This window comes from Leucopleurus acutus (genome assembly GCF_964270905.1).
Source record: "Leucopleurus acutus genome assembly, chromosome: 7".
Classification (NCBI taxonomy): Eukaryota; Metazoa; Chordata; class Mammalia; order Artiodactyla; family Delphinidae; genus Leucopleurus; species Leucopleurus acutus.
Genome location: NC_139150.1, coordinates 95,295,751 through 95,439,929, shown reverse-complemented (window position 1 = coordinate 95,439,929; position 144,179 = coordinate 95,295,751). Strand labels below are relative to the sequence as shown.

General features: G+C 44.1%; 2 protein-coding genes across 3 annotated transcripts; both read right to left on the bottom strand.

Moving 5' to 3' along the window:
• Positions 1 to 14,112: 14,112 nt before the first annotated feature.
• Positions 14,113 to 14,412, bottom strand: LOC309963525 (anaphase-promoting complex subunit 15-like; the record flags this gene model as incomplete). Its single annotated transcript, XM_082841961.1, has 1 exon — positions 14,113 to 14,412. One exon carries the CDS (start codon positions 14,410 to 14,412, stop codon positions 14,113 to 14,115), a length of 300 nt encoding a protein of 99 aa, XP_082698087.1.
• A 12,537-nt stretch (positions 14,413 to 26,949) lies between these two features.
• On the bottom strand, positions 26,950 to 122,045 carry SYK (spleen associated tyrosine kinase). 2 transcript variants are annotated; one of them, XM_082841984.1, is made up of 14 exons: positions 121,860 to 122,045; positions 80,384 to 80,812; positions 77,896 to 78,056; positions 64,723 to 64,858; positions 61,461 to 61,542; positions 61,034 to 61,077; positions 59,273 to 59,341; positions 50,121 to 50,202; positions 48,554 to 48,731; positions 44,894 to 45,103; positions 43,862 to 44,051; positions 32,504 to 32,644; positions 30,993 to 31,105; positions 26,950 to 28,211 (listed from the first exon to the last, which is right to left on the bottom strand). In XM_082841984.1, exons 2-14 carry the CDS (start codon positions 80,783 to 80,785, stop codon positions 28,139 to 28,141), a joined length of 1,881 nt encoding a protein of 626 aa, XP_082698110.1. In that variant the 5' UTR covers positions 80,786 to 80,812; positions 121,860 to 122,045; the 3' UTR covers positions 26,950 to 28,138. The 2 variants fall into 2 exon arrangements, with proteins under 2 accessions (XP_082698110.1, XP_082698111.1); XM_082841985.1 differs by lacking the exon at positions 59,273 to 59,341.
• Between the last annotated feature and the right edge of the window lie 22,134 nt (positions 122,046 to 144,179).

Below are 144,179 nucleotides of genomic sequence, written 5' to 3'. Positions count from 1 at the left end.
GATTCGAGTTCACAGCACCCCATAAATGGGGTTCCTATGCACTCAGGATGTGTGGAGTTTATTCAGCAAAACTCAAATCATGTACAGGTAAGTGTGTACCTTTATAGCCGAGGGAGTGGGGCGCTGACAGCTTGAGGAGCCACACTCTTCACTTGAACCAGAATTTGCTTCAAATGCAAATGGAAGGCAGTGGCCTTCTCAGCAACAAGAACACCCAAGCCACCCCGGCCTAGCTTCTCTCACCTGTTTACATCCCTGTAACAGCCGAACACTTACTCTAAAGTGATGATGACACAGCAGGAAAGGGAAACACCTTTTTTTTTTTTTTTTTTTTTTTTTTGCGGTACGCGGGCCTCTCACTGTTGTGGCCTCTCCTGTTGCGGAGCACAGGCTCTGGACGCACAGGCTCAGCGGCCATGGCTCACGGGCCCAGCCGCTCCACGGCATGGGGGATCCTCCCGGACCGGGGCACGAACCCGTGTCCCCTGCATCGGCAGGTGGACTCTCAACCGCTGCGCCACCAAGGAAGCCTGGGAAGCACCATCTGATTCAGTCCTTCCTTTCTCCTCACCAAGCCAAAGTGTCAATAAGTGAACTAAAAATACTTGAGTTAGTTTTTTGCAGTGTTTCCATTGTTCTGGTAAGAATGAAATACACCTGCATGTATGAAGTACAAAATAAGCTAGGTAATCTCAATCGTTCTTCATGTGACTTAAAACGCTCTTTCATTTGCATTTAAAACTGGCATTGCACAATATAAAGGTGAATGCTAAAATGCACACTAACAATTTAAAATTTCAACTTTTCTTTCTGTGGAACGACATTAAATAAAAACACCATGGCTAGTCAAGAAAGACTGTGAAGGAAAGGAAAGCTTTTTTCCTATGTTTTGAACAAGGGTCCCCCATTTAAATTTTGCATGAGGTCCTGCGAATGAGGTAACTGGCCCTGTTTAAAAAGCCTGACAAATTCACAGCAGAATACATTTTAAACATGCTTATTTTGGAATTTCAAAGGTAAAGGGGAATTTTTGAGGTTTCCAAAGAGAAAAAGAAGAGCTCATTTACAAGAAATGAAAGTGACCAGGACAAGTGATGGCCGAGCTGGGTAAGGATTCCTTTGCTGACCACTTGGGATGTGGGCACCGAGGGGTCCCCTTCCCAGGGCTCCCCACTCTGAACAGCCAGGTGGCCCAGCCTGCATCTTGTCTTCATCTGGTCTAGAAAGCAAAGGAGGTGGAGAAGCCAGCATCCTGGGGCAGTAAGCAGGCTGGTTGTGAAACTCCTAGGGCTGTCTCCTCACAGAAGCAGCAAGGCTGGCTCTGGATCCAGTCCAGTTTCTCGGGATGTGCAGAGATGCAACTCAGCTGGGCTGTCTCCGTGGGACTGTGGGCGGTGGGCTACAGCTCGAGGACACGTTGGAACAAAGCGTCCCACTGCTCCAGCACCTGGACATCTGGGCCCAGCAGAAAGCCCAGGAAGATGGAGTGGGTAGTGGAGGCCAACTGCCATTTTCCATGTCAGAGGATGGCCAGGACTAACTCTGAGTTCACGCCCTGTGTTCATGCGCTGGTAGACAGCACACACACACACACACACACACACACACACACACATCTACAGGAATCCACAGACATACAGACACACACAGATACCTATAGACACACACAACACACATACATTAATATACGTTACACAGATACATACATAGGCACACATGCACAAATATGCACGGACACACATGGACACACCCAGACACATACTTATATATACACACAGACACGCACATATACAGACATAGACATATACACATCGGTAGATACACAAACACACACACAGACGCACAGACACACAGACACACACAGCAGTGGAAATTTCTCCCTTGGCTCTTCAAATACAGAAATATACCAACCATTCACTTTGGCCAAGCAAACTCCTGTGCAATGTTAGGACCTGGTGAACGACACTGTCAGTCAGGGTTCTGCCTTTCATCCCGTCCTCTTCATCCCCTGGTAGAGGCACTAATGAGCAAACCCAGCCAAGCTGTCCAGGAGGAGGGATGCAGAGCAACAAAGCGTTGGGAAAAAGTCCAGTCAGCCAGGGGTGTTGGCTGACCCGCTAGGTGCACACTCAGCACCGTCCTTGCTGCTCTGGTCCAGGTTCAGGAAGGAATGGAATGCAACTTCTGCTTCAAAGGACTTACAGCCAAACGTCCATAAAACATACAATTGGATGGTACATCATGTTACAGGCGCTCGGCAGTGGAAGGAAGGGAAGATTTTTGGGGAAAGAGGGGTGGGCCGACTTCTCTGGCTGGAAGAGCTCAGGCCAGAGAGTGAGGCCAGGGCGGGCAGACAGGTGCCTTCGCTGGGCAGGCGTGAAGGGTGGTGCCGGGCCAAGGACCCCGAAGACATACGGGGTCACGTGAACAGGTTCCTGTGATGCAGGCATTCTGTGCATTTTAAATGTGCTTTCTGGATCTCTAATAGGAAACCAGTCGACACAGGTTTCCATGAGAATTCAACCACGGACTCTGTTCTGCTGGGCAGAACGCAGTCTGTAAATCCTCATGCGAGCAGATGGTGCAGGCCGTAAGGCTTATGGGGAGGTGACAAGTTGCGGTTGGGAGACTGGGACGAGAGGGTCCTGATTCTAATGCACAGCAGAGTTGATCCACTCTGCTAGGTCAACAGCATGTGGAGCTGGAAAGCTGCTGTTGGCTGAAAAGGACTGACCCTGGGGAGGAGTGAGTCCCTCACCCAGGTGCTCACAGCTCTTGGTCGAATTTGAAGCCCATTTGCAGGGAAATGCAAAGTGTAGGGTGAGTCTGCTCAGCCCACCTTCAGAATGAAATGCAAAATGACCTCGAAGGGGAAATCTTGTCTTTCTAACACAGCTGAACTTCCAGAAGTGTCACTAACCACGTGAAAGGGGGAAACCACATGTGGGGGGCAGTGGCAGCCATCAATTTCGACTTTTAAAATGCCTTTAAACTCTCCACGTGCTGAAGATGGTTGCAGAAAATGACTTCCCCTGATGGTGCTTCTGTCTGTGTGGTTAGAGACTTGCCTTAGAGGATAAAGGGCCAAGCTAAAGGTTAAGGGGATAAGTGAGGGATGAGGGAATGGATCTTATTTAATCGTTCTCTCTGTGGCTGGAAAGAGAAGGCACACAATAAAATCCCCAAGTCCAGACATTTAAAAACAGAAACAAGTGTATATTGACAAACCCACTCTGTGAAGGCCGTTCTACTCCTGTGGGAGTGGGTGATGTAGGTCAGGCAGCATCTGTGCCATAGGAGCAGGCTCTGTGCTGGGCCTGAGGTCTGGAGAATCACTCTGGACCATCCAAGGGTGCCAGGCCCAAGCTTGGCCCTGGGTTATAGCAGGGGCCCCCAGGCACAAGGCACCCCCCAGCCTTGGGGTCCACGTGGATGGAGAGGTCCTTGGCCCTCCCTCCTGGGAAGCCTGGGCAAGTGAGGATCATGTGGTAGCTGCCCTTGCTCTTACAGGTCTATCTTTGGAACTTGGTTCCAGAGTTGCTCCTGGGTGCTGAGGACCACTTGGACTCCTTGTGCAGGGCCCAGCTCTGTAGATGCCTGGGGGGCAAAGTTTGAGGAGTCTCCACCCACTGCCATCAAAGCCTGCCCTCTTCCTTCTCCAGCACATTCCTCAGCCTGTGCATAACTTCTAAGTCTAACCTCACCCTCTCATGCTGCAGAAACATGTGATAAGTCACGACGCACTGGTTGGAACATAAAAGCTTTCTTCCCAAGCTGAACCTCCCCATGCATGGACTGGAACTTTGCCTGGAGAAGCTGTGGTGAGAGGGTTGGGACTCAGCTCCCAAGCGGGTCGCTTGAAATTTTTCACGGTGATATGCCCAAGTGTAGGGGAAATTGGAGGACAAAACACATTTATCTGGGGTCTAGATCCCTGCCCTCTGTGGAGTGCTTTCCATAGGCCAGTTGTCCATTAACTAAAAGGAGGCAAAAGAATATGTAGAAATACATCTCTTTTCTCCAACCTAGAAGAATCACCTGTCACTCCTCTTGACATTTCTCAAACGTTTTGGGGGTGTGTCCAGAAGGTGCCTCATCCTTGGCTTCGCTCCATGTCTGGGAATCAAGAAAAGACAGCTCAGCCCTTCAATGTGATTTCCTCCACTCACTGAGGCTCTGTGACCCGGGCAGAGTGGAGAGAGCTCCAAACAAGCAGTTATGAGGTCCACGGGCTCAATGCACACCCATTTTGGGGACTTAGTTGCTCCCTCTGTAAAACAGGGTGGATTAGACCTGGGATCCTTTGTGTTACCCCCTTAGAACCTACATCCAAACCATGTTGACTACACAGTAAACCTATTGTTTTTAGATTTCTTTTAATCAAAGGCCTGGACTATTCGAACCCGGATTAAGGAACCCAAGTCTTTCTGACGTCTAAGTGGCCTTCTCCAGGAATATGTGGTATGTCCTTCAATTCCCAAGGCCTCTATATTGTGGATGAACAAGCCTGGATGAAGGGCCCTTCCAGCTCAAACTTTCGGCATCCCACCTCAAAATGAACCCGCCTCGAGTTCAGGCCAGCAGGAATGAACATGCACCGGGCAGATCTTTAACAATAGGACATAAGAAACCTTTCCAATTCCCTTTCAGCCCTCAATACATAATGGCAAAGATGAGACATTGCTTCCCTGAATTGAGTAGCCAGATGCCAACCACTTACTTCGAAAATAAATCATTTACTACATCTTTTTTACCTGCCGAAATGTGATTTCCAATACTGCATCCAGTTGGCAAATTTCAGGCTTTTGTGAAAATAGGTGGAACCTAAATCACTGTCTCCAAGACTGGCAAGCTCTCGCCCAGGTGTCATGCTGCCACCTAGTGGACGCTTGGGGAGCAGCCACATGTGGTGCCCGTCCTGCAGCAAAGCGCTCCCCTGTGTCAGCCATGCCCGTGGAAGGGGCCCAGCAAGCCTGCTACCTTCCTGCCAAGGTCAGGCCAGACCGCCTATGTTGACTCGATGGGATGGTCATCGCTCCCGTCTTTCCCTTCTTTTCTTCCCCTCCCATCTCTTAAAAGAGGTTCAACCCAATGAAACGAATCCCCCTTGGAGGCAGCTCCTGCAGCAGAGGACCAGGTTTTTACTTGGAGAGAACACTGCCGACTCTTAGAAATTACCCTGGGCATGGTCCTGGCACAGGTGGACTCAACCCTAGCAGGTCGGGGGCTGTTAGATTCCGGAGGACAGGGCCCCTCCCCATCAGGGTTTCAGGAATAAGGCTCACTTAGGGATCGTCATTCTGCCCTGGTCCCCCTAGTTCACTATAACAGGGTGCCTAGGGGCCCAGCACGAGCTGATCAAGTTGTCACTTGGTGGCTTCACAGGGGCCCACACATGTGCCAGGTTGGTGCCCCCCGAACGTGAACTGCATAGAACTGCCATCCCACACCTGGACGGACCCGGTGCTGGTGTCTGTGGACCTTGTCAGACAGCTTGAGAAACCATCTTACAGGCTTGTGGGCCCAAGGGGTTGTGAGCTCTGGGTGGCAGAAACCAGGGTCCCATACCTGATTCCCCTCCTGCCCCAGTGTCTCATCAGCTCCTCCCCAGGAAGCCCCAGAGGCAAGGTGTGATGATCATTACCGGTTTAAGAGCGAAAGCAGTGCCAGGCAGAAGGTGGTTTTCTCCAGGGATCCCTGGGAGGGCCACTGGGAACTGGAGTCTGGTCCAACTCCGCAGGCCACAGACAGGTTATGGGGAAAATCATCCCAAGTTCCAGGCTCCTGCTTCCGCATTGGTCCTTCCCTAGGACACTGGAATTTACTTTTACTAGAACAAAATACTACCTGGGGCGTTTCCCCAGGTATTGGCTCTGGGCCTTCTTTGGGCTATAGAAAACCTTCTGCTGGCCTTTTCATCTTCTCTCTTCTCTAGTTCTTTATCTCTCTCTCTCTCTCTCTCTCTCTCTCTCTCTCACACACACACACACACACACACACACACACCCCTGGCTGAATCCCAGATTTTGAAAATCCCCACATATAAACCTGTCTCTCAGCCCTCCCAGGGTTTCTCTGTCCCTGTGAGGAAGGATGACAATGGGTGGCAGGGTGACATTTATCTTTGACCTCCAAAGCCCTTGAGCTGTTTCCTTGGGAGGGGGCTAGAGAGCAGAGGGGACTCCACCCTGGGGCCCTACAGGGTGGGGTTAAAACTGATGACCTTGGGATGACCAAGGTCTCCTAGGGTCAGAGGGCAAAGCCAGAACACAGTGGTTGGACTGCGCACAGTCCCCGCCAGATCTGGCTGGGCAAATCCACACGGAGAGGCCCTGATGACAGCCAGGGAGCCACCCGTGACTGTCCATCCTCTCACTGTTTTCTTGTCCATGTGGGCGGGAACCTCGGGAAATCGCTTCCAGTGCCTTTATCTGCCTGCTCCACCCCCGGACTGCCTGTGTCTGACACCAACAGGTGAACACAGCGGCTGTTAGACATCAACCACCAATGCCTGGGCACTTTCTCCAGGTGAGCCTGGCCTCCTCCAGTGCTCCCAGAGGCTCAGTGTCTCCCTGTGGATGATGTCACACCAGTGCCTGGTCCCGTCTGTGAAAAGCCTGCGGGGCCGCGTAGGGTGGGTCGAACCCGGGGAGCAGGGAAAGGAATACTGGACTCTAGCAGGTTCTAGCACAGCCCCCTTTTGTCCAGGTGACTTCTGACGTCTGCCTCCCCTCCACCACTTTGCCCACTGTCCCGGCTGGCCAGAGTCAGGGTGACTGCTGGGTCCAGAGAAAGAACCCATGGCCGTGAAGGCAGGGTGTCTCTAGGTTGTTAAACACAGCCGTTCAGAGATCAAAGTCAGGTGCCTCAGCCGGTCCCCGGTTCTCTGGTTGACCTGGAAGCAGGGGCCCAGGGCTGTCTCAGAGGATGGAGGCTGTGGTGCCCTGGCAGGCTGTTAGACGCGTGGGTCAGTGAGGGCCATCTTTACACAAATGCAATCACATCTGATGTCGGATTCTCTGAATGAGAGTACTCCTCTAAGGTCAGCATTTCTGAGCCTACAGGCCACCGTGGGAAACAGAGGAGCGGACACACAGGCACACGGTGTTCGCACGTGGTTTTTCCCGGGGTGCCCCAGTGACTCCCAGGGCCCTGTGCTCTTGCTGGGATGATGTGGCCAAAGCCTGGTCCGTGCAGGTGGGGAAGCTGAGGGGACAGAGAGGAAGAGAGAGTCAGGGCAGGAACAGCCAGTCCTGGCCAGGCCGCCTGCCCACAGCTGCCCCCATTTACACAGCACTGTGTCCTCAGCCCGCACTCAGGTGAGCAGGGGATACAAGGTGAGCATGGTGCTCCCCTCCTGCCCGTGACCCTCACCCCGACCCCTGCAGGCTTGCAGACTCTCTGGGGACAGAGTCCTTTCTTCTCCTGCCTCAGGCCGCGGGAAGCTGTCAAGTGCTGGAGGGATCAGGGGGGATGGACCAGGTACCCTCACTGACAAGCAGTGGAGTCCAGGGGACAGTCTGGTCACAGCTGCCAGTAGCTAAAGTGCACATGTCTACAGATTGCCAACAGACAGATAAAAGAGTGCTCAACATCATTAATCATTAGAGAAATGCAAATCAAAACTACAATGAGATATCATCTCACACCAGTCAGAATGGCCATCATCAAAAAATCTAGAAACAATAGGGCTTCCCTGGTGGCGCAGTGGTTGAGAGTCTGCCTGCCAATGCAGGGGACACGGGTTCGTGCCCTGGTTCGGGAAGGTCCCACATGCTGCGGAGCGGCTGGGCCTGTGAGCTGTGGCCGCTGAGCCTGCACGTCCGGAGCCTGTGCTCCGCAATGGGAGAGGCCACAGCAGTGAGAGCCCTGTGTACTGCAAAAAAAAAAAAAAAAAAAAAAAAATCTAGAAACAATAAATGCTGGAGAGGGTGTGGAGAAAAGGAAACACTCTTGCACTGCTGGTGGGAATGTAAATTGATACGGCCACTATGGAGAACAGTATGGAGGTTCCTTAAAAAACTACAAATAGAACTACCATATAACCCAGCAATCCCACTACTGGGCATATACGCTGAGAAAACCATAATTCAAAAACAGTCATGTACCAAAATGTTCATTGCAGCTCTGTTTACAATAGCCAGGAGATGGAAGCAGCCTAAGTGTCCATCGACAGATGAATGGATAAAGAAGATGTGGCACATATATACAATGGAATATTACTCAGCCATAAAAAGAAACGAAATTGAGTTATTTGTAGTGAGGTGGATGGACCTAGAGTCTGTCATACAGAGTGAAGTAAGTCAGAAAGAGAAAGACAAATACTGTATGCTAACACATATATATGGAATCTAAGAAAAAAATAATCTCATGAAGAACCTAGGAGTAAGACGGGAATAAAGACACAGACTTACTAGAGAATGGACTTGAGGATATGGGGAGGGGGAAGGGTAAGCTGTGACAAAGTGAGAGAGTGGCATGGACATATATACACTACCAAACGTAAAATAAATAGCTAGTGGGAAGCAGCTGCACAGCACAGGGAGATCAGCTCAGTGCTTTGTGACCACCTTGAGGGGTGGGGTGGAGAGGGTGGGAGGGAGGGAGATGCAAGAGGGAAGAGATATGGGGACATCTGTATATGTATAACTCATTCACTTTGTTGTAAAGCAGAAACTAACACACCATTGTACAGCAATTATACTCCAATAAAGACGTTAAAAAAATAAAATAAAATAAAGTGCACCTGTCGGTACTTCCCTGGTGGCGTAGTGGTTAAGAATCCACCTGCCAATGCAGGGGACATGGGTTCGAGCCCTGGTCCGGGAAGATCCCACATGCCGTGGAGCAACTAATCCTGTGAACCACAACTACTGAGCCTGCCTGCCACAACTACTGAAGCCCGCGCGTCTAGAGCCTGTGCTCTGCAACAAGAGAAGCCACCACAATGAGAAGCCTGCACACTGCAATGAAGAGTGGCCCTGCCTCGCTGCAACTGGAGAAAGCCTGTGCGCAGCAACAAGACCCAACACAGCCAAACATAAATAAGTAAATAAATTTATTTAAAAAATAAAGTACACATGTCCTCTGACCCGCAGCAGTCCACACTCACCACAACACAGGACACACAGGAGTGGAGTCCCAAGGGCACTGGTTTCTTTGGAAAGAGCCTGAAAGCAGGTGGTCCTCTGGGAAGCTGACTCTGAGGGAGCGTCAGGGCAAGCGTTTATCAATGAGGGTGCAGAGTCCATACCATCAGCAGTGGACAAAGGAAGGGGCACAGCAGCTTTTCCACGGGGGCTCCAGGGCTCACATGACCCAGCAGAGCTGTCCCAGGTGGGTCAAAACCGCCAGACCTCCACACACCTGGGCAACCCATCTGGTTGGAGACCCACCCGCAGCCTCCCTCAGGAGGCCTGCCTATGCCATGAAGCTGAGAGGCGCTTAAACGCCACACTGGATGAAGTCAGGTCCCTGGGAACCCGAGATACTCCTTCAGGCCCTGGGTTTCCCTCTGGGACAGCTTCTGGCTCAGTCCTGGGAGCTCCTCCCAGTGGCCCTAACTTATGACCAGAGGCAGGTCATGGCTCAGAATGGGGCCCTCATCCTCTTCCTCCCAGGGTGGGGGACGCACTTCAGGGACTTGTTCACATGACTAGATGTTCTAGTAAAAGGGAGGCATTTTGAGCACAGTGCACGAGACCATGGTCTCCCTTCTGGACTTTCCCAGTGTATTCACATTTGTCTATTCTTACAAAGGGGTCCCAGACTGAACGAGATTCAGGCTCTGGAGATGCTTCTGCTCCCCCTGCCCCCTGAACACCCAGGGAGTGTCTTCCTCCCAAAGGCTGCACATCAGACTCACCCAGGGGCCTTTAAACATTGCCAACACCCAGGCCACAGCCCAGACCCGAGGAAACCAGCATGACATTCCTCTGCAGGCAAGTCTGAAGGGCAGCAAATCGAGTACCAGAACCCAGACTCCTTGTTACTCCGGTGGGGCCGCATCAGTCTCACCCAGGAGCTGAAAGGAATATAGGCCCCACTGTAGACCCACTGAGTCAGAATCTGCTTTTCAACCAGATCTGCAAAATCCGTGAGCACAGGAAGAAGTGAGAAAGCAACTGGGAGCCACTCGGCCCTCTCCTGGGTCTCCCTGGCACTAGCCTCCACTGCCACTGAGACAAGGGGCACCTGGCAGAGGAGGCAGGGCCATGGGAGCCCGGGTTTCCCTGCCGACACTTGTATTCATTTCCTGCAGCTGCCGTAACAAAGCACCACAGACTGGGCAGCTTAAACAACAGAAATGTATTGCCTCACAGTCCTGGAGGCTGGAAGTCCAAGATCACATGATTGGTAGGGCTGGTTCCTTCTGAGATTGTGAGGGAAGGATCTGGTCCAGGCCTCTCTCCTGGACCTGTAAATGACTGTCTTCAAGTTCATGTGGCATCTCCCTCTGTACATGTCTCTCTGTCCAAATTTCCCCTTTTTATAAGGACAAAGTCGTTCTGGATTAGGACCCACCATCGTGACCTCATCTTACCTAAATCATGTGCAAAGACCCCGTCTCTGAGTCAGTTCACACTAGCAGGTACTAGGCTAGGACTTCAACATCATGTTGGGGACACAACTCAACCACACTTTTTCCAGAGTGTCTCAGGGTGAGGCTGGTGCAGCAGCCCCCTCCTGATGGGGTGGAGCTGCCCACCGTCAAGGGAAATGTAGCGAGTCTCCCAGAAGGTGGCAAGCTGACTTTAGCTGCCCCAGCCATCTTCAGAAAGCATCCTCACCAACTCACAGCAAAGCCTCAGGGTCCAACTCTGAAGGAGCCATCAAGTTCAGAGCTAGAATCTCTCCGAGCTGGGAGTGAAGCTCTGGTTGGACCCCAGTGGGGACCCAGCCATTTCCAGTCTCTTGAGATGAGCCAGTGAACAGAATGACATAGAGTCCATCTGCACAGTGTATGGGCTGTGTCATGTGCCCCAAATTCTAAAATCCTAACGAAGGGGAAATATGGACTCAAAGACAGACACTCACAGAAGGATGGCCACGTGAGGACATGGAGAAAACAGCTGTCTGCAAGCCAAGGAGAGAGGCCTCAGGAGAAACCAGCCCTGCCCACACCTTGATCTTGAACTTCCAGCCCCCAGGACTGTGAAGCGATAAATGTCTGCTGTTTAAGCCACCCTGTGTGTGGAGCTTTGTTACAGCAGCCCTGGGACGCTGCTGCGCACAGGGATGTTGACCGGGGGAGGACTTGGTTCTGCTGGCCTAAGGGAAAGGTTGGTCACAGGAAAGAGCATGTAGAATGTGGTCTTGGGGGCAGGGCCTGATGGCCACACCCAGCTGCAGACATACACACAGGTGTGCAGACAGGTGTGGCAGGCAGTCTGAAGAACACAATTTGGTTCTTGTTCTGTGAGACATGGGCCAGGAGCAGCCCCACTGGGCCTTGGTCCCTGCATGGACTCCAGGGCAGCCTGCCCTGAATGCCCATCAGCATCCCTGGCCAGGGATTGCAAAGTCTGTTGGGGCCACATGTGAGACCCTGGGGCGCTCAGCAATAAGACGGGGTGTTCACAGATGCCGGGAGCCAGGGACATTACCATTGTCTCTATGAATCTGGCCTTAGTTCCATCCACAGGTGGTGTGACCTGGTGAAAAGGAGGATGGAGAATGTGGGGGCCAGGAGGGGCCCTTCTCAGAGCCTGATGATGTCCTGATGGGGCTGAGGTCCAGGGGGCCCAGCTTGGGGGTGTAGAGGGGGTAGTAAGGGTCCAGGCAGAACCCACAGTAGAGTGTGGCCCTAGCAGGTGACTTCTCTCCTCTTTTTTGGCACTACTCGCCCACCTCCTCTCACACCACCCACACCCAGTTTCTCCCCTCCCTCCCTCCCTCCTCCATTCTCTCTCTCACTCTCTCACTCTCTTGTTCTCTCTCTCCCAACACCCAACTTCTCTCTATCGTATTGGCTGTTGGCAGAGATGGGTTCACCATCCAGCTATCTATAATTCGTATAATCCTCAGGGCCTGGGGTTTGCATGGGCTCCTTCCAAGATCCTTGGAGAGGACCTAGCAAGGTAGTTATGTTTTTTACATAAAATTTTCCCAAGTAAGAAATTTGATCTACAATCTCTCAAGACAGCTGTCTCTTTCCCCTCCATGTTCCTGGGTAGCATTGGAATAGCCATGGGCACTGTTAAAATTCTGGGAAAGGAAAGCCAAGTTAGGGATGCAGAGAGCCTGGGCTCCCTGCAGCAGAGTAGCTTGGTTCCCTGCGTCTTCCATGTATACTTAGGTCACCGCCAGCCTTCCAGGCAGCCAAGGCCACCACCCATTCTACTGAGCACGTGGTTTGAGACAGGAAGGTCACAGGTGATAGGATAGTGTCCTGTTTGCTAGCACTGGATTGGTGGGGGGGACTTGCAGGAGGAATATGGTGGCCACGTGCAGGGCTGCAAGTGTGTCTGAGAAAACCTCCTCATGGTGGGAAGAGGGGAGGTCCTTATTGTGAGGTGAATCCCCCTGGCAGCCACACGCCCTGCACAGTGAGACTTATACAATCATTCATATGATTGCACCATGCTTTTGTTTTTTCTTTTTGATGGGAATTAATGGAATTTACCAGAATTCCTATTTTCTTGCATCAAACCTGTAGCCATCTTACACTCAGTATGCAGAATTGCACATTTTATATCTCCCAGCACTTTGGACCAGTCTTAGCACACCTGGACCAGAGCCGACTCTGGTGGTTCCGATGAAATCTCTTTCTTAAAGTCGGCTCCACAACCCTGCGTGTGAACTTCAGACTCCACGAGCCTGAATCCGCCCTGGCCTCCGGGATAGATAAAAGAGGTATTCGGTTCCCCTGTTCCAGGGCTTCAGGGATGTGGACCTCCACCGGGATGTTTGTAAGGGAACGGCTTCAAGCTGAAATTACCGTGGATTTTGCTCATTGTTGGGCATCCTGCAAGTCATCTGGGGACCCAGGTGCTGAGGCTCATGCATTCGAGGCTGAGATCTCCCAGATTCTTCTCCTGAGCGAGGCCTGAACCTCACAGGTTCCTCTGAGCCACCCTGAGCTGACAACAGCTCCTGACGCCTTCTCAGGTCCCCCAAACCCCATCCCCCTATTTGTCAGACTCTGCCAGCAGAGAGGGAGTGAAGGAGGCAGCTCAGTTCCCAGGCTGTTCCCCAATTTGCTGACCAACCCCGACAGGCTGTTCCCTGTTCTTCCATGAAAAGTTGGAACCCACATCACAGAAAAGTGATGAAGTTTAACAGGGAAAACCACGAAGTCAGATTTCTACCAGCCAAGAGAATTTTAGACCTTCACTCTTCACTGGGCCACTTTGGGATTGCAGGGACCTCTTAGAGGACTGTCCTGGCAGGTGTTCAGTGACCCATCGTAGAAAACATCGGTCCACACTGTTTGGCTTCATTGGAGAAACCCAACCTGCTGGAACTCAAGTGAGGCTCTGACCTTAACTTCCTGTCCCAGGACCCCAAATGATTCCAAGTCCCCTAAGTCAGAGCCCTGATAAAAAGGAGCACCAGTGATGGGCCACACAACGGGAATGGATTGTACTTTTAAATATTGTCAATGCCTTGACCTCCCTGGGCCCCATTTCAGAGGAATGCAGCCATGCTCTGGGAACGCAGCCTGGACATGAGCCTTTTTAAGACTCCAGCTGATTCTGCTGTGCAGTCCGTCCTGGGACCCAGTGGTATTGGACAAAGACATCTGGGCTGGCCACTTTCTGGGTGCTCTTTTCTGAGTCAGGGACTTTTCATTTGTAAAATAAGGAGTTAATAATCACAGCTATCTCAAAAGTTGGTTGTTTTTTTATTTTTATATCAGTCCTGTGTCTTTATTAAAGAGAGTTAGAAAGAGACTAGGTCTGGCAACCAAGGAGTGAGGTACTGGCCAGAAAGGTGGGGATGCAAGGGCAGACTGATGGGCTGGGAGGGGCTGAGGATACCAGGGGCTGGCAGCAGCTGAGGAGGTGCCCGAGGGTGAGTTTTCAGGCACTGGGGTCGGTGTGGGAGGTGTTGGGTGATCAGCTGGTTCTGCAGGGCATCCAGGATAGACTGGGCGGGACTGGAATCTCCCTAGATCATCCAGTGGTCCTGATCCTGTGAGCTGCCTTCCATGTCCACCTCACTGACCTCTCCATCATCGGGTGACTCATTGTAGCCATTCATCTCATCCATGCCCTGCGAGTCCCCATCAACCTCTGAGTCCTCTTCACCATCTTCATCCTCATCTTCATCTTCCTCGTCATCACAGTGCCAGGCCTGATGTTGCTGTTCCTGCTGCTGCAGCCCTGTCTCCTCCACACAGGGTCGATCCACATTAAACCACAATGTCTCAGTCACACAGGGGAAGGGCGAGGGGAACAAGGTGCGCATGGCTTCTAGACTGGGTTTGAGTCCTGGCTGCACCACTTACTAGCTGTTTGACCTTGGCCGAGTCACTTAACCTCTCCAAGACTCAGTTTCCTCATTGCACCGTGAGGTGGCAGCTGGCGGCAACCCAGAAGCACTTCACTTTCAAAAGTTGGTTGTTTTTAGGCTTAAAATAGAAAATATATCTGAAAAGGCTTTGCCAGCTGTATTATGCAAATGCAACTTCTATTACAGAGGGCTCAAAAATGACACTGCACATACCTAGTCTACCAAAGCAGGCTGAACCATTTGTGTGCCTGAGCAATGCTCTGGGCATTCACACACTGTTTGAGTTTTTTACTATAAAGCCCGTTGCGTGCTGGTGCTCAGTGGTCAGAGGTGCAACCCATGGGCTGCTGCAGGGCATCATAGAGACATTCATTTCTCTGACCCGTGAGCGCTCACTGGGTGCTCTCCAAAAGCTGAGAATGGGGAGAGAGGAAGACTATGACCCCCACAGACTCTAATTCCACCCTCAAGTGATGTGGATAAGTAGTCTAACTTTGTTTTCTCTCCTGATGAAGTCTCCAAGAATCACCAGTAGCCTGAGGCTTCACCCAAGGACCAAGTAGTGTCCGCCCCTCCCTGTTGACCATGCAGGGAGTTGTCTTTGGGAAAACCTGGGCCATGGCTGGCTTCCAAGTGCCGTGCACTGTCGCTCTGCTGGTTAGGCTGGTTCCTCAGGGGCAGGAGGACAGGGAATTGCAGCAAAAGTCCAAGTTCCACTGAAGAAATACCTGCAGGTCCGGAAAGGATGCCCCCTACTCTCGGCGGACCCGATTCTCGCCTGACTTGGGGCTTCCCAGCACCCACCCCACCCTCTCACTGCAGAGCAGGGGGTCAATCTCTGCGCAGTGCAGGGAAAGCAGACCTTTCCTTTTGCACTGAAATACTTGGCTTTTTCGAAGACGTCAGTAACAGTGCATCAGGCCCCAGGTCCTTGTAGGTAAGCGGGGGAAACCTGTTCTACACACTGAGAACTGAAAGGGGAAAAGCAGTTCAAGCTGGTTAATAAGAGAGTTATTTTCATGTTGAGAAGAGCATTAAAAGTACAGGAAGTTCTGAAAAAAAGAATAGACACAGACACCTGTTTGACAGAGTCACACACACTCACACATACACACAAAGAATCCCTGGGGAAACATTACAAAAGAATACAGGTCCCATGAGTCAACTGTGGACCCTGTGTTTCCAAACGATAACATACAGAAGTAGGAATTCGGAATAGAATGAACTCTGGCACTTTAGCCAGCGAGTTCTCATCGCAGAACGTTCAGGAAAGGATGTCGTACTGACTTTAAGAGAAGAGTGTCCCAGAATGAACAAATGTCTAAAAGTTTTGATTGCAGAGTAAAGTCGATTGACGTGGCTCTCTGTTCCATGCTATGCTTTACCTCAGCAGCCCTTTTCTTTGGAGAGATCTCCTCTGCTCAATTCTGTCCATCTCAGGACAGAACTCATCTCTGAGCCAAGGAGAGTCTGCTCGGGTCCTAGCGTCCTGATACCCGTTGTGTGTTTAGGTCACTTTTTTTCTGTCTGATTTCCCCGCCATGTTCATAATCGTGTGAGGTACAAAGTGCTGGTAAGTGGGATTGGCTTCATCAAGCATCCTCTTTTCTTTCTTCTTCAGGGTTGAATGCTGACAGAAGTAAGAAGAGGTGGGGAGGGATGGAGCAGGCTAGAGGCTTATCAGGCAGCTCGTGCTCCTCAATTCTGACAGGTGGTGGGGGTGGCAGCATGCTGCAGTGTAAGTTTGCTCACCTGGGCACCCTGCCAGGCAGAAAGCTCCCTGGCATCCCTGGGAACACAACCAGTGTCCAGGGGTCCTGCTCTCCCAGATGCCTTCAGTATGAGAGGAGACACTCCTCTGGATGTTCTCCAAGCATCTCCAGGTGCATCATGAAATCGAAAACTCGCGTCCTGCACAGCAGATGCAGATGACTCACCTACTTAGGTGAAAATCACTTTCTTTCTGGAACAACCCACCTGAGAAGGACTCGAATTCAACAAAAAAAAAATTTTTTAACATCTTTATTGGAGTATAATTGCTTTACAGTGTTGTGTTAGTTTCTGCTGTATAACAATGTGAATCAGCTATACATATACATATACATATATCCCCATATCCCTTCCCTCTTGCGTCTCCCTCTCACCCTCCCTATCCCACCCCTCTAGGTGGTCACAAAGCACCGAGCTGATCTCCCTGTGCTATGCGGCTGCTTCCCACTAGCTATCTACCTTACGTTTGGTAGTGTATATATGTCCATGCTACTTTCTCACTTTGTCCCACCTTACACTTGCCCCTCCCCTAGTACTCAATTCCATTCTCTACGTCTTCGTCTTTATTCCTGTACTGTCCCTAGGTTCATCAGCACCATTTTTTTTTTGTTTTTTTAGATTCCATATATATGTGTTAGCATACAGTATTTGTTTTTCTCTTTCTGACTTACTTCACTCTGTATGACAAACTATAGGTCCATCCACCTCACTACAAATAACTCAATTTTGATTCCTTTTATGGCTGAGTAATATTCCATTGTATATATGTGCCACATCTTCTTTATCCGTTCATCTGTCGATGGACACTTAGGCTGCTTCCATGTCCTGACTATTGTAAATAGAGCTGCAATGAACATTGTGGTTCATGACTCTTTTTGAATTATGGTTTTCCCAGCGTATATGCCCAGTAGTGGGATTGCTGGGTCATATGGTAGTTCTACTTTTAGTTTTTTAAGGAACCTCCATACTGTTCTCCACAGTGGCTGTATCAATTTACATTCCCACCAACATCGCAGGAGGGTTCCCTTTTCTCCACACCCTCTCCAGCATTTATTGTTTGTAGATTTTTTGATGATGGCCATTCTGACCAGTGTGAGGTGATAACTCATTGTAGTTTTGATTTGCATTTCTCTAATGATTAGTGATGTTGAGAATCCTTTCATGTGTCTGTTGGCAATTTGTATATCTTCTTTGGAGAAATGTCTATTTAGATCTTCTGCCCATTTTTGGATTAGGTTGTTTGTTTCTTTTTCATATTGAGCTACATGAACTGCTTGTATATTTTTGGAGGTTAATCCATTGTCAGTTGCTTCATTTGCAAATATTTTCTCCCATTCTCAGCATTGTCTTTTGTCTTGTTTATGGTTTCCTTTGCTGTGCAAAGCTGTTAATTTTGATTAGGTCTCATTTGCTTATTTTTGTTTTTATTTCCATTTCTCTAGGAGGTGGGTCAAAAGGAATCTTGCTGTGATTTATGTCAAAGAGTGTTCTTCCTATGTTTTCCTCTAAGAGTTTTATAGTGTCTGGACTTACATTTAGGTCTTTAATCCATTTTGAGTTTATTTTTGTTATTGTATTAGGGAGTGTTCTAATTTCATTCTTTTACATGTAGCTGTCCAGTTTTCCCAGCACCACTTATTGAAGAGGCTGTCTTTTATCCATTGTATATTCCTGCCTCCTTTATAAAAGATAAGGTGACCATAGGTATATGGGTTTACCTCTGGGCTTTCTATCCTATTCCATTGATCCATATTTATGTTTCTGAGCCAGTACTATATTGTCTTGATTACTGTAGCTTTGTAGTATAGTCTGAAGACAGGGAGCCTGATTCCTCCAGCTCCACTTTTCATTCTCAAGATTGCTTTGGCTATTCGGGGTCTTTTGTGTTTCCATACAAATTGTGAAAGTTTTTGTCCTAGTTCTGTGAAAAATGCCAGTGGTAGTTTGATAGGAATTGCATTGAATCTGTAGATTGCTTTGGGTAGTATAGTCATTTTCACAATGTTGATTCTTCCAATCCAAGAACATGGTATATCTCTCCATCTGTTTGTATCATCTTTAATTTCTTTCATCAGTGTCTTATAGTTTTCTGCATACAGTTCTTTTGTCTCCTTAGATACGTTTATTCCTAGGTATTTTCTTTTTGCTGCAATGGTAAATGGGACTGTTTCCGTAATTTCTCTTTCAGATTTTTCATCATTAGTGTATAGGGATGCAAGAGATTTCTGTGCATTAATTTTGTATCCTGCTACTTTACCAAATTCATTGATTAGTTCTAGTAGTTTTCTGGTAGCATCTTTAGGATTTTCTATGTATAGTATCATGTCATCTGCAAACAGTGACAGCTTTACTTCTTCTTTTCAGATTTGTATTCCTTTTATTTCTTTTTCTTCTCTGATTGCTGTGGCTAAAACTTCCAAAACTATGTTGAATAATAGTGGTGAGAGTGGGTATCCTTGTCTTTTTCCTGATTTTAGAGGAAATGGTTTCAGTTTTTTACCACTAAGAATGATGTTTGTTGTGGCTTTGTCATATATGGCCTTTATTATGTTTAGGTGAATTCCCTCTATGCCTACTTTCTGAAGGGTTTTTATCATAAATCGGTGTTGAATTTTGTCGAAAGGTTTTTCTGCACGTATTGAGATGATCATATGGTTTTTATTCTTCAACTTGTTAATATGGTATATCACATTGATTGATTTGCATCTATTGAAGAATCCTAGCATTCCTGGGAACCCACTTGTTCATGGTGTATGATCCTTTTAATGTGTTGTTGGATTCTGTTTGCTAGTATTTTCTTGAGGATTTTTGCATGTATGTTCATCAATGATATTGGCCTGTAGTTTTCTTTTTTTGTGACATCTTTGTCTGGTTTTTGTATCACGGTGATGGTGGCCTTGTAGAATGAGTTTGGGAGTGTTCCTCCCTCTGCTATATTTTGGAGGAGTTTGAGAAGGATTGATGTTAGCTCTTCTCTAAATGTTTGATAGAATTCGCCTATGAAGCCATCTGGTCCTGAGCTTTTGTTTGTTGGAAGATTTTAAATTACATTTTCGATTTCAGTGCTTGTGATTGGTTTGTTCATATTTTCTATTGCTTCCTGGTTCAATCTCAGAACGTTGTGCTTTTCTAAGAATTTGTCCATTTCTTCCAGGTTGTTCATTTTATTGGCATATAGTTGCTTGTAATAATCCCTCATGATTCTTTGTATTTCTGCGGTGTCAGTTTTTAATTCTCCTTTTTCATTTCTAATTCTATTGATTTGAGTCTTCTCCCTTTTTTTCTTGATGAGTCTGGCAGTGGTTTATTAATTTTGTTTATCTTCTCAAAGAACCAGCTTTTAGCTTTATTGATCTTTGAGATCATTTCCTTCATTTCTTTTTCATTTATTTCTGATCTGATCTTTATGATTTCTTTCCTTCTGCTAACTTTGGGTTTCTTTTGTTCTTCTTTCTCTAATTGCTTTAGGTGTAAGGTTAGGTTGTTTATTTGAGATTTTTCTACTTTCTTGAGGTAGGATTGTATTGCTGTAAACTTCCCTCTTAGAACTGCTTTTATGGTATCCCATAGGTTTTCGCTCATCGTGTTTTCATTGTCATTTGTTTCTAGGTATTTTTTGATTTTCTTTTTGATTTTTCAGTGATTTTTTTAGTTATTCAGTAGTGTATTGTTTAGACTCCATGTGTTTGTATTTTTTATAGTTTTTTTTCCTGTTATTGATATCTAGTCTCATAGCACTGTGATCGAAAAAGGTACTTGATATGATTTCAATTTTCTTAAATTTACCAAGGCTTGATTTGTGACCCAAGATATGATCTATCCTGGAGAATGTTCCATGAGCACTTGAGAAGAAAGTGTATTCTGTTGTTTTTGGATGGAGTGCCCTATAAATATCAGTTTCAATTAGGTCTATCTTGTTTAATGTGTCATTTAAAGCTTGTGTTTCTTATTTATTTTCATTTTGGTTGATCTGTTCATTCGTGAAAGTAGGGTGTTAAAGTCCCCTACTATGATTGTGTTACTGTCGATTTCCCCTTTTATGGCTTTTAGCATTTGCCTTATGTATCAAGTGCTCCTATATTGGGTGCATAAATGTTACAATGTTATATTTTCTTGGATTGATCCCTTGATCATTATGTAGTGTCCTTCTTTGTCTCTTTAATAATAGTCTTTATTTTAAAGTCTATTTTGTCTGATATGAGAATTGCACTCCAGCTTTCTTTTGATTTCCATTTGCATGGAATATCTTTTTCCATCCCCTCACTTTCAGTTTGTATGTGTCCCTAGGTCTGAAGTGGGTCTCTTGTAGACAGAATATATATGGGTCATGTTTTTGTATCCATTCAGCCAGCCTATATCTTTTGGTTGGAATATTTAATCCATTTACATTTAAGGTAATTATCGATGTATATGTTCCTATTACCCTTTTCTTAATTGTTTTGGGTTTTTTAGGTCTTTTCCTTTTCTTGTGTTTCCTGCCTAGAGAAATCCCTTTAGCATTTGTTGTAAAGCTGGTTTGATGGTGCTGAATTCTCTTAAGTTTTGCTTGTCTGCAAAGTTTTTAATTTCTCCATCGAATCTGAATGAGATCCTTGCTGGGTAGGGTAATTTTGGTTGTAGGTTTTTCCCTTTCATCACTTTAAATATGTCCTGCCACTCCCTTCTGGCTTACAGAGTTTCTGCTGAAAGATCAGCTGTTAACCTTATGGGGATTCCCTTGTATGTTATTTGTTGCTTTTCCCTTGCTGCTGTTAATATTTTTTCTTTGTATTTAATTTTTGATTAATATGTGTCTTTTTGTGTTTCTCCTTGGATTTATCCTGTATGGGACTCTCTGCACTTCCAGTACTTGAGTGACTATTTCCTTTCCCATGTTAGGGAAGTTTTCAACTATAATTCCTTCAATATATTCACAGACCCTTTCATTTTCTCTTCTTTTTCTGGGACCCCTGTAGTTTGAATGTTGGTGTGTTTAATGTTGTCCCAGAGGTCTCTGAGACTGTCTTCAATTCTTTTCATTCTTTTTTTTTAAATTCTGCTGCCTGGCAGTTATTTCCATTATTTTATCTTCCAGCTGTCTTATCCGTCCTTCTTCCTCAGTTATTCTACCGTTGATTCCTTCTAGAGAATTTTTAATTTCATTTATTGTGTTGTTCATCATTGTTTGTTTGCTCTTTAGTTCTTCTAAGTCCTTGTTAAATGTTTCTTTTATTTTCTCTATTCTATTTCCAAGATTTTGGATCACTTTACTATCATTACTCTGAATTCTTTTTCAGGTAGTCTGCCTATTTCCTCTTCTTTTTTTTTTTTTGGTCTGGTGGGTTTTTACGTTGCTCCTTCATCTGCTGCATATTTCTCTGTCTTCCCATTTTGCTTAACTTACTGTGTTTAGGGTCTTATTTTTGCAGGCTGCAGGTTCATAGTTCCCGTTGTTTTTGATTTCTGCCTGCAGTGGTTAAGGCTGGTTCATGGCTTGTGTAGGCTTCCTGGTGGAGGGGACTGGTGCTTGTGTTCTGGTGGGTGGGGCTCGATCTTGTCTTTCTGGTGGGCAGGGCTGCATCCGGTGGTGTGTTTTGTGGTGTCTGTGAACTTATTATGATTTTAGGCAGCCTCTCTGCTAATGTGTGGTGTTGTGTTCTTGTCTTGCTAGTTGTTTGTCATGGGGGATTCAACACTGGAGGTTGCTAGCCATTGGGTGGAGCTGGGCCTTAGCATTGGGATGGAGATCTCTTGGAGAGCTGTTGCTGATTAATATTACATGGGGCTGGGAGGTCTCTGGTGTACAGTGTCCTGAACTCGGCTCTCCCACCTCAGAAGCTTAGGCCTGACACCAGGCCGGGCCACTGAGACCCTGTCAGCCACACGGCCAGGTACGTGGGGATTTTCTTGCCTTTTGGGATGTCTGAGATCTTCTGCCAGCATCTTCTGTAGGAGTTATTCCACATGTAGATGTATTTTTGATATATTTGTGGGAGGAAGGTTATCTCCACATGTTACTCCTCCGCTGTCTTGAAGGTCCCTCAAATGATTTTCTTTTTATTTTCCAGATGGTTTTCTTGATCAATGATCTTTCCTACCTTTCCTTTCCTGTTCATTGTCTGTGAAGCTGAGGCGCCACCTCTTCCCCCATGTTGGGGGAGGAGGGACTCAGAGCAACTGTTCACAAGCCGTGGGTATTAACAGTGCTGTCTTCCAAAGAGCTTTGACATCCTTGGTGGTTTACAGAAATTCATGGTGTCATTTCATATGCGCTATGCAGAATAAACAGTACTAGACACTGGCTCTTTACTTTTATGAACGAGAAAGAGTTGTTTGTGAACAACATACAATTTCCACTCACTGTTCCACAGTTGAATGGTTGTCATGGAAAACTGAGTCATTTGAAGACCTCAAAGACTGCAAAGGCATAAAGTCTCATGAATCACGACTTGGGTAAAATAACGCCTCGCTGAGAAAATAGCTCCTGGAAATGTCCTCAGCTGAGTAACATGTGGGCTGAGAGCATCACTTGGTCAGCTAATGCCCCATAAAGGGGCAGTGACTGGCAGCGCCCAGCTGGTGAGATCATGAGTTTAAACAGGCACAGGACGGGTTTGAATCAGCTCAGGACGTGCTGGGTGTCCAGGTGGATTTTTGCTGGATTTGGTGGTGGTGGCTCTGGAAATGTGTACTTTCTTAATGTAGGTTAATTCTGTAAAACTACAAAATAATAAATAAGTGGTCTTAAAAAGAGCTCTATGTAATGAAACATCAAGTTATGTGCCCTGGGCCCTCCTTCTGTATCAAAATGCTATCATTTTATTTCTTTTTCTTGGAAGGAAAGATTGATTATATGTGTCCCAGTGTTGTGTGTATGTGTGTTTGTGTTTGTGTGTGTGTGTATGAGAGAGAGAGAGAGAGAGAGAGAGAGAAGGAAAGAGAGAGAGGGAACATGATGTATAAATAACCCACATTTGAGAACAGGACAGGGCTGGTTTTTCAGCTAATAAGAACAGGGTAACTGTTTCCTTGGATGATTTCAGGGACAGAATTACGTTCCCACAAGTGCACAGTATCCCACTGTAGAGACCCCTCCCTCCTGCGTGGTAAGTCTGGCATTTCCTAAAGTCTGTGAGGAACACCAGCTTGGTCTTGCTAGTAGGCATTGAGCACAATAGTGCTTCTGTGGTCAAAGAAGCCGGGAAAATGATGAGCTAGAAAAAAATGTGTGAAAAGGTCTTTGTTGCACTTTATTCCTTGAACTTTGGGCTAATGGGGCACCAGAGTCCTTACGTGGGAATGCACTCAGCCGTGTTATTTGATCAGGGAACTGCTGGGTGCAGAGCACGGCTCTGTCTTCCAGACTCATGTTTGCAGGAAGACACCTGTGAGCTGTTTCTCCGGTTTTTCTTTGGATGGACAGCAGGGAGAAGGAAAAGGTGTAGGGCCTGGGGCCTGACTGTGCTTTGCCTCTGCTGGGCTCCCAATACCTGAGAAAGGCCATGATTCAGGAGGACTTGCTTTCCCTGAAGCAGGGACAAATTCCAACCTGAGGCCACAAGCCAGTGTCTAGAAGGAAGGAACTGCTGCATAAAGTGGGAAATGGCAGCATCGTTTGTCCTGAACAACGATGAATCTCTTTCTGGCTCTTTCAAATTATTTTCATTTTTCTGAAAATCAGCTGGGAGCCACTGATGCTCCTGGCCTTAAGGTGTTCTACAAATTGATAGGCAGTTCAGGGTCACACAATGAGTTGTCACTTCCATGTATCAGGTGGTCATTTGATACGTTTCTTTATAGCAATGTCATTCATAGCCCCCTCCCCGCCATATGGGGGGTTAGTTTTCAGACCCCTCGGTTTGGCCTGTGTGGGTGGGATGGGAAAAACACATTCTCTTCCTCCAGTCAACAACACCAGAATGGGCCAATTTCAATGAAATGGAACTCTTGAGTGGACAAGAAGTCACCCAAGCTTACAGGAAGTCAGCTGTTCTCTGCCGCCCCCCTTTCCTTCAGGCCCCAGTAGCTCTCAGCTTAACAGCAGCTCGGGACAGACAAGGTCTAATGGGTGCTTCTTCTAAAAAGAGAAAGTGTTTATTGGCTGGTTCTGAAGTCCCCTCCTCCCCCTGGAAAGACAAGGGCAGGTCTTAAAATCTCTCTCTGCCCGAGCTCACTTTGGTGACAAAGCCATCTCACATCCCTGCTTCCAAGGATCACAAACGTGATTACCTGGGTTCTGCGCCCTCCCTGGGGTTGAAGAAGTCACTTCCTGAGCTGTCACACAGTGCCACCTGCTGGCCTACAGAATCCCCATCGACCAGGTCGCCCATTGCTCTTGGGGGCACAGGCTGTGGGGCCCGCTGGCATTTTTAGAATATGGCTCCTGGCCTCTGTGGCCAGCACTTACACATGTCATCGTAGGTCAGTGGGTAACCCTCAGCTGCAGTCATGCACATCAGGAGGTTGAGTTTCCATGACTCGCCCAAGGTCAGTGCCGGAGACCACCTGTTGTGCCCTGCTTCCAGGGAAACCAGCCAAAGGGCTTTTTGGCAGTCATCCCCCTTCTGGGGCCCTCCTGGTCTCAGGGCCCACCAATGGAGTGTGAGGCCAGCCAACCCAGGTCTCCTCCAAACCTCTGCCTGCCAGGAGCCGGAGGACATCTAGTGGGGCTGGGAGGGAGGCTGATGGCCAGGAGAGACTCTGGTACTTTACCCAGGCCCAGAGCAGGTAGAAGAGAGATGACTAGATCCACTAGCATGTATTCTGAGGCAGGATGTCTGCCCCACAGTGGCATTGAAGTGGTCATTCGGAATAAGGTTCAGTGTGCATGTGTGCTTATTGCAGTGTGTGTATGTGCATGGTGTGTGTGTATGTATGTGTATGTATGCGATGTCCATGCATGTGTGTAACCTCCTTTAAAACAGGGGATGGGGGCTCTGGATATCTTTTCTTGATACCCCCAGTGCTCCCTAAGCTATCTGTACAGAGAAAGGGAAAGTTCACCAGCCACAATGCTGCTCTGGCCTCTTTTGGGATTTCTGTCTTGTTAGCCCACCTCTCATTAGTGTACGATGTGAGCTGTGAGGCTCTCGCTGGGCAGATCCCCTGCCCGTGAACATAGGATCATGGTGGGCCAGGGCCCTCCTTGACAGGCCTTTTCCTTCTGTGCATGGCAGAAGCTTCCAGATCTGCTCCGACCAGCCTGCATACATCCATCTTTTTAGGATGTGGCTGGGGACTTACCATTTTTTAAAATACATGTTGCACATTTGACAATGCTGTTTGGCACCGTGTATTTGACAGTATAACCTATCATACTTTAATCACATCCATGAAAATCATCACAAAGCTCATTTAAAAGTTTTATTAAAAATCACAGTTGAAAAAAAGTCCAGTGACAAAAGATTGCTCTTCTGAAATGAATGGAGAATATGATGCCCGGATTGACAGGTAGAGTGTGCTCTTTGGGAGTGTGGGAGCCTGATAAACCGGCGGTCACCCCTACATGTGAAAACCCAGGTGGGGTTGCAGTCATTGGGCTGGGGTAAATGTGAAGTCACCACGCAAAGGACAAAGGCAAGGCTGGTACCAGCAAGTGCAGGGGAAGGACATGCTCAAACGAAAAGCACTTGTAATTATTTTAACCACAGAATGAACTGTGTTTCTGCTACAAAAACTTTTGGTCCCACTGAGGTGACAAAGTGTTTGTGGCATCAGCAGACAATTGGTACTGGCCAGGGCCATGTGTCTGATGTGCTGTCCTTTTGTTCCTGCTAAACATGGACCAAAAGGTGAAGGCACATGGAGGGCGCCCAGACCCAGGTAAAGACGTGGTTAGACCCATCAGAAGGGCAGCATGCATGTGAAAGCCCAGCCCTGCAGTAAGCCCTAAGCTTCCAAACTTTGCTCATTTACATCATAAATCCTTCCACAAAGGTGCCTTTCTCTATGTGCCTTCCTCTGTGACCCCAGGGATGAGAACAGTTATCTCTAACGCAGGACACAATTTTCACTAGACAAGATTTGGGCGAGCGGCCACAGTGAAAATTCTACACACAGGCCTCTTTCCACTAGGGGGAGAAGCAGAGGACAGAGCGGAGGGGAGTGCTGGCTGCCTCCTGGGCAGGGCATCTCTTGCCCACTCACATTCTAGATGTTCTTCCTCCCCAGACTCCTGGGAAGTGTGTTGAGCTGCTAGACAGTGTGGAAAATCCCACTGGAAAGAAGGCAAGAGCTCTACATGTTTATGACATGCATGCCCTCTATTCCTATAAGTGTGTGGCCTTGCTACAGACACACTTTGCGGGTAGAAGGACCCTGGGAGTTCAGCAGTGTGTATGGATGGTCTCTTTCTCAGATGCCATTACTGCTTTATCCAGCCCTTTCTGTGATGATTCTACAAACAACCTGACCACAGAGATTGTGTCACTCATCTTTATAATCTCAGGGACTCTAAATGTGCATTGCCGTTGTTTTGAGTATCTACTCAGCACACAGGGATCCTCTCTTTAACACGATGAGTAAACCACCATGTGGCAAAAAAGCATGGGCGGCTTCTGAAAGTTTCTTAACACAAGTTCTACCAGTGGACCCATGTCTTCTGCTGGCTAAGCTGGGGTGCCGACTGCTGCCTTTCTCCGTGCCTGGCTCCCCTGTCATGAGTGGGGCCTCCTCTCTGGCCATAGGCTGGATGTACACTTTTAAATGTCTTAGGTACCACTGAAGACAAGATGGTCTGAGTTTATGTGTCTCGACTGACCTAAGAAGGATGGCTACAGCAAATCTGATATCAATGGGCTGGTAATCTGCATGAGATCAAACATTAGCCAAGGATTAACTAAGACTCAGGTACTAGAAAAAAGTTCTTGGGTCTTGTATCTTCAACCCAAAGTCATACTCAATGAGGTTTACTTGTGGAGAGGGTCAGGATCTGTGGCTTTATTGTGAATTGATACTTGCCTTACAAATTCCTCTTTAGATGACCTTGGCCACCAGGTTGTCCCTCACTATGAATACAGAAAAAGTCAGGGAATTCTGGCTGCAGCCCCTCTCTAGGGGAGAGCAAGCTTGGACCCCACTAAGCAGACGACAGCCCGCTGTACCCTGCTGTCTGTCCTAGGTCAGACCTGAGAGGACAGACATCCTCTTCCCTACTGGGTCTCCACGAAGAACTTTATTTATTAGTCTCCAGTCAAGTACAGTCTTCAGAGAGGCTTTTGGGGGGAAAGGAAGCCAAGCCAATTCATTCCAACAGGCTCCATTTTTCATACAGATGTGAGTCTTCTGCCTCAGAACACATAGAGCAAAAGCAGTATCCATACTTTTTATTTTCCCTTAACTGGGCTACAGGCTTAGAAATTGCAGTGGTCCAGCCTGATGTTTTTAAGCCTCAAAACACTTTTATCGGGGAATGTTTTTCAGTGGCAGGGCTCAGTCTTGGGACCTGTAGGAGCCATGTTCTGGAGGCAGTCAAACCTCTTCTCCTCTCCCTTCCTTCCCTCCACGGCAGGCATCACAAGCCAAGGGCACCCTCTGGCCACTGAAAATGCAGCCGAAATGGGCAAGAGGGTTCAGCACCCCATGGTGATGCTGGGTATTCAAATGCAGCCCAGGAGCCCGAGAACTGAAAAGACAGAAAGAAATTTGGAAACAAATCCTGCAAATAACCTGCCACACAGACAAGAAACACACATGAATCCAGGGGACCCTTGGTCCTGGTGTCCGTCTGTCTTCCCACCGCTCGTCTGGGACGGGTTGCTTTGTGGAGGGCGTGTTCCAGGACAGGCTTTGGGGAACGACAGTCAGTGGAACATTCCACCTGAGCTGGCTCTCCCGGGCGGAGGAAGATGGAAACTCAAAATCAAAGCATTGGAATAGTCTTCCCTCGACTGCTCATTTGCTCAAAGGCAGTCACAGACGGGCGCGGGAGCCGTTAGTTAACCACATCGTAGTAGTAATTGCGCAGCCGCAGTTCCACTGCTACAAATCCGGGCCTGTTCTCCACGCTGCAAAGGGAAGAGAGGCATTATTGTTTGTTATCAATGCTTGTGAAAAAGTGCTGGTCACAGCAGGGGTCTTTGCAGGCCAAGCGCTAGTGGAGTGGCGGCGCCCCACTTCCTCATGAGCCTGCGGTCACACTGCATCCCTGCTCTAAGTATGGCTGACCAGAAGCCTCTGGGGAATACAGTGTTAGGCCCACCCCAGACCTAAAGAACCCAATCTGCATTCAACAAGGTCCCCAGGTGACTCCTGTCCACCTTAAAGATGGGAAAGTTTTGTCCTCAAAGTCAGGATCTTTTAACCGCAGGTTCAGAGACTGTCTCCTTATGACCTAGCAAAACAGAACGTGTCTGAAAATACTTAGTTGGTCAGTGTGCTGCAGATATATATTTAACGTTTGACTCAATCTTTTTTTTAAAAAAATGTGGACACAATTTAAACTTCCCCTCCCCACACCCCAATCAGATGGCTCTGGATTTTCTGAAAAGACGCTGCTATTCTAAACCTTAACGTGGCCAGGCCTTACTTCTGTCACTGTTGGCAGGTGAGGCGATGATGTATATAAACCATGGGTAAAAGTTTTTTTAACAACTTGCAACCTCTAAACAAACTTCTATAGACATCTCTGCTTTCTCTAACATGGGCATACTGAACAGAATCAGTTGGAAGCAAGTATTTCTTAAAATTCGGAGAGTCTATCCTTGCTTGGAAGTTAATTTTATTTTGCAAGATTTTTGGCTATATTGCAAGTGGGTAAAACTGCCCAAAAAGTGACATAGAACTTGAGGTGAAACTGCATGAACTGTCCACATTCAACCTTTTTGACCTACAACAACTGTGATTTCACATGGTTCAGTCTAGTTATAAGAGAACAGCCAGGGACCACCCATGGGAACCAAGAATCATTTATTGTTATAAGGGCAGGGTGGCTTCTACAGAACCAAAATAGGTTGTCTTGTCAAAGGGCATCAAACAAATGGTTGTACCTACAGCTTTCAAGAGCAGGCAATAAAACTGCGTAAAAATATCAGCCATCTGTGGTCATGTCTATAGACCACACTCACTGTGCGAAGATGTCTCTGGCCACCACATTGTGTTGCAGGAGGGGACGTGATGGCCAAGCCTGGGATGTAGGACCATGTGTGGAAACCTGTGTCCACACGGAAGGAAAGCCTCCCTCCTGCTACTAAACTTCAAGCCAAAGAACACAACTTCAACATCTTTGCCAAACAGGGTGTTCTACTCCTACCATGGGGATCCAAATGCACCAAGAGTCCCTTTGAGTCTTGCTATAAGGGTTTCATCCACCCAGCAGCCTAGCACCAAGCAAACAAACTAGTGTAGGGAAACAGGAGTACAGACTGGCCCTCAGCAAAGACACCTGGTCAGGTTTCCCAGGGAATCTCTCCTTTATACCATGGGTGAGGTTGCCTCTAGGACATCACTGAGCTTCTGCAGAGGAGGGTGGCCAAGTGTCCTGTGTGTGTGCCAGCGTCCTGGTCACTCCCGACTACATGGACCTGGGGTGCTTTTTCCGCTCTGACCCTCGTGCCCAGTGGGGGCATTTCCGGCACTCAAGCTCCTCAACCTGCAGTTCTTGGTTGGAATGCCCCTCCCTAAAAGAGGCCAGTATGGACTCTCCAATGGAAGTATGACCCTCCCCCCAAAACTCTCTACTCTCATTCAAAGCTCCCTGTAGCTTGCTCTATAGCACCCATCACAATACATAATCAGGCGTTTATGTTGGGGTTAATTTGTTTCCTGTTTGCCTAGCCCAGAATTGTAACCTCCATGAGGAAAGTGGCAGGGAAATAACTGCCCTCTCTCTTGCTGACCCTGGGTCACTTCTAGATAATAATGAGATTCTTCACTTCCACTCCCAGCTACAGTTGTGGAAGATGCTTCCCGGGGAGTTGCAGAATCCCTGGTGGCATCTGAAAGCACCTGAAATATCCATCATCCTGAAGATACTCTTGCAATATCAGCTGTCATATCTGAGAACAAACCTGACCCTTGAAGTATCAAATCTACTGGCAGATATATGAGCTCCCCCAGATGACAGACCTGCATCATTGCCAAGTTGCAAGGGCGCTATATGCACACTTCAGTGTCAGAGGGACAGAGACCATGGCTTGGAGGTTTCCCCATGATGCATGTCCAGGCTGCCAAACCTAGGCAAGGTCAAAGGCCACGTCCCTGATTCTTAGGTGCAGTGTGTTTCCCTTGCCAGCTGAGCTGCCCTGGACATCACCTGCCTACAACGTCACATGTGCTCTACCAGGCAGGCCATGTGAGGTCCCTCAGTGCAGACTCTAGGGCCACTGTTCCAAGTTCTGAGTTGCTTCTGGGAAGTGCTACCTTGGCCAATCCATCTGTGAACTGGCCACCATCCGTGGTCATGCCTCACTCTGAAAGGTGGTCAGGAATTAGGAAGTATGACATCCCCCTGCTAAGTACCTCTGCCATCCGCTCATGCCAAAATAGCACGTATCACCAGACCAGACCCTTAAGCGTATGTTTTTACTTTGACTACCCCTCCACCCTTTGGCCAATATTATCTACGTTTAAATTTTGATATCCCGAATTAGAGTAATTGTCTATACTCTTTAGACTAAAGAATATAAGTGTGTGGTCCAGGAAGCAAGACCTCTCCCCCCATTGTTTGTTTAGAAAGGAGCCCATCCCTGATTCATGAAAAGACAGAATTCATGCTCCTTTTTAGTGCTCGGCAATTCTATCTGCCTCCAGAGCATTGGGCTAAATGGCAGGAAGGGCTGGGTACTCACTCATAGGTCCAGCACAGGGTCATCAGCTCGTACATCTCTCTTGGACACCCTGGAGGGCACCCCATCCTCTCTCCTTTCTCCAGCATAGCAGAAACTTCACTGCCTTTCATTCCCTAAAACACACAAAATATTCTTGAGCTTTTTAAACATAGCACGCAGCAAAACAAAACAAATACATCCTACCCCCCAAAAGAAACAAAAGAGTACATGCTGTGTGATTTCAACTATATAAAGTACAAAAAATAGGAGCACCTAATCTATTTTTTTAATATTTATTTGGCTGCTCTGGGTTTTAGTTGCAGCACACGGGATCTTCATTGTCACGTGCAAGATCTTTAGTTGTGGCATGTGGGATATTTTTAGCTGTGGCATGTGGGATCTAGTTCTCTGACCAGGGACCGAACCTGGGCCCCCCTCATTGGAAGCGTGGAGTCTTAACCACTGAACCACCAGGGAAGTACCAGGAGCACCTAATCTATGATGCTAGAAGTCAGATGGGTTACCCTTGGGGCAAGTTTTGTGTGTGCAAGGGGAAAGGGGGACTTCTGTTCTGTTTCTTCATTTGGGGGCTGGCTTCATGGGTGTGTCCCAATTGTGAAAATCCATCAAGCTGTGGCCTAGGATTTGTGCACTTTTCAGTATATATATATATATATATATATATATATATGAAAAAAATCGAAAAAAGGTAACAGCTACAAATTTGATAATGGCAATAGCCATTATTTCTATTTCAAATCTAATAAATGGTGATTTGGGTATATATTTGATGAAATAAAATTTATATTTTAAGGCAGGACAAGAAAAAAATTAAACATAAACTTCTGTGTTTGTTTGGACATTCTCCCTCCCTCCCTGCTGTGCAGTGTGCACCTGCATTACACATTAACCAGAGCTCCTCAAAGATGGGAGTGTCTGCTTGACCATAAAGATCACTGTTTTTCCTTTCTTCTGACACTAGCACTGTAACTTCTTTAAAAAATAGTGCTCTTTCCTAGCTCTGTAGGTCATGGTGACTTGCCGCTCCCTCTGCACATGTTTACCTGGACTATGTATCCCTAGTGACCTTTATGTAAAATATTGGTATGTCATTTTGACGTATGATCCTTTGTCTCAAAAATATATATGACTGTGCCTTTGACTTCTAACGGTGGAACAGTTCTCAGAGCTTTCCGAGAATCTACTTCCTGGGTTATAGTCCTCAGTTTGGCTCAAATAAAATTCCCTTTTACCCTTCTTAACTTGATAGTTAATTGAATTTTCGTTGACATATTTTATGCATATTTATATGTGTAATACACAATTTAAAAAAACCCACATACTGTCCAGATAGCTTCAAATATTTCTTTCAGTTTAGAATAAAGTGAGATCATATTCACCCCCCACTCTCAAAAGATAAAGACTCAGAAAGGGTGTCCAGATTTGATGATTTTCAGGGTCCTTTAAAGATAATCTGGGGCTTATCTGTTTTGATGGTCTGTTAATTAGGAAATGAAACAAATGTAGCTCACCCGATACGGCTTCTGCCCGTAAGAAAATGCTTCCCACATTAACACTCCAAAGCTCCAGACGTCACTCTTGCTGGAGAACTTGTAGTAGTTGATGCATTCCGGAGCGTACCACTTCACGGGCCACTTCCCGTGGGTCTGGGCCTGAAAACCAAGCACATAAAGAGATGTTTCATTAAGAATAAAATGGTGGACATCATGTTTGTTCATAGCAGCACTATTCACAACAGCCAAAGGTGGAAGCAACCCAAATGTCCATCGACAAATGAATGGATAAACAAAATGGGGTATATTGATACAGTGGAGTATCATTCAGCCTTAGGAAGGAAGGGAACTCTGATACACGCCACGACATGGATGAACCATACGGTTACCCTTTATTATGCTCAGTGAAGTAGGCAATTCAAGTCACTAAAGGACAAATATTGCATGATTCCACTCATCTGATGCCCCTGGAGTAGTCCCATTCATAGAGACAGAAAGTAGAATAATGGTTGCCTGGGGCTGTGGAGAGAGGGTGGGATGGAGAGTAGCTGTTTAATGGGTATAGAGTTTCGGTTTGGGAAGATGAAAAGAATTCCAGAGATGGGTTGTGAGCAAAGTGAATGTACTGAACATTACTAAACTGTACCCTTAAAGACAGTTAAGATGGTAAAATTTATGTTATGTGCATTTTACCATAATTAAAAAAAAGAAATAAAATCATGACTCACGAAATGCCTGTGTGTATATATCTGGTCTGAATCTTAAAAATATGTTAAATCTTAACATCTTAAATTTTAAAAATTTAAATACATATTTTTAAGGTTCAGACTGAATTTTTTGTATTTTTTAGTCGCTTTCTCTTACCTCTTCCTTTGTCTACTCACAGCTTCTTGGAGGTTGGCGTGGCAATGTAAGAGTCAGGCCTGAATATTACTTCATGGTTTTGCTCCAAGAAATACTAGGTTGTTCATAATATATTTAACTATTACTGTACATTTGTCTACATCTTTAAGCCAACACTGTTTTGGGGGAGACGGTTTGCTGGTATTTAAAACAAAGTTGTAAACTTTCTAATTTAAAAAAGCAGGTGCTAGTAAAGAGATAAAAATCTTGCCTAGCAAAACTCTTTCTTTGGGGCTTTAGGGTTCAGTGTGGTGTAATGAAGTCTTGATACCTCCCATGGAAGTCACTCTAACCTGGGTGACATCTCTTGAAGTGGAGGGAGGGAGGTGAGTTGCCCTACGGTGGTCAGAGGAGACAACTCGGGGATATCAATCTGAGACCACAGGTGCTAGGGCACTTCTCTAAATGACACACTGCTTATATGTCTGTCTCATTCATGTTATGTATTATTTCTAGATTTTGATTTCAAAAGTTGTGAACAATCTAGTCATGTGTGTTATTTCAAGTTTATTCTGAATTTTAAACTGATCACAAGATAAACCTTTGACAAACCCTAAATATGATGAAAAGGGAACCTCTCTCCACCACAAACTCCAAATCCTCACCAAGAGAGACAGCATGTTTGATCGTTTTTCTTGAATCCTTCCAGAAAAATCTACATATAAGTATAAACTGGTAATATATGCTTTCTTGAGGGGTAATCAAGCTATAGGTATATACATTTTGCACTTTTTACTTTTTCTACTTAACCATGTGTCATAGATATATGTCTATGTCAGCACATGCAAAGAAAGTCACTTTTAGGAGAGTTAATTGTATGCTTCGCATAAATCTGCTACAACTGATTTAACCAGCCTCCTACTGAGAGGTCATTAAGTCGTTTCCTGATTTTTGCTATTACACATCATGCTAGAATGAACATTACTGACAGTGTGTATCTTCCATGTATGTAGAGTACTTGTAAGGAGTTGCTGGATTAAAGGGCATTTGCATTTACAGTCCTGCTGCACAAACTCACGCTGTCATGCACAGTTCTCTGAGCACTGAGCTAATCTGCTTTCATCACTATAATTTCTCTTTAATCTTGCTTAACTCTTTAATGTTTTCCATTTCACTTTGTTTTCTTAAAGAAATTCTCCATGTTCCCATCTTTTCATTTGTGTTCAGTCTCTTTTAGCTGCTTCTAACATGGCTTCTTTTTTTTGTACAGTATGATGATTGAGACACGTATATGTTGCAAAATGTTTACAACATAAGGTTAGTTAACACATCCTTCACCTGACAAAATTGCTAATTTTTGTTGTCACTGTTGTAATGGTGAGAACACTTAAGATCTACTTTCTCAGTAACTTCCAAGTACTATACAATGTAGTACTGTTAACTCTAGGCACTGAGCTGCAGATTAGATTCCCAGAATTTATTCCTCTTATAACTAGAACTTTGTACCCTTTGACCAACATCTTCTCATTTCCCCCACCTCCCAAACCCTGGCAACCAAAATCTACTCTCTGTTTCTATGAGTTTGGCTTTTTAAAATTCCTCATATAAATGATATCATACAGTATTTGTCTTTCTCTGACTTATTTCATTTAGCATAATGCCCTCAAGGTCCATCTATGTTATTGCAAATGGCAAGATTTCCTTCTTTTTTATGTCTGAATATATCCTATATATTTGTCTACAGTTTTAAGCCAACACACACATACACACACACACACATGCACACACACACACATACACGTATCATATTTTCTTTATCCATTCATCTATTGATGGATATTAGGTTGTTTCCGTGTCTTGGCTATTGTAAATAATGCTGTAATGAACATGGGGGTAAAGATATCTTTACGAGATAGTGATTTCATTACCTTTGGATACATATACAGAATGGGATTGCCAGATGATACAGTAGTTCTATTGTTAATTTTTGAGGAAACTCCATACTGCTTTCCATAGTGGCTGCACCAATTTACATTCCCACCAACAGTGTACAAGGATTCCCCTTTCTCCATATCCTCAACAACACTTGTTATCTCTTATCTTTTTGGTGATCGCTATTTTAACAGGTATGAAGAGAATCTCGTTGTGGTTCTGATTTGCATTTCTCTGATGCTTAGTGATGTCAAATACCCTTACATGTATTTGTTGGCCATATGAATGTCTTCTTTTGTCATAGAAATATAGAAAAAAATAGAATACTTCTATTCAGGTCCTTTGCCCATTTAAAAATCTGATTATTTGGGGGGCTTTACTATTGAGTTGTATGAGTTACTTATATATTTTGGATAATTACCAATTATCAGATAGATGGCTTGCAAATATTTTCTCCCATTCTGTAGGTTGAACTTTCATCCTGTTGATGTTTCTTTTGTTGTACAGAAACTTTTTAGTTTGATGTAGTCCCACTTGTTGATTTCTGCTTTTGTTGCATGTGCATTTGGTGTCATATCCAAAAAATCATTGCCAAGACCAACACTGAGGAGCTTTTTCCATATGTTTTCTTCTAGGAGTTTTATGGTTTCAAGTCTTACAATCAAGTCCTTAATCCATTTTGAGTTAATTTTTGTGAATGTTATAATATAGAGGTCCAATTTCATTCTTTTGCATGTGAATATCCAGTTTTTTAACACTATTTATTGAAGAGACTATTTTTTCCCCATTGAACATTCTTGACTCTCTTGTCAAATATTAGTTGACTATATATGCATAGGTTTATTTCTAGTTTCTTGATTCTGTTCCATTGATCTATGTGTCTGTTTCTATGTCAGTACCACACTGTTTTGATTACTACAGTTTTGTAGCATAGTTTGAAATCAGGAAGCATAATGCTTTCAGCTTTGTTCTTTCTCAAGATTGCTTTGGCTATTCAGGGTTTTTTTGGGTTCCATATGAATTTTAGGATTATTTTTTCTATTTTTGTGAAAAATGCCACTGGAATTCTAATAGGGATTTGTATTGAATCTATAGATGGCTTTGGGTAGTGTAGTCATTTTAACAATATTAACTCTTCTGATCCATGAACACAGGTTATCTTTCCATTTCTTCAATTTTTTTTCATCAATTTCTTATTTTTGGTACATAGATCTTTCACTTTCTTGGTTAAATTTATCCCTAAGTATTCTATTGCTTTGATGCAATTGTAAATGAGATTTTTTTCCTTTATTTCTTTTTCGGATAGTTCACTATTAGTGTATAGAAATGCAACTGTTTTTTGTGTGTTGATTTTGTATCTTGCTATTTTACTGAATTTGTTGATTAGTTTTCAGTTTTTTGAGGGAGACTGTAGGGTTTTCTATATACAGTTGACCCTTGAACAATGGGGGTGCCGACACTTCACACAGTCAAAAATCCATATATAACCTTACAGTTGGCCCTCTGTATCCACAGTTCTGCATCCATGGATTCAACCCATAGTGGATTGTGTAGTACTGTAGCACATACTAATGAAAGAAATCCATGTGTAAGTGGACCTGCACAGTTCAAATCTGTGTTGTTCAAGGGTCAACTGTATAAGATCATGTCATCTGCAAATAGAGATGAGGTAATTTTGGTTTATAAGCCTTTTATTTCTCTTCTTTTTTTTCTTTCTTTCTTTCTTTTTTTTTTTTTTTTTTTTGCCTAATTGCTCTGGCTAGGACTTCCAGTACTGTTTAATCAGTGGTGTGAGTGGGCACCCTTGTCTTATTCCTTATCTTAGATGAAAAACTTTCAACCTTTCTCCACTGAGTCCAATGTTAGCTGTAGGCTTGCCATACATGGCCTTTATTGTGTTGAGGTATGTTCCTTCTATACTGACTTTTTTGAGACTGTGTATTATGAAATGATGTGAATTATGTCAAATGCTTTTTCTGCACCTAATAAGATGACCATATGATTTTTATCTTTCACTCTATTAATGTGGGGTATCATATTTATTGATTTGAGTATATTGAACTATCCTTGAATTCAAGAATAAATCCCACTTGACCATGGTGTATGATCTTTTTAACGTGTTGTTCAATTTAGTTTGCTAGTATTTTGTTGAGAATTTTTGCATCTATGTTCATCAGGGATATTGGCCTATAGTTTTCTTTCCTTGTATCTGGCTTTTGTATCAGGATAATGTTGGCCTTGAAAAATGAATTTGAGAGTATTTCCTCCTCTTCCATTTTTGGGAATAGTTTGAGAAGGACTGGCGTTAATTCTTCTTGATATGTTTAATAGAATTCTCTTGTAAATTCTGTTAGGTCCATTTGGTCTAAAGCACAAGTCAAGTCCAATGTTTCCTTATTGATTTTCTGTCTCTATGACTTATCCATTGTTAAAAGTGGGGTATTGAAGACTGCTACTATTATTATATCGTTATCTATTTCTCCCTTTAGATATGTTAATATTTGATTAATATATTCAGGTTCTCCAATGTTGGGTACATGTATATTTACAATTATTTTACTTCTTAATGAATTGACCCCTTTACTATTATAAGATGACTGACCTCCTTTGTCTCTTGTACCAGTTTCTGGATTAAAGTCTGTTTTGTCTGATATAAACATAGGTATACCTGCTACTTCTTGGTTTACATTTGCATGGAATATATTTTTCTATCCCTTCACTTTGAGTTTTTCTGTGTTCCTAAAGTTGAAATGAGTCTCTTGTAGGCAGCATATAGTTGACTTTTTTTTTGTCCATTCAGCCACTGTATGCTTTTTTGATTGGAAAATTTCATCCATTTACAATTAAAGTAATTATTCATAGGTAAAGACTTACTAATACCATATTACGGTTTTCTGGATGTTTTAAATTTCTTTTGCTCCTTTCTTCCTCTCTGTCTTCCTTTTTGATTTGATGAATTTCCATAGTGGTATACTTTGCTTCCCTTTTCTCTATCTTGTATGTATCTATAGCAAGTTTTTGACTTGTGGTTACCCTGAGGCTTACATAAAACATCTTATAAATATAAGTCTATTTTAAGGTGATAACAGCTTAACTTCGATTATATGCAGAAACTCTACCCTTGTACCCCTCCCCACATGTTATGTTTTGTTTTGTTTTGTTTTTTGCGGTATGCGGGCCTCTCACTGTTGTGACCTCTCCCGTCATGGAGCACAGGCTCCAGACGCGCAGGCTCAGCCAGCCATGGCTCACAGGCCCAGCTGCTCCGCGGCGTGTAGGATCTTCCCGGACTGGGACACGAACCCATGTCCCCTGTATCGGCAGGTGGACTCTCAACCACTGTGCCATGAGGGAAGCCCATGTTATGTTTTTGATATCACAATTTATGCCTTTTTATATCATGTATCCATTAACAAATTATTGTAGCTATAGCTGTTTTTAATACTTCTGTTCTTTAATCTTTATATCAGCATTAAGTGATTAACACAACACCATATTAGAGTAATGGGGTATGCTGAATTTGACTATATACTTACCTTTATCAGTACGTTTTATATTTTCATATGCTTCCATGTTACTAATTAGCTTCCTTTTATTTCAGCTTGAAGAACTCAGAATTTCTTGTAAGGAAGATCTAGTGGTGATAAACTCTCTCAGCTTTTGTTTGCCTAGGAAAGTCTTTGTCTCACCTTCCTTTCCGAAGGACAGTTTTGGAACATAAAGTATTCTTGGTTGGCAATGTTTTTCTTTCAGAACTTTGAATGTATCATTCCACTCTCTCCTGGCCTGTAGGTTTGTGCTGAGAAATCTGGTGGTAGCCTTACGGGAGCTCCCTTGTAAGGGACAAGCTTTTTTTCCTCTTGCTGTTTTTAAGATTCTCTCTTTGCCTGATTTTTGACAATTTTATTATTTTGTGTCTTGGAGAAGATCTATTTGAATTGAATTTATTTGGGGACCTATGAGCTTCATGAACTTGGATGTCCAAATCTCTCCTCAGATTTGGGAAGTCTCAGCCATTATTTTTTTTATTTTTAATTTTTTGTTTTCAGTACGCGGGCTTCTCACTGCTGTGGCCTCTCCCGTTGCGGAGCACAGGCTCCGGACGCACAGGCTCAGCGGCCATGGCTCACGGGCCCAGCCGCTCCACAGCATGTGGGATCTTCCCGGACCAGGGCACGAACCCATGTCCCCTGCATCAGCAGGAGGACTCTCAACCACTGCGCCACCAGGGAAGCCCTCAGCCATTATTTTTAAAAATAAGTTCTCTGCCCCTTTCACCCTCTCTTCTTCTTGGACTTCAGAAATATATAACTTGTTTCTCTTAATGGTGTCCCATAAGTCCCATAGGCTTTCCTCACTTCTTTTTATTCTTTTTTCCTTTTTGCTCCTCTGACTAGCTAATTGCAAATGATCTGTCTTTGACTTCACTGATTCTTTCTTCTGCTTGGTCCAGTTTGTGGTTGAAACTCTCATTGAATTCTTCAGTTCAGTCTTTGTATTGTACAACTCCAAAAGTTCTGTTTGCTTCTTTTTTATGTTCTCTATGTCTTCGTTGAACTTATTTTTGTACTGTTTTTCTGATTTTTATTAAATTGTTTATCTGTGTTCTTCTGTAGCTCTCTGAGCAGAAGAATTATTTTGAATTGTTAGACAATCTGTGTATCTCCATTTTGGGGGGATCAGTTATTGGGAGTTTACCATGTTATTTTGGTTGTGTCATGTTTCCCTGATTCTTCATGATCCTTGAAGCCTTGTGTAGGCATCTGTACATTTGAAGATGCAGCCACCTCTTCCAGACTGTATGGGGTGACTTCAGTAAGGAAGGACTTTCACCTGTGGGTGGGAGCATGCTGGAGCATACTTTGACCCTGGGTCTAGGGCATGGGTCCCCAACCCCTGGGCCAAAGACCAGTACTGGGCTGTACAGCAGGAGGTAAGCAGCAGGCAAGCGAGAAAAGCTTCATCTGTATTTACAACCACTCCCCATTGCTTGCATTACCACCTGAGCTCCGCCTCCTGTCAGATCAGTGGCAGCATAGATTCTCATAGGAGCACGAACCCTGCTGTGAACGGCACATGCAAGGGATCTATGCTGCGTGCTCCGTATGAGAATCTAATGCCTGATGATCTCAGGTGGAGCTGAGGTGGTGATGCTAGCTCTGGGGAGTGGCTGTAAATACAGATTATCATTAGCAGAGAGGTTTGACTGCACAGAGCCCATAATAAATCAGTTGCTTGCAGACTCATATCAAAACCTTATCAGTGAGTGGCAAGTGAAAACAAGCTCCAGGCTCCCACTGATTCTGCATTATGGTGAGTTGTATAACTATTTCATTATATGTTACAATGTAGTAATAATAAAAATAAAGTACACAATACATGTAATGTGCTTGAATCATCCCCAAACCATCCCCACCCCCGGTGTGTGGAAAAACTGTCTTCCACAAAACTGGTCCCTGGTGCTGAAAAGGTTGGGGACTGCTGGTCTAGGGTACAGGATATCAAGTGCAAGGGTATGTGATGGCTCCAGGTCTGGGGGTAGGGCTTGATGTTTCACTTGCTTACATCTCTGTGGTTCACAAAACAACAACTGTGTGCTCCTTGGCAATAGCTATAGGGGATCTGCAGTGGCTTCAAGTGCTGTTGGGGTCCTCAGTGGTACCTCCAGGCCCAGCAGCTAGGGACCAGGCAGGTGTTGGCAGTGGCCAGAGCCAGTGGTGTGCATATACTCAGCTGTGGGGGCTGGCTGCAGCTGCCTCTGTAGTGACTGGGGCTGGCTGCAAAACACATAGTGGCAAGGGCTGGGCCTAGCAGCACAGGTTGAGGCCAACTGTGGGTGCGCTAGCAGCTGCAGTGACCCTGGGCTACTGACATGCTCTTTTGTGGCTGCAGAGACTTGCCGTGGGTACATGCATGGCACTAAAGGTGATGGGAGTTGGGCTGACAGTGGGTAAGTGTACAGCTGCAGGTGAGCCCAGTGGTGCAGGCCAGTGACAGGAGACAGGGCTATATCCAAGCCCACAAGATGCCATAGGGGCCTTGGCTGTCAGAGTGTGCTCCTGCAGCTGCACAGGCTCATCCCAGGTATATGCACAGCAGTGGAGGCCAGTAATGGGATTTGAGCTGGCAGTGTGCAGGTGCACAGCTGCAGGAGATAGCCATGAGTGCACACATGCTGGTGGGGATCAGCCACTGGGGTCCAGGCTGCCACTCTGCATGCAAGCAGCTGCAGCAGCTGGAGCGGGCTGCCGGTATGGATCCTGCTCCCCAGTGGGTGAGGTGGGGGGAGTAGGGAGGGACTCAGGTGGCTGGTGAATTAGAAAACCTGTAGGGCAAAAACCCTCAGCAGTGAAATCTGTGGGGAGTCCATGATGAGATCCTGCGTGATGAAAGCTGGGGGGATCTGCAGCATCTGCAAGGGCGGTTGAAGTCCTCAGTAGTGAAGGCTGCTGGGGTTCCTTTGCAGAGTAGGTCACCAGGAACCATGCTCACTCCTGCTGTGTAGCGGATAGTGGTAGCCCCCACTCTTCTCCCTTCTTCCTTGTTCCTAGCTGTCTCTAGACAGCTCAGCTTTGCTGGCCTCTGGGTTGGGTGAAACTGAAGCAGGTCCTTCGTGCACTGCTCCAAAAGGCTGGGGAAGCTGGTTGCTCACCCTGCTTTCCCTTTCCTGGTGAAGAGAACTCTTTCTAGCTGGGTTCTTGCCTCCACTGAGCAGTGCTGACCTGAGGGATGGGATGACGTAAGCAAAATTAAGCTATTGTTCCTTCCCTTTTTATGTAGTTATTCTCAAGTTTTTCGTTCCACTGTGCTGCTAAAGCTTCTTAAGTGGACTCCAGCATTCTCCCAGAGCTGTTTCATTCACGGATAGCTGTCTAACTGTTGATCTTTGTTGGGGGACAGAAGCCAGGGTCTCCTACTCCATCATCTTGTTCCTGATCCTTTGCCTTTTACTTCTATACTGCCTTCTATATTTTCTTCCCCACTGATTTTCAGAGATTCACTGGTTTACTTTCAATGGTATGTTGTTTAATATCTGTGGCAGTTGAAAAAATTGGCCCTCGTGTTCTTTGACATTCCTCCCCGCTCCCTTGAATATGGGTGGTCTGTGGCTGCTCTGACCAATAGAATCAGTGGACATGACTCTGAGTCAGTTCCTGGGCCCTGAACTTAGGAGCCTGGCGGCCTCCACTTCCTGCCTCTTGAGTAACTTGCTCTTAGGACCCAGCTGCCATGCTGTGAGTAAGCTCAGGGGCACATGCAGAGGCCACATGTAGTTAAGTTATTGTTTAATGGGTACAGCCCAGTGGAGGTCCCAGACCACAGCCCATGTCAAATCAGTCATTCGCTGTGTGAGTGAGCAGAGTGGAAATAAATCCTCTGCCCCCTTGGAACCACCTCCTGAGACACTGTGTGGAGCACAGATGCACCATTTCCACCAAGCTCTGCCTACAGTGTAGAACTGTGTGTAAATAAATGCTTGGCATTGTTTTAATGCACTAAGTTTTGGGATTATTTGTCATCTCAACTTCTTCGTCTCCTCTTTGAGTCCTTGTTTTAGTCTATATTTTCTTCTAATTATCTTGATGAAGTGCATGTTACAAAGTGTCTCCAACATAAAATCTATTTTTTTCTGGTGTGCATGTGTGATTGTTATTCTAGGCTATTGTTCCCTTTGCTCCATCTCCCAGCAGTCCCTGCAAAGGGCTCACTTAATACTTTTCTCATGATGGCTCATTTCTGAAGCAGCTTTGCTTTGGGGCCAGCTTCTCTATGAAGAATGGAGTGAGGAGCTGTGATGGGAGCTCTGCTACTGTTGCTCATACCTTTGTGCTGACCCTTAGCTGACCAAGAGCTGCTATCTGCTGCTATCTGTCATACCCACACCTGGCTCTCAGAGAAAGGGTGGGTGGGTAGGTGTGGATACTTAGCCATATTTCTCCAGCCACTCCAGGGTGTGGCACACAGGGCAATCCCACAGATCCCATCCTGCCATTCACTAGTTAGATATTCAAGGTATGCTGTCTATTTCTGAGGTGGCTGGACATTCCCAGGGACCTGAAGAGGTGAGAATCTGTTCTTGGTACACTCTTCCACCACCTGGTCTCAATCCTAGTACATCTTCTAATTGATCAACATAGACTCTACAAACAGACTGTGATTGAATTCATATGAGGATGGGGCTTTCTTATTTTTTCCCCTTCTTTTAGTTGCTATTAGTTCATTTGAGGGTTCAGAGAGGAGCTTTGAAAAGTCCTGCAAGAGTCAACTTGTTCAACGCATATTTTCCAAAACAATTTAACAAAGGAATTCTATTCTTGTTTTTTTCCAAATGAATCATCATTAATACCTTGATTCCCTATTGCTCCAAGGAACATAGTTTGGAAGATACTATTTTGAGTAAATCCCAAGTTGTGACATATTAGAGTATTTCCATTTTTTTAAACAATAGAATCAAAGCTTAAGAAGAAAATTTCTTACATAGTTATTTTTAAATAGGGAAATTGCTTCTTGAAATCCTACCATAATAAATTAAGAAAACATACGTTTGCATTTCAGATTTTTACTACCTGATGCTCTGAATACTGGCTAAGTTGTTCCTACCTTGTAGTAGTTTTCATCAGCACGAAGTGCTTTGGAAAGTCCAAAATCACTGATCTTGGCATAATGTTGAGTAACCAGCAATACATTTCTTGCAGCCAGATCTCTGTGCACAAAATTGCACTCTTCCAAATACTTCATTCCCATAGACACCTGATGAACCAGCTCTATGATGTTCTTATCCTTGACATGCCTGAAAGTCACAAATGTGTTATTAGTGATAGTGAACAAGAGTTCGTTTTAGAACAACCAGCCATGCACACAGAATATGAACCCACTCACTTCCTATTCTTCTTAAGCAAGAGTCACAAATGGTGGTGACTGGTGTTCAGCTGGTAGAATTTTCAAGGTATGCTTTGAATTGCATGAAAAGCAGTATAATGGGGTGGTCAGACCTGGCTCACCAACAGACAGGCTTCAGTTGGAATCCCCCTTCCAATATTGGACAGCTAGCAAAACCAACTCTGAGTCTCAGTTAAGTATAAACATAATGTAGCAAATGGGATAAAGTAATCAGTGGCTATTATTATGACTTATTCCACGTGAGTTCCTCCGTCTCAACCATGGCTGGAGATGAGCACAGAATGATTACTCCATTGACGGTTGTAATCAGTTAATAGCAACGGATGTTTTCAGAAGTAATTACTCAAGGGAATGTGGAGGTCAGCCAGCCATGTAAAATATCACTGTTCTCTTTTATAATTGTTTATTTAAATATTTCTTTTAAAAGAGCATGTTTTTTCTGCTTGGTGAGGGGAGACTGCTTGCCAAGATAGTCTAAGGCTGATTCTATCACCAGGCCAGTACAGAGTGAGCAAAGGAGACCAAATTGTTGGATTAGAGTTTTTCTTTACACATTAAGAACTAAAGAGCACTTGATCCAAAGACTACAGCTCTCTTGTCTCCCTGAGTGTGGACCAACCCTGGGAAGGTGTGGGAGGAGACAAGGCTTCCTGTAGAAATCAGGTTATGATGTGCATTGGGCAGGTGGGCCCTGCCCCTCACAGTATGAGCTTCTGGGGTACCTAAGGATACCTGTTCTGCTGTAAATATTTGTTGAGTGGACCAAGTTCCGCCATCTCCATAACCAGCATCCAGGACTCGGCTTCGCATATCCCAATCATGCGCACGATGTAAGGGTTGTCAAGTTGCTGCATGACGTTTGCTTCTGCTAATAACTCATCTTTAAGAGCGGGGTCATTGGCCTCGTTTTTCAGGATTTTCACAGCCACTGTTTTCACAACTCTGCAAAAGAAATCACAACACATAAGCAGCTTTTCAAAATGGCTCACATAGGGGCTTCCCTGGTGGCGCAGTGGTTGAGAGTCCGCCTGCTGATGCAGAGGACACGGGTTCGTGCCCCGGTCCGGGAAGATCCCACATGCTGCGGAGCGGCTGGGCCTGTGAGCCATGGCCACTGAGCCTGCGCGTCTGGAGCCTGTGCTCCGCAATGGGAGAGGCCACAACAGTGAGAGGCCTGCGTAACGCAAAAAAAAAAAAAAAAAAAAAAAAATGGCTCACATGTAGGTAACTATCTTTCATGAAGCATAATTCCTATGCTAGAAATGATGTTATAGAAATATCTGTCACAGAATGGAAATGCGTCTTAAGAAGCCATGTTACACATGACTAATTTTCCAATCACGTTCTCTCATTTTATAGACAAGGAGAGGAACACTCAATTGATTAAAAATAATGGGAGAGTGCTGAAGAATGCCGCAACCAAGCAGAAAGCCAACACATTGTAGAATATTTAAATAACTTTCCAACAAACTTTACAAACTATGACATACATGAATTCCAGTAACATCTTGAGATTTATCATCTCAGATTATGTATAATGTATGTAAATACAACATGCCTTTAATATATGTTACAATGAATTTCTAGCTGGAGAATTAAAAAACATATACTGTTAAAGCTCATAATTTATAAAACTTCTAAAAACTGAGCTTTGCTAATTTTAAGCACACTTCAACAAGTTTGAAAAAAACTAATTACTTTACATTTTCTAATAAAAACACCACCTGGGTCATGTTTCAACTCTTGAAAATATTCTGATATAGTGGGGCTTAAATAAATGGAACTTAACTACGTATGATTTGAGGAACTGCATCTCTCCATGATACAGTTCCCACAAATACAAGAAATATACCTCTTTTGTTGAACTCTGAAATGGGAGAATAAAAACAGAACTATCCCATAAAATAGGTAAAATAACAGAGTAACAGACTAAGTCTGACATACATTCAGAAAAGAACATACAGCTTCAGTGCAGAACTCAGAAGAGTATTTACGCATTGGACACATGCTATAGCTCCTACACAGATAGAGATACACAGCATCACCAGCACCCTAGAAGACCCCTGCATCCTCTTCCTGAGACCAAGGAAATATTATCCTATGCTATCTCTAGACAGTTTATTGTTTTACCTTTCACATTTCATTCTGCCATCCACCTGGAACTGGTTTCATGTATGGTGTGAGGTAGGGGTCAAAATTAACAAGGAAAAACCTCTTGATTCTTCCCAATGTTTAAGGAAGAGAGAACACCCACAAACTCTTCCAGAAACAAAAAGAGGAAGGGAACTTCTCAACTCATTTTATGAGGATGACATTAACCTCATTAAAAAAAAAAGAAGTTACAAGAAAATAATTTACTGATATCCCTCACAAACGTAGATGTAAAAATTCAAAGGGAAATATTAATAAATTAAATTCAGTGATTTATGAAAAAGATATGATGAATATATAATTCATGAACAAGATGGGTTTATTCCAGGAATGCAAGGTGGGTTGAACATCTGAAAGTCAATCAGTATAATTCACCACATGAACACAATAAAGGAGAAAAAGCCTGTGGTCCTAGCAGCAGAGGAGAAGAAGTACACAAAAAATGTAATACACATTTAGGATTAAAAACAAATCCCTCAGAAAAGTAGAATAGAAGGAAACTTTCATAATCTGATAAACAGTAGCTATAAACCTAATGGTGAAATGTGGAAAGTTTTCCCCCTGAAATCAGGAAGGAGGAATGAGGCTACTGCCACTTTTATTCAACACTGAACCACAGTTCCTAGTTAGTACAATAAGGCAAGGAAGAAATATAAAAATATAAGGATTGGATGGGATGAAATAAAACTGTTGTTATTTATAGATATATTTCTGGGTCAAAGAATACATAGATAAACTACTGGAAATAATAAGTGAGAAATAATAGGGGACTTTAAGCAAAGTTGCTGGGTATCAGGCCAACAGACTAAACCAGTCATATTCCTGCATTCAAGCAATGCCAAGGAATAACAAGTAAGAATTTTTAAATTATACCACATATATTAACATCAAAAATACTAAATACCTATGAATGAATCCAACAAAGAAGTTGTACAAGACCTCTACACAAAAAACTAAACAACTCTGCTCAGAGAAATAAAAGACCCAAGTAAATGGAAGGATGGGTCACTGTTATTGATGGGAAGACTCAGGATTGTAAAGACATCATTTTGCCCCAAATTCACCTATATGGCCTCTCCTCTCCCCAAATCTCTAGCTGAAATTATGTACCTATAGTTATATCTATGTTAATTTATATATTTAATTAAGCAAGGAATTTGAGTATCACAAACTAGTTGAGAACATCTACACCTTAATACAGGATAATTTATATTCATTTTACAAAATAACTGTGATATATATATGTATACACATATATTTAAAAATAAGCATAGCAGTCACATATATATATATACATATACACATACATATATATATATATATATATATACACATGTATCCACACACACATACGGTGGAAGGGGCAGGATTAAAAGCGTAAGTTTCTGTGCATACTTTTGTCTATATTTTTGACCCTTGAATCATTCACATGATTCAAGGGTCAAGAAAAAAAATTGACACTAATTCCTTAAATTTAAAATAGCATCAAACAACCAAACCCAATTATATTCCTATCAAACAGATTTTCAGAGAAGATTTGTTTCGAAGGACTTTAGAAACCAGTATTTTTCAAAGTACTTAGGAACCAGTACTTTTACTGAACATTCCCTGTTGGATTCCTTCTAAAGACCAAATGAAGTACAAAGAGATTTTTAGTAATTTAGCAGTTCTAACTGTTATGTAATATATACTATTATTTGAAATTACAGGATAAAGCAAATAATTATGCTAAGGATATTTGTAATCAAGAATTTTCTGGTTAAGGGAAATGAGACACAATTTTTAAAAATCAAAGAAAATAAGTGAGAACACTGGGTTATCACTGAATGATTGCATTTTAATTAGTTAGTACATATGTGCACGTGTGTACATATAAAGATCAAAAAAATATAGACATGTTTGTTAACAGTAGTGGTGTTTGAGTGGTAAAGTAGGATGTTTTTATTTTCTTATATTTTACTTGTTTCTATTTTCTAATTCTCTGGAAGGGACACATAATACATCTAAACTAATATGTATATAATTATTACATACACAGTTAATATATATAATGGATGCTTTCACTTCAATTGTACCAGAACAGAACAAAAACTACACTGTTGATAACAAAGGATTTAGCCATGCCAGGTTAAATTTTGCATCTGAGATTAAATAAACACAATACATGTATATGTGGTAGTTTCTAGAATGTAAGCTCACATGAGAATGAGTGTGTTGTGACAGGGCACAGCTTTGACTTACTTTTTCATCTGGTAGTAGCCCTTCTTCACCGTCCCAAAGTTCCCAGAGCCCAGTTCCTTGTCCTCCAGGGTCAGCAGCTTCCGGTCCAGGTAGACCTCTTTGGGCCTGATCTCCTCGGGGTCTGCATAGGGGCTTTCATAGACCTCGGTGTCCATGGGCAAGGCTTCTCTCTGGGCTTCTGCAACGCAGTCAAGAAATGCACAACCCTGGGGCTGGATCCCCCATGAAACTGCCATCGTCCCCCCACCCCTACCTCCTGGGCTCACAGCTTGCCTTTTAAGACCTTGGTTACTTTGGGCAGTTATGGTGTCTGTGAGCGCTCAAGGCACTCAAGGCAGCTGGTAGCGGGGTAGGAAAAAGCCCTTCAGCCCTGTTGTACTTGACCCCTGTTCTTGCACTAATGAACATCGAGAAAGGGTCTTCCTGCCAGAGGCAAAGACAGATGGGGCCCTCCTAATGGGCCGTGGTGGCTTTAAACTATGTCTGAAAATTGTGACCCTCCTTCATTGAGAGGTGGAATCTATGTCACCTCACCTCAGTGGCTTTTGTAATCATGTCAACCAACAGAATATATCAGAAGTGATGTCTGTGATATACTCAGGCAAGGTTCTAAAAGGCCATGCACCTTCTGCCTGGGTTGCTGGAAATCTGCCTCTTGAAGCTTCAGACGCTATGCAATTGTCTAACTGCCCCGACCCCTTCTATGCTGTGAGAATGTTCCAGTCAGCCCAGGCGGAGAGACCAGACTGAGAGCCTCCGAGGCTCTGTGGAGACAGGGAGATGCTGGCCAGCCGCCAGAGCCCCGGCCCCAGTCTCACCACAGCCTCCACCCCCTGCTGGCCCAGCTCCACCCCCAATCTCCCTGCAAGAGGCCCTGAGCCACCATGCACCAGCTCAGCCTTGTCCAGATTCATGATCTGCATGAGATAATTAAATGATTGCTGTTGATTTAAGCTACTAAGTTTGGGGGTGCTTTTCTTTTTGTAGCATTAAACAGACCAAGTTCACCAATTTAAAAAAACCTGGGGCCACCTAGAAAACCTAAGAAGGTCACCCAGAGGTCCCATTTCTGATCACTCTAGTAGAGGCCTATTGAGTTTGAGGGGGTGCCTCTCTGAATCCTATCCTCTCCTGGCCTCACAGAATCACTACAATTCCCTGAACATGTGTTGAATTCCAACAACTCAGACATTCCTTCAGTTTTTACCAGTCACCCATTTCTTTCTGCACCTCCTGCTGAAACGTATTCCTGAACACAGACATTTTTCCAAGAACAGGATCTTAGAAATGGAAACTTTGAGTAGTATCAGTTATTGTTGCAAGAGGTGAGAAATCCTGAAGCAGCAGGACTGAAGGATGAAATGGAAGACCATTTCATCCAACAGACAGCACTGCTCACAGACACGTGGCATCTGTCCCCTGCCACCAGATGACAGGACCACTTGCTGCTAACCAGTGCTATGTTACAGCTGCTGACAGTGGGGTGAGCCCACCCTGCAATCGGCAAGGGACTGTGGGAGACAGCTCTGTGCTGTGAACACCCAGGGACAAAAGGTGCATCTCTCACCTCTTTCGTTGGCCCAGGGCCCTCGGTCTGGCTCATAAGGGTTGAACGTCACCGAACTTTCTGGCCTTTGGGATGAGGAGCCCTGAGGCACACAAATGATAACAGCTCACTTTTCTTCAGGGATAACACTGTTGAGTTGATCTGCGTAATTATTTTTATTTCCAAATAATCACATTTTAACTTAAGCAGGGAAGACAAAGGAAGGAACTAGGAAAAGAGACGGGAAAATAACGACATGGCTTATCTCATTCTTTGGGCAACTGAAGGGATGCTGTGAGGGTTAAATAAAGCTCTTGCTCCCACAATGAAAGGGGCAGGCAGGGGTCCCATTGTGAGAGAATTAATCATAACTGTTTGGGTGGTATTCCTTCCTACTTACATGCCCTTTCAAATCCTACTTCCACTTACTAAAAGATGCTGAAGATTCTCATTATCCCTTTGGATTTGTTTTCCTCCATTACTTCTTTCCCTTTAATTTTATATTGTAGGGAAGTTATTTAAAAAGAAACACTAGGTATCCACCAGCTGCTCCCACCCACTCCCCAACTCCAAATACCTATGCCTTCCTAGTATCCTCTTATATCTTTATCATCCATGGAGATGTAGCAACTTTTGGGTAGATGCCAGAGGGTAGTGCTGGTCAGTAAGCTAGAGGTCCCAAGAGGAAGCGGCTGCCAGCAGCCCAGGGTCCACTGCCCCTGCTGTCGATCTTCATCATTGTCATAATCATCATCATCATGGACCCTGTGAGATGGGGAAGCCTCTTTTTGCTAGCCAGAAGGAAAGTAATTCTTCCTTGTACTCAGAGCAGGTAACTGAAGCATATGGAGACAAAGCCTTGCTGGCCATTATTAATGGCAACCTTCCCTATTATTTATTCAATTTGCATCAGTCTGCAGCATGAAATAATGGGGGAAAAAATCCACTGTTATATTCCCATATCCTTTCCCTTCCGAAACTCTCTATCTCAAAGTCTGTCTGATCCACCTTCACTCCAACTTAAAACAAGGGTATTGCTACTAAATTTGGTTCATGGGAAAACCACGATTCAAACTATTTTTTTGGCATGAGTGAGTGGAAATTTTGTATATCTATTTACCTTAGCAGTGCCCAAACACTGGCCACAAAGGAATGAGATACTGCCAGATTTTGGAGAAATTTAAAGAAACAGAGACAGTAAGCTTAATTTTACACAGTCATTTATCTCCTGGTACACACTGAATCTTCTGCTGCCTTCCTGATATCCCAAGCCCGGGAACCAAAAGTACAGTAACAAAGTCACAGTGCATCACTGCCGCCACTTGTCCACTTGTCTCCAAACCTTCTTGCTACCTACTGAGCTCTACAGAGCCACTGCTCACTGGGTAAAGGCCCTTCTGACAGCCTACGGGACATTCGCTCTTATGCGTCAATGGCGTGTCACTGGATCCATTTTCTGACGACTATCTCAGCATTCTTATCAAACTGTTTAATAGAAGTAGCTACGATATATCAAAAATGAAAACAGAATATAAGTTACAGGGGGCATAGTCATTTATACACTGAATTAGAGCTTTTCTACTAAATTTGGTTCACTCAACCCACCACTGATGCTAAACAAAAATGGGTTCAACAAACACATGATGAATGAATGAATGAATGGAGATACCCTTCAAACTGGGAGATGTGAAGTGTAAACTTAATGTGATTTAAAAGTGAATTCTCTCTCAAGTTCTTATATTAACAAAGAATAGGTGTGGATAATTCCAAATGACAATATACCACTTTTAAAAATTTACATATAATTACGAGATTATTGGACGTGCTGTGAGCTCACTTCTCATTTATAAAATAATTATCCTGTCTCAACAGAACTGTCCTAGGAGAAACTAGGTAATTCCCAAGGCTTGCCATCCTCCTGCTCTGCTCAATTCTCTCTGGCAATCAAACTCTAAGATGGAAATAGTTTTCAAATTTTAAAAAAAGGTCTCTTTTAGGTTCACATTGACTATCATTTCAATTTCTCTGATTTTCCCTCGAGGTAGGGAGGTTCTGAATCCAAAGAGACAAAACTTCAAGACACCAGGACCAACCATCATGGACAAAGACAGGGCACCAGCACCCCTTCTCTTGACTGGAAGACCTCCCACCCTTTGTTCACTTAGAGATGTATCCTGGGGCTGCAGCCTCTCCATCCCTGATGGAACGTTCTCCAGAGCAGGACTTCATAACGGCTGTTACAATTAAGTCAAAATGCAATTACCTGCCATATGAATCCTGTGGGAGAGAATTTAAAAACAGAGGTAGGGGTGTAAAAAGTACTGAAAGGATACTAGGGCACGAGGAGTAAGAATCAGTAGGGACGGACACAGTTTGCCTAAAGCCCTGGACACAGTAATGTATACTCTGATTAGCTGTGTGGTGCTCACCCCTCATCTGTCTTGGCTATGGATAAGGAAACGGGTTGGGGGTCTTCTTTGAAAGGTTGGGTCCCATCTTTTAAGCTGAGGTGGTTCAGGACTTCATTTCAATGCTGCCCACATGGACCACCACTTGACTAGGAGCCTTTGCAGAGCCTTGAGTTTCCCTCAATAACCACATCAGCTCCCTGTGCGGACCCCTCGGCCCTCCCTGCCCTGACTGGGACAGAGGATGGAACTACACTCGAGAGACTGTTCTTTGGAAGAAATGGGAGGTTTTCTGCTGTGTCTGTTAAAAGGGTAGTATTGACTTTATGTGAAGATGAAGATACAAAATACAAGTTTCATCTTTCCCAGAGTACTCGGTGAATATGCCATTAGTAAAACAATGACAAAAGCCCTCTGGAATCAAATGCTCAGTTGAAAAGGAGAATTTGAGGACTTTGTAAAGAATGAGCTCTAAGGCAAAATGATAAATTATCGAAGAATTTAAAGAATTTAAAGAAATTTTAATTTAATGAAAAACATATTGCTGGTCCAGTTTGCTGGTCCAGTCTATCATTTGTCATTATTCTTTCTTCCTTGTATTTGATAACTTATTCTGTCCTAATCAATAGCATCCCCTTTTCTACACAGAAAACAAGGTATAAATGAAATGTTGACTGTTGCTTTTTTCCCCATTTTTGCTGGTATTCGAAACAGAAGTCAAAGCTGAAGGACACCACTAGATGGCACTAGCTACCTTAGCTTGCCACCTTCCAAAGAGCAATTTGCAATTTTTAAGTTTTGCAAATTCAGGTAAAAACAGATCACTCCACAACAATAAAAAGAATATTTGTTTAGGTTATAAATTATGATCTGTGATCTCTGACTGGCCAGGCTTAACTGCAAGTAGGATATATATTTGACAAATATTCTTTCCGTGCCTGTTTCTAAGAAGTGCACATTCAGAAGTGAACAAAAGAGAGAAAAAAAATATTGCTGTTATGGAGCTGGTAGGCTAATTCAGAGTTTCCTGATTGGGGAGTATTGCTAGATGTTCTGATGGCCATTTATAGACTTTAATTTTTAGACTTCTTAAAAGACATTTTCAAATCAGGCAACAGCAGTAATAAAGATGACAACATATTTGTCACAACTGAAGTGACAAAAAGAGCCAGTAGGCTTCAGAAATATTGGCTGCCCAAACCAGACATGGTTCTGGTCTCTGGTGGAATGACCGTGGTCCCAATGGGGACTAAGGTTCCACAGGTGAAGGCAGACTCTTCTTGGCCAGGGTATGAGATAATCTTAGGTTTGCTTCAGATCCATGAAAATAAACACTTCGCCTTCATAATTAATCTTCCCTCACCTAAGAAGCAAAGATCTAAAAACTGACCCTTTATAATCATGTGGAAATATTTTCTCAGGGGTCTGGTCCACTGCTCCCACATTACCAAGTAAATGGGTATGACTTAAGGATTCTTCTTTCTCTCCCAGGTGAACACTAGTGAATCATGTATGAAAATGTCTTAGGGCTTCCCTGGTGGCGCAGTGGTTGAGAGTCTGTCTGCCGATACAGGGGACGTGGGTTCGTGCCCCGGTCCGGGAGGATCCCACATGCCGCGGAGCGGCTGGGCCCGTGAGCCACGGCCGCTGAGCCTGCGCGTCCATAGCCTGTGCTCCGCAATGGGAGAGGCCACAGCAGTGAGAGGCCCGCGTACAGCAAATAAATAAATAAATAAATAAATAAAATGTCTTAAAATATTCCAACCAGCAATGTATGTGTTGGAATAAAACATGTAAAATGGGTTTTAACTTGAAATTCTAGAACATTTTTCCACAACTAAGATAAATGTGAATGCTATGGCTCATCTTAGAGACTGTGCCTTTGAAGTGAAACAGAAGCACAGTCTTTAAGGCTGCTGTTGTTCCAACTCTGCCAATCATCCTTAATAGAAGGATAGGTTTATGCACTTAAAGTAGCAAAGAAAAATATTCCAAGGCTAATAACAGGAGAAATTTTATTCCTGTAAGGACTACAAGTCCTTAGAGTAAGTGATGGCAGGGGGTAAGGAGAGGGTGAATTATACTTTGATTTTTCAATTAAATCCATTTATATTTTTAAGTGTTAAAACGTTCTAATCTCTAAAGAGAAGAAAAATACACCTGCTCTAAAGTTTTTATTATGGAATTTCAAATTATCTGATTAATAATATTCTGCAAATCAAAAAACACTTGTCATTAACTACCTACATGCTAGAGTTAATTCAAGTTCAAACATGTCCATTTTGTGCCTGAATTATTAAAAACAACTATTTATATTGATCAAATTAACAAATTCAAGAAAATTATTTACACCTTAGCTTAACAAATGGGATATTTGACATAATTCCCACAAGTCTTTTCTCATGACTGGTTAAATAATGGAAAATTCCCCTTCTATTTGTGAAAACGTAAGTATTAGTTCTCCTAAAATATTTCTGGTGAGCAATTAAAATATTTTTAATCCATTGCTTAAATCACACAATCCTTCCTTTATCAATTAACTATTGATATTTTTGATATTTATGAAAATTCAATGCATACTTCAAAGTTGTTATAAATTTACATAGGGACTTCCCTGGTGGTCCCGGGAAGTGGTAAAGAATCCATCTTACAGTGCAGGGGACACAGGTTCAATCCTGGTCAGGGAACTAAGATCCCACATGCCTTGGGACAACTAAGCCCGTGCACCACAAATACTGAGCTCACACGCCTCAACTAGAGAGCCCGTGTGCCACAAACTACAGAGCCCACGCGCTCTGGAGCTTGTGCACCACAACTAGAGAAGAGAAAACCCCCATGCCACAACTAGAGAGAAGCTCATGCACCACAACGAGAGCCCGCGCACCGCAACGAAAGATCCTGCATGCCTCAACAAAGAGCTCACGTGCCGTAACTAAGACTCAATACAGCCAAAAAATAAAAATAAATAAATAAATAATAAAAAAAAGAAACAGCAACAGCATGCTTTAAAAATAAATAGACAACAGCCCTCTTTTAGCCAGAAAAGTATTTCCACAGTATTAATCAGATTAGTTTTTAATATTTAATTATCCTTTAAAATTGATTAAATAATTTAGGAGGGGTAAATTTTAAAAGGCACAACAGGGTTTACTATGAAAAGTGGGTCTGCTTGACACCCCATTTCCTACTCCCAAGGCAACTAGTGTTATCAGTATTTTCTGTATTCTTCTGGAACATTCTACACTATATCAGCACATATATACGTGCATGACTTTGTTGTCTTCAATTAACATTGTATTTTGGAAACAATTCTAGATCTCAGCTACCCATCACAGTATGAATTTTATTGTAGCTGATTTCATTTATTTCTCATTGCTTGACTTTTAAATTATTTCCAGATTTTGTCAATGATACAACGTTAGAATAAACATTTTCATATATACATGATTACACATAAATGCAAGAATAGCTGTATGATAAATACCTACAAGTAAAATTGCAGTTAAGAGGTTATATGTACTCTCAATTTTGATGGATGTTGTGAGATTGCCTTTCTTAGAGGTTGTACCATTTCACACTTCTCCAATAAATTACAGCTGTGCTTACTCACCACACCCTTGTTGTGTGGTGTCACCAAGCTTGTTTATTTGGATCAGCTTCACAGGCGGACATAAGGGAGCCCCACAGTTTTAACTTGCATTTCTCTTATATGAAATGGAACAGCTTTTCCTATGTTTAAGAGCTATTTATGTTTGCTTTACTATAAACTATTGCCCATTAACCTGTTAGACAGTTAAAACTTTTATTGATTTATAGAAACTCCTTACATATTAAAGATATTAACCTTATATATGGATCATCATTACTAATACTTATTCCAAGTTTATTATGTTTCTTTTGATGATGTTATGGTTCTTATCCACACATATTTTATTTTTAGGCAGTCTTACTGATATTTTCTTCAACTTTCCTTAGACATGTTCTTCTTTAATTTAAAGATCTACTAAAACTTATTTTCTGTTTATTTCTTTAGTCACTGTGGGTGACCTGAGCTGGCTTCAGCCTGCCTGGGACAAGGACAGGGGTGGGAGTGGGGCTTGTCTCCTCACAGTGCTGGGTTACTGTTTCCTGGGGTGATGGCATTTTGATGTGTCAACCTGGCTAGCCTGAATGATATTCCTGTGTTAATGAATCAAACTGTGATCTTGGTACTGCTGTGGAGGGATTTTGCAGAGGTAATTAAAATCCTTAATTTGCTGATTTAATTTGAGGAGATTATCCTGGATGGGGCTGGCTTAATCGGTCAAGAGTCCTTAGCAGAGACTGAGGCTTTCCTAAGAGAGAAAGGGCACCAAGGGGAGAGGGGTGACTGTCCCTTGGCTGGCTGTGAATGATAGCTTTGGCTCTTCCCTGCGTGGTTCCACCCTGCTCATCCTCCCTTCATGATGATCTGCTCTATGGACATTGAACTTGCCCCTACAGTTGTGTAAGGCAAGTCCTAGTGATAAGTCTGTATATCTGTGTGTGTGTGCATGTATATAGATGTGTGTATGTATAAATATGTACATGCATGTGTTATGTATCTACCTATGTGTGTGTGAGTGTGCTGTGTGTCTTTCACGCATAAATCTCTGACCGGTCACGCTTCTCTGGGTGAACCCTGAATGATGCCCTTGGAAACCACAGAATTAAGATAAATGTGGCCTGCTGTTGTCTACTCTGTCTGCAGTGAAACTGCTCATTTCTGGGACTGCACATGGGGAAGGGCTATGTGTTGGCACACCAGCTGTGGGCCATCATAAAGAGAACAATGAAGAAACAAGCGGTGGGAGCCAGGGGCGTGGCCCACGCCCACGGGGGCTCCCCCATGGCTGCCAGTTAGACCTGGTGCGTGGAGAGGCCAAGGAAGCCAGGCGAGCGAAAGGTTCTGGGCCTGCTGATGGGGCACCATGCATGGGCAACTCAGTGTCCCTCCCTGAGTTGTGCTATGAAGCTTCGTCAGTGTAGCATTTGATCAGGACTCCTGAAAAGATGACTCATGATTGAAAAGCACCCTGAACCAGAACACATTTTGAATCACCTCAGTTGATGGGGTACCATCTGACCTATTTCCCCCAGACAATGGTCCTGTGAGATGCCATCCTGGCAACCAGGTGAGCCCTGTCCAAGGAGAAGGGGTGAATGCTAACAGGGGTCGAGGGCCAGGTGGGTCAGAAGGTGGCTACCGTGGAAACTCTCCATGAGTTTCGCCTTTGATCATGGGGAATGCTGACCTCTTCAAGGTCAACGCCTCAATCACCTACTGGCCCTGGTGGTCTGAAACAAACACCAAGTCATGGGGCAAAAGGGACACCAACATAGACCATGTATTGCTTTGACAACCTGGTCCCCAACTCCTAACATGCCACCCTGGCATGGGTAGCCGTCACTGTCACCCGCCCCCCCCCCCCCCCCCCCGCAAAAGGGACGCCCCCTCATGGCTGATGTTTCCCACGAGCTGATCCACACTGACTGGGAGCATGATATCAAAACAGATATCCATTCAGGTATATTACATAACTTTTCCCCTCAAACACCACACTAAACTCACTTCTCTGTTCTGTGGTCAACAAGATTGAGAACATCTAGAATATGACTGCCACTTGGAAAGAAAATCTCAGGGCTTTTATGCTTTTTATTTCCATTGTTTCTAATAAGTACTTTAGGCAATCTGCTTCATGAACTGACACTCAATTATATGCTGAAATGTTTGGAAAAATACCAACCAATATGAAAATGGAAAGAGTTATTAAAAAAATAATCAATTTTAACCCCAATGATAAAACTGAAAAGTAAAAAAAAAAGCAATCCATATACAAGTTATAAATACATTTTTTGAGGGAGGTGATTCATGGTAAATAAAAATCTTTAAAAAAGAACTTTTTATGTCCTTCATAATTCAATCATATAGCAAACTATGAAAATGCATTACATGTCAGCTTTTTTGTTTTTTTTTTTGTGATATGCGGGCCTCTCACCACTGTGGCCTCCCCCGTTGCGGAGCACAGGCTCCGGACACGCAGGCCCAGCGGCCATGGCTCACGGGCCCAGCCGCTCCGCGCCATGTGGGATCTTCCCAGACCGGGGCATGAACCCACGTCCCCTGCATCGGCAGGCAGACTCTCAACCACTGAGCCACCAGGGAAGCCCCTATATGTCAGCTTTACTGTCTCATAAAGAAAAACGGCATTTCTAATTCTCAAATTCCACCTTGTCTTTATACATGTTATAGTTAAAGTTCTGTGTTGGAACTCTACAGGCACAATGAAGTTACTGTGGCACTTGATATTTATAAAACCAATGGCCTTGTGTAGTCCCTGGGCAGGATCCACACAACCTTGGCTGTTCCTTCTGCCAACATGTAATTTATCTAGTCAATTACCATAACGCTGCAGCATGTGATTCTGGCTTGCTTTGAAAAGACTTTGCCATATGAGAATTCCCTCCCACCTATCACATGGACTGAAATGACTTCCAAGAGCACATTATAGCGGAGAGAGCACACTCACGGTGATGGACTTTGCAGGAAAGGGACTCGGGACCACACAGAAAGCAGGGCGTGGGCTGCCCAAGAGGGCTACATATGGCAGGGACATGAGACCAGAGCAGCAGGAGGGTCGGCAGCAGGGCACACGGAGTGGGCAGCCACAGGGCAGAGTGCGGGTGCTGAGTGCGGGTCTGTCCTACCACTTAGTCAGGGACAGCAAGCAGGGGACGTTTTAGCACCTTTCTGTGGCCAGGCTTTGGGAAGGAGTATGATTTGATTCTTGAGATTATTCCACCCGCTGACCAAGTCTAGAAACCATAACGGCAAAGAGGAACAATAAATGTTTCAGAAAACAAATACAGGCTACCTTACATGACATGCTATTTTAACCTGTTCTATAATTACACTAACGCCCTCCAGATTCTGTTGATGAGATGCACTAGGGGCAACACATGATCATTAGAAAGGCTTCAGGAAAAGCCGACCACTTGAGCAGAAGGATCTGGAAAACTACTTTGGCAATATTTTCCACAGAAGGCTATAAAATTTGAGCTTTTACATTGAATAGCCGACTTTTCATACAGAATTATTAAGTCACAAACTCAAGACAAATCATCCTAAAGAAACTAATTTTGCATGCTCAATTTTGTTACTTCTTGTGGGTGCTGGTTCCATGATGTCTGTGGAAATTCACTGAGTTTGGCCCTTAGGGAACATGCATTTTTTTCCTATATGTTTTTCACTAGTCAATAAAAAGTTTTTCCAAAATGTCCAACTCCTTGAAACCATTAGGTGATGCAAGGTTAAATAGAGGGCTTGATATTCTTTTAAGAGTACTCAGCCCTAAGCCCTCATGCCTCTTAGAGGAAAATGGACCTGTCTCATGATGGGTACAACCTTAAAGTTGACTCGCCAGGCCCATCAGCTGTATAAAGGGTTAAATAAAATGATGACTCCTTTAAGGTGCTATATTTTAGAGGTTGATCCCAAAGGTCATCGGTATTTTAGCAAGTTCCAGTTCCCCCAGTCTGTGGACAGGGGCTGTGCCTGGAGAACCTGCCTGGTTCAGCACAGCTGCAGCTTCTGAGCAAGTCAATAGCCCCCTCAGAGGGCAGAGTGGGCATTCTGCCTTTTGCAGATTTTAAGGGTTAACAGGCAGAAAGTGAGGTATAGAGTGCACAGCTCACGATGGGGTAATTTTCATTCCTCACAGATGGCATCAAAGGGCATCAAATGTCCACAGTGAGGTCCCCCTTCAAGTAGCAGGACATCATTCCTGCTTGGAGTATAAATCCGTGTGTCAACTCATAACAGTATGGAGGGAGGAGAGAGCTGGAATTCTCTCTTTTTGGGAGTATCAGGCATGTGTTGGGCAAACCCACGTGGAGAAGTGTGGACAAACCACAATTCTCACCTCCTATTGACATGGAGGGAGATGTGGGTTCTGGCCAAGCCCCTGACTCTAAGGGCTTCTCTCATGTGATGGCACAGAGCATCCCCATTCCAAGCCTTCCTCCACCAAGGTATGGCCAAAGCAGCTCTCCTGGAAAGGGTGATTTTTCTGATAACAATGTCTCGGTTGATTTAACCAAAAGAGTCGGGCAGTCAACCTCAGTGAGATGTCTTACACACCTGGCTCGCCACACCATCATGCATGTGGTCACATGGATCGTGCACACGCCTCCACATGGACGGACCAGGGACTGAGCCTGAACAATATGCTACATTTCCCAAATCTGCCAGGAGGCATATTTCTGATTTAACATTGGGTTGCATGGTCATTTAGTATACTTTTAGAAAATGGAGGAATTTTAACCTACCTAAGAAGTTAAGTTGGCTAGCTCGGATCTGAAAATAGGCTGATTCTAGCTGACACCCACAATCCCAGTTTACCAAGTGTGATGAAAACAATTACCATGACTCCTGTTATCTAAACATGCTTTTCATCATGCTAATATACAACTGTTTCACTTTTAACAGCATGGCTAAGTAACACTTACCACAGGATGGGAACTTGGAAGTTGTGGACGGAAATTAATATTTCCTGGTTAGAAAGAACATGGACAGTTACTGCTATGTTGGTGAAAACCAACTATTTATCCCCTCCCCCACTGCAGATCAATCAATGTGACTGTAAAATATTACTGCTTGAGGAGTAGATACATTTTCTGCATACATTTCTTGATACCCTCTTTCATCTTTCTCACATAAGCAATTAAAATGAATTTGTTTTTTAAAGTTAAACTTATCAGCTATATTTTGATGAACGATATCTATAAAACTGGAGCAATCTGACATTATTTTAATCAATCAGTAAAAACAAAGCCTCATCCCGTCTTGTTTGAGTTTGCAACAGACCAAATCTAAAACGAGGCTGATTATTATCAACATCTGAAAGAGTGAGACTCCAATGTCTTGGCTACTCACCCATTTGCCCATCAAATTTTTGACATGGAACTGTAAGAACTCTTAACAAACCATCTGACTTATAAGAATAATGCTCGACGAGCTGAAAAAGAAGAAAGTAAGAAAGTATAATAAATAATGGAGGCAGGCAATGGAGAAATCCTGACCTGGAGCAGCTGACTCCCCTTTTGGACTTTAAAAGTGATTCAAGGACAGCGCTTAACAACAGAAGGTGCTTCCTTGGTGGTATTCCTGATCCCTTCCCATGCTTCTCTCCTGCCACTCTCAGACTTCTGGACAGAAGTCCACATGCCACCTTCCCTTTTGGACTCTGCTCTTGGCTCACCCTCTTTCTTTCTTTCTTCTTCTTCTTCTTCTTCTTTTTTTTTGGGGGGGGGGTAGCAAGTTGCATTTATTTGTTTATATTCTCCCATATCTGTGTGATATTATAACAATGAATTCAGCACGCTAATGTTCATTCATTTATTCAGTCATTAAACAAACATTCTGCTGTGTGCTAGGTCCTGAGATAGGACAAAAGGTAAACTATGGTGAATCATCCTACAGTTGAGGTACTTTCTTGGTGGAGAGAGATATAAATGAACAATGTAAAGTGATTAATGGTGTAATAGTGCTGTGGGCAAAGGTTTTGGAAGGACCAAACAATTCAGCCCAAAAGTTTCAGAGAGAAGACATCACAGCACAGGTGATGTAAGAGCTGGGACATGGGGAAAGCTGACCCTTTGGCAAATGGCCTTATGTTGACAGGATATGGACAGCCTTGGCTAATGGCTCCCAGAAAACTATGAATCATGATGCCTGATTGCTACATTAAAAAATAAATGAATGGCAAATAGATTTATTTATATCTAATCAAAATTATGCAATAGGAAGACAGTCTTAGTTTTCACATTTACTTTTCTCATACAGACATTTCCTCTTCAGACAAGCTAAAATCTTCCTATCTGATATTTCTTCCTTATCTGTTTATTGGTACCTTTTCCAGTTAAGGACTCGTTGCTTCTGAATCTTCTTTCCTCTCAAAACTTACCTATTTAGGTGAATGTTTGTTGAATGAATATATTTTATCCTTCCAGGGAGCATTCTGTTTTTTAAATTTTATTTTATTGTGGAAAGAACACAACATGAGGTCCACCTTCTTAATAAATATTTCAATCTGACCAGCCCTAACACGCTACTGAGATGGACATCAAAGTTCTCTCTATTCTGTTAAATGCAATAGTGTGTTCTAGGGCTAAATAGTATTGAGGTCCCTACAACAGCTGAAATATCACACATCTCTCCAATGTCATTCATATATCTCCTTACAAGCTTATGTTTTCAGATAATCTATGCCACAAGGGTGTCTGGGAGGTGGGCATACATGTTAGGATTTCCCTCTTGGGCAGGGGTCTGCAAACTTTTTCTGTAAAGGGCCAGATAGTGATATTTTAGGCTTTTTCACTCCACATGGCATCTCTGTCACACAGTTCTTTATTTTTTAAAAAACCACCCTTTAACGTATAAAAAACATTGTCTTCAAGTACTACACAAAAGCAGACCAGGGGCAGATCTGGTCCACAGATGTGTTGACTCTAGCTCTAAAGAAAGGAATACTAGAGTAGTGTAGCAGTTACCACCTCTCACACTCCTGGGTGGGGGAAGGGCACAGAGGTACCTTACGTTGATGTCAAGGAAAACCAATGAAATCACACTTGTAAAAATGGAAGGTACTGCTGGCATTTTTATGCTCTTTCTTAAACATATATACAAGGGGAAAGATTTAATTAAGGCTGAATACTGTGAGATGCTGGAGGAATCAGTAAATGGGAAAGCATAAATATGGGAAACAGTCTTGGGAAGGAACTTTCCAACAATTAAAGATGTTTAACATTATAGTCAGCATGCAGACTTGGAAACTGTGACTGGGCCCAGACAGGGAAAATGGTCATTCAGGGGAAGTATAATGGCTGTGTACCAGTGATGGAGCCCAGGACCCTCAAGTATTGGGCTGACAGATGGACTCCAGTGCCTTTAAATGCACACCATCAACAATTCTTGTAGGAAGTGAGAGACTCTGATGGGAAATTAATAGCAGAAGGCAACATTCCCTACTCATCTCTCTGATTTGCATTGGGCATTAGTACCTAATAGGTTAAATACTCTTTCAAAGCGATACCGTTAAAACAAAGCAAAGTCTGTGGTTGATAATAAGCTACATGCTAATGATCTACAAACCAAAAGACAATGTCAGCATTATGACTAATATGAATAAATATTAAAATACCCAGAATTCAAAGAAGAAGATTTTGTCCCCAACTACAGCATTAGGAACCAAAATACACCGTGTGGTGGTTACTCTAAGTGCTTTAAAGGTAATGGGGATCCCTGATCACAGTTTTTAAAAAGGCAAGATTTTGAGTCGGGTCCTTTCCTGCTGTAACCACACATGAGGTTCCTGGTGGGGCCTGGTGTGGACATTTGAACCCATCCCCGATGATGTCCCACACCTACAAAAGCTCAACGTAGCTGTCGCTCTTGGGATGGCAGAGTCCCTTGGTTTTCTCTGTCTCTGGACCCACTACGGTTTATAGGATGCTTTGCCATTTCCTCATGGAGCTGTGATTTAGAATGAAGCCAAGTCATTCGTGCCCAATGGAAAGCAGGGATGAACACCGGATTAGGGCTCATTAGTGCCTAAGAAACTCCCAAATTACTCTCTGTTTTCGGATCAGGTAGGTCAAGAAGAACCCCTTTTTAGACCAGGGCTGAACAATCCTATACGAGTGGCGGCCTGAAGCGCAGGTTCAACTGCCAGGTTGCCCTAATTTTGCAGCAAGGTTCATTTTGCAGTAAGAATGGCACCTGGCATTTTATATTAAATTTGGCCTCTCACAACTCAAAAAACAGTCTGATTAGCCACTTCTAGTCCTACCTTCCCATCCATCCACACCTTTCTATTGTGTGTATTTGTATGATAGGCTGTTCTGGGTTCCAGGCAGAACGTCTTAGAAAGAAATGCCTCTAGCGCCCCAAGGCTGGGTCTCTGGTTAAAACTAAGCACAGTCCTGAGTGGGTATCACTTACTAGTGCCAAGAGCTAAGGGGCCCTGGATAAGCTATGGGAGCCTCTGTCACCTGACATGATGACCCTAGACCAGTCATCCAGGAACCTGAAGGCTGAAAAGCAGACTCTGATTGGGCAGGTCTTGGCAAGGACCCAGGTGGCATATTCTAACAAGGTCCAGGGGCCGGTTCCTCTCTTTTCTGAGGTTGATGTATACCTGCCATAGTGTGTCGAAATTCTTCCCGCCAGGGATGGAGAGCTTCCCTGTTTTGTCCTTATCGATGCGGTAGTGCAGCACCTTCCCCTCGTGCAGCAGGCACAGGGCGTAAGACCCGTTGTCCCTGGACCTGATCCTGGAAGAGAGGAGACAGCGCATCACCATCACTCCTACCGCCTGGAAGGGAGGAGCGCCCTGGGGAGGCACCCTGCAACAGCGTCCCAACCTCGGGGACAAGGGGTCAAGGACTTTGTACCCAGGGAGGCCCAGCCCACAGCTCAGTGACACCGCAAGCTCCAGACAAGGAAATGCTATGGTCAGGGACAGGCTACAGCCAAGCCCAGCAGGCTGGGGAGCGTTGGGTGGGCGTCAGGAGAGGCCTGGGCTCTGGGGGCAAGTCCTCTGTTTGCCTGGAGCAGCAACGCTGCTCAGCGTACCAGTAAGTGGGACCCTCAGCATTCCGCAGCTGGGGAGTCTGGAGAGCCCTCTTCACTCACCTCCTCTCTTCAGTGAGGTCTGCATTTGGATCCGATTCCAGGGAGTGCAGCTCCCCTGTCTAGCCAAGGGTGGGCGTGGAGTGGGGGGGTGTCTGGTGGGCATTTTAACTAGGAACCTTCTGGACCCCAGATGGAGGGGGCTGAAAGCCCTCTTCCCTCCCTCAAGCTCGCTCTCCCCTTTGCAGGGAGGAGAGGGCGGGACCAGGACGGGTATTTAAAATGTTCCATGTGATGCAGTCAGATGACATTGCCAGGAGAGGAAAATGTCCTCCAGCGTGGGGTGGTGAGCAGCAAGCAGAGCCAGGTCTGCACTGGCTGTGCCGGGCGCCCAGGCTCTGCCTCCGGGTCCCAGTGGGTGCTCCTGGGCACCACCCCCTTCCCTTATTCAGGAAATGAGTGTTGTGAGTCTGACACCAAGCAGAGAGGCACCCGCTGTGATGCAGGGGGACCTGCCGCCCACGGGGAGGGCCTGTGGGACTTGGGGAGGGCGCAGGCCAGGTGGGGCTGCAAAGGCACGGAATGGAGGTGAAGCCCCTCCCCAGCTGAGTTCCTCAGTCATCGCCATACTCAGCCCATCTTCCCCTCTCAGCAACTCAAGCCCTTGGGATCACAAGATCTGTGAGAGGGTGAGTCACCGAGGTCCCAGTGGTCCCAGAAAGCCTCTCCGGCCTTGGCACTTTCTAAAATGAGGAAACTGAGGCCCCCAAATGTTAAGCAATGTGCCCAATGCACTGTATTTTGGGAAAAGTTCAAATATACCAAGCTGCCGTCGTATTTCCACGTTGAGGGGAAATTTCTGATGCCTCCTTTCGGTTGTACGAGGCCACATCCACAAGACGCACTTTGGAAGCTGATGTGGTCACCCTTGGCCTTGTAGGTTCACCTCAAAAAGCTAACCCAGGACTTGAGATATGAGCTGTGTCTTTGGAACCTCGTTTTAAAAGTAAGTTTAAGTCGTGCTTGGCTGTGCGTGATGAACGGGTTCCCTCCATGCACCAGCGCTCAGGACAGCTGGTGTGGGTGGCGGGAAATGCCCAGACCCGCCTCGGCCTCTAGGGGCCGCTTCTGAAACCTTCTGCTCTGTGAAAACATCCCTTCCTCCCAACCCAACCAGGTCACCGGCACCCCAAAGTGTAAGCTCCCTTTCACGGTTACATGGCCCATTAAGGCCAGTTGGTTGCTGTCAAACCAAAAAACCACCACACAGAAAAGGAAAAACATATTTTTATATGAGGGATAACTGAGTCTATTTTGTAGGGAAGCTATTTTATAATGTGGGGCTACTCACACCTGCTTTGTTTATTTTATAAGCATCCGTGGCAAACAAATAGGATAGTTTGGAGGTACAAAGAACTATACAAATTCTTAATATGAAGCAATATCAATTTACGTATACGCATATAAAAGGTGACCTTGGGATAATGGTGCTCATAGGCCATTCCAAAATACCACTCTCTTTGATTTAAAGTCCTTTGTATCTTGGACCTCAGGGTCCTGGAATCAAGTAACTGGATCTGAACTCTGGTTTTCCAGATCCATGTCCAATGCCCAACCATTCCACCTTGCCTTATGCCCTGATTGACCTTTTGCTGTTAAAACTGGGATGGAGGATCACAGAATGTCTGGGGAGATGGTTCAGTGAGTCACCTCATTAGAAATTGGGAAATGCAAATTAAGACCACAGTGGAAATACCATTACACGCCCTTCAGACTGGCAAAAATTAAAAAGACTGAAAATGCTAAATATTTCTGAGAATGAGGGCAATAGGCACCCTCGTATACTGCCTGTGGGAGCATGAATCAGTTCAATCATTTTGGAAAACAGTTTGGAATTCTCTACGGAAATTGAACCTATTTATCCCCTCTGAGTCAGCAAAACACTCCAAGATATACAAAACATGTGCATTCTGCACCTATAAAGTATGTGGGGATGCTTATAACAGCTTTATCTGCGATTATCAAAAACCGTAAGCAGCCTAAGTGTTCACTAAGTACAGAGTAAGTAGGTTGCGGGGTATTCATACCACAGAATGTCATAGAATAAAACAAACAAATGGCAGTGATACAAAGCACAGATGACTCTCACAAGTATAAAACGTATACTGTGATTCCACATGCATGAAGTTCCCAAACAGGCAAATGCGAACGTTTTTGATGTACGCCTAGGTCCTAGGTGGTGACGAGAAAGAAAAAAGCCAGGGCATGGTGGACACAAGGGTGCAGGAAGTGGTGTCCCGTAACAGGTGGGTGTGAGTGAGCGGCCTTCTGCGATGCTGCTTGTGTTTTAGTTCTTGACTCCAGTGGTGTTTGCTTTAGAATTATCCATTAAGCTGCACTTACAGAGTGACTCACTCTTCTGTGTGTTTCGTATTTTCATAAGAAAAACAGCATTAAAAGAGAGCTGATGCAAGGCAGAAATAGAGCATCTCTTGCTCTTGGGCAGTGATTTCTGCAAAGGCACACGCTTCCTTGAGGTTCCCCCTGAGAACAGGTCCCAGAGGAGTTTCTCTCCCAGAGCTCCAGCCAGGCAACCTGTTTCAGCTCCCAGGATGCCAGGGGCGACAGCTACCTGGTGAGCACAATCTAAGGACCGGGAGGCACAGGGACAGGCTGTGGACATGCAGCCTGAGCAGCCCCGAAGCAGCTGGCAGGAAACGAGGGCAGAGAAGGGAAACCCACAGGCCCAACATCTGTAGGTGGCAAAGCCCAGAGGCTTGGTGACACTAACGGCCAGTAACTGTGAGGTGTCTGCTGGCTGCAGGCAGATCCTGGGCTGGGCTATTTTTAATCTAACATATGGAAAATACTGGTTTGGAAGCTGAAGTAGCTCCTCCTCCTGGTCCCCTCCTGTTCCTCAGAAAGCCCCCCTCTGCCCTGGGACACCCGCCAGGTTTGTCACATGGACGCCCAAAGGGGAAAGAGCAAAGACTAGTCTTGCACCTTCTCTTGGGGTTGCTGGCCTCCACCCTCCAGGTCAACTATCTTCAGGCATATTCCCGGAAGCCCCAGAATACTGTATTTTTTCCCAGTGAGTCTCTTGGAACAAGCAGGCTCACGACAGATTTGTGTTTTGCTACGACAGGGTGTGGGACTTCAGCGCTCTTGAACTGCGAAGTTGTCCTAACTGGCCTTAAGACCATCTTGAGGTCCTTGGTGAGAGGGCAGGAGAGCCACCTTGCCTCTGTGGGTGGATGGTCTCAGGCTCTGCGATGAGCAGGCCTTGCACCTCACAGACACCAAGCACTTGGCCAAGCTGAGGTGGGGAGAGTGTTCGTTCTGCCAGGCACAGCCTGGGGGTGCTGAAGCCCTTTTCCACCCTCTTATGACCTCCTGGATCAGAGAAAACATGTGGTAATGATGCCCAGATACTGACAGGGAAGTGAGGACCAGGAGGTGGTGGGACCCTCAAGGTGACCTCCACCCAGCAAGGTCTGGGGACAGTGCATTGTGTCTGCTGCAGACAGAACAGGACAGCTGGGGCACATCCTAGCCCACCAGGCATTCTCACTGTCCTGTACATTTGTTTTCCCATGGGCAGAGTAGAGCGTGGCTGGCTGGAGGGGAAAGGGGGTGCCTGGGATAAGCTGTGTGCCTATGGCCGGGATGGGCTGTACAAAGAGACAGGGAGGGGCTCACTTCCAGGGCTGACGCTGTATCGGGTGGTCAGATACTGTGGCATGGGGCCCAAAGGTGGCTTCGAGACAGCAGCTGAGGAGTAAGGAAGGAGAGGATATGGGAGTGGCACGCCCAGTAGTATGCTTGCCAGTATAACGCTGAGAGCATCCCCAGACTCAGGAGAGGTATCAGCACTAATGATCCACGGAAGACAAGAGGAAATGCAACTTCTGGGTGCTTTTGCTTTGCACTATAGCAAAATTTAGGCACGTGAGCATTCCATACATGCAATGAAAGCAGGATCAATATGGAACACAGGTCTAAATATGGGGCCATGCCAAGCTATTCTTTCACACGTCTGCCTTTTAAAAAGTTTTATCAATTCCCCTCTCTCTCCCTCTGCTCTAGTTTATGAGGTGAAACTAGATCATGCTGCTTCTCCTCCAGCTTCATGGGGACCTTGATCAGACCAATGAAGTGATACTGACGTTAGTCCACAACCCCCTTTAAACTTTTCACTTCAGACAGGTCATGACACTTTATGCTGACCTGCGGCTGCAGAACCACACGTGTCGAATAAAATGGCACACTTTGATCCATGATGGCAACACCTAAGAGCGCTCACAGAACTCAGCTTTTATTGTGGCATATGAGGGTCATGCAGTCTCATTCATCTATGAATAAGGTTTTTTCTAAACCCAGAGATCACTTTTGAAATTTAAATATATAACAAAAAGTGAGTTATAACTTAAGCAGGGAAAAGTGAGTGGCAAATAAGAGCCAAAAAAAAAAAAGTGAGATTTGGCTAAGGACAAATACCAATATCAGTGCTGCAGTGGACAGGGGGAGAACAACCCGGGCCAGCAGCAAGGTGGGCACCTGAACCTGAGATTCCCCCATTAAAGCAAGGACGGTGAAGAAGAAAACCTCTTCAACTCCGGAGAACAGTGTTCCCAGCATAGAACACTCAGGAGTCCCACAGATGAATATCAATCAAATACGAGCTCAAAAAGATCACCCAAAACATAAGGAAACAGGAGTTATAAGAAAGAAGTCAGGGAGGGAAAAAGAGCAGGAGAGACAGAGATTTATACACCTAAGGACTTTCTGTATTGGAATCATCAGATACACAATATAAGCTAACTATACATGAAATATTCAAAGAGACAAAAGATGGAATCACAAAAACTAGCAAGCAATAAGATACTCTCAAAAATATAGAGGACTATTTGAGAAACAACAAAAACAAATGGAATTTCTAGAAGTTTTTTAAAAATATAACTGATGGAAAAAAAACAGTGGATGGGTTTAAAGTAGATTAGATACAGATGAGGTAAAAATTAATGAACTGGAAGACAAATCCAAGAACATTACATAGTTCAGTGCAAAGAGAAAAGGCAATAGAAACTAAGAAAGAATAGAGGATGAATTAAGAAGGTCTAAAACACGTTTAATAGGAGCCTCTGAAGGAAGAAATGATAAGAAAGAAGGATGATACTTGAAAAAAATAGATGAGTATTTTCCAGAACTGATGAAAGAATCCATGGTTGTAGGAAGCACAGATACAGGACAACCACTGGCTTAGCTTTAAACATATTACCTTGTTCATCTCTGTAACAACTCAGGTAACACAGTAGTTTCCCCTTTTTATCATTCAGTAAACTGAGGTCAGAGAGATGAATTAAGCTATCTAACTCACAGAGCTATTAAGTGGCTGTGCTTGCCTGAACTTAAGTTTCTACAAATAGAAGCGGTTTCAAGGTTAACTCTGTCTCACCCAGTCAAATAATACAGGAACATTCCCTAATGCACATATGGTTAAAGACCCTCCAATGAACTTGGAAAATCTCAAATGCTCACTATTCTTAATGTAGCTTAGGTAGGCATCCAGCATCTTGAGCAGGCTCAAATGTGGTCCTCAGACCAGCATCACTTGAGAACTTGTTAGAAATCCAAATTCCTGAGATATAACTCAGGCCTAGTGAGTTAAAAACTGGGGGGTGGGGGTGTGTGGTTTGACCCAGCAATCTGTGCTTTAACCAGCATCCAGGTGGTTTGCACACAAACAGAAGGTTGAGAATCACAGCTTACATCATCTGCGCTGGACTTTGTATCCATCCTGTGGAACCCCACTGAAGGTACTGTTTTCATTCTTCATCCTTTCTCCTAGTTTACATTTGTTCCTTGCTCATGGGGAATACAAGTGTATATTCTTACAAGCTATCTCAATGTCTCTGAAAAAATGTAGCATATTCTGAATACATTTTATCCTGGTTACCTTACACTGAGTTGTACTTGCACTGAAAAAGATTACTAATGGCTATTTCCAAAGAGAGGCATCCACCTGCCATCCAGTATACCTGATGGGGAAGGGGGAGATGGAGGGGGAGGGCATTGGTGAAAGGTATTGTTCTAATATTCAAGGATGGCCGGTATGTCACCCAGTGTCCCCAAGCCAGGTCCAACCTGGACAAGGACCACATGGTTTAGCACATTCCTGATTCTGGGTGGACACAACCCTTTCCCTTAGAAAGTCACTGTCACCAAATCTTCTAGTACCCAGTTGTGTACAGAATGGTGTATGCCCTCATTGGACCATCTGTGCATGTTGCTCATTGTTTTACCTATAGGTTCCCCTGGAAGGCCTCCTACAGGGCCCCGAACATTAGAGGAATGAATAAGTGAATGTGTGTGTGTGTGTGCGTGTGTGTGTGTGTGTGTGTGTGTGTGTGTGTACGCGTACACGTGTGTAAAGGAGGAGAGGGTGTGAGGGGCATCAGGCTATAATGGAGAAGGATGTGGTGGGGAAGGGAAGGGAAGAAAAGGGAGGAAGGGAGAAAACAATGAGAATGTCATACTCCATCTAGAAAATGGCTAATGAAGAAGGGATGACTCAAAGATTAAAGTGTTTATTTCTCCTTGAAAGGGACAGGGGAAGGAAGATCTGGGGTACCTGGATTTCAGATGCAGAGCACATAAGAGCACATCACACAGGGAACTCAATTGTTCTGCAGGGCTGGAAAGGTGGTTGACGGTGGAGGGCATGTGAAGGATAAACGGCACCACTACTTGGTACCTGCTCAGAGGCCTCTGCACTGTCTTGTTTCTCTGCATACAGGGCCCCAGGCTACCTGGGATGACTGTCACATATTAAAGAGCTGTCATGAGAAAAGCGTGGGTCGAGGAGTCCCACCCATCATAGGCAACAACCACAGGCCAGCGCAGGGTGCTGAGGCCCACCCCCAACTGCAGGGGATGTAACGCTCTACGACCTCAGGACCCGCGAAGCCCACAGGTCACAGCTCGTACACTCCCCAGCACGTGTGCCTCTCAGACCCTCGGACTCCGACTCTCCTGAGCTTCCTCTAGGCCTTTGTTCTCACCTTCCTGCCCTGCCCACACTACTCATCTATGGCATGGGCAACATTCGCTCTTGACTTCTGCAAACTACTGTCCTGGTCTAAGACCTGACTCTCTGCCATCTCTCCCCCTGCAGAACCCTCATTCCCCTCTCTTCACAATCCAGGGGACCAGCCCAGAGGTCAGGGTCTTCCTCAGGACCTCACAAGTCTCTCAGACCTGACTGCACCACTGGTTTGGCCCAGGAGACTCGATCTGGCAGCACCTCGTCCCCACCTGCTCTCCTAGGATCTCCTTCAATCCCCTCCACCTCTTAGTCCCACAGCAACGCTGCCCTGGCGTTCACCAAGCATTTCCAAAATAAGACCTGCAGCCAGCACCTCTTGCCTTCCACCATTCTCACCCAGCGGCTCTGGGCACAGCCGCCCCAGCACTCGTCCTGCTGTGGCTCTTCCTCCCTCCTGATGGAGTCCAGAACTGCCTTACTACCACCTCAACCTCAGCTCAATCTAATCGGCCAGTTTAAGGATCATTTGGCAAATATTACAGTTGGTGTGTAAATAGGATGACCCTCTGGTCTGAGACAGCCCTGCTAACTCCTGCTGTACCCCCTCCCACCATGTTATCGGCCCCCTTTCCCTCTCCCTGAGTGGACAATCCATTCCCCAGTCCACCCCTTAGGGTCAGGAGGGACTTCCTGTCTGGTTGGACAGCCTTTCCTTCACACAGCTTGTCACTCCTGCCCTGCTCCTGGGCCAGGCCACGCTCAGGTGGCAGTGTTGACCCCTAAGACTCTGCACTGACACTTCCTCCTGCCCAGGACCACTTTCTTTTCTTTCTCTACTGATCCTCTTCTCCTCACTGCTCAGAACACAGCTGAAACGTTCCTTTCCCCAGAAAAAGATTCCTACCACTGAGACCTGTTCTGAGCACTGGGGCTGCACCCGTGAAGATGGAGGCCAGTCCCTGCACTTGGGCATGCAGAACAAGTGGGACTGACGGACAACAAACAAGTGAACAGAAATAAAGATACCAACAGTGTCATTAGATGGGACGACCGTGATGGATGGAGCGGGACATGTAGTCACACGTCACACAGTTTGCAGTATGTGTTTCTGAATTTAACATCTTCCCCTAGGCTGTAAGCATGGTGCAGGCAGGGACTAAAGTCTAGTTTGTCACAGTCCTATCACAATGCCTGGCACACATCTGGTGGAATGCATTATTTTGTGGAATGAGAGGCTATTTTTGCAGCTTTTTTTTTTTTTTTTTTTTAACAGCATACTTCTAAAGTCAGAGAATAAGAACTACAGTGAAAATGGCATTGGCGACTTACTGGTTTGATGACTCCTTTGACAAATCTGAGATACTATCTTTTCTGTGCCATGTTAATTCAGCCATTTGGAGAGCTGCCATCTGTGTATTTTAAAGGTCACCTAGAACTCACTCTTGACTCTGTAAGACTTGCAAGGACTTTTAGCCAAAAACAATAAAATGTTTTCCTGGGTACTAAGCACAAAGCAAGTGACAATTCCATTGTTTTTCGTTTGCAGAACATGGAAATTTTAGAGCGTTTTTGTTCTGAGATCCCTTACATGATGACACGAAGGGACTAGTACATTACATTTCAGCAGATGTGATGTGCTCTTGGAGCAGCACTTGTGAATGTGAGCTCTGAGCTGTCCTGCACGAACCACATGGTGAGATATTTCTGAACTGGACAGTCAGAGAACCATTGACCACAGCCCGTCCCCATGGCCTCGTTTGGCCCAAGCAGGGCCCAGCAGTGTGACCACATGGCCTTAGAGTTTTGTATGATTTGTAAAAGATATTTAATCACAGCCAGAGAAGACCACTCTTTCTTCCACTCCAACTTCCTTTTCCAGAGTTGACAATGATCCTAAAAATGGACATGCATTACTCAGAATGAGGTGTGAACCTAGAGGAAGGACTGAGTTTTCTTTTTTCAAAATGAAGAAAATACTACCAAATTATTGTCAAATGAAGAGGTAAACACTATACTGTCAAAAGATGTAGAAAATAAAAGGTGCTATAGACATGTGTCAGGAACTTAAGTAAAAATAAAAATATTACTTTTTCTAAATTTTGTATGTTTAAGGTATTGATAAGTTTTTTAAAAATTGTAAATCATTGTGATTTTTTTCTCACTCTAAAATATACTGTATTGTGTACCTAATTTTGTGTTCTTTCTTAAAGAGGGTCTCCAAATTATATATGCTTTGGACCCCACCAATTCTGGATCCTTCCTTTGGGGGAGAGGATACAACATTTTCGGAAAGTAAGCTTTGTTTCTCTTTCCTAACAAATCTATTTTGTAGTCACGCCTGAGCTGTGGCTAATTTCTCAAAATGGCAAACTGTGCTGTCATATGAGGCCTCAGAGAGCTGAGGGGACTCATCCCCAACACAGCGTGTCCACTCTGCCTCTGTCCCTGATGTCACAAATGAGGCAGAGCTCCAGCCCTGACCCACAGGACCTGGGCTGAGGGTCCCTCTCTGGTGTTCCCATCTGGCCAGCCAGAGCCCAGACACAGGCAGGTGCCTTAGTCAGAATACCACAGGCTGAGGGGCTTTAACAACAGACGTTTCTTTCTCTCAGTTCTGGAGGCTGGAAGTCTTGGATCACGATGCTGGTGAAAGCCTGTTCCCTGGCATGTAGACAGCAGCCATCTGGCTGTATGCTCACGTACGTGGCCTTGCCTCTCTGGTGCAGGCAGAGTCCAGCCTCCTCCTTTTCACAGATAATCTCATCATGGGGCCCCATCTTCATGGCTTCGTCTAAACCTAATCATCTCTCAAAGGCCCCACCTCCACATCTGTTACACTGGGGGTTGGGGCTTCAACATACAAATCTGTGGGGACACAAACATTCAGCCCATCATAGCAGATGATGAAAAGCCACCTCTAGAAATGCCACAGATGAGTGCAAGGGAGGGTCTGTAGGCCACACTGTCCATCTCCTCTGTAAAGAGCCTTTATTCTCCAAGGACAGTACAAAGTCCCTGACAGCCACTCTTCACAAAGTCACTCCTGAACAGTCCCAGCCAAGCTGTGTGTACAGGAGACAAGAGCGGGGAGCGGGCATTCTGAGTGATGTGCCCTGGCACCACGCCTTGCATGGGGAGAACGGTGGAGCCAGAGACAGTGGACGCCCTGGACGTGGCTTTTGCTTCTGCTTCCTCTCAGCTCAGACATGCCAGGGACACCACATTCCAGCTCTCATCTCCTACTTGCCTGACAGCCTTGGGCAAGCTCCTCTGTGCCTAAGTCCTTGTCTGAAAATCAAGGGATTTAGACCATTAGCAGTGAGGTCCCTTCTGGCTCAGGGGTTCTGCTACCGCAAATGGATTTCATACCATAGTTCAAGAGGAAAGAAAACATGTACAGTGTGGCCGGTGAGCATGCTCACTTCTGCACCTCTACACTGGCTCTTTTCTTTTCTTTTTTTTTTTTTTGCCGTACGTGGGCCTCTCACTGTCGTGGCCTCTCCTGTTGCAAAGCACAGGCTCCGGATGCGCAGGCTCAGCGGCCATGGCTCACGGGCCCAGCTGCTCTGCGGCATGTGGGATCTTCCCGGACCGGTGCATGAATCCGTGTCCCCTGCATTGGCAGGCGGACTCTCAAGCACTGCGCCACCAGGGAAGCTCTGCACTGGCTCTTTTCTACACGCAGCCAGACAGGTCCCATTGAACTTCAGTTGGATCTGCCCTAACACCTTCCCGAAGCTGGACAGACTGGTTTGCCCAAAGCAAAGTCCTCCCAATGCCCGAGAGCCCTCAGTAAACTGGCCCCCATCCTCCATTTCTCCCCCTCTCACTCTGCACCAGCCACAGTGGCCTCGTGGTGGCCTGGCCCTCCTAGCACACTCCTGGCCTCTGGGCACCCACACATGCTGTTCCCTCACCAGGATGGCTCCCAGCTGCTTTCAGGTCTCTGCTCAAATGTCTCCTTCACAGTCAGGCCCTTCCTTGCCATCCAGCATAAAACAGAACCCCCAACCACAACATGCTCTAGTCCCTTCCTTAAATGCTCCGATGCGCTGTGCAACTCTTGTTCAATCATTCAGTGTCTACTTCTGCCAGTGACATGTGGGCCCCACGAGGCAGACACCTCCGTTTCCAATGACCAGGATGGAGCTGGTTTCCAGTGCCTCACGCAACTGTGGACACCAATAAATGCTGGTCCACAGATGGACGAGTCAGTTTAAATGATGGGAACGTAGGCAGGAGACACATTCTTTAGGGAAACCTGGATGAGGCCGGAGATAGACCCAGTTGGAAGGACCCCACAACTGTGGGGCTGTCCCAGGGTGGGTGCTCCCTGCAACACCCCCTTGTCTAAGTGGGGAGCAGGCGGTCTCCCTGAATGCAGCTCTTCCCCGGCGAGAGTCTGAGCACAGGCTTCTGAACCGGTGAGAAGGCAGAGGCCTTGCTGTTTGGATAACCCAACTTGGGGCTGACTTAACGTACCAAGATGCCATGTATGCAGTCCCATGACAGGTGTGTTGGAAATTATTCCTAAGAAGTTGGTAAAAGGTCAAACCTCAGGGGAAAATGAGCTGATAGGTGCCACACTGAGGGCAAAAAATATCCCTCTGTCCCATGATTTCTGCCAGTGGCCATTACTGCATCCACTAAGCCATCATCCCAGTCATGCAGTGTGCCAGCCTGGGCTGCTCTGGACTTGTTTTTAGGATCTTTTATTTTTTTTTAAGAGTATTGTGTTTAAGATCATTTCTTAAATAATAGGGATTATGGGAAAGTCTGAGGAAAATTCTTTACATAGATGGATACTCAGAGAAAACAGTTCAATTCTAGGAAAAGTTTACAGTGCCAGCTGGGTGTGACTCCACATCCTTGGTCATGGGGCTACACTGCTGTGTAAGTGTCCGAGGCCAGATTGGGGCACCCAGTCAGCATGTCCGGGGCGGGGGGTCACTGAGCAGTGACAAACACAGGTGAGCATGCCTTGGCTGGCAGCCCCCCAGCATCCCACCAGCCACAGCGCCTCAGGGGAATGAGGTCGACACCTGTCCGAGACAGCTCCTTGCCCTCTCTGGACCACCGACCCTGCCCCGAGGCAGCCTACATCTCCAGCACCTCCAGGATTGAGGTGCACTGAGCACTCAGGATAAGAGTGAGCAGGCCTTGAGACACACACCTCATTTCTGAGATTATGAGGCCAGAGTCTGCACACCTGCTTGTGATCAAGTTCCTGCACTAACCTTTCATATGAGCGACTCCCAGCAAATTTTCTTTACTATATCCATCCTATTGGTACTTCTCCCCAAAGAGAAGAAAAGTCTGAGATCTTGGGGCAAATGTGAGCAATCGCACTGCAGTATCTTTAGCTTGGATGGATAGCCACAGATAGTGTTATGCATCCCATGTTTATCATTAAAAGCAGAAGACGTGGCTGAATAGATATTCTTCAATGATGTCCCTCGGTGCCCAAGAAAAAGTCCTCCCAATGGGGCCATACTGGGCAAAACAAATGCTGAATTCCATGAGATGGCTTCAATTTGAGATGTCTGTGCAGCCAACCAACACACGTGTTTTGATGATAGCACATGATCCCTTCCCCAGAGTCACCAGGACTCCAGGAATGTGGAGGCTGAGCTACCCCTAACTGTCCAAGCAGGCCTGGAGCTACTGGGTGAAGGGAAAAGACACAATACTTACAAAAACTTTCCATTTGTCTTTGATCCTATCAGGACAATCTGCTCAGATTCATCCCGAGAGATTTTTCCGTGGAACCAGGGCATTTTTTCATGGGCTGTGGTGGCGATCAGCTTCTCCAGCTGAGGTTTCTGGCTGATAATGGCCTGCTCGAGAGCTTGACCCTGTCACGAGGAGAAGAGAGTGAAGCCATACCAAGCGAAAGTGACGAGAAAGACGCAGAAAGCATTTCCAATCTATCCTAAGTCCTGACATGGTAAAATGTAATCACATTTATTTATGTGTTTGTATGTTCATTCAATAAATAAAGCCAATAGATCTTATATATTATTTAAGTGCCTTCAAGTATATAACAAAATAGATTTTAGGATACAGAGGTGGGCACTTTAAAAGCCACATTGGGCTTCAGAAACCATCTGGTATAACCCGTGAGGTCTAGAGAATGGTCTTCCTGCCCTCTTCCAATCAGTCGCCTCCTAGAACTGACTGTTCTGTGTTAGACGCTGATCACATAATAACAATCAGGAAGATGTAAGACGTGCTTTTTCCTGTCTGCCTCTACAAGGCTTCACTCTGAGCACTTACACATGTTGCTGCCTGTAACTGCAAGAGATGTGATCACAGAAAGAGGAGATAAACCTTGACAACATGGAAAACAAAAATGAGAAAAAGGCTGACAGCTGGGTGAATTCGCTTCTTCAACTGTTCTTAGTGGGAGAGAAATAGATATCTTTCACAGTAGTAAATAAACAACCTGAGCTGATTATTCCAAGTTATAAAAAAGAATCAGAAGTGAAAATAAAAACATAACCAACCCACAGGAGGAGATGGAAGGGGGGAGGGAAGGCAGAAGGGAAGGTGAATTTGAAAATTTTGTCATGCTTCACAGATGGAATGAAAAACAAAAGCAGTAATAGTTACATACCAGAGAGGCATCCGATTCAAAGTAAGCAGAGGGCAAAAGCAAAAGGGTGTGGAATACTACTCGGCCATAATAAAGAACGGACCCCTGACACACAGCTGGCTCATGAATGCATTATGCAGAGTGTAAGAAGCTGGTCTGAAAAGGCTACATGCTGTGTGAGTCCATTTATATGCATTCTGGACAAGGCAAAACTATAGGGACAGAAATCAGATGAGGAGTTGCCGGGGCTGGGGTTGGGGGTGAACATGAGGATGCTTGATGGGTGATGGAACTGTTGCATGTCTTGACTGGGGTGGGGGGCTACATGATGCCATGTGATTGTCAAAAAATCATAGAACCGGGGCTTCCCTGGTGGCGCAGTGGTTGAGAGTCCGCCTGCCGATGCAGGGGACACGGGTTCGTGCCCCGGTCCGGGAGGATCCCACGTGCCGCGGAGCGGCTGGGCCCGTGAGCCATGGCCGCTGAGCCTGCGCGTCCGGAGCCTGTGCTCCGCAGCGGGAGAGGCCACAACAGTGACAGGCTCGCGTACCGCAAAAAAAAAAAAAATAAATAAAAATCATAGAACCATATACCTAAAAAGGATGAATTTCACAGTGTGTAAATTACACCTCAATAAATCTGATTTTAAAAAAGAGTAAAAAGATGGTCTAAGACTTATGTAATGAATACTGATGAAAAATACTGAATACATAGTATCTGTTTGCAAGACTGAATTCAGTGTAGAACATATTAAAGGAGTAAAGAAGTCGGTGTATAGAATCCTCAGAAAGCCTATAGTGTCATACATCCACATGGATATATAGAAAACATACATCCAGGAAACACAAGGAAATGGTTGAACACGTGGGTCTGAGCAGGAGACCATCAGCCAGCCTGGTGGCTCCTGATATCAAGTGCTGTTGAGAGTGTGGCAGGAATGTAAGTTGTCACAACCTCTGGGACCTTTCTGGATGACAACCTGTCAATATGTCCGAATCCTTCACTGTGGCAAATCCAACCTGTTCGGGGTTATCCTGCTGATGCTGCATAAAGCGTTAGGAGAATGTTACTAGCAGGATTATTTATAAACAGTGAAGGTGTCCATCAATAGGTACTAGTAAAATAAATTATGGTGCACAGGAGGGACCATCAGGCAGCCAGTAACAGGCTGATGCAGCTGTGTGTCTATGGACATGGAAAGTTCTGCAAGAGATATTATGAAGATGTGAAATCAAGTGCCAATCAGTGTGTTCAGTATGACCCTCTTGGGTAAATAAAAACCAGTATATGCCTGTGATGCCTCTCTGAAAGGGCCCAGCACGAATTGGGTAACTGGTTTCCTGTGGTGGAGAAACCACATGGCTGGCACTGCAGGGGCCCACCCTCTCAAGTGTGACCGCAAAAGAGGAAAGGCTGTCTTCTTGGAGTGAGGCATTTGGGGGCCCACGCTGATGACTAAGGAATAGGTTGCTTATCTGAGGCACCACTGCATGGCTCTCATGCAACTGGGTGCCTGTGTGGAATTCCAGGGCCCGCGAGCACACGAGACCGTGCACCGCCGCCGCCGGGGGACCGGCTGCCGCCCACCTGTAGGTTCCATGTCTGTTTCACATACTCCCGGATGAGGTTCTCCTTCAGGTCCTCAAAGGGCCCGGTTTTGGGCTGCACCCCGGGCGGCCGGTTGAAGGGCTTCTTGAGGAGGCAGATGAGGCCATCCAGCTCCTGGGAGTGGTAGTGGCAAAGCTCGGCGGGGCTGCTGTGGGCCCTGCCGCCTGAGATGGCGTAGGTCCCGTTTAGCTCCCGCTCAATGGTGTAGTGATGCGCCTTCCGGTCGTGCGCCACCGACAGGGCAAAGCCGCCCAGGTAGTTGCGGCTCTGGCGCAGCAGGTAGAGCCCGTCGCTCATGCCCCCCTGGGCCAGGTAGTCTTCTGCCTCCTCCCGGGTGATGTTGCCGAAGAAGAAGGGCAGGTGGTTAGCGCTGTCGCCCATCCCTGCGCCTTCCCCTCAAGTGTCCACCTGGCAAAACAAAGACGGGGCAGTGGTCAGGACCTGAGCGGCACGACACTGTTAGAGCACCGACCCTCCAGATAAGGAGACAAGTCCTCCCGCCAGGCAGAAGCTCTTCCCTCTGAGACTCGGATCTAGAGCCTAAACTAACTGTGCCCTCGTCCTTTCTGCCCACATAACCATTACATTTCCAAACACACCCTCTCAGTATTGAACCAAGAAACAGAGCATTGGACCAATGCAGTCAAATTAATCTTTTGTGTGCATGTGTGGGTCGGGGGGGGGGACAGAGAATTCTAAGAGACAAACTAAAAAGAGAAGTCCCCTTCCAAAACAGGGCTTAGGAGCTCTCTGACAGTCAGTGGGGCACAGGGGCAGAACCCAGACGAGTCCCTTGTTCTCTGGAGATGCAGTTGCCCAGAACACTCACGCTGGTCAGAGTTATGTGCAGTGAAGATGTCACTGGACTCCTTCTACGTGAACATTGAGGGTCTACTGTGTCACACGCTATAGCTGGACACCAGAGAGCTGAGCACTGGCCACATTTATATATGTCAAACCTCTGGCCAGGAGGTTGGACGGGCAAGTGGCTGCCCTGAGGCATGAAAGTGCCATCCTCCCAGAGCCCCAGGCCTCAGAGACACACTGTCCCCTTCCCACCCTCCTCCGGACCACTTCCTGGCACCCGTCTTGTACCATCCGCCGGAACAGTATCGAAGAAATAGTGCAGGTTCCACATTTGATGAGGACACCTGTCACCAAAAACAGATACTTCTCACACTAAACAGAAACACACTTTAGAGGGGAAGTGTGAAGGCAGTGAGTGCAATTTGACAGGAAGACTGTTAGATCATTTGTGGTTGTAGATGAGAAGGATCTATAATGCCAGTCCAAAAAGTATCTAAAATAGTGTATATTTTAACCAAAGGGGGATTTTCATCAATGGAAAAGTATCTAGATGACTGCATCTGTGCATCTAAGGAGCAAAGCACATACCCCTTCATGTTACACACACAGACATACACACAGACACCCAAAGAAACACACACAGACCCACACACCACACACATACAGAGACACAGATACACACACACATGATTATGTGAAACAGCCTCTTCTCAACAGGACTTACCTTACAAAAGACAGTAGAACATAGTGCCTGCCTGGTAGAGGTAACAGAATTTTCTCCAGGCAATACTGCCAAATCCTGAGTGAGTCCCCCAAAAGACATGGGTTTTATTATAATTAGATTGTACAAATAATTTTCTCATTTGCTTTGACTATCAATCACTAATTTTTCTTTGTCAAAGTTTCTAAACATTCATCTTCCAGCAAGGTTTTGTTTTCTCTTATAAGTACCATCCATATTTGCTCTTAAAGCAAAGACATCTGCTATTAACCAAAAGACATCCCTGGAAAGACGGTGAGTAGATGTGTCTTTGGGGAGCAGTAGTTCCCTTCTGCTTCTTTCTTCTTCTCAGGCTAATCCCTCTATGCCATTTGTGTTACAGTTTCAGCCCCTGCCCCCCCATCCCCCAAAGAGTGAGGGCTCTGAACTCCTTTCTCATGCTCTGCTCTGTTCCTGCAGTGGGTCTTCCAGGGCCTCACCTATCTGTCATGCACAGTGAGCCCACCTGCACTTCCAACTCCTGTCCCCTGCAGCCCAGCACTTTTCCAACCTCCACGTGCCTACACATCACCTGAACTCTGTTAAGCGCAGGGGCCAGCCGAGCTGCAGTGCCAACAATCTGGGTGATGCTGATGCTGGGCCCCTGACCGTATCTGAGGCTGAGATCTCCATGTACTACCCACCTGCCTTCCTCAGCCCAGGCCCTCCCCCAGCCAGGAACCCAGAGTCCTTCAAGAGTCCTTGCTTTCTCTCAGGCTGGTTTCCCAAATGGCTGTGGTGTGTGTTCCGTTCCCTCTGTATCTCTTACCACTGCCCTTTCTAATGCACCCTCCCAGCTGCACTGCTGTAAGCACTGATGTCCTGCTGCCCTGCCATCCCTCCCCTCCTATTCTGCTTCATCTGCCCCGTAGGCCCACAGTTCCCTGCAGCTTGCCCCATCCCTCTCTTCCTATCAGCCTCATTCCTAGCAGGCTCGGTCCACAGGCCACGGCTGTCCCCTCCTATCTCCTTGCTCACACACTCCCTCTGCTTGAGGGACACACCATCTTGCACACCTGCCCCAGATGCACCCTCGATCTCAGCTGTCCCTAGTGCTTGGGACTTCTCACAGAGCTGCCACCCACCATTGGCCTCAACAGGAAGTCTTCAAAAACAATATTGTAAGTGTTTACAAATATTTTTTAATTTACATAAACCTTAACAACTATCATTTTTAAAATTCATCAGTTTGCCACTAAGATTTACATCGGTGCTGGCCCTCTGCTGTGAATCCCACATTGAAGCGAACCAACATGACAAGATAGAAGACAGGCGGAAAGGCAGCCTGCCAGGCCCATCTTCCAGGCCCATGCGGGATGCTCCTGAATGGCTCTGATGGTGCATGTCAGACTCACCCCTAAGCAGGTGGTACCTCTCTGGCTTCCCTGGGAGGGGAAAGGCCTGGCTGCCCTCAGTGTCAGCAGTGCCTGGCCAAGCAGCCCTTTTATAATGGTGTGATTTCCTGGGCTGGAGGTGACACTGGGAGAGGGCCTGAGCAAATGCACTGGGCCGTTGCCGTTGGTGGTGGTTTTGACAGTAGAGATGGTTTACTGCAAGGACAGCTTACGGCACATTCTTGGGCTATTTAATTTGGGAGATGAACAACATCTGCGATGCCTTCTCAGGACCGGCTCCCACCACTGCCCACCCGGGGCCTTCTCCACAACACAGGCCACGGTGATGGGAGTCGGTCACCTTCACTGCAGCCGCTGTCCACAGAAGCTGCGTGACCGCACTGCTGCTCTCAGCCCTGTTCCTCAGACAGTAGCTCTCGCTCACTATGGTAAATAAGTACAGAAAGCAGCTTCCCCGCTGTGCTGTGTACTCCCCTCCACAAGCCCGTTGACTTGGGCCCCTCTCCATCCACACTTGCTCACAGGCACTGCTTAAATCTTCCTTTTCTTTGGACCCCAGGGAAAGTCTGTAGATCAAACTCTGTTTAACACACACAGGGATAATACTCTCCTCAACAGTGCCTAGAACTTGCTACCTATTTTTTTTGTCTATTTCAACATTCCCAGTTATTTTTCGTCATGTGTGAAATCACTTTATTGTGATAAATCAGCTTTATTCCAAAGCTCAAAACTGAGAAACGAAAGAGGCCGTTGGTCCCCATGGACCAGGCCCCCCAACTCCTCCCCAAACACCCCCAGCACCTCGGCTGGTGCACAGGTAGCTCTTGAGTAAGGTGAGGCTTCATGCTGTTGCCAGGTGAGTGCCTCAAAACACTACAGCATTGGGGAGGGTTGGATTGGGAGTTTGGGACTAGCAGATGTAAGCTATTACATATAGAATGGATAAACAACAAGGGTCTATTGTGTAGCACAGGGGACTATATTTGATGTCCTGTAATAAACCATAATGGAAAAGAATATGAAAAAGAATATACATGTATAACTGAATCACTTTGCTGTATACCTGAAACTAATACAACACTGTAAATTGACTATACTTCAATTAAAAAAAAATAACACTACAGTATCATTTGCCTTTTGGGGCCTTTTTATGACACAGGTTCAAGGTGGATTTCACACTAGAAAAATGTTTTATAACATGAAATAATGTTTTGTGATGCCTGGGCAGCCTATCCCCCTTCCTGGCTTAGTTTTTCTCCAGAGCACACCTCCATGGGTAACAACCCTTTAACACACTGTAACTTGCTGTTGAATTGATTCTTGTCTTGGTCCCCACACCAGAGCGCCAGCTCTGAGAGGTGAGAAGAGGATGCCTTTGTTCACTGCCCTGTCTCGGCACATCGGCACACAGCAGGTGGTCAAAAATATTTGTTGATTAATAGGTATTGTAATAAGGAAGAACAAATCTGACTCCATATTGGGTGTGTTTCTCTTACTTTAACCTTTGTATTCTATTGCTTTTGCTACAAGTTAATCACTAAAGAGATGTTGCCCATAGCTTAGAGAACACATAATGGCCCATCTCTGGAAACCCTGCCTCCCATGCCTGAGTGTTAAGCTAAAATACCTTCGTTTAGCTCACAGGAAATATCCTGACAAGGCCCACCTGTGAATGGCTGCTGGAAAAGAAGAAATTAACACATTGCCTGCAGGGTCTGGCCAGAACCAGGAAATATTTGCAACAACTTAGTGTCACCTTTTTTACTTTACCTCCTTACCTCCCCCTCTTTGCTCTAGAAAAGAAACTAGCATCCAAACCCCAGTAAAATGGTTCTTTGGGACAGTAGTCCATCATCTTCTCGGTCTGAATAAAGTTGCTATTCCTCGCCCCAATACCTCATCTCTCAATGTATTGGCCTGTCGTACGCCGATCTTGGACTTGATAACAGTATGATTAAGTGAAAGCAGCTTTCAAAATAATGTGTCCAGAGCAATCTAGTTTTGTTTTTAAAAGGTTATATGTACCCAAGCATGTAATAACATACACCTAGAGAGTGAGAAAAGAGACATAAAGTCTGAGAGGACAGTGGGTATGGAGGAAGAACTCTGGCTGGTTTTATTGGCCTCTTTTGTATTTTCTGTCAAAGCCTCTGCACTGCCCCATCCTCTTCTGCCTACTGTCCTCTGCCTGGCCTTTACTCCACACTCCATGAATCTGCTCTTGCCAATGCCACCAACCTCTAAATGGCCAAACTCAAGGTCACTCCTCTGGCCCTATCTTGCTTGACCTCCCAGCAGTGCTGGATGCCACCCAGCACTCCCACTTCAGTGGGTCAGTCCCTCTTCTTGGCCGACCCCTCCCCAGTCCACGGCTCCTTCCTTCACTTAATCTGCAACCCAGTGTTGGGTCTTCAGCTGCACCTTCTCCCAGCACATGGCCCCACTGCCAATGACGTGCCCGTGGATCCCACATCCATCTCTCCAGGCTGAGCTCCTGAGCTAAACGCTGCTTACCTGACGTTTCCACCTGAACATCTAAAGGGCAACTCAACCTTCAGGTGCCTAAAATGGGACTTTCAATTGCTCACGCTTGGTCCTCCCTGAGCCCCTTCTAATTGAGGAAATGACACCAACACTAACCAGTTGCTCAGGACGAGACCCTAGAGACTTTCAGGATCCCTCCTTTTCACTCATCATGCATGTCTAATCCACTAGCTTAGAAAAGAACATGTTTTCTTTTTGATGTGTCCAGGCCACCCTGGAACATGTCCCTTTGAGAAGCAGTGAGCTCCATTCAGAGACCAATGGGCTACATCACGGGCTGGGGAATCTCAAAGGAGGTTGGACCAGCTGGTCTCCAGGGATCTCTTATCAGTTTTCCTCTAAAACATATCCCAAAGCCATGTCTTCTCTCTTTTTCCCCTGACATTCCCTGGGTAGAAGGTCCATCACCTCTCACTCACGTGGATGGAAGTCTTAGCCGTTAGTTCTCCCTTCCACCCAGCCCTCCTCGTGGACCATTCCCTACACAGCAGGCAGAGTGATGCTAGCAAGCCATCTCCCTCTCCCAGACACATCCCAAACCCTCTTCCTCCGGCCTTCAAGCCCTACTTGGTTAGGCCTGAGCCCCCTCCTCACCTTGCCCACTTTCCCATCTCACCCATGCTTACCACGTCCAGCCACACCACCCTCCTTCCTGTCCCAGGCGCTGTACTTTCCCCCATGGCTGGTTTCCTCCTTCTCAGGCCTGTGGTCTCAACTCATGTCACCTCCTCAGAGGGGCGCATGCTGATGGCCGAGTCTAAGGTGGCTTCATGACCCAGTTCATCTTTATCTCCTGAAAAGGTTTATTTCCTGCATCACATTCACCACAAGCCTGCCCTCGTACAAGGTAAGGTCCAAGGTCTGGAAGTATCGACCTGCATCCCCAACACTTAGGGGCTTCCCAGGGGCTCACAAAATACCTGTTAAATGGAAACCTGCTGATCTCTCCTTTTTAGAGTTTCTACAGTGAATAATGCCATTGCTTTACTAATATAAACTCTCACTGTGCAGCTGCTGCTTCGCCCAGGTGGAGAGCATGGTTGCAGAGTCAGAGAACCTCGGAGAACATGCGTCCAACCTCCTTCGAGACCCACACAATTCCAATTTGCCCAAGACCCTCTTAAAGGTATAGTTGGCTTCAATGCCACCACCACCGAGATCTAAACACACAAGTGCACAGGCCCCTCTTGGGCTGCTGTCGGTAGCCCACAAATGCAGCCATGGGTGGTCTCAGCTCCCAGTATCCACACTGGGTTTCTGGCAAATGAAAAGCTGCCCTTTTCACATGTGGTCAAAGCACGTCCCCCACCCTTGATTTACACACTATGACCGCTGCATTTGCCCCCTCTCACACTCATTTTGTTGGTCTCATCCATTCCCATCTGTCACCTTTCATTAAATCAGCACCGGGCTTCTCAACCTCGGCACTCTTGACATCTGGGTTGGATCATTCTCTGCTCTGGGGGCTGTCTTGTCCACTATAGGCTGGGGTAGCAGCAATCCTGGCCTCCGGCCACTAATGCCAGCAGCTTCCTCCCATTCCCCAATCATGGAAACCATTTCCAGACATTGCCAAATGTTCCCTGGGGGCAGTGTCCCCAAATGTCCCTTGACTGGAAGCCACTGTGTTAGTGGTTTGGCCTGTCCACAAATCTGATGTGTTCCTTCCACTCCTCGAGCACCTGCACCAATAAATTAGATAAATGAATATCCCTCTATCTAATTTATTACCATGATCACTCTGAGCACAGGACAGGGAGGGGTGGAAAGGATCAGAGCCCCGTGGAAGTAAATGTGCGCTGACCCTGGAGGAGAGCTAGGGGTGCAGAGCAGAGTCTGGGAGCCGGACAGGCTGGTGTCCCATCCCAGCTTGTGTGACCCGGGCACATTAGCATCACAGGTCTGCACCTGTGAGTGCGATGACGGTGGCACCAAAGTCGCCGTAACTCACCGCAGTCATGATGGAGAGTGTGGAAGGGTGCCCATGACAACTGGTACCTCACAAGTGGGAGTTCCGAATAAAAGAAAGAAGGAGTGGTTCATGGTGGAATGGTGAAGGGGAGGTATGGGCAGCCCACACTTGAAAGGAGAGTGTGTGTGTGTGTGTGTGTGTGTGCACGCAACCCCAGTAGACACCTTCACAAAGGCAAGATGGAGGCTTGAATGGAACCACACACAATGTTTTCTTACTTTAAAATCCTGCCTAGTCAGGTAAGGCTTCATCCTCCATTCACTGCACTCTGAGGAGTTACACCTAGAATAGAGCCTATATCATCCCTGGGCTTTGATTCTGGCTGCCCACCGTCCCACACACACCCCCCCAGGAGCCCCACCAGCAGCCCTCCCAGAGCCTGCAGAAACGAATTCCTGTGACCTACGATGAGCCCCTTGAATCCAACTAGCACTCTCATGTCTTCCTCGTTTGATCTAAGCAGTATTGTATCCTCTTGCACTTCCTGACATGTTACAATCTCCCCTGCCAACTAGACTCTCACAGTGCATTTCCCCAGTCCCAGAACCAAGGCTGCCTGCATGACCTTTGCCCTTTAAAATGCATTTAGCTTGGAAAATATCACTAAGTTCTAGCTTATCAGACAGCAGTTTCATAGATTAAGAGGAATAGCCCAGGCTTGCCATCATAAACAAAATGTTTCAGATAAGATTTGAGCTAATTTTTTTTAAAAAGTCACATTTCTGGGGGCAGCCTGAGTGGAAGATTAGGTACAGCGGCTCACATCTAGGCTAGTAGCTGAAAAAGCTGTCTGGAACCCACAACTCAGGTGGAAGGAAATTTCGTCACCAGCAGAGGACAACCAGAGTGAAGTCAACGTGATGAAGCGGGGCTGGGCTCTGCATGCCCACCCACCTCAGCTTTATAACCTATTTTTTCCTTGTCTGCATCCTGAAAGCTGTTAGAATAGATACTCTGTAAGGATCAGTATGTTTACTGTATTGTTCCCTACTGCCTAGAACAGAGGCTACCCTAAGAATGGGCCTCCACCCTGCAAAGCTCGGTAGAGAATTATTATAGAATGTATACATGGCAGGCAGCCTCCTAGATGATGCCATCAATCCTCACCTCTTGGTTCCAGGCCTTCGTGTGGTCCCTCCCACACTGACTGAGGGATGCCTGCACAGTGAGAGTGTGGGATGCCTGAGCCTAGTCTGTAAAGGCCTTTACAATTTACCCCTGGTCTCTGGGTCTCTCACCCTCGGAGAGGCCAGATGCCAAGTCGTGAGGATGCTCAAGCAGCTCTTTGGGGAACTGAGGCCTGCAGATAACAGCCAGCATGGACTTGCCACCCGAGGAAGTCACCTCAGAAGAGGGTCCTCTAGGCCCAATGAGTCTTCAGACTATGCAGCACATGTGACTGCAGCCTCATAGGAGACCCTGATCCAGGCCAACCCATCTCAAATTCCTGACCCACAGACACTGTGAGGGATGCTACATGATTATTGCTGCTTCAAGCCACTAAGTTTAGGGTAATCTGTTATGTAGCAATGGATAACTAATGTAGCATGTGGAATAGGGTCACATGAGAGAAAGGGGCTTCATAAATATTTGAATGATTTGTTGACAAACAAGGCCCCCAAATCTGGGGAGTGAGTGAGGGAAGTAATTAGAGGCTGGGTTCTGGCAGAGTTTGAATAAAACTTTCTGGTACTGGGGAGGGAAGAAGAGGAGGAGATAAACCCCTAAGGTCAGGAGGGAGGGAAATGAAGTACCTGTGCCTGGCGAGTGTCCGTAGGAGCTGCCATCTCAGTCTGCCTTCCTTCATTCCCTACTTCTACCCGCTGAAGACTGTCAGAGGCACTGACTCCATGCCCTGCAAGGCTTGGGAACCAGGATCAGAGGCAGATCCCAGAGTTCAGATTAATTTACTATCTCTGACAACTGTAACTCACACACCTACACAGCATCCTTTCCTTCCCTTCTTCCTCCTCTCTCCACTATGTCAATATTGCTACCCTTGCCTCTATTCTCTTTTCATCTAATGCATAAAACAAAGCACAGTCAGCTCTCATTTTTGGCGGCGGTAGTTAGGCTCTACAAAGGCACTGTGAACAATGAATTTTCAAATGCTGAAACACTGCTCCTGGAGAAAGACTGGGTTAGGTTCTTGCGAGCCTCTGGTCCACGATATTTTTGTCAACAGATCAATATATAACCTTGTTTCATGTGTATTCCTGTTTAAAGAAACTTATTTCATATATATTGTTGACTTATTAACATTGCATTCACGGCCAACAGCACCATAACCCACACCTGAAGGAAGCTTATCTAACATGTGGTTTCTCTGTAAGGCATATCACAACCTTCTTGCCCTTAGGAACACCAGACAGCACTTCAGCACTATGCTTGGGGCTCTTCTAAATAAGAAAAGCACAGAAATATACAACACACTTGGCACTAAACAGACCACAGAAAGGACCCTTGTTTGCGTATGAGCTGAGACAAGAGGGCAGAGTGTCTCCTCATTCAACCTCAGCGGGCAACGTATGTCTTGGGCGACTCAAGTTTTTCACTGCCCTGTGCGTGTCCACAAATAACCACACAAGTGTGGTGGGTATTGATGTGGATGTTACAAATCTATTTTAGCGAGACGGTGGATTCATAAATATGGAATCCGTGAATAATGAGGATCGACTGTAAGTGACTTTCCTCCACTCTCCCCCACCTGCCCCGAAAAGCGGGGTAGATACACGATGATGCCTTAATATAAGACCATGCTCTTAAATGTATTATTCTTATTATCTAAATCTGTGTTCAGTTCAGTGCTTTTTTTTTATTTTTTGCCGTACGCGGGCCTCTCACTGTTGTGGCCTCTCCCGTTGCGGAGCACAGGCTCCGGACGCGCAGGCTCAGCGACCATGGCTCATGGGCCCAGCCGCTCCACGGCACGTGGGATCTTCCCATACCGGGGCACGAACCCGTGTCCCTTGCATTGGCAGGCGGACTCTCAACCACTGCGCCACCAGGGAAGCCTCCATTTCAGTGCTTTGAAACTTGGCGTGGAACCAGAAGAGGTAGCCTATCTCTCTGTACTTTATTTTTTTTTAATTTTTCTTAATGTTTTTTAATTTTTATTTTTTAAATTTTTTAAGAGTGTAGAATATTTTTATTGAATAATAATGTATACCTTAATCATAGATTCCATAAAAATCCCAACACTTGAATGCTAAAATATCAGCTACAAAACGATCATTTGCTTACTTATACACATTTTGTTCTTTTCTTCCTCCAAATTTTTAAATAAATTTTTATTTTATATTGGAGTATAGTTGATTAACAACGTTGCGTTAGTTTCAGGTGTGTGGCAAAGTGATTCAGTTATACTTATACATGTGTCTATTCTTTTTCAAGTTCTTTTTTAAAACCCTATCTGCCCTGGTTATCACTGGCCCAGACCTGTGCTTCAAGGCTTCTGCTTTTCTTACGACCCATCAAACCATGGCTCCTGCAGGTGCTGTCCTCTCGACTACAGGGTTCAGCCCTTTCTACTTCCTGTGGAGAACATTTCAACAGCACTTAGCACATTAAAGGTGGCTGATTTCTTATCACTGGGCCACAGTTTCCCCACATAATGTGGACTGAGGTGACAGTGGCAAGAAGTAAATGGTACCCTGGGGAGACAACATCTGGGGACAATTTCTGCCATTGCCCTACCATATAGGGGAACAAAATCAGGAAGATGCAAAAAGATAGCTTGGCTTATCATGCTCAAAGCCACACAGCCACCTCAATGCAAAGCAGCCCTGATAAAATTTGCCTGGGAATTTCCTTTGCAGGTCGAAGCTGAGAAAATTAAGTACCAGGACTTTGGTAAAAGGAAAAACTTCATCTGTGGGTTTGACTGATTTTCATAAGAAAGAGGAAAGAGCCCGGCCCAGAGGGAGAAGGGTTCTTCCTGGGTCAGTCAGGGACTGGCTGATTAGTTACAAGAAATGACCAGGCAAAGGGAGATGCAGATGACGCAGATCCACCCCAAACAGCACCTGCAGACAACTGCCCTCCATCAGTCTGCAAAGGGCCCTGGGCACTGCCTGACCCAGCCTGAGTTGGCCCCATGTCCACCCGGCCTCCTGAGTGACACCAGCTGGCCTCGTGCAGGGCTGTCCCCAGGCCCCCTGAGGCCTGCTGGGCCGGTCATACTGCTGTAGGCCTGGTCTTCCGAGACAGAAACATACTTCGCGACTTCCGCGGAGTGGCCCCTGTTTTGCATTTGTGGTACGGCACAGTTTCTTAGGTACAGACACACACATTTCAGAAACAGAAAGTAAGTCTAAGGCTGGCAAGAACATGATGTTTCACTAATATTTAGAACACAGGGGCTGTTCCAATACTTGAAAACATTATCCAAACCTTCGAAACGGAGTTTTTTGGCTTTGCCTTCAAAAACCCTGAAGGTGCTGAAAACGCATCAAGGAAAGGCTGATGTATCTCAACCAACAACATCTGGATTTTCAGACTCCACAAGAGACGTTCAAGAACCTCTTTACTATGTCCACCTAATATTGCTCCCTCGACCTAATAAGCACAACTCACTGATACTACGCCTACATAAACGTTAACTCTTAACATAAACATTCACTCTCAACATATTTGGTTACAGATAAGCCACCAGCCCACTATAGTGAATTTAACTTTAAAATATGAATCATTTATTCATTCAGGATGTTTGTTGGGCATCTACTAAGTGCAAATCATTTTGTTGGGTGCCCTGTGGAATAGAAAGGGGACCTCCTGCCTCCAGAGAGTGAGTAGGCATAAGAGGCTCATGGGTGGCGGGATCTGTTCCAGGGGCCCTGCTTCCATGCCCAGGACTGTGAAGATCCAGGGTCTCTACTGCCTATACCTCTTCTCACTGCCCAGTGTGACTGGCCAGGACCACTGCAGACGCAGCTTCTAGGCGGGAACTCACCATGCCCATGCCGTGCACTTCAGGCTCAGCCCTGGAAATGCGGGTCCCGACCCAGCTCAGGCCCGCAGGTAGAGAAGGCAAGTCTGGATTTTAAACGACTTCCTGGTAATTTTCAAGCACTCTCCTGTTTGAGAACCTCTGCCGTAATCCAATGTATCACTCCCCAAGTGGGACTGGCAGAGAGAAAAGGGAGTTGAGTATGTCTCCCTCCAGGATGTAGGGAGGAAGGGAATCAGGAGATGGGCCGAAACTGGGCTGCCAGCTGCCACAGCAGCGAAGCGAACCAGGGAAGAAAATTAAAGTCCCCCAGAGTGTGCCTGCTGAGCCCGGGGCAGGAAAACTCGGCTCCAACTCCATCAGGGGGGAAAGTTACCCCTGCACTACTCTACCAGGGCACCAAGTCACAGGCATGCTCGTCATGAGGCCGGATTTATGCACCACAAGGATGCGGTGATTAAAAATGAGCTATCCAAAACTGGGCAGAAGACCTAAATAGACATTTCTCCAAAGAAGATATACAGAGTGCCAACAAACACATGAAAGAATTATCAACATCATTAATCATTAGAGAAATGCAAATCAAAACTACAATGAGATATCATCTCACACCAGTCAGAATGGCCATCATCAAAAAATCTAGAAACAATAAATTCTGGAGAGGGTGTGGAGAAAAGGGAACACTCTTGCACTGCTGGTGGGAATGTGAATTGGTACAGCCACTATGGAGAACAGTATGGAGGTTCCTTAAAAAACTACAAATAGAACTACCATATGACCCAGTAATCCCGCTACTGGGTATATACCCTGAGAAAAACCATAATTCAAAAAGAGTCATGTACCACAATGTTCATTGCAGCTCTATTTACAATAGCCAGGAGATGGAAGCAACCTAAGTGTCCATCATCGGATGAATGGATAAAGAAGATGTGGCACATATATACAATGGAATATTACTCAGCCATAAAAAGAAACGAAATTGAGTTATTTGTAGTGAGGTGGATGGACCTAGAGTCAGTCCGTCATACAGAGTGAAGTAAGTCAGAAAGAGAAAGGCAAATACCGTATGCTAACACATATATATGGAATCTAAGAGAGAAAAAAAAATGTCATGAAGAACCTAGGGGTAAGATGGGAATAAAGACACAGACCTACTAGAGAATGGACTTGAGGACACAGGGAGGGGGAAGGGTAAGCTGGGACAAAGCGAGAGAGTGGCATGGACATATATACACTGCCAAACGTAAAATAGATAGCTAGTGGGAAGTAGCCACATAGCAAAGGAGATCAGCTCGGTGCTTTGTGACCACCTAGAGGGGTGGGATAGGGAGGGTGGGAGGGAGGGAGATGCAAGAGGGAAGAGATATGGGAATATATGTATATGTATAACTGATTTACTTTGTTATAAAGCAGAAACTAACACATCATTGCAAAGCAATTATACTCCAATAAAGATGTTTAAAAAAAAATGAGCTAGACTTAGTGAAGAATCAATGAGCACAGGATCCTATCCAAGTTGTCACTGGGTGATGCCCTCTCATGCTCTCCTGAGCAGAAGAGGAGAAGTGTGGTTGCTGTCAGTGGGCTGAGGCCCAGGTTGCCCCAGAGTGGGTCCCAGGACATCCCCCCACCCCTCTGAGAACATCACTCAGCCACTGTGTCCTGAAAGCCACCTTGTCACCCACTCTGCTTTGGGGAAAGGTAAAAACAACACACAAAGTCATAGACGAGAGAACTCACATTGAAAGTGGCTGACAGCCCTCACTGGCATTCTCTTCCTGTGGGCAAACCACACAGGGAATCTGAACAGGCGGCAAAATTACTGAGTTTCCCCTGGTCCTGATTCAGATGACTTTCCAAGACCCTTTCCCACTCAGAGAACAAAGCTCCTGGCAAGGCCGTGGTCATCTCACAGTGACTTGGCCTCTCCTGTCCCCTGTGGTGGTACCTGGAGAAAGTTTTTAGCTTCCAGGCACTATTTTACTTTCCTGTTCCCCCCACCTCATTCACACAATATTTACAGGGACCCTGCAGCTGCTAGAAAAACCATACCACCTGATTTAAATGAAACACGCCTTTAAACCCTTTAAATGAAAGGATTACATCATCTACAGAAAGTTTTACTTTCTGTAGATAATTTTTACATTAAAAATAGCCATCATTTTTTTCTAGTCAGTGAAAGAATAATGTGAGTGACTCATGATGGCAAAATATTATAGAAGCTTATGATCATATTCTTAGATTTCATAAACCTGTGACATATATATACCCAATGCTTAAACAAGTGGCAAAAGGTTCTATGAGGGAGAGAGAGATGATCTGACCACACAATAACTGCAGGCAAGGAGTAGGATGGCAAAGACCTGAGCCCCGGCTCTTCTGGGCATGCGGTCAGTGGGAGAAGGCTGGCTGTACAGGGAAGAGTACACACAACACATGAGCACAGACATGAACTCACTGAAGCACGAGTGTGGTATCCTTCCTGTGGGCAGCCACAGAGGGTAGAACTCTGAGGTCACCCTTCTGGATTTATTTGATTCAGACACATCTGATCCACCTTCCTTTTCTGGATTCAAGCGTAGGTCTGCAATCAGAAGCCCAGGACAGCATGGAGTATGGGATGGAAAAGAGCCCAAGATGGAGAGATGTATTTAAAGGGAGAACAGCAGAAATGGAGAGAAAGCAGAAGACAAGCCTTACCAGCTGGAATACTTCCTGTCCACACTGTGTCTGCAATTAGGGAAGTGGGCCTTCTCCTCCCAAATCGGCAAACCAACCAGAAAGCAGAAGTGCAGTTCCCCACGCAACCAGCCTCCTTCACTTGCGGGTACAAAAGAACACCCCAGGGACATGGAACCCAACAGAACAGATTGCACCAATGGCTGATCCTGTTACGCTGAGCCAGCCAGGAAATGCACTCTCCCAAGAGTTCTTGCTAAGCAAACTTTGTCCTGAAGTGCTAGGTGGGGTATACCAAAATCATCTTGGTTATTTTATATTTTTAAAAGCCCTAGGACATTGTAAGTTCAAATTCCACCTGAACACTGGATCAACTAGGAGAGGAATCCTAGGAAAGGCCTTCTCCAAGAACTCAGGATACTGATTCATGGCTGGAGACTGGAGAGGTAAGCAGGTCATTATGGCAGGAAGGCCAAAGTGTAGGGTCAGAGTACATGTGCCAGCCCTCTCCGACTCTGCTCCCAGGACTCCTGGCAGATAGCCGCTCATGGTACCAGCAGGAGACACAACTCCACAGAGGACCTCTGGTGAGGTCCTTCAAGCTGAGTCAGGAGGTGCTTTCCAAGCATCTCCTAAACATCCACACCCTCTGCAGGAAGAATGATTTTGAATTTCTCACTCCAGGCTGCGTCATCCCCCACGCTTGGAAAAAGAGCTGGGAAGAGCCTAGCCAGGCTTCTCTCTGAAAAGGTGAGGAAACATCCGTGAAAGGCAAGATGGAGAGACACCCTCTCCAGACACTTGAAGCTGGAAGGAGCTCGGTAGGTGGTTTACAGGGGTGAGGCCAGGAGACTCCCAAGGATGTGTTCAGAAAAGTAACAGTAGCCAACCTGCCCCTGAAGCCAGCAAAAATGACAGCTCAATGCAAAAAGCATTACCATTTTACAGGTGATACACCCAAGCCACAAAGAGGTTTATGCCAACCAGGATGACTGTAAGAAGGATGATGACGAAGATGACAAGGATGACAAGCAGAAGCAGCTCCCTCGTAGGGCATTGGCTGACCTGCATAACATCCCTAAGGGTAGCGGCTACTGTCACCCCCAATTCACAGACTTGGACATTGGGCTCAAAAAGGTCAGTTACTTTCCAAAAAACACACAGGTAATAGTGGGAGACCAACGTCGGAAGCCAGCCCTTCTCTTAGCTACTGCCTTTAGAGACCCTCAGGTGGATGTGAAAAGGCGCCTCTATCAGCACATCCAAATGCAAGTTCAGAACTTTTGCAACATCAGCATCACCAGGAACTTGCAGGAACTTTGGCTCAAGGACTCCATCCATGTAATGGCTACAGATGAAAACCTCTCAGATAGTGCTGTCCTCCGAATTCCTGAAAGTAGTGCATCACCAATTCCACGAATCTTATCTTGCAGTCTTCCAAACACGTCCTCTCTTCAAACAAAACCTGATCACACCACTTCTCTGCTGAAGATCCACCACTGTCCACTCTCTGATCTCAGGATAAACGTGCCCCTGTCCCCCAGCATCCACATCAGCTTCCCTCAGATCTCACTCCCACTGGGCTTTCTCTGTACAGCATCCTCGGATGCTCTCAGACCATCCAGATCCCCTCAAGGTACCATGTGCCTTTGTTTTGCAATACTGACCACTGTTCTGACTAAATTTTAATTTACCTTTACTTAGACGTGTCTGATTATTTGATGAATTCCTGTCTACCTGAGGAGGGCCGAGATTATATCTATTCATCTCTCTCTCTTACTTTTTAAATAAACTTTTAATTTTAGAATATATTTAGATTTACAGAAAAGTTGCAAAGATAGTACAGAGAGCTTTCATGTACCCAAAGTCCAGCTTCCCCTATTATTAACATCTTACATGATTATGGTACATTTCTCACAACTAATGAACCAATAGTGACAAATTATTATTAATTAAAGCCCATACTTTATTACTTTCTTTGCATTTCCTTAGTTTTTACCTAATGTATTTTTTTTTTCTGTTCCAGGACCCTAGCCAAGATACCATATTATATTTAGTTGTTATACCTCCTTAGGCACCTGTTGGCCATGACATGTTCTCAGACTTTCCTTGTTTTTGATAACCTTGACAGTTTTGAGGAGTACTGGTCAAGTAGTTTGTAGAATGTGCTTCAATTGGCATTTGTCTGATGTTTTTCTCATGGTTAGACCGGGGGTTATGTGTTTTGGGGAGGAAGAACACAGAGGTAAAGTTCCCTTCTCCTTAGACCTTACCAGGGTGCGTGCTATCAACATGACTTATCACCACTGATGTTAATCTTTGATCCTGGGCAAATGGGGTTTGTCAGGTTTCTCCACTCTAACGTTGCTCTCCCACCCCATCCCCTTTCCACACCACCCTCCTTGGAAGGAAGAAACTCTGCACAGCCCACACTTAAGGAGAGGCACTTATAGATCACCATAACAAATATTTATACAGTAATGAAAAAGTTTGAAATATTGTGAGAATTACCAAAATGTGGTGCGGAGACATGAAGTGAGCAAATGCTGTTGAAAAATGGCACTGGTAGAGTTTTTTGACGCAGTGTTGTGACAAACTTTCAATCTGTAAGAAACACAAAACCTGTGAAGCACAAGAAAGGTAAGTGCAATAAAACGAGCTATGCCTGTATTTTTCCATTGTTGGACTGAATATCTTATAAGTGTCAAGGAGATCAAGTTGATTGACAGTGCTGCTCAGGTCATCTACATCCGTACTGATTCTCTATCTACTTCATATATCAATTACTGACAGAGGGTGATGGAAATCTCCAGTTGTAATAGTGGATTTGTCTATTCTCCTTTCGGTTTTATCAGTGTTTGCCTTTTTTATTTTGATGCTCTTTTGTTATGTGCACACAAGTTTAAGATTGTTCTGTCTCCTTAGATAGCTGATCCCTTTATCATTATGTAACATACCTCCTTATCCCTGATAATCTTCCATTTTCTGAAGTCTGCTTTGTCTAAAATTCATATAGCTACTCCAGCATTCTTTTGATTAGTGTTAGCATGGACTATCTTCCTCCATCCCTTTACTTTTACTTTATATGGGCTTTAACATTTAAAGTGGGTTTCTTGTAGACAGTATTCAGTTGGGTCTTGGTTTTTGATCCACTCTGACAATCTCTGTGCTTTAATTTGTGTGCTTAGACCATCTGCATTTAAAGTGATTACTGACTTAACTGCATTAATATCTACAATGTTTGTATCTTTTTTTTTTTAATTCACTGCATTTGTTCTTTTTTCTCCTCTGTTTCTGCTTTCTCTGGTTTTAATCAAGCATTTTATATGATTCCATTTTATATCTTCCCAGCATATCTTTTAAAAAGTTTTAGTGGTTGTCTTGTAGTTTACAATATATCAATACATTTTAAAATTTAAATTCCATTTTCAAATAATACTATACTGTTTCATATATACAGGTACCCCGTAACACAGTATTCCCAATTCCTCCACCCTGTCTTTAAGACAATACTGTCATTCATTTCATGTATCCATATGCTATAATCATCCAATACACATTTACTTCTATTGCTTTAAACAGTTAACTTTTTGACCAATTAAGATTATGAAAAACAAAATATCTTATTTTACCTTTATTTTTCTCTTCTTTATAATGCTCTTCCTTTATTCAGAGAGATCCAAGTTTCAGACCTATATCACTTTCCTTCCACTAAAGAACTTCTTTTAGTATTTTTTGTAGGGCCAGTCAGCCAGTGGTGAATTTTCTGTTTTTGTTTGAGAAAGTCTTTATTTCTCCTTCACTTTTGAAGGGTAAATTTATCTGGATATAAGATTCTAGGTTGTTGCTTTTATTTTTTTCCTGTCAACACTTCATATCTTTTACTACTCCAATTCTTGTTTGCATTGTTTTTGATGAGAAGTCTGCTATAATTCTTATCCTTATTCCTCTGTAGGTAAGAGTTTTGTTTTTGTTTTTTTCATCTGGGCTCTCCTAAAAGTGTGTCTTTTGTATTTGAAATAATCAATCCCCCACCAACCTCATTTACATGCCAAGCCACTATTCCCCTGCCCCAATCATCCCAAGGTCAGGTACCAGGCAACTAGGGACAGCCCCTATGCACCATAGCCCACTGAAATCATTCAAACTAGCCAATTCCAAGCCTACTTACCCTACCTCACCTGTTCTTTCCCACAGAAACCACAACAAAGGCTCTTGTCCACATTTTCCCCTCTCCCTCTGCCTCCTGACCAAACCTGGTGATTCCCCATGTTGCCCAGCATGGTATGCTGTGCCTGCTATTTCTAGAGATATGTGAATATAAAAACGTCTATCTTCACGACAGTTATTTCTGTGTCTTTGTGTCTTACCATACCTCAGTAGAACATAACCCAGGTACCCTTAAAACAAGGTTTCTACAGGTAAAGCCCAAGAAAGTGGAGACGCTTCTGAGACTGTGACCTATTGGAGTTTCTCTCTCTCAAACTAGTCCACACTTGGCCTCACCAAAGTGTTTAAGAGTTCCTGTCTGGTTAGGGCTCCAGCAGCATCAGGCCAGGTAAGCAGGTTTTGGTGTTTCTAAATACACCTGTCTCTTCCAGACTTCTAGGTGACAATCTGCCCTAAGACTTCAGTTCTCTGATAGTCTAAGAAGAATCACTGAATCACAATTAGTCCAGATTTTTTCTTATTCTAAGAATAAAGTGAGAACACCTATTTTAAGTTCTTTATTTGTTGAAGCTGAAACTGGAAGATGGTGTCTCTTTTCTTTCACCCTTACCTGGTATTTATCCTATTAGAGATGGTCCACAAACATTTGTCAGATGAATGAATAAATGAATGAGTAATTAGATGTGATTACTCTATAACAGATGGTCCATAAGCATTTGTCAGAAGAAAGAATGAATGAATGATCCAGATGTGATTACTCCATAATCGATGGTCCATAACCACATCATACCTATGAATTTATGAATGAATGAAAGAATGATTCAGACGTGATTTTCTGGTCCATAAACATTTGTCAAATGAATAATGAATGAGTGAGTGAGTGAGATGTGATTGCAGTTTTATCCAGACAGGTGTCCCAACTGCTCATCTCAAATCTAAGGCAGCCCACAGGTGCTCCGGGGTCCTGAGTCCACTCCACACTATTTCACTCCAAATCACTAGAGAGCCCAACATCCTCTGACACACAGTGTACACCCTTTCCATATTTTCTCCTCAGGAGCTCTGAGACAGTCGTAAACTACTTTTGCCTCAAATGATTAGGTCTCTGCTTTTTCATGCAGGTCTGAAATGCAGAAGGAAAAAAAATATTTGTTTTTCACACTCCCCCAAATACAATATATTTAGAAAACCTTGATATGCCCCATTTAGATATTGACCAGTGTTATTTTCTACCTGGCTAATTAATAAACCATAATCTTGTCCCAAATTACAGAGAAGTTGTGGGCCTTATTGTCTTAATTCCCTTCTTTTTCCCTCTGCACAACCTTTAACAACCTTTGAGGTCTACACCAAGAAAACTGCAATAACTCTGCAAAATTAAGGGCCTTGTGTTTTGACAGCAATGTTCACTTTTCACTTTCACCTGAAGAGCAAGGTCAAGCAGCATTTTCTGTGCCTTATTTTAGGCAGAACCCTCTTGTAGAGTCACAGAAAGCCTTGCATACATGGGGTGGAGAGGTGGTCTGTGACAGGCTCATGAGTCCCAGCTTAAGACAAGAGTCCCTGGGTCCAAACACTGGACCTGTTGCTTTTAAGCCACACAGCTGAGCCTCAGCTTCCCTCATTTGCAAGACGAGAATCTTGGAGAAACCCACCTCCAAGAGCAGTGTGGGGATTCCATTGCCAACCTGCGTGAAGTGCTCACAGCATGTAGCCTGGCACCTGGTATATGCCCAGGGTTGGCCATGAGGATAAGTGTCCTAGTGGCAGGCAGGGTGACGACTAAGTGCACACCCTCACTATTGGAAATGACCTCCTTACGTAGATTTTCTTATCCAATCACTCCCAGGATGGTGTGTTCACACATTCCTCTTCACCTGTCTCTGTGGTTCTGCAGCTAGGGTGATGCCATAGTTACAAATGTCACCTAATGCTAATTGTGTTAGGGGGGATATCATGCCTTTTTTCAGAAAGGAACATCAAAGTGTTTAGGGGTGAAATTTTATAATATCTGTAGTTTACTTGGAATGCACTTCAGAAAAAAAAATATGGAAACATATTACCACAACTAAGTCATGAGTATACACACGATCATTATATTCTTTTCTCCATGTGTCTGCATATGAGAAAATATTCTTGATAAAAATGTAAGCTTTTTTTCATGCAAAAATATTAAAAAATGAGCATAAAACTTACGTTCCATAATATGGGCTTTAAAGACAAATTTGAAGCCTGTCCCCATCCGCCACCACTCTGACTACACGAGCGCCCATGATTATGTTCAGGCACGTCAACTACAGCCCTGGGCAATGATGATCAGTAAAGACGCTCTGTATTTTATGGATCTTAGTGGAAAAAGTGGGGATGACCACACACCCTGGACACAAACACACTCCTAGCACATAAAGTGATAGAGAGGATCAAGAATAAGGTGCAAGAAACTTTGAAAACATAGAGCCTTAAACAAAAAACATTCTCTATTATGACATCATTGAAAGTATTTTGTTCCCAGAAACCTCCAACTGATAAAATGACCAACATTTTACCTTCCAAGGAACATATGACCTTTATCACAAGAATTGCTTGGGTTCAACATCTCCCACCTAAAGAACAGGCTCTGCCCCACCAGAGGATGCCCTTCTCCCATTGGCTATGTGGTGCCCACCTATTCAGGCAACACCACTTTTGCTCGTGCTAATTAGCATTTAATTTTATACATTGCATCTGGACTGGAGGAACTATAAATATCTAATAAAAACCAAAGGTTTGGCCTGTTTCCAGTGGGACCTTTAGGCTGTCTTGAGTGTTGTTCAAAGAGATAGCTGGCTTCCTGGGCATGCTCCGGGTGTGGACCTGGCTCTTTACACCTGAGCTGTATGATGCAGTAAAGACCCCACTGGAGGGAAATGCCTGCCGTCACCCTGCTGCACAGAGCAGTTTCTGCCTGACAACCTTCTGAGTCAGCCAGTGCCAGTATGACCTGTGATGACCTAGGGGTCTGAATACTGGGAGCCACGAGGACTTTCTGGTGTGTGTGTTTTACAGCATTTCATCACGAGCCTCCAACTGTGCAGCTGGGAGGGAACTTGCCATAAAATCAGTCCCTGGTTATGAGAAAGATATTTACTTAAAAATACTGCTATGAAAAACTATTCTTTCATAAGAAAACACTCGTGTGAGAATCAGACTCTTGTTTTGAGAACTCACTAGGGCTGTTACCAAATTTAAACAAAAATCATGTTGATGAAGTGTCAGGACTTTTAATCCTGATGATTGTGATCTGACCTCTGGACCTGTTCACCGATGTCCTCCTGGTACCAGAACAGTGCCAGGCACACAGTAGAAGCTCAAGAAGAACCTGCTAATTTAATTAACTAATACAAAATGCAAGGCAAAGAGATTTTCACTGGATTTTAAAATAGTTCTTTTCTTTCAAAGTTATGTCTCATAAAAACAGTCATATCTAACTGGGTTTTAAAAATCATTTCCCTGATTTGTACCAAAAAAATAATAAAATACAGTCATTTCTCATTATTTGTGATAATTATGATTTATAATGTTGCCACAAACACTGAATTAGCAAATATTGAACCCTTGCTCCTAAGGGAAATACACAGCTAGGTTCCAAAGAGCCTAAGGTCACATTTTTGTCAACCAATCAATACATAACCTTGTTTTATGTGTGCTTCTGTTTAAAGATACCTTATTTAATATATACTGTTGATTCATTAACACTGAACTCACAGCAAAAGCTCCATAATTCATGCCTAAATGAAGCTTATCTAACACATATATTTTACCCATAAGGTACAACACAGCCTTCCTGTGCTTAGGACACCAGACAGCACTTCAGCACTGTGCCATTTTTTTTTTAATTAATTAATTAATTTTTTTTTGCAGTACGCGGGCCTCTCACTGTTGTGGTCTCTCCCGTTGCGGAGCACAGGCTCCGGACGTGCAGGCTCTGCGGCCATGGCTCACGGGCCCAGCCGCTCCGCGGCATGTGGGATCTTCCCGGATTGGGGCATGAACCCGTGTCCCCTGCATCGGCAGGCGGACTCTCAATCACTGCGCCACCAGGGAATCCCCAGCACTGTGCCATTTTAAACAGCAAAATCACCAACAAAAAGCACAAAAATTAAAATGTACCACTCAATTGACCCCCAAAATGACACTGTTTATAGGATGAGCTGAAGCTAGAAGGCAGAGCTTCACCTTGTTCAGCCTCAGCTAGGAACACGCATGTAGGGTGACTCAAGTAGTTTGCTGCTCTGCACATGTCCACAAAGGACTACAAAAGCACCATGGGTACTGATTTGGGGGTTACAAATACATTTTGGTGAGTAGGTGAATTTGCAAATATGGAACCTGCAGAATGCTAAATATAAGTCTTAGATTCATTCTTTATCCATTTTGAGTGACTTCTAGAATATTCACAAGGGGCCTCAATGGTCACAAACTAGATGAAAAAGTATGAGCTACTGTAAAAATCAACACAAGGGTAAAGGGATACTAACATTTGGAAATTTCACATCTCAATTCATCTCAGCTTCTGATAACCACCTTTCCCTTTCTTTGCTTCGCTCTCTAACAAGATGTTTCTTGGCACTCTCAAAAATGTAGGCTTTATGTACATTTACTAAAAATCAGTCCATTGCATAAGAAAAATCCGTCTGGTTTACTATCGTAGGTGTTGATATTTGCTATAGATGAGCCGCACAGCTAACACGGCACAATCAATGCCTCGTACACAAGGCAATGCAGCAAAGTAAATAAAAGAATAAACAGACTTTGTACCTAGAGGGGCCTGCTGCTTACCAGCTCTCCAGCCTTGAGCAAGTTACTCTCCATAAAAAGGGTTCTACTTTATTTGGGATGTTCTTTCTTTAGAAGAAATAAAGGCAAAAATGGTAAACGGGCAGTGTTTGTTAATTATGAGTGTTATTGCACTTTTCTGAACTTTTTAAATGGTTATTGTGAAGAATAAATGAGGTTACATCTGATTAAGTCCTGGTGCTGGGCCTGCTCTTTCTTTCAACTTGACTGTAAACACCTTGAGTGCAGAGAAGGATATTGGCTACAGCTGTAGCCTCAACACCTGCCACCATCCCTGGCTCATGGAAGGTGGCCAGTGAATCAACGTAATGAACAGATCAAGAAACCAGCCAATAAAACGGCCCCGGTTGGCCAGGTAGATCAGAGAGGCTGGCAGAAGCAAAGAGTGCCACGTGAACTTTTGTGGTCATTCTGAAGTTTTCTGTTTGTTTGTTCTTAACTGTTCCTGTAGAAACTTAGTTGTTTGACAAAAATGCCAAACACGCTAAAGTTGTCCTGTATGATGAATATCAAAATATCAGATAGCCTGGATGTTGACCGAGTAAAGATGTCACAACCCCCTTCTCTCTAAAATCACCCCCCAAAAAGAACAAGAAAGAGAAATGTCATGGAAGTAGTAGACTGCTCTCACCCGGAGCAACAACCCAAGAGGAACAACAAAATGCAGCAAAGGCTTGTCCTGGGAGCATGAAGACTTTTAGGGAAGATGGTCAAGGAAGCGGAGGTGCTGCTGCAGACCTCAACGCCTGCAGATGTGTAGCTTCTATAGAGCAGGAGGAAGCCAGCCACCGCCCAGGGGTGGAGAGGAGATTCTGAATGGCTAGCAGCCTCCATGGGAAGAAGTAAAGGTTTAAGCAATTCTTCCTTCCTTCCTTTTCTTTCTTTCTTTCTCTTTCTTTCTTTCTTTCTTTTCTTTTCTTTCATTTCCTTCCTTCTTTTCTCTCCCTTCCTTCCTTTCCTTTCTTTCTCTTTCTTTTTCTTTCTTTCTCTCCCCCCACTCTGTCTCTCTCTCTCTCTCTCTCTCTCTCTCTCTCTCACACACACACACACACACACACACACACACACACACACAGCATTACTTAAAAGGAGGAAGATATTCTGTTAGGCTAGAACACATGCTGGGCCGCTCCCTGACATGATTCATTTCCAAGATGAGGAACCTACCCTGGATCTGTACAATTACACTAAAAGAATAAAAGGAGAGAAGCAACAAGAGAAACAAATAGCACACAAAGAACATTGGCCAGAAAATCTTCCCAAAGGGCAGATGAAATCACAACCACACATATAGCCATGGAATCAAAGGACTTCACAGAAGAGTCACTGTTAAAAACAGTAGCTCTAAATGGAGACATGAAAGGCAGGGGATGAGACGGGAAGGCAAGAAAAGTCATGGGAAATAAGCTGGAGATCAGGGGAAAATGCAGGAAAGAAATGATGGCTATTATTTCAAACAGCAAAAAGAGAGCAGACATTAACACTGTGAAGAAGGTGGTGGACAGGATGGAGTAGCCTGAGAAAAATGAAATGAAGATGAACAAAGAGTGAAAGAATTCAACAGAAAAGGACTAGAAGGACAAAGGAGATCTAAAATATGCAAGATGGACGTTCCTGAAGTAGAGAATTTAAATAAAGGAGTGGAAGAGATGTTTAGAGTCATAAAGTAAATTTCAAGAAATAAAAGAGGACTTTTCTCCTGGATTCTCTTATCCAGGATCCTATAAAGGGAAGGAAAGTACTGGGCTTCAGACTTCCCCCGGGCCATGTTCCCAGCCAGCATAGAGAGGGCTGAGGTCCCCAGAGGAGGCAAGAGTGTCCAGCCCAGAGACAAAAGGTCCAGCTGGGCTAAGGGCTGGCTGCAAGCAGCACAACTTCAGGACATGGACTAAGAGGACTGTGAAAAGTAGCAAGGCTTTAACGCTTCTGCCAAGAGTCCAAAGGCCAAGCAGGCCCATTACACCTCCAAGACGGCTTCAAAATCACTCCAGATGCTTCTTATCTGTGCAGACTCGGGGCCCACAGCAGCCTAGGGTGTCTAAGTCTGAGGGCCTGGGCTGCTGCCCCAGGTGTTGGGTATGCACATAAAATCACAGAAGAGTGCTTTCAACAGCAAGTTCAATAGCAAAGCTCTAGGCCAGAGCAGTGATTCTCTACCCTGGCTGCAGGTGACAACCACCAGGGTACTTGAAGTACTGGTGAGAGGGTCCTAGCCCAAACTAACTCAGAACCTCCAGGGCTGGGGCCCCGACAGCACTAATTTTTTTTTTTTTTTTTTTTTTTTAAGTTCTCCGGGTGATTCTCATGAGCAGCCAGGACTGAGAATCACTGCTCTAGAATTACTGCCTCTGTATGGAAGGTTCAAAACTGATCCAAACAGAGCTGACCACTGAAGTGAGCAGCAGCGCGGGTTATGGAATGGAGGAAGATGGGCAGAGTAAAAAATTCAAAGTTTTACATAGAATTCTAAAGGAGAAACAGGAAAGGCATCATTCAGGAAACCACTTTCAGTTCAATAAAACCTCCTCACACACACTGATTTTGAGACGTACTTATTTTGCTAACACAGTAATTCAGGTAAAAGAATCTTGCCCGTGCTCGCCTCGCCCATCACGCATGCGTATTGGCCGGGGCGTGAAGTCAGCTTGGGAATAGCATACGTATTGCTCCACTTCCTGATGTCGGGCTGAATCATGAAAGGAAGTTCTATAATTCGCAAACCCTTCCAACCGCTTCTCTTGTGGTGTTTTATCTCTCCTGAAACTGAGCAGCACAGGAATTCCAGAGACAGGCAAATGCCACATCTCTCCCCCGCCACCCAGGATGAGAATGAGGCAGAGATGGAGCCTAGTGGACGGGGCAGGCGCCCAGGTGGAGTGGGTCTCCCTGCCTGCGGTGGGCCCCTCCACCTGTCCCCTCCCCATCGCAGGCTCCTCGGGTGCTGCCTCTCACAGGATGACCTGCCTCTCAGCCCACCTCACCCCTGCCACTGCCCTCGGAGTCCTCAAATGCACATTCCAGAAATGAGTCTTGTTTTCTTGTATTTGCAAGAACAGAACATGGTCACGTGGTAAGCACTGCATTTTCCTCATTTTGTCTTGACGAGGAGCACACTCTCTCTTCAAATCTTCATTTTAAAGTGGACAGAACCTTGGATTCCAAATATTTTGAGAAAATGACATTGGATTTTTTTTTTCTTTTTACTACACAGAAATTAGTCAGTACTAAAGTTCTTTCCATTACCTCTAAATCCTCTTGAACAAAAAACTAGTTTATTCTTTCAGAAACTATACTGAACGAAAGGGTGCTTAACCCCAGCCTAGTATTCTCCAAGGCTGGGTTCCCATTAGACCGCTCCAAGAAAACAACTGGGAACCATTTCCCTTCCTATGTTACTCATTAGTAACCTCTCACTTACCCAGACTGCCATGGTTTGTTTGCATGTGCGTGTGCACACACGTGTAGGTGTGTGCTGTGTATCTGTGTTGGTGGAAGCTGTTGTGGTGAGTAGGAGACTGTCACTGTGTTGAGGATGAAAAGGCCAGGCCAGATCCTGTGGACAAGACTTGGGGTCTCATCTGAAGGATGTGGGCATTCTGATGCCACCACCACTTTCCAGGGTCAGAGCCTCTTAAGGAAATGGGAGACAACCGGGGTCCACACATGCATTGTCCACACGCAGTGGTACCAAGGGCTAGGAAACGTGGGAGGGGGTAGAAGCTTGTGTCTCCTGACTCCCCAGGAAGAATCGCGTGGGGCTCAGGTGTAACACAGAGTAGTTAATCTGTCCCCAAAACCGTACTGCAATGATGGAGATGTTTGTTCTACTTTGTCCCACACGGAGCCACCAGCCACATGTGGCTAGCGGCCCCTGAAATGTGGCCATTGTGACTGAGAACTGATTTTTACATTTTATTTCAGTTTAAGTATTTGAAATGTAAATGGCCACATGTGGCTGGTGGCAATGTTCTGAACAGCACAGTTCTAGGTCCTTGCCAGGGAAGCTGGAGAGAGGCCATCTGTCCTCACCTGGGCTAGATGTCCGAGGTGGAGCAGCAGGCAGCACCTCCCTGGGACCAAAGTGATGGGATTGCCGGTCGACAAAAGGAATATTATAAATTCACCCTGAGGAACAAGCTGTATGGTCCAGACACTTCTCCCTTCCAGATGTTTCTCCTACTTGGGCCAAGCTTGGGGCTCTAGTTTTTCTTTCTATTAACGAGAGACACATTTTACTCCAAATATCTAGCTTACTGTATCCAAATCCTATGTGACATATTGAAATGTAAGGAAGGGACTTTAAGAGCACCTACACATGCACAGTGGGCCCCATGCTGGGAGCACAGAGCTCACAAAAATGTCCACAGCATGGTCTCCAAACGGATGTTGTAAAAATATATGACAAGGGCCAAAATAACGTTACACAGCATTTTAGCACTTCAGGTGAGAGTGCTGCCAGGAACCCCTGAGCAAGGTATCCTTGTCCAATCACTGGGGACAGGAGAGCACGCTCCCTAAGGGCTGCCTGTTAAAACCCAGGAGGGTTCCCAGGTGTACTGCCAGGGAATAGACACTCATTTGCTTCAGAGTCAAATGACACTTGGGCCAGAGCCACTCTTTCTGTGACCTTCCCATAAAGTCTTCTAATATCATTTTGTCCCCAGAAGACCCCCTTTTCAATCCCCAGGTAACCAGAGGCTACGTAGCTCCTTGACTTCCTGTACCCAAATACGACTGCTCTGCAGGGCACCTCTTTGCAAGCCATTCCGATGGGCACTCTGCACAGTGGGTCTCTGGGTGCCACAACCACCCAGGGGCAGGTCTTTCTGGCCTAGTTTTGAAGATGAGGTGGCCAGAGCTGAAGGAGTTTCAAGGAAGGATGAATTGAGACAGGCTGGGACCCGACACCTGGGACCCGACACCTGGGACCCGGGACCTGGGACCCTTTGCTGCAATGTTCACACCTGGACAAACGTCTCCTCCAGGAACAAAATACAAAGAAACTATAAGAGACTAAAAATAACCATGTGCATGTGCAGTTGGGGCAAATTATGGACAAGAAGGTACAAAAAAGACCAAAAAAGCCCCAACTGCCACTTCTGAAGAGCCAGGAGCAAAAGCAGGGGGTCGGGAGCAAAAGCAGGGTACTGCGCATGCCCCCTGCACTCAGCACCACCAAAGGGGTGGGCAGACCACCTAAGTCACCCCTCTGGCCTGACCCCCCGGACCTACCCCTACCGTCACCCCATATAAGGAAACAGCTCACCCCCCCACCTCAGGGAGCAAGCAAGGGAACCTGTTAACTTGTTCCCGCTCCCCCTTGCTGCAGCAGGGGCCCCAATAAAGCCTTGCCTGAATTTCTTGTCTGGCCTCTGATCAATTTCTTTTGCTTAAGGAGGCCAAGAATCCTGGTCAGTAACAGCATCAGAGGTGTGTGCCTGGTCTGCTTCCGCCACCCACACTGCCCCCAGAGGGGCTTTCAGAACTGGATGTTTATGGGTTACAGTCCTAGAAGTTTTATTACAAAATATAGATGTGGGTGCACTTGGTGAGCCCCAGGGTCTCCCCATGTGAGTGCTGCATGGTGCTCCCACGTGTGTGCTTGGACGGACAGGGTCAGTACCGGGAGGCCCAGCCACAGACTGTCCCCAAATGGCCCATAGCGGTAGCAGCCCCTCTGTCACCATCTGCTGCAGGCTTCGAGGCCCAGAAGTCACAGACACCAAGAAACCCAGGCCCTGGCTCTCCACCCACAGCGAGACTGTTCATTCACGTCCTTCTCTTGAGAAAAACCATCTCACATGAAACAGGCAGATGACAGAAGATAAGTACAGTGGACTTGGAGTCACACTAAGAACTAATCTGAGAGATGAAAATCATTCAGTTTATCTTGGGTAGAAAATGTTACTGGTGGCTTTTCTATCAGACCAGTGCGCACATTCTTTCTCTGAGAATTGTTTCAACTCGCTCACCTCCCACAAGTCTCACAGCAGTGTGCTGAGAACACGCTGACATCCTCCCTCAAATGCCTGCCTCTGTAACTGCCACAGGCCTCCAGACTTTATGAATCCACGTTCCCAAGGAATGGAGTGTTTGCATCATAGAAACATGTGAGTTCTCTCTCTCAATCATTCTCCTTCTCTCAATCTCTCTCTCTCTCTCTCTCTCTCTCTCTCTCACACACACACACACACACACACACACACACACACACACAAAGTGGGGATGCACCAGCTAATATGCCCAAAGTCTCTACAGTCAAAGGCACACACAGCTGCCACTATACCCAGTGTACCAATACATTCAAATTTGGTGGAAATTGCATTAGGCTTGAAAGATGTGCCTGTGTGCTATACAATCCCATTAACTCATTCTAAACCAGTGGTACTCAACCTTGGCTGCTGTACTTGGTGGGGAGGCCTTAATCATGAATTTCCAAAGGCAGGTCACACATTAGACCACATCAGAAACTTTGGAGGCAGGCTGGGCATCAGTGGGCCAGACAAGCTCGGGTGACGGCTGTGCACAGGCACACTTGAGAACCTCAACTGTATAACTCTGGGCAAACCACCCAACCTCTCCAAGCCTAATGCCTTGTTTGGAGACAGAATGGTCCCAACAGCCATGACTGATGCTTTGTTGCTGAATTAGTTCTTTTCCTGGTCTCATCCTACTTAGCCCCCAGACCCCCAAGCAAACCTCATTTTATCATGATCACTGCAAACATCTGTATGCAGAGTAAAAATGTACATTGCACTTTTTTTCTCAAAACCAATTCCCTTACTGCCTTCCCCAGACAACTGCTACTCACAGTTTGGTAACTTTGCTTCTGGATCTCTCTGCATATTTACACACACACATCGGTATAGGCAGACTTGCATCTATATATAGTAAATAACATTCCAATAGAGCCTACATTGCTATGTGCATGTATGTGTTTTTAAAAATATAGCGATCTATTACATTTTGCTGTTTCACTGAATATAACTTGGACATCTTTATTTTTTGGTCTACAAGATTCCACATGTTTAAAAAGGCCACATATGATTCCAATGCATGGATATACCATAGTTTATTTAACCAGGCATGATACATATTTCCCTTCCTTTTCTCTTTCTTTCTTTATTTTCTTTCTCTCTCTCTGTCTCTCCCCCCTTCCTTCCTTCTTTCCTTCCTTCCTTCCTTCTTTCTTTGCTATTACAAAATAAAATGTTGCAATGAATTACTGTATGCACATATATTTCCCCACCTTTGTTAAGTTATGTGTGCAATAAGTTCCTAAAAGTGAAATTGTTGAATCAAAACACATGTGCGCTTTACATTTCAGAAGACGTTACCCAACCGCCCTGCTGGTGCTGACCTGTGGGAGTGTCTCTTTTCCCCACACCTCACCACACAGCAAACCCTTAAATCAATGCAAGGTTACACAGAGGCAAAGCATATTTGTGTGCTTTCAGTTCATTTACATTTTGAGTTGCCTGTTCGCGTCCTTGACTGATCTTTGTATTGGAGTGTGTTTATTTTTCTCATTGATTTGAAAGAACTCACTGCATATGAAGGCTACTGGTCCTTCACCACAGACCTTGAAAATAAATACATTTTATAGGTTTTTTCCCTCACTTATTTATATATATTTTTCATTTGTATAGGGACTTGCTTACAATTTTAGAAAACCATACTTATCAACTGTTTTCTATTATGGCTCCATATTTCCTACCATATTTATAAAGGCCTTCACTCCACAATTATTTTAAAACTCACCTGTTTTCTTCTAGCACTTTTATGATTGCACTGTTATATTTTTATTCTTTGTTAAATTCGGAACTCATTTTGGTATACAGAGCAAAGCTTTATTTTTCCCAAATTATCAGCTGGTTTTCCCAAGACCATTAATTGATAACCCATGCTCCATTTCCTGACTGATGGGAAAGGCCACCCTTGCTTTGCACTAATTTCCATGTGAAATTTGTGTCTGTTGCCCCACTTTCCATTGCAGTTTTGCCTTAAGATCTTACAGAATTTGTCTCTCCTCATCATTCTTATGTTTCATTTTTTTCTCTGGGTCTCATAGGTTTCTTTTCTTAAAAATAATGCTAATCTAAGGTGGAAGGACAATTGTTTCTTGAGCATTTTAATTTGCTTAGTTTTGTGTGTGGTGTCCACGTACATCATGTTCCATAACTATCTGTGCACAAAGCTCACTTCAGCTGGCTTAGAAATCTCTCCATCATGATACCGGAGAGCTCCCTTGTGCTCTCAATGGCAGCACAGCAAGGCCACTTGGGAGGAGAGACCAGGCTCCACTTAACCACCTGCTGTGGGAGGAACTGTTTCCCCTCCCAAATTCATATGTTGAAGTCCAGACCCCCAGTACCTCAGAATGGGACTTTTCTTGGAAATAGGGTCTTTACAGGGGTAAGTTAAAATGAGGTCATTAGGGTAGGCCCTAATCCCCTATGATTGATGTCCTTATAAAAAGGGTAAATTAGGACACAGACACATGCAATAGAGGGAAGAAGATGTGAAGATACAGAGAGAAGATGATGTCCACAAGCCAAAGACAGAGGCCTCAGGAGAAACCAACCCTGCCCACCTTGATCTCAGACTTCCAGCCTCCAAGACTGTGATATGATAAATGTCTGTGGTACTTTGTTCCAGCGACCCTAGCAAACTAATACACCATTCCTCTATTAATGGATACTGACAGTTCCCAGAGTTTTCTTAGAAGGGATAATCTAGAAAGAATATCGTGCACACATCTTTGCAGGTATTGGCTCCTTCGGGGAAATCATACATGACTTTTCTATCTTCATTCTAGAAGGCATCTTTTTTTGCAGTTGTCAAGCTGCCTTTCTTTCACTGAACCACTGAAATCCCACCTGCATCACAAGTGTTTCCACCATGGAATAGAACTACTTTTGAAATTTTCCTTTATCTCCTCCATTCCAACCTTCAGGACCCCATGTATGCCCCCTCCCCAACTCTAGGGACAGTAATGTGTGCAGAGAGTAGCAATTCTGTCCTGTGTGGGGACAGCCACAGAGATGCAGGCCTGATGTGCAGACAAAGGCTTGGTGCGTCCTTTTAAACCAGCTTCTCACATTACTTTAGTGCCCTTTGGGTGGTAAATTTGAAAGTCAGCTCAATCTGTGTTGGAAGGAGATGTATGCAAAAACATCAGATATTCTCATATTAACCTGTCACTGATTCAGGATTTTTTTGTCCAATTCCTACTGAATTTGCTTAATTTCTCAACACAAAGCTATAAAGATAATAATAAGTTTTCTAAAACTCCTCGTAAAAGAGTGAATCGACACGTCAGACTGGGCTTATGCCCTCCGGCTGCCTTCTCAGGCTCCTGTCTCCACTGATAGGACTTGAAATCTCACCACCAGGCATGATGGCAGGTCCCTTTTTGCTCCTTATTGGAGTAGTGGATAGGAATTCTGGTTCTGGATTAGAAACACCTGGGTTTTCGGCTTCGAATCACAGCACCATCACTTAGCAGCTGGATAAGTGAAAGTCACTTTACCTTTCTGGGCCTCACTGCTTACCAGCAGGTTGAATTAGACATTCTCCAAGATCCTTTCTCCCTCTAATATCTCTGGTGTCCTTAAACATGTTTCTAAGAAACTTATGATTTGGGACTAGCAATTTCCTAATAATCAGTACAGACTTGACCACTGCAGCCCTCTCCTTGGACACACTTCCTGCCTAAGCTACAGGATGGCTGGCCCAGCTCCCAGGGCAACAGTGAAGACCAAAGAAGCCCCAAGCCTGCCATTCATGCCTGCTCTAGAGAGCTCCTCTCCCCCCTCCCTGTCACTTCCTTCACAGCTATGACCATCAGCTGATTGGTGTTGCTAAAAAAAAAGAAAGGAAAAAAGGAAGTGGTGGACTTGCCCTTCAAGTAAATACAGCAGCTATAAATGCAGAGAAAGAAAAGAAACAGCATTGAAAACAATAACATAGAATATAAATCCATAACCACGCTGGGGAGCAAAGGAGGCATATTACTAGTGGGCTGGAAACTACTGCTATCGTTGAAGGAAGCAGAGCGAGATGGGCTCAAACTGAAGAGAGAAACCACAGCCTAAGTGCAGGCAGCTGGGGATGGCTGTGAAGAGCCAAGGGTGTGGTGCCTTGGAAATGACAAAGCCTGGGTGGGATGGGGTGAGGGAGAAGCAGAGCGGGAAGCAGGCAGGCAGCCAAACCCTCTCCAACTCCTCAGCTGCTGGCACCCTTAAGAGCAACAGGAGTCCCTCTGTAGGAAAGACGTGCATTTGAAGAGGCAGGGTATGGCCACATCCATGAAGAACAGAGAGCACCTGCACCGCCCCCCCCCATTGGTTACTGGCTCATCCTGCCCTGCTCACGTCTCACCTTCCTCACATCTCATGGGGGATAGGTTACAAGAGGGCCATGCAACACACACAGCATTAAAAGACTAACTTGTAGGGCACCTCAAAAACAAGACCAGCATACATCCTAGAAGTACCAAGCACATCAGGAAAGCTAACCGCACAAAGGAAGGCACCCAATGGGCAAACAGATGAGTAGGTGCCAAGAAGACAGAGGTCATGGAGCAAGAAGAGAACATCTACGCTGGAACCAGTAATAAAAACAAATATTAGGCAAGAGCCTAATGTATCACTTAAAAAATAAATAATTAACTACCTTCAGTGCTTGCTAAAATATAAATGACTCAATAGATGGCCTGAATAACAGGACGGACAGGGCTGAAGATGTTTCTTAAGAAAGTAATTAACCTGTCAGTTCCATGAAATGCAATGAAAAGGGTAAAACAGAGGGAAAGAATGAAAGAAAAAGTGCATTCCCTGCAGCTTTGTTTACAGTATCAAAAATTAGAAAAAAGTCCTAAATGTCTAGCAATAAACAATCATTTTTCACCCTGGAATAAAGCACGATGATCACTGATAGGAAGGGCTCCCCCAATACTGTTGATTCAAAAAAGAAAGTTACAGGATGATATTGGTATTAAGAAGGCACACACACACACACACACACACACACACACACACACACACCCCACCACCACCACCACCACTACATCGTCTAAAAATACACACATATATACACATGCATGAATGCACAGGATGAAAGATTAGAAGAATATGCACCAAGTTGCCCTCTCTCAGTGGGGATGGGCTGGGGCTGAGGGTGGTGGTTAAGGAGGGCTTCAATGTCGCCTGTTATATCTGAATTCTTCACCAATGGATATGTACTTAGACATCAGTTATGCAATTTAACACTTTTCAAAAAGAAAATGATAGAAAGTTCTCCCATCTTGCAGGCCAGAGAAACTAACTTCAGAGACAGTACTTACTCATCTGTGACCTATTTGGGACTGCTCTTATTAGCCTCCAGCCAAGACTACAGGGGCAGACTCCCAGAGCCACCCACCTGGGAGAGACTGTGACAGTTATGCCAGTTCTAACCACAGGCCAGGTATGGGCACTGCATGCATGATCTCCACCGTACATCACAGTGAAATCCCCTGTAATCCTTCCATCTACAAAAACTAAAAACAGTAGCTTGAAAACACAGTGAGATTTGAACCCAGTGGGACCTCAGCCCCCCTACTCTCAACCACTGTTGATAAAAATATTCAGTGACTGTGACTTTGAAGCATTAGGGCAATCAAGTGATTCATATACTCTTAGCATTTTGGAACTTCCCTGGTGGTGCAGTGGTTAAGAATCTGCCTGCTAATGCAGGGGACACGGGTTTGAGCCCTGGTCCGGGAAGATCCCATGTGCCAGGGAGCAACTAAGCCCATGCGCCACAACTACTGAGCCTGTGCTCTAGAGCCCGTGAGCCACAACTACTGAGCCCAAGCACCACAACTACTGAAGCTCATGCGCTCTAGGGCCCATGCTCCGCCACAAGAGAAGCCACCGCAATGAGAAGCCCGCACACTGCAACGAAGAGTAGCCCCTGCTCGCTGCAACTAGAGAGAGCCCGCACGCAGCAACGAAGACCTAACACAGCCAAAAAATAAATTAATTAATTAAAAAAAATACTCTTAACATTTAAGAGGCATTCTGCCTCCACCTAAGCAAAGCCTGAGGATCTTGTAAAGGGGCAGCAGGTTACCCAGTGTTTCCCAAAGTGGACTTCGGAAGTCCTGGTCCCCAAGGTGCTCCAAGAACCAATGAATGCATCCTATGACCACAGGGGTGTAAGAGTTCAGTGACGTATGTCCTGACCATGCACAACACCTGCACAACGGCTCTGAACAAGCCCACGACAGTTACCCTGCTTCCTCAACTTTATTCTGTCTCTCATTTCACTCACTTCAACAAGGAAAGCTTTCTCGGGAATACCATTTAAAATTGCACAGCACCCACTTCAGAAATCCAGGGAATCGAGGCTGGCCATCTGATTAAAGCCCTGTGGATTCCCTAGTCCCAGGAAAATACATATTCCCATCAATCAGATAATAAACCATCAGGGTCCGAGCAAATACAGAGGTGACACTGAGACTGATTTAAAACGTAGCTGCTAACCGCTAAATTGAAGCTAAAAGTAATCTTTCACGAAGCATGACTCAGAATATGTCCTGACGGGAGAAATTATAAAAGTTCCAAAAGCTACAAAAAGTAATAAGTTATATAAATAAGCAAATATCCATAGAAATCAAAAGTTTGGGGAAAATGTTTTCAACAATTATGACAATGGATTTACAATGGATTTGAAAGCTACATGAATGTTGATAAGAGTTATGTTAAGACTCCAAAACGTATACAGGGCAGCAACTTGCAGAAAATATATTTAGCTAACCAACTCCCCAAAATATGCTTCAGTTATTAATAGGTGTGTAGCAAGACTGAAAAGAAACCATCAGACTGGCATAAGGAGGCGGAGGGTTCCAGAAAAAGAGAGAAATGGAACTGATAGGTTGCTTGGTATATTTGACTCAGTGGGAAACTGAGTCAAGTGGTGGGGTGTTTAGCTTTGTGTCAGAGAGTTGGGGAGAGAATTGTAACAGGTACAGGACCAACTGAGAAAACACAAAAATGAAACAAGAGTTTACACCAGGAAAAACAACATGGAGTAAATGAAAGAAAATGGAACTATATTATATACTGTGCTCTAGCAGTAAATATAACCACAGCAAGGTAAACAAACACCAAATAGCATCTTAACCCTAAATTGTAGAAAGATTATCCTGGGTAATAAGAGTCTAGGACTGCCATGCACTTATTTATCAGAGTAGGAAGTCAGGAAACATTGTCTAAAACTGATACATTAAAAAAAAAAGTGCAAGTGAACATAACATCAGGAAATAAGAAGGAAAATTCTAGAAGAAAGAGCTAAAAAGATTAAAAGATTGCTTTTGGGGAGCAGTACTAGAGCATTGGAAGGTATTCTTATAAATTGAAATTAAATAAAAAGAAAGATTAACTCTGGTCCCACCAAAAAATTTCCATGACAACTGAACAGAAAACGGATAGATTTAATAACTTGTTGGGCTGACCAAGACAGCATGAAGATTTAGCAATTAAGACAAAGAGATGGAGTGGGAATGTAGGAGGTTAACTGTTGGACATTCAAATGCTCTTTGTAGCCATTCTGAGTATAACTAAACAAACCAATATTTAAATTGTGACTTTTCCTAACACTTGGCCCTTGGCCCTCTTCCTTCCTTCCACACTCCCCCCATTGACTGTATCCAGGCCTGAGCCTCACGGACCCTGACATCAGCCCTACACTCTCCTGTCAATCCTGCTGCCTGCCCAGACTCTCTTCAGATCAAAGATGTGACACTCAGCATGCCAATCTGCAAGCCCAGTGTCCTCCCACATCTGTGCTCCCCTCCAGGGCTCCAGCACAGAACTAAGGGGTACTGCCTTCTCCAGTTTCAGGAGCCAGGACTCCAGGGTCAGAGACAGGTACCCCCAGGACAGAGGATGCTGCTTACCAGATACTGTCCATCATAAAAGCTTTCAGTATATCCCCCTTAGTAATTGAGGTGTTAACAATATTCTAAATCATCCTCACCTTCCTCTTCCCATCATCAGGCTCTGGCAGCCACCAAAACAAATACACAGTTTCCCAGAAATAAAAGAATCAAGAAAGAGTCATTTTTGAGTTGTTAAACCTACTATAATAGAAACTAAATATTCTTTCTTCTACTGGTATTTTTGGCAGTGGCTAAATTTGACTATACTTAAGATTCCAATGCAACCACCTTTCAGGATTCATAGGGCAAAACTTACATAACTCTTATTAAAGTAAAAAAAAAAAAAAAATCAAACCAACGCAGGCTAACATTTTGCCAGACAAAATTATAAGCTAGTAGAAAACTTTCCTGCTAATATAAAGTCAAAATGTATGAATAAACTTTTCCTTTAAAATCCAATCAGCCTAGTTTTTTTAAATCTTCCTACAATTCCTCAGTTTAAAAAAACTCTCTTTTTCTGAGTGGAAATAAAAGAAAACCCAACTTGTTCAATTCCAAGGTAGAAGAGTAAGATGGTAAGATATAATTAAGTCAGACAATTTAATTCCAATCTCTCTTTAAGACTCTGCCTTTTGATTTCAACTGCTGTAAAAGAAAAGCAATGTTCAGTGTGCAGACATTTTTTAAAAATTTCTTACCCAAAGGCCTAATTTCCTAATTTTCTCTCCACTCATTTGCAGCTAAATCAATCCAGAAGTGGAAGAAAGTGTTGGGGGGCAGGGTGGTGGTGAGTTAGGGAACCGTTGGAAAAAAAATCTATTTGGTGAAAAGCTGAGAAAGCAAAAATTAGCTCAGATTGTACAAAGTACCCGGCCATTCCTTAGGTACAGATAACAGACAGAGATAGAATGAGCTGCAAAGTGAACAGGAAACAGTATTTCTTCCAAGGCCATGCTGTAGCTGTGAAGGGTGGTAATAGCCCTTCTTTAAGTAACTACTGCCTTCTTTCTCTAGAATCAGACTGTCAGAAACTTTGCTGTTGGAAAGTCTCTCAGTAAGGATGAAACATCGTATTCTCACTTGGAGGATCTGTATTTTGATTGTTATCACTGAAAATTCTGGAAAGTCTTGCTATTTCAGGCTTCCTGGAAAGGGGGGAACTACCCATCTAATTACTGTAAAGTGTGAGTTGTTGGGCAGTAGAAATGTAATTTGCTTTCAAAAGCAATCAGTAGCTTGACAGAATCTAATACAGAATCAGTCCCATAGCCCTAACTCCAAAAACTGCTGAAAAACAAGGTTTTTTGGTGAGTTTTATAGGGAACCTCATTTAGTGACACTGACACACGGCTATTTGTAGCCTCTCTTTATTCCACTTAGTGAGACTTTTCACACTGTTTGTGCAGAAATATTAACATGTGGGATTATAGGATGCTGCCCAGGCTGTGTTGGAGTGGTGTGTAACATATGGCATCAGTATGTATGCAAACCTTTCTAAATTCTGAGAAATGCTTTTCTCAAGGCTGAAATTCAGATTCTAAATTTGAATTCTAAATTCTCAAAAATCCTGAATTCCAAAACATATCTTGGCACAAGGGTTTTGGATAATGATTATGGATATGCTATGTGCTAAGTGATGTCCTACTAAGAAGTCTTTGGTTTAATAGAGAAATCAGACCTGCACTTAGAATACTAAATATGAACCTAAAGAAGGCTAAGGTAACTTATTTCTGAAATGCAAATCTAGGGATAAAATTATCTTTCTGACAATTTCATCCCTCAGGAAAGATAAAGAGCTAAAATATACACCTCACTTTTATCCTTGGCTTAAAACATTAAAAACATTCTGGTTATTAAGATGATTTACAAAATCCTACATATTGAAGCACTCCAAATACAAAGAATATAAATGTTTCTATTTTAGCGCAAAATTTCCCTAAACAGATCAAAAGTTTAATGCAGACAGAACAAAATAATTTGATAAAATATTTTTAGTAGACAAGATTTCTCACTTAAAATACCTAATACTTTACAAGTATTTAAACCTTCTACCTCAAAGACAAACATATCCAGGCACTGTTTGGCCTTTTTTTTTTTTTTTTTTCTTTTTGCAGGGAGAGGGAGACATGATATGCACATCAGTGAATTAAATTGCATTTAAGTAAAATGCCACCTGTGTAACAGCAATGAATTTGTTCTTACTAAAACAAAGAAAACAAATACTAGAATCAATTCCATTTCTTTCAGGAATTCTCCATCATCCCATGATTTTTCTTTTTTAACGTGAAGATTCAGATGTGACAATTTGAATCTCCAAGTCTTTAAATTACATCTCCAAGTCTTAATTACACACTGAAATGCCTCCAGTGTTTAAGAAAATGAACAACTCCAGTCAACAGTTTTACTTGGGTTAAACGGGAATCTTTGGCAAGTCAAGCAAACTCATTAAAATAACCTGCAATCCTGTTTCCAAAGGCCACCTGGCAGGATGGCATGGGCCTTTGATCACCAGTCGGGAACGTCTTGGGTTAACGAGTGGGAAGACTCTGCACCGTGAATGAGATTCTCTTTCCCAAGCAACTGCACCTCACACAGCCAAAAGACTGAAACTCTAACTTCTCCAATGATTGTCTTGCTAGTTCTTGATATTCAAACAAACAAAAAAAAAAAATTCGCTTTTGTATCGTTATTTAGGTGGGTTTAAGGTTTTGAAGCCATACGGCCAAAAATATCTTTAACTCAAATTCACATTTGACTACACAAAACTTCACTGCTCTTCAAGTCATTCACTGGCTGATGAAGTTATTTTACCATGAAAATGTGGAAAAAAGGGCAATGATGCTACATTTTCGTAGTGGTTCAGAAACTTTCATGGTTTTATGCAACTGCTCTTTCTTTCTGTAGTAAAAGTATGAATAAAACCTTTGCAGGCATATAAACATACCTACATTGAGTCACTTCGACAAATACAGTGGAATTTTCCAGTGCATTCTGTGAATGGCCAAACGAAAATGTGCCCTTTCCGAGACCCCGACACGGAGTTTCTTGTGCCTGCGGACTCCAGCTAAGTCTCCCAGGACCCAGCCGCTTCCGCACTTCCTGCGCTCGCGGCAGCACCTGAAGTTTTGGCTTCTCGGCACAGGCCCCCACCCACGGGCCCGGCTCCCCGTACAAAAGCTGGACCCCAAGAGGCACTAACTAGTTTTAGGAGAAAAGCTGGCACAACTGACTAGTTTTCAATAGAAAAATTTTATCAAATGTTCCCTCCGATTATCAAAGCAGGAGGGCCCTAGGCGTACCCGTCTGGGTTAGCATAGGCGCACAGACCTTGCGCGGGCCAAGGAGGAAGGGCCGCATCCTCCCCTCTCTCGGCGCCTTCTCCCCTTCCAAGCCGCCCTCCCAAGCCTAAAGGTGCGTCCCGACTGCCCAAGCGGAGACAGCGAGCGGCCACACCTACCTGTATCAGGTGAGGCTAGGGCGGGGCGCGGGTCTCCGGGAACCGGACTGGCGCGAACTAGGGGGCAGCTCTGGGCGCCGCGCCGAGCAGCCCCCTCCTCCTCGCTGCTCCTGCCGCCGGAGTCGCCTCAGTCGCCCAGTGCATGGCGCTTCCTCATTTTGGGCAACTTCCTTAACGCTCCCAGGCAGGCCCGCACTTCCTCCCGGCCGCCGCGCTCCACCGCCCCGGGACCGCCCCGCAGCCCTTGCGCCGCGAGCGCCCAGTGTGCCATGTGCGCCCCCAGCGCCCAGGGCAGGGCAGCGGCGGCCGGAGCGCGCCGGAACCCAGCCCGCGGGGTTGGCCTACAAGGCGGGAGGCCGGAGAGGAGAAGAGAGAGGAGCCGGGTGGGCGATCCTTGCCAATTCCCGGGCGCTGAAGGCCTGGACAAGGGGGCCTCATACCAAAAAAGGGCGCGCGGCCAACAACAGGAGCCTCTTGCCACCCGGCCGGCCTGCTGCCTGATCCTTCCAAGGACCGACAGGCACTCAGGGGCACGCTCATTTGCCGTGCAATTGCTTGGGAAGAGAATCTTGTTCACTGTGCGGGTATTCCCAGTTACCAACCCAAGACGCTTCTGCTGACTGGTGATCAGAAGGCCCCTGTCATCCTGCCAGGTGGCTTCTGCCTTAGGTGAACATCAGATTTTATAGCGCACCTTTGGGTGAGACCAGCCTGTCCAACAAGGCAGTTTTCTGAGGGCTTTAATTATTACAAGGTTCTTGACAGTGAGTTAAACTTGCGTCCTTCTTACCCACGAACGGTTCTGTTTCATCCTAATTAAAGTTTCATCCTTCTCCGTAGTCTTTAAAATAGTTTAAAAACACCTACGTGGTTCCCCTTCCCCCTTTTTTTCTGTTAACCCTCTTTAAAATTTTCCCATAAAAGTTGCAAGCCCCTCACATTCTTGGTAACAGTGGCTAACAGTGCCTGTTTTAAAAAGCTGTACCTGAACCGAAATACAATCAATAAAATAAAATATATAGTGTGTTAGATTATAATTGCCATGGAGAAAAATAAGGTGATAGGAAGCATTTACACTCGGTTGGAGCCCCTCAGCATTTTCCACTGAGACATTCTCTTCCATTTACTTTTGCCACGAAATTTTTATTCCAAGTGAAAGATTTTTATTATGGTTATATTTGTTAACCACTGGACTTAATTTTACTGCAAATAACCAACGAAATATCCATTGTTGTCTAAACAGAGGCTGCAGATCCTCTGGCAATATTGTTGGAAATGGGCAGGAGGGTGATCTGTCTTGCTTTTACTAAGATTACAACGTTTCCTTAGGGAATGCTAGTGGGAGATGAGATGAAGTTTTGGATCCATCTGTAAGCCACCCTATAGCATTGCTGCAGTCCTTCCCACATTTCAGTCATCTTGAAAGTTAATTAGTATGCTTTTAATGATTTTTTTAAAAGTTAAAATCAACACACAAATGCCTAGAAAAAGAATCCTCCTAAAAGTCAACACATTTCTCCCAGCCTTTCTTCCTTCACCCCATGTGCCATTTCCTTTTGCTGACTTTGCTTTTTATCTTTCATTGAAATAAATCTTAGCTGTGATCACATGCGAGTCCTGGAAGCCCTCCTAACAAAGCCCTGCACCCAGAGGGTCTCAGGGACTCCTGACACCTTTACTTTTTAAAGTCTCCTTTTACCTGGAGGTCCTTTATTTTTATATTTCTTTGAAAATGGTAAATATATTTTTTATATATGGTTTTGCTGTGTTAATTGCACCTTATGAAGTCTTTAATGTACACTTATGTTGTCTGAGTGTTACCATTGCTTCTTGCTCGTGGTGCCTGGCTTCCTTGTGTATTTGGTTACATTGGATGTGATCCACTCATTGTCCTTGAAAAATTATTTGTGGAGATTAATTGAGGCCTAGGGAGAAGGTACTTTCTTTCAGAGAGAATTTGCCTTTGCTTCTGTCAGAAGCCTAGGGTGCAACTGGTGTTTGGACAATTTAAGGTAAATTCTCAGCTTTTGTGTTTTGGGACCACCTAGGTGATATGAACCTGGGATGGAAATTTGGGCACAATTTTGGTCAGCTGGTGGTTACTGTTTCTCAAGGATTCATTTCTTATGCTCTGTGCTCTGCTCTGTGCTTCCATTCACATTTCTTTTAATCTTTGAGTCTGTGTTTTTTGTATTCCATGCTTTCTCTCCCTTAGTTCATGCCATCATTTTGGTGGAACACAATCTTCAGGAGTTTCCTGAGAAGCAGAAGTAGGTATTTTTTTCCTGTACACAGATATTTATTTTTTAAAAAAACGTATTAACAAGTAGATACATTACAGTTCATATGACTCCACAGGTGAAGTGTGTCTTTAAAATAATTTAGGCAATCATATATTTCTAATGGCCCTAATACCCCCAATGAGAGTCCATATTTAACATCCCTATGTTAATTATCAATACCTGGGGTGGGTATGTTGCCACTGATAAAAGAAGCCATGTAGTGGTAGCCTCCAATGTGGTTAGAATTCTAGCTGACCACTAACTGGGATGTGAATCCCAGATAAGGGAAGCAGAAGTAGGTATTTTAAAGACCTTCCATATCCCAAAAGTTTCTACCTTCAAGTTTGATTGATGGTTTAGATTGTAATTACACCTTTTTCTTCTCTCAAGATTTGAGAGAGAATTGTCAGGATTTTGTAGACTCACAAGATGTAGTTTTTGGGAGGTGGGGACATGACCTCATTGTGATACTCTCAAACTTCTGTTTTGTAGATGAGCCAGCACTTTTCTAAATTCATCCAGTTAAGCGCTTCTCCTTTTCTTGTTTGGTTACTGTTGGTAACTTACATTTTTATTTCTCCCCCTTCCTTTTTTACTGGGAAGGGGTAGAAGGGAGGTGTGGGTGAAAGAGGAGGAAGCGTTCTTTATTTTTTTCTAGATAGTGGATATTATTTGGCTGTTATGAATAATCCTGCCATGAACATCTGTATACAAGTTTTCATGTGGATATATGTTTTATTTTTTTCTTGGATATAAAACTAAGAGTGGAATTGCTGGGTTATATGGTAACTCTATGTTTAACACTTTGAAGAACTGCCAGACTGTTTTCCAAAGTGACTTTACCACATAAAGGTGGCCAATAGGCACATGAAAAGATGTTCAGAATCACTAATTATTAGAGAAATGCAAATCAATTCTACAATGAGGTACCACCTCACACTGGTCAGAATGTCTGTCATCAAAAAGTCTAGAAATAACAAATGCTGGCGAGGGGGCAGAGAAAAAGGGAACCCTCCTACAGTGTTGGTGGGAATGTAAATTGGTACACCCACTACAGAAAACAGTATGGAGGTTCCTTAAAAACTAAAAATAGAGTTGCCATATGATCCAGCAATTCCACTCCTGAGCATATACCTGGAGAAAACTATAATTTGAAAAGATACATGCATCCCAGTGTTCATGGCAGCACTATTCACAATAGTCAAGACATGGTGGCAACCTAAATGTACATCAACAGATGAATAGATAAAGAAGATGTGGTATATATACACAATGGAATACTGCTCAGCCATAAAAAAGAAGGAAATAATGCCATTTGCAGCAACATGGATGGACCTAGAGATTATCATACTAAATAAAGTAAGTCAGACAGAAAAAGACAAATACCACAGGATATCACTTATAGGTGGACTCTAAAATATGACACAAGTGAACTTACTTATGAAACAGAAACAGACTCACATAGAAAGCAAACTTATGGTTACCAAAGGGGAAAGGGGGTGGGGGAGGAACAAACTAGGAGTATGGGATTAGCAGATACAAACTACTATATATAAAATAAATAAACAACAAGGTCCTACTCTATAGCACAGGGAACTATATTCAATATCCTGTACTAAATCATAATGGAAAAGAATATGAAAATCAATATATATATGTATAACTGAATCACTTTGCTGTGAACCAGAAACCAATACATTGTAAATCAATTATACTTCAATTAAAAAAAAAAACAACAAAGTGGCTTTACCATTTTTAGATTTCCACCAGCAATGTGGGAGGGTTCCAATTTTTCTCCATCCTTATCAGCTCATGTTATTGTCATTTTGATTATAGCCACCCTAGTACATGTGAAGTGGTATCTTACTGTGACTTTGATTTGCATTCCTTTATGTCATAATGCTGAGAATCTTTTGATGTCCTTTATAGCCATTTGTATATCTTCTTTGGAGAAACGTTTATTCAGATCCTTTGCCCACTTTTCAGTTGACTCATTTTTATTATTGAGTTGTAAGAGTTCTTTACATATTTTGGATACAAGTCCCTTATTTGATATAAGATTTGCAAATATTTTATCCCACTTTGAGGGTTGCCTTTTCCCTTTTTTGATGGTATCATATACCAAACAAAAGTCTTTAATTTTGATGAAGTTCAATTTTCTCAGTTTTTCTTTTTTTGCTTGTAGTTTTGTATTATATATAAGAAGCCATTTTCTAACCCAAGATCTTGAAGATTTGCTCCTATGTTTTTCTCTTGGATTTTTATAGTTGTAACTCATACCTTTATGTCTCAGATCCATTTTGAGTTAATTTTTATATATAGTTTGGGGCAAAGGTCCAATTTCAGCTTTTTTTCAGGCACATATCCAGTTTTCCCAACAGTAGGTGTTGAAACAACTATTCTGTCCACAATTATCTCGACACCCTGTTGAAGATCAACATAAAGGTTTATTTCTAGACTCTCCATTCCATCTCATTGATCTATATATCTGTCCTTACACCAGAACTACAGAATCTTAATTACTGTAGTTTTGTAGTAAACTTGGAAATTGGGAAGTTTGAGTCATCGAGCTTTGTTCTGTTTCAAGATTGTTTTGGCTGTTATGGTTCCTTTGCATTTATTATATGAATTTTAGGATCAACTTGTCAATTTATGCAAAAACAGAAGTTGGGGTTTGATAGGGATTGTGTCGACTCTGTAGATCAATTTGGGAGCATTTCCCTCTTAACAACATTAAATATTCTTATCCATAAACATGGTCCATTTTTTAGGTCTTCTTCAATTTCTTTCTTTTTCTTTCTTTCTTTTTTATGGTTCCTCTACTTCTTTGAACATATTTATAATAACTCCTCTGAAGTCTTTGTTCACTAGGCCCACCGTCTGGGCGTACAAAGGCTGTTTCTGTTGCCTGCTTTCTATTCCTGTGTATAGGTGATGATTCTCTGATTCTACGCATGTTTCATTTTCTTTTTTGGTTGAAAACTGAACACTTTAGGTTATACATAGCAAGTTTGGTGACTGATCTCTCCACCAGGGCTTGTTGATGTTTGCCTGTTTGCTGGTGCATTTGTCTGGTATTGGCTGGACTATTTTCCTGGCTGTGGGAAGCCTGTGATGTCACTCCTCTGAGGGCACAGCCTTGGGTGTGGGACAATATCTCTGACCATGGGGAGTGATTGTGGTCTTAATGGGGTCTCTTTGACTTTGTCTTTCCCTGATCTCCCTGAGGAGCTTCTGACTGGTTTGCTGTTGGTGTCACACCAAGATTTTAACCTCTTTTAATTGCCTGCTGATTTCTTTGTTGTTTTCAACAGTGCCCTGGGTATAAATTGCTCAACTGTCTGATCCAATTAAAGTCAGTTCTCTTTGCAGGGACAGATGTTACTAGGCTTTGAGGCTTGCTCCTACCCGGGAAGGCTCTTTTTAGCTACCTCTTGTTCTGGTTCTGTTAATCTTCCAGCTGGTCTGTTTTGCTTATTGCTACTAGTATTATTAAGTTACCATCTTCCTTTTAATTGCTCACCTCCAGAACCTCTATTGTTTTTAACAACACTTTTAGATGTGAACTTCCTTTTGTTCTATTCCCATTAACTAACATTAGTCCCTATGGACCTACTCATCCCTGAACCAAACAAATAATTGTTGCACCCTCCGTGGCATGCATGCTAGAGATTGTACTTGCCTATCTCAGACAGTAGAAAATTAAACTTATAAAATTGACACTTTTGGGCTTCCCTGGTGGTGCAATGGTTGAGAGTCCGCCTGCCGATGCAGGGGACATAGGTTCGTGCCCCGGTCCGGGAAGATCCCACATGCCGTGGAGCGACTGGGCCCATGAGCCATGGCCACTGAGCCTGCACGTCCGGAGCCTGTGCTCCACAACGGGAGAGGCCACAACAGTGAGAGGCCTGCATACCACAAAAAAAAAAAAAAAAATTGACACTTTGTAAAAAATGACTGGTATTTTTCTTTTAGTTCAGTAGTACTCAAATGAATTCTGTTTCTTTAAGTCTATATGTGGTCTTAGGGAGATGGTGAATGATTTGTGGAGGAAATTAAGTTAAATATAAAGTAAATAACTTGATGAGAAAATATTATTTTAAGAAAGTCTTCTAATGTAAAGCATTAAGCTTACTGGTATGAAATTCTATTAAATATTAGTACCCTGGGAATCATAATCTATTTCAAGCGTACCTAGAAAAAATATGCCTAGAAACAAAGAAACATATTCTGATGCAAAATATGTTGCAGTTCCATGAATGGGCATTTCCTGCTTGCATTTCCCATATATCTCTTCCCTTAATAATGTTTGAAAAACTTGACTGATTTGAATTTTCAGGTTTGATCTGGGGTTGCAGTTGCCACCTTGAAACTCAGTTAAAAATGAAAACTTGTCATTCTTTTCATTCATACAAATGGCCAACAGGTACATGAAAAGATGTTCTACATCACTAATCATCAGGGAAATGCAAATCAAAACCACAATGAGATACCACCCCACACCTGTTAGAATGGCTATCATCAAAAAGACTAGAAATAACAAATGTTGGTGAGAATGTAGAGAAAAGGGATCCCTTGTTCTGTTAGTGGGAATGTAGACTGGTGCCACCACTGTGGGAAAGAGTAGGGAGGTTCCTCAAAACATTGAAAATAGAGCTACCATATCATCCAGGAATTCCACTTCTTGGTGTTTGAAGAAAATAAAAGCATGAACTCGAAAAAATATCTGCCCCGCCATGTTCATTGCAGCATTATTTACAATAACTAAGATATAGAAACAACCTAAGTGTCCATTGGTGGATGAATGGATAAAGAAAATGTGCTGTATAGACACAGTGGAATATTACTCAGCCATAAAAAAGAATGAATTTGTGCCATTTGTTAAAACATGGATGGACCTTGAGGGCATAATGCTAAGAGAAATAAGTCAGACAAAGACAAATACCATGTGACCTCACTTAAAAATGGAATCTAATATATATATGTATATATAAGCCCAAAGGTACAGAGAACAGACTGGTGGTTGCCAGGGGAGGTGGGGGACAGGAGAAATGGGTGAATGGTTTTTGTCTTTTTTTGCTTAAAAAAATTGTATTTATTTTTGAAATTAAAAATGAAAAGCTTTCAAATTAATGTATCTTTTATATTATTAACACAGTTTGTTGTGAAATTTGTTGCCATATAGAAATTGAAGAAAGGAGTGACTGACTGAAGTTATCTGTCAATACATACTTTGACTTTTGAGTCTGTGGACCCTCAAGTCTCCCTCCTCTCCAAATGGGGGCTCTTTGATTTGAGTCAAAGACAAAATAGATTGCAAGGAATGTCAGGAGGCTACTAGACAGATGGGGTTAAATGAAGACAGAATTTATACACAGAAATGACTAAGGAAAGAACTCTGGATTTCCAAAGAAAATATATATCTAATAAAACGGGTAAAATATAAAAATCATCCCAAGTCACAACTCTAGAGGCAGCTACTCAAACTTTTCTTGATGTAGTTTCAATCATTTCTCTGCATACAGAGACATATAAATGTGTGATTATATAAGATGTTTTATCACTCAGTTATAGGATTACATAACATGTTATGGAAATACATTTTTTAACATCTTTATTGGAGTTTAATTGCTTTACAATGGTGTGTTACTTTCTGCTTTATAACAAAGTGAATCAGTTATACGTATACATATGTCCCCATATCTCTTCCCTCTTGTGTCTCCCTCCCTTCCACCCTCCCTATCCCACCCTTCTAGGTGGTCACAAAGCACCGAGCTGATCTCCCTGTTCCCGCTAGCTATCTATTTTACTTTTCATAGTGTATATATGTCCATGCCACTCTCTCACTTTGTCACAGCTTACCCTTCCCCCTCCCCATATCCTAAAGTCCATTCTCTAATAGGTCTTTGTCTTTATTCCCATCTTGCCCCTAGGTTCTTAATGACCATTATTCTCTTTTTTTTTTTAGATTCCATATATATGTGTTAGCATACTGTATTTGTTTTTCTCTTTCTGACTTACTTCACTCTGTATGACAGACTCTAGGTCCATCCACCTCACTACAAATAACTCAATTTCGTTTATTTTTATGACTGAGAAATATTCCATTGTATATATGTGCCACATCTTCTTTATCCATTCATCTGTTGATGAACACTTAGATTGCTTGCATGTCCTGTCTATTGTAAATAGAGCTGCAATGAACATTTTGGTACATGACTCTTTTTGAATTATGGTTTTCTCAGGGTATATGCCCAGTAGTGGGATTGCTGGGTCATATGGTAGTTCTATTTTTAGTTTTTTTAAGGAACGTCCATACTGTTCTCAATAGTGGCTGTATCAGTTTACATTCCCACCAACAGTTCAAGAGGGTTCCCTTTTCCCCACACCCTCTCCAGCATTTATTGTTTGTAGATATTTTGAGGATGGCCATTCTGACCAGTGTGAGATGATATCTCATTGTAGTTTTGATTTGTGTTTCTCTAATGATTAATGACGTTGAGCATTCTTTCATGTATTTGTTGGCAATCTGTACATCTTCTTTGGAGAAATGTCTATTTGGTCTTCTGCCCATTTTGGATTGGGTTGTTTGTTTTTTTGATATTGAGCTGCATGAGCTGCTTGTAAATTTTGGAGATGAATCCTTTGTCAGTTGCTTCATTTACAAATATTTCCTCCCATTCTGAGGGTTATCTTCTCATCTTGTTTATGGTTTCCTTTGCTGTGCAAAAGCTTTTAAGTTTCATTAGGTCCCATGGGTTTATTTTTGTTTTTCTTTCCATTTCTCTAGGAGGTGGGCCAAAAAGGATCTTGCTGTGATTTATGTCATAGAGTGCTCTGCCTGTGTTTTCCTCTAAGAGTGTTAGAGTGTCTGGCCTTACATTTAGGTCTTTAATCTATTTTCAGTTTATTTTTGTGTATGTGGTAGGGAGTGTTCTAATTTATTTCTTTTACATGTAGCTGTCCAGTTTTCCCAGCACCACTTATTGAAGAGGCTGTCTTTTCTCCACTCTATAATCTTGTCTCCTTTATCAAAGATAAGGGGACCATATGTGCGTGGGTTTATCTCTGGGCTTTCCATCCTGTTCCATTGATCTACATTTCTTTTTTTGTGCCAGTACCATACTGTTTTGATTACTGTAGCTTTGTAATAGAGTCTGAAGTCCAGGAGCCTGATTCCTCCAGCTCCTTTTTTCTTTCTCAAAATTGCTTTGGCTATTTAGGGTCTTCTGTGTTTCTATACAAATTGTGAAGTTTTTTTTTTCTACTACTGTGAAAAATGCCAGTGTTCATTTGATAAGTATTGCATTGAATCGGTAGATTGCTTTTGGTAGTAGAGTCATTTTCACAATGTTGATTCTTCCAATCCAAGAACATGGTATATCTCTCCATCTATTTGTATCATCTTTAATTTCTTTCATCAGTGTCTTATAATTTTCTACATACAGGTCTTTTGTCTCCTTAGTAGGTTTAATCCTAGGTATTTTATTCTTTTTGTTGCATTGGTAAATGGGAGTGTTTTCTTAATTTCACTTTCAGATTTTTCATCATTAATGTATAGGAATGCAAGAGATTTCTGTGCATTAATTTTGTATCCTTCTACTTTATCAAATTCATTGATTAGCTCTAGTAGTTTTCTGGTAGCATCTTTAGGGTACTCTATGTATAGTATCATGTCATCTGCAAAGAGTGACAGCTTTACTTCTTCTTTTCCAATTTAGATTCCTTTTATTTCTTTTTCTTCGCTGATTGCTGTGGCTAAAACTTCCAAAACTATGTTGAATAATAGTGGTGAGAGTGGACATCCTTCTCTTGTTCCTGATCTTAGTGGAAATGGTTTCAGTTCTTCACCATTGAGGACGATGTTGGCTCTGGGTTTGTCATATATGGCCTTTATTATGTAGAAGAAAGTTCCCTCTATGCCTACATTCTGGAGGGGTTTTATCATAAATTGGTGTTGAATTTTGTCAAAAGCTTTCTCTGCATCTATTGAGATGATCATATAGTTTTTCTCCTTCAGTTTCTTAATATGGTGTATCACATTATTGATTTGCATATATTGAAATATCCTTGCATTCCTGAGATAAACCTCACTTTTTCATAGTGTATGATCCTTTTACTGTGCTGTTGGATTCTCTTTGCTAATATTTTGTTGAGGATTTTTGCATCTATATTCGTCAGTGATATTGGCCTGTAATTTTCTTTCTTTGTGACATCTTTGTCTGGTTTTGGTATCAGGATGATAGTGGCCTCATAGAATGAGTTTGGGAGTGCTCCCTCCTCTGCAATTTTTTGGTAAGAGTTTGAGAAGGATAGGTGTTAGCTCTTCTCTCAATGTTTGATAGAATTTGCCTGTGAAGCCATCCGGTCCTGGGCTTCTGTTTGTTGGAAGATTTTTAATCACAGTTTCAATTTTAGTGCTTGTGATTCGTCTGCTCATGTTTTCTATTTTTTCCTGGTTCAGTCTTGGAAGGGTGTACATTTCTAAGAATTTGTCCATTTCTTCCAGGTTGTCCATTTTATTGGCATAGAGTTGCTTGTAGTAATCTCTCATGATCCGTTGTATTTCTGCAATGTCACTTGTTACTTCTCCTTTTTCATTTCTAATTCTGTTGATTTGAGTTTTCTCCATTTTTTTATTGATGAGTCTGGCTAATGGTTTATCAATTTTATTTATCTTCTGAAAGAACCAGCTTTTAGTTTTATTGATGTTTGCTATTGTTTCTTTCATTTATTTCTGTTATGATCTTTATGATTTCTTTCCTTCTGCTAACTTTGGGGTTTTCTTTTTCTTCTTTCTCTAATTGCTTTAGGTGTAAGTTTAGGTTGTTTGTTTGAGATGTTTCTTGTTTTTTAAGGTAGGATTTTATTGTTATAATCTTCCTTCTTAGAACTGCTTTTGTTGCATCCCATAGGTTTTTGGTCATCGTGTTTTCATTCTCATTTGTTTCTAGGTATTTTTTTATTTCCTCTGATTTCCTCAGTGATCTCTTGGTTATTAAGTAGTGTGCTGTTTAGCCTCCATGTGTTTGTATTTTTTACAGATTTTTTCCTGTAATTGATATCTAGTCTCATACGTTGTGGTCAGAAAAGATACTTGATATGATTTCAATTTTCTTACATTTACCAAGGCTTGATTTGTGACCCAAGATATGATCTATCCTGGAGACTGTTCCACGAGCAATTGAGAAGAATGTATATTCTGTTGTTTTTGGATGGAATGTTCTATAAATATCAATGAAGTCCATCTTGTTTAATGTATCATTTAAAGCTTGTGTTTCCTTATTTATTTTCATTTTGGATGATCTGTCCATTGTGGAAACTGGGGTGTTAAAGTCCCCTATTATGAATGTGTTACTGTCGATTTCCCCTTTTATGGCTGTTAGTATTTGCCTTATGTATTGAGGTGCTCTATGTTGGGTGCATAAATATTTACAATTGTTATATCTTCTTCTTGGATTGATCCCTTGATCATTATGTAGTACCATTCTTTGTCTCTTGTAATAGTTTTTGTTTTAAAGTCTATTGTCTGACATGAGAATTGCTACTCCAGCTTTCTTTTCATTTCCAATTGCATAGAATATCTTTTTCCATCCCCTCACTTTCAGTCTGTATGTGTCCCTAGGTCTCAAGTGGGTCTCTTGTAGAAAGCATATATGAGGGTCTTGTTTTTGTATCCATTCAGCCAGTTTATGTCTTTTGGTTGGAGCATTTAATCCATTTACATTTAAGGTAATTATCGATATGTATGTTCCTTTTACCCTTTTCTTAATTGTTTTGTGTTTGTTACTGTAGGTCTTTTCCTTTTCTTGTGTTTCCTGCCTTAGAGAAGTTCCTTTAGCATTTGTTGTAAAGCTTGTTTGGTGGTGCTGAATTCTCTTAGCTTTTGCTTGTCTATAAAGGTTTTAATTTCTCCATCAAATCTGAATGAGATCCTTGCTGGGTAGAATAATCTTGGTTGTAGGTTTTTCTCCTTCATCAGTTTAAATATGTCCTGCCACTTCCTTGTGGCTTGTAGAGGTTCTGCTGAAAGATCAGCTGTTAACCTTATGGGGATTCCCTTGTGTGTTATTTGTTCTTTTTCCCTTGCTGCTTTTAATATGTTTTCTTTGTATTTAATTGTTGATAGTTTGATTAGTATGTGTCTTGGCATGTTTCTCCTTGGATTTATCCTGTATGGGACTCTATGTGCTTCCTGGACTTGATTAACTCTTTCCTTTGTCTTGTTAGGAATGTTTTCAACTATAATCTCTTCAAATATTTTCTCAGTCCCTTTCTTTTTCTCTTCTTTTTCTAGGACCCCTATAATTGGAATGTTGGTGCCTTTAATGTTGTCCCAGAGGTCTCTGAGACTGTCCTCAGTTCTTTTCATTCTTTTTTCTTTATTCTGCTCTGCAGTAGTTATTTCCACTATTTTATCTTCCAGGTCACTTATCTGTTCTTTTGCCTCAGTTATTCTGCTATTGATCCCTTGTAGAGAATTTTTTATTTCATTTATTGTGTTGTTCATCACTCTGTGTTTGCTCTTTAGTTCTTCTAGGTCCTTTTTAAACGTTTCTTGTATTTTCTTCATTCTATTTCCAAGATTTTGGATCATCTTTATTATCATTATTCTGAATTCTTTTTCAGGTAGACTGCCTATTTCTTCTTCATTTGTTAGGTCTGGTGGGTTTTTGCCTTGCTCCTTCATCTGCTTTGTGTTTCTCTGTCTTCTCATTTTGCCTAACTTACTGTGTTTGTGGTCTCCTTTTTGCAGGCTGCAAGTTCGTATTTCCCATTGTTTTTGGTGTCTGTCCCCAGTGGCTAAGGTTGGTTCAGTGTGTTGTGTAGGCTTCCTGGTGGAGGGGACTAGGTCCTGTGTTCTGGTGGATGAGGCTGGATCTTGTCTTCCTGGTGGGCAGGTCCATGTCTGGTGGAGTGTTTTGGGGTGTCTGTGGCTTTATTATGATTTTAGGCAGCCTCTCTGCTAATGGATGGGGTTGTGTTCCTGTCTTGCTAGTTGTTTGGCATAGGGGTCCAGCACTGTAGCTTGCTGATCGTTGAGTGAAGCTGGGTGCTGGTGTTGAGTTGGAGATCTCTGGGAGATTTTTGCCGTTTGATATTATGTGGAGCTGGGAGGTCTCTTGTGGACCAGTGTCCTAAACTTGGCTCTCCCATCTGAGAGGCACAGCCCTGATGCGTGGCTGGAGCACCAAGAGCCTGTCATCCACACGGCTCAGAATAAAAGGGAAAAAAGAAAGAAAGAAGAAGATAAAATATATTAAAATAAAATAAAATAAAGTTATTAAAGTAAAAAATAATTATTAAGAAAAAAATGTTTAAAAAGTAAAGAGAAAATAAAATGGACAGACAGAACCCTAGGGCAAATGGTAAAAGCAAAGCTATACAGACAAAATCACACACAAAGCATACACAGATACACTCAAAAAAAGAGAAAAAGGGAGAAAAAAAAAAAATATATATATATATATCATTGCTCCCAAAGTCCACCTTCTCAATTTGGGATGATTCGTTGTCTATTCATGTATTCCACAGATGCAGGTACATCAAGTTGACTGTGTATATTTAATCTGCTGCTCCTGAGGCTGCTGGGAGAGATTTCCCGTTCTCTTTTTTGTTCACACAGCTCCTGGGATTCAGCTTTGGATTTGGCCCTGCCTTTGCATGTAGGTCACCTTAGGGCTGTTCTTCACTCAGACAGGACGGGGTTAAAGGAGCAGCTGCTTCGGGGGCTCTGGCTCACTCAGGCCGGGGGGAGGGAGGGGCACGGAGTGTGGGGCGAGCCTGCGGCGGCAGAGGCCGGCGGGACATTGCACCAGCCTGAGGCGCGCCGTGCGTTCTCCCAGGGAAGTTGTCCCTGGATCACAGGACCCTGGCAGTGGAGGGCTGCACAGGTTCCTGGGAGGGGAGGTGTGTATAGTGACCTGTGCTCGCACACAGGCTTCTTGGTGGTTGCAGCAGCAGCCTTAGCATCTCTCGCCCGTCTCTGGGGTCCACGCTGATAGCCGCGGCTTGCGCCCGTCTCTGGAGCTCCTTTAAGCAGTCCTCTTAGTCTCCTCCCCTCACGCACCAGAGACAAGGCAACAAAGAGGCAAGAAAAAGTCTCTTGCCTCTTCAGCAGCTCCAGACTTTTTCCCAGACTCCCTCCCGGCTAGCTGTGGCGCATTACCCTCTTCAGGCTGTGTTCACACAGCCAACCCCAGTCCTCTCCCTGGGATCTGACCTCCGAAGCCGTTGCCTCAGCTCCCAGCCCCGCCCGCCCCGGCGGGTGAGCAGACAGGCCTCTCGGGCTGGTGAGTGCTGGTCGGCACCGATCCTCTATGCGGGAATCTCTCCGCTTGACCTCCGCACCTCTGTTGCTGCGCTCTCCTCCGTGGCTCCGAAGCTTCCGCCCTCTGCCCCCCACAGTCTCCACCCGAGAAGGGAATTCCTAGTGTGTGGAAACCTTTCCTCCTTCACAGCTCCCTCCCACTGGTGCAGATCCCGTCCCTATTATTTTGTCTCTGTTGTTTCTTTTTTCTTTTGCCCTACCCAGGTACGTGGGGAGTTTCTTGCCTTTTGGGGTGTCTGAGGTCTTCTGCCAGCGTTCAGTGGGTATTCTATAGGAGTTGTTCCACATGTAGATGTATTTCTGATGTATTTGTGGGGAGGAAGGTGATCTCCGCGTCTTACTCTTCTGCCATCTTGAAGCTCCTCTTGGAAATACTTTTATGTTATCTTCTTATTGGCTACATTTTGGCTCTGCAATGCATGAAAAATGGTTTATAACCAATCCCTGACTGATATACCATTAATTGTTTCCAGGGTTTTGCTATTATGAATAGCCTTACTACAAACATCCCTGTTTATATATCTTTGATCTGTGATGGATCTTTTTGGGATAAATGCCTACAAGCTGACTTAGAAGGTCAGAGGAGGTGCAGTTTTATTTGTGATGCTTGTTGCTGATTTGCACTCTGGAAAGATGTGAGTCTGATTTATACTTCCACCTTGCATAGGTGGTGCTCAGCACAGGATCAGGTGGGCTGAAATCTAACTCATACTCTGCTTGACCAGCATCTGCCTGGAGGAAGGGTGCTGATTCTTCATAGTACACAGGTGCCATTGGGGCAAGCAAAGCCCTTGGGCCAGCCAGCAGTTTGCGAGTTTGCTACCTGTTGTAATTAATTCCAAGCACCATTGATGCCTTTATGCCATGTAGTGTTGAGAGGTGAAAGATATCTCATTTTTATTTCTAATTTGTATCATTTTAACTAGAGAGATTGAATATCATTTTATAGGTTCATTGATTATTAATATTTACTTCTTTTGTGAAATGCCTATTCATTACATTCCCCAGTATTTTCACCAGATGCTAATTTTTCTGTATTGCTTTATAAAAAGATTTTGTGGATTAGAAACCTTATTTCTATGTTCACCAGTTATGTTGTAAATATTTCCCCCATTTGTTCTTGTCTTTCAGCTTCCTATATTTCATTTATTTATGTATTTATGCCAAAATTAATATTTCAATTTTTTATATAAAAATTACCTATCATTTCTAGCTTTAATGCCTTTGTTATCTTCAAATATATAAAAACACTCACACCTTTTTATATTTAAATGTTTATAATCCATCTGGCATTTATTTGACCATAAGGAGTGAAATAGATATTCAGTCTCTTTCCCCAAATGGTTAGTCAGTTCATTCAACAGTCCATCTTTTCACGGATTGATAATTACATTTTATCAGATACTGAATTGCTAAACACTTGGGTCTATTTCTGGCCTTTCTGTTCTGTTTCATTTATCTGTCTAATATGCTAGGACATTACTGCTTTAATTGCTATAGCTCCGTAATTTTGCTTCATTATAATTATTTCTCAGGATTTGAGAAAGTCTTCTTTGATAGCAAAAGCCTCAACATGATAGGATGTTTAGTTTTATCATTAGTAGACTGAGAAAATCTGCATGCATGTAGATTCTTAGATCACAGCCTCTCTGATTCAGTTCTGAGATGAAGGAGGAAAACAAAGGGAAATTTTTCTCCAATTCATGGTTATCAAGTGGAAAAGTGAGTTTGGTATAGTGATATCCCACAATTCTCCTACAGTGATCTACATTGAATGTTAAATTTTCCTGATACTTCTGGTGACCTCCAGCAGAATGAGCTGCTAAAAAACAAGTGTGGATCACTCTACACTTTGTTGTCTTTTCACAAATGCTGTTGGACATATTTGTATTTAATATAAATTTGTTAAACTATAATTTATGCTATAGAATGTGTTTATGTTAGTTCAAATTCAGAGGCTGTGGTTGTTGTCAACAGTTGTTTTTTGAATAACTGATGTAACTAGATTTTCCACTTTCAGTATATGTTTGATATTATGAAGAGACTCCTTAATAGGAGGTATACATTGGAGTAACCTTTCTGTTAAATGCAGACACACAAACTACATAGAACCCAAGTACTTAAAGACTTCTGCTATTTATTTCTCCTACAGTTAAGAAGACTATAGCTTGCAAGGCAATATATAGACACGTTCCCTACTCCAACCTTCTGTATTAGAGAAGGTAAATGTTAGGGCTTCCCTGGTGGCGCAGTGGTTGGGAGTCCGCCTGCCGATGCAGGGGACACGGGTTCGAGCCCTGGTTGGGAGGATCCCGCATGCTGCGGAGCAGCTGGGCCCGTGAGCCACGACTGCTGAGCCTGCGCGTCTGGAGCCTGTGCTCCACAACGGGAGAGGCCGCGATAGTGGGAGTCCCGCGCACCGCGATGAGGAGTGGCCCCCGCTTGCCGCAACTGGATAGAGCGAGCCCTCGCGCAGAAACGAAGACCCAACACAGCCAAAAATTAATTAATTAATAAACTCCTGCCCCCAACATCTAAAAAAAAAAGAGAGAGAGAGAGAAGGTAAATGTTAGAACACGCTGGGACCCTTGAGGATTTAGAAGGAACAGTGTCTGAAGTCACACTCAGAGGATGGACAGCTTGAAGCAGCAGGAAGCAGGGGACCTGTCAGTGTCCTACATTCCTGCCATATGATGGGAAGGGAGCTCCTGCGTGGAGCTCTCAGCAATGGAGATCATCAACCTCGGTAACATGGAAGGTATGGCTTGCAGTGATCCAAAATAGGTCCCCCATTCGGCATCCTTCCTCCTTTTCAGAGGCTGCACTGAGGCCTGAAAACACCTTGAGCAACCAGAGCATTAGAATAACTCATGATGGATGAGAAGCCAATGATGGCTCCATTAGGACTGGACCATCTTCTGCTGTCCACCTGGTCTCAGTGTCCTTGTAGTCCAGGGGCATCTCAGAGGAGAAACAGGACTAGAGCTTCCTGGATGTGCTGTCTGAGCAGGTTGGGGAGGGGAGTGGGCATGAAATGCAGGGGAGGGGAAGCAGGGACTGCAGCTGGCTACTGAGCTCAGGTGAGTGGGCATCAGGTGAGCAGGAATCAGGCAGACTCATAGCCACACCCAAGATTGGAGGCTGCCGGCTTGTCCTCTGGGCTCCTGGGACCAGACCCTCAGATCCTGGAGAGCCCTCAGGATCCTCTGCACCCAGGAGGAAGTCCTTGACCAGAGGTAGTGTGAGACTCTGGCTACTGGCACACTCCCCCCGCAAATCCACAGCCCTCCTGCCTGGAACCTGCAGAGGCTGATGTCTGAGCAAACCATGACCTGCGAAATGGCCCTGTTAATCTAGGAAGATTTTGTCATCTTAGGGAAAGGTTTTTAACAGGCCTTTTCATTCTTTTTTTTTCCTTTGAGACATTATTAAAAGTAAAAATTAAAGAAGTTGTCAGCAGCAATCAGGCATGGCAAACTACAACGGCTGGCCAAATTTGGCCAGTGGCCTCTTTTCTATGCCCTCCCAAGCCAAGGATGGTTGTTATATTTTTAAAGGGCTGTTTAAAAGTGCACACAAAAACTAAACACTATTGACTGTGCTCCAGCGATTCCACGTGGCCCACAAAACTTAACATTTTTGCTATCTGGCTCCCGGAACAGGTGTGCGGACCTCTGACATAAACAATCTAGATCATTCAAGGAGTTTATCTATAGAGTATTATGGTCCTTCTGTACAGTGCATGGATTCCTTGCCCAAAGTCAGAGACAGGTGGCATAGTGCAGTGCTGGAGATAACACATTAAGTAAGTTTAAGAGACAGAAACTATTTAACCGGAAGTTAGGTTCTATTTTGAAAAGCACATTCAAGTCACTTGGGACTGAATAGCTATTCTGAGCTGGGTTACCCTGGTCATAGTCAGGAAAAAGAAAAAAGGGTCTCATTACCCTCAGAGCCCACTGAGGCTGCCTCTGGTCACAAGGCTTCCAACTCCTGCCTTCTTCCATGTGACCTTTGCAGGGACCTGATCACCCCCAACACCACCCCACCTACACGCCACCCTCCAGAAGCCAGAAGTTATGTCTTGGCTTATACTAAATCTTATATTAAATATGAAATATTTATCATACGCTTTCTCACTCTTGCTCTTTTATATATAATAATGAAAGGAAGAAAATACAAAAATATAAAAGGAAAAAAAATTCTGTTTTCTTTCATTGAAGGTATTACTACTATGCAAACTTTTTAAAAGAATGATTCTGTTCAAAAAATTATGGTGCATGCTGATTTTCCTAGGAGTATCAGGGTCAAACTTTTTTTGTATCCATGTGTGGTGCTCACTCTAAGTTCTTTTTAACATTTATAAAGGTTTTAACTGTTCGGAAAATTTTCATTTTATCTCATGAATGACAATGAGAAGGCAGTGTTGATTTGTTTAACCTTTGGGAATCTTGAATAGAGATCCTGATTTAAACACACGTTAAAGGATTAAAAAATGTATTATTACTCAATACAGAAAACAAATTTGACTCAGAAATATATTAATAAATGGAAATCTGTCTTCCATTTTTTTAAAAAAAAACTTTTAATTTTGGAATAGTTTTAGATTTACAGAAAAATGCTATTGGAAAAATGCTATAGAGAGCCGTCATGTACCCTTCTCCCAATTTCCCTGACGTTAACATCTTATATAACCACGGAACATTCATCAAAACTGAATAATTACCATTGGCACAATACTGTTAGCTAAACTGCAGACTTTATTCTGACTTCATCAGCTTTTCTACTAATGTCCTTTTCCTGTTTTAGGATCCAGTCCAGGATTCCAGGCTGCATTCAGTGTCCTTTCTTGTTTAAACTTCACTACCGACAATAAGACAAAATCACATTCACACTTACGTTTTTAACAAGAAGACTGGACCTTCTACTTTTGAAGGTTCCTTTGAGATCTGATTTTCTTTGATTCTATAATGTAGAAACCAATGAGAGAAAGAAATAAAAAATTCCCCTGACTTTGTTTAAGTCCTTTTAAATAACCAAAGATCTTTGGATAGATGCCCAGTCCATAATGACAGAAAGAAACCCTTAGTAATTTTTCTTAGAAACTCATAACTCTCATAATTAGAAAGTTCTTCCTAAATTACAAGTTAAATTCCTTCTGTGGCAATCTAATTCAGCAGAAACAACAAAGAGTTTATGATTGTAATCATTAAAAATAGAATCAATGGTTGTTTGGTTTAACTCATCCTGAGAATCAAGGTCCTGGTGGGGAGTTTGGTGGCTGTCAGAGAAAAGGCAAAGTCAAGAACCATAGGCGAACATTTTCTGGGCTGTGGCAGGAGAGACAGGAGAGCACCCTTGGGCAGGGCTGCTGGCTTTGCCAGGACACCCCTTCTTTTCACCAGGTGAGTGTGGGGTGAGACCCTGGAGGCTTGGTGGCCCCCCAGGTTCGATGAGCCTCTTGTCATAGCTGTCAGAATTTCTACTTCAGAACAGTCTCCGGTGGGTGCATAGTTTTATCAGGGTTTGTTTAGTTGCAGATGACTGGAAAACAAAGTCCGAGCAAAACACCTAAAAACTTGCCAAAAAAACCCCAAAACACCTCTGAGAAAAAGTGGCAGTTATACCACAGGGAGTGTATCAGCTTCCTCCTGCCAGCTGAGCCTTCACATTGAGCATGTGTTTCTGTATTTAAAAGTGTTTCCCTTTTTCTTGCTTTAAAGAAGCCACATGTTCTCATGTTTCCAGAGAACATTCTGTCAATGACCTTGGGAAGAGGCAGTTGAATTCACTCACACTCCGTCAGGATGTTGCCTCTGCTTCCGGGAAAATGGCCAGCTTGCCAGGTCAGGAGAGGGAAAGGCAGCCCCGTCTGTGCCTCCACACGGTTCTCCCAGAGCCAGCCTTGGCTTAGCTGGAGACATCCCTTCCCTGGGGAATTCGGACAGCCCAGCCCACCAAGAGCAGGCTTGTGTTGGGGGATTTGTGCTTCTACTTAGGAAAGGATCCCTTCTGAGCTCCTTCCAGTGGCAGGAGCTCTGCATGTGAGCATGTGTGCCCACACTGGTGCATGTGGGACCCCCTTGGAAACTTGGCTCTGTTCTGGGGCCTGTTTGATGCATCCATAAAGGCATAGGTGCCTCCAGACATTTTGTTCCCAGGGTCTGCGTGTAGGATCAGAACAGTCCTAGAATCTCTGTTCCATTTTCAGAGAACCCAATTTTTATAAAGTTCTTTCTCATATTGATCAACACTTTTACATCCTAAGACATCTCTCCTTTGGTGTTAAGGCTGCCTTCTAGAGCTAAGACTTAATCCTCTATTGCCACAGCAGTCTAGTTTAGAGACAGCTGTCACAAATATAGCAGTATAGTCAAGAGCATAGACTGGGTTTCTCTAACTAGAACTTCCAGTACTGTGTTGAATAGAAATGATGAGAGTGTCTTCCTGGTATTTAACCTGCAGGGGAAAAACATTGTTTTTTTACTGTTGATTATTATGTTGGCTCTGGGCTTTTCATACATGGCCTTTGTTGAGATCACTTCCTTCTGTTTTTAGTTTATTTTGATCATGAAAGGATGTTAAATCTTGTCAAATGCTTTTTCTGCATTTGTTAAGTTGATGATGTGATTTTTTTTTTTTATTCTTAAGTTTGGTAATGTAGTGTATCACATCTATTGATTTGCCTATGTTGAATCATCCTTGTATCCCAGAGATAAATCCCACTTAATCATGGTGTATGATCCTTCTTACGTGCTGTTGAATTCAGTCTGCCAGTATTTTATTGAGGACTTTTGCATCTAGAGTCATCAGGGATACTGGTCTGTTGTTTTCTTTTCTCGTAGTGCATTTTTCTAGTTTTGGTATCAGGGTAATGAAGGCCTTGTAAAAGGAATTAGGAAGTGTTTTTCCTCTTCAGTTTTTTTGGAAGAGTTTGAGAAGGAATTGAGAAGGCGTTAATTCTTCTTTGAAAGTTTGGTAAAATTCACCAGTGAAGGTATATCTCGTCCTGGGCTTTTCTTTGCTGCGAGGTTTTTTTATTACTGATTCAATCTTTTTACTCATTGGTCTGTTCAGATTTTTTATGTTTTCATGATTCAATTTTGGTAAGTTGTATGTTTCTAGGAATTTATCCACTTCTTCTAGGTTATCCAATTTGTTGGCGTATAATTGTTTATAGTAGTCTCTTATAATTCTTTTTATTTCTGTGGCATCAGTTGTAATTTCTGATTATATTTATATGAGTCTTTTTTCTGTTTTCTTCTTATAACTAAAGGTTTGTCAAAGTAGCTGATTTAAAAGAAAAAAAACTAGCCCTTAGTATTGTTCATTTTCTTTTATTCTCCATTTAGTTTGTTTCTGCTCTTATTTTTATTATTTCCTCCCTCCTCCTAACTCTGGGCTTAGTTTGTTCTTCTTTTTCTAGAGCCAGTTGGGGTACCCCATGCCTGTAGCCTAGTGACTGGACAAATGGTGGGCATGTAACTCAATTAGAGCCCACCTAGACTGCTTCCTTAAGATTTGACATAGGAATCATGGATAAGGGTGGGTTTGTCCTTCTGTTGGATTGCATACTGCAAGGATATATCCCTGGAGCTTCCAGAGTCATAATTTCTTGGCTCACTGAGACAGCCTCTCTGAAGTAGGAGGGAATGTGGCCAGCAAATAAGAAGAAAGAGAGAACAATGTAGCTGGGATAATGGAGCA

Bases quoted from the DNA above. Each gene is read 5' to 3' on its own strand.
- SYK (XM_082841984.1), bottom strand. From the start codon at position 80,785: ATGGGCGACAGCGCTAACCACCTGCCCTTCTTCTTCGGCAACATCACC. The intron at 50,203-59,272 runs GTGCTAAAACGT...TGTGTGCCTCAG, and splicing joins CAAAGCCTGGCCACAGAAAG to GGCTCCTCATCCCAAAGGCC. The intron at 31,106-32,503 runs GTGAGCTACATT...TGTGTGTTTTAG, and splicing joins ACGGGCAGAAGCCGTATCGG to GGAATGAAAGGCAGTGAAGT.